Source organism: Rhinolophus ferrumequinum, chromosome 24 (genome assembly GCF_004115265.2).
Source record: "Rhinolophus ferrumequinum isolate MPI-CBG mRhiFer1 chromosome 24, mRhiFer1_v1.p, whole genome shotgun sequence".
Lineage (NCBI taxonomy): Eukaryota > Metazoa > Chordata > Mammalia > Chiroptera > Rhinolophidae > Rhinolophus > Rhinolophus ferrumequinum.
The window spans coordinates 6254092-6398270 of NC_046307.1; the positions used below are offsets into that span (position 1 = coordinate 6254092).

Genomic DNA, 144179 nt, shown 5'->3' on the forward strand with positions numbered 1-144179 from the left:
AAAAAACAAGCCAACAAATATGACCAGTGTGAGAAGAAGTCAACAGACTGGCGATGTTTTCACTCGCACACGTTTCTGCTGGGTAGAGCACTTATGGCTGACTGCCATGTTTTCATGAGTTTCTTCCACAATTCTATGCTTGTTTGTCCTTTTTCCTTAGAGGGCCCCTGCAATATCCCTGACCACTGACTTCCATTCTTGTAGGAATATCACTTGGAAATCGGAATATCACTTCCACGATGAAATAACAGATGCCAAAAATGTAAAGTTGTGAGTTTATTGCATATGTAACAAAATGAACCTGACCTCCCGGGTCCAGCCTGCTGTACAATCACTGTTTGTTTTGTATTTCCAGCTGGTTCCATAACCACATTAAATAGAACTAGTATTTCTTTAAATACTTTTGATTTTGACATAAAACAGAACATTAGTGTACAACTTTCACAAAGTAAATCAGCAATAAAAACAGTGGGAAGAATAACAAGGATAGCAGCAATACTTAAAAACAAGACATTACAAAATAAATTAAAAAATACATTATAAAGTGGTTGAGAAACAAAAATAAACAAATTTAAAAAATTCATACTATGTTTCGGGAAGGCTGCCGAGCGCGTGGCACACCCCGGCTGCAGAAGCCCGTCCTGACAGCGGACCTGAGGGCCGCCCACCTGAACGCCGAGCGTTCGGCGGAGCAGGTTCCGGGGCCACGGTTCCGTCCCGCGGGCGGAATCTCCCTGCAGACGTCATGAGCAAGTCACTGTCCCCCAGGCCGCCCCTCCACGTTTCCTCCCCAAAGCGCTGGCAGAGCGGTGGTTCGCTACATCCCTGAGGGTCGGCTGCTGACCGCTGGCGAGGGCAAGCCTGGAAGTTGCGCCCCTGAGGCATCTGGGCAGAGGCGAGGGGGCGGGCAGGGTGGGTGTCTGGGATCTCCGAGAGGGGTGACCGGCGCGGGTGCACGTGTGGACGGGGTTCCTGCAGATCGGGAGCTACACTGTTCTCTGGGGTGGATCAAAGGCCCAAATCACTGCGGATGTTTCAACTTCTAGAAGTGCAGTGCCGCTGACGGGCAGGCCCGCGTGTGGCAAAAGTAAACGGAGCTCTGGAAAGCTCTGCTCTTTCAGGCGCCCGGGTGACACGCACAGCTGATGGGCGTGCCACGTGCGGCGGAAGGAGGAAAGCAGAGAGCCAGGCCTTACTGGCGGGAAACCGGTGCGTCCTGAGCAGCCCCTGCAGGAGCAGGACACGACCCTCTGGATCTCACTGGGGAGACACGTGACGCGAGAGCAGCGTGGGCTGCGGGTTCTGAGGCTCATGCACGCTCCCAACAGCAGGAAGGAGTCAAACGCCACGTGCCTGCTTCCAAGTCTTTCCAGCCACTCAACCCTCGTTTCCTTCCTAATTACTACAGATTTTGATCACCACCACGGGAAAAGTCGGGTGGGTCTTCCCACTTTCAGATCTCTGGTGGAGGTCTTCTCCCACCACGTGAGATGAGACCTATCTGGTGGGAGGTCGGTATTTTCATTTCCTCATGTCCACAGGAAGATTACGAGGGAGGACTGGATGGAATCAGTGGGGAGCCAGCTTCTAGAATGCCCTCGGTATGTATCATGGTAAATGAGACACAGGATAAGCCCAACTGGGGCAAAGCCCAACTCTGGAAAGAGCCAGCCCACCGTTCCACCTGGACTTCATGAGTGGACTAAGTTTTCCTTCTGTGGCAGATCACGCTCGACACCCCTTCTATCTAGATCCCCAGTCAGTACAGAAGTTAGGCTCTCTCGCAGCCCCTGGAACCCACGGCTAGTGACCCGTGGCCCCCACTGGGCAAAGCTCAGCGCAGGGGGCGGGTCTATCTCCTAAGAGGGCCGAGCGCTGCCCGCGCCGAAGGGCAGACGGCTGCTGGGGAAGCCAAGGAGCGCGCAAGCGCAGCACGGTGAGTACGCTCCATGCCGCCAGTCTACTGGTGTTAGTAACAGAAAGAACAGCGAAACGGTCGTCCAAACGCTCCTTCCAGACCCATCTCAGACCCACAGCTGGATTCCAACGCTTAACTCAAAATTTTCAACAGCAAAATTTCAACAGTGAAATGTCTTGCTAAGGAATTATCCTGCACTTGCCCCCAAAACAAAAACAACAAAAAACCAGACAGGAGAGCTTGCTGCTGCTGCCATTGTCCACTGAAGTTCAGCTATCCGAAATCAAGCCGCTTAGTTAAAACACTGTGTGAACTTTTGTGCAAACTGGAAAATGGTGTTAGAAACTTACGGTCGAGGCTTGCTTTGGCCTTGCTCATCATACGAAGACATCTGGGCAAGTAAATCGAGTGGCAGTTGTTACTGTCACCATCTGACACTGGGGAAATGGGCTGAATGAGTCAGGGTGGACGCGTCCCCCTCTGCTGTCAGGTTTACATCCATGCCTTCCTTTGTGCAAAACTAATGTGGCGTGGATTCTGGTCATCGCGGTTATGTATTCCCGCTCCCTTTTAAGCTAGTTTGCACCACCCCCGCAGCTAGAATAACAGAATTTTGTTGAGTTAGTTTAGATCTTAGACATTTCCGCACGATAGTTTGTTAGTATTCAAGTGGCTCAGTTGCCACTCATCTAGTACAGGTGGTAGCAGAAGCCACAGTTTGGGAGCTGAGGCTGGTTTTGGCCTGCTCTTTCATAAGCTTCGTTATGTGGTATTTTCATTGGAAAAATATTTCGAACTGGATAGATAATGCGGCAAAAGGGGCTCTTCAAAGGAAAGATCATTTTTCTCTAAGTAAAACAAAATTTTCAACCAGGATACCCTGAAAAGACCTACCCTGGGCCTCCAGCTAATGCTGTCCCCCAATTCCTTTACCTTTCTAAAAGGGAAGCACATTTTGGACTCAAGCTTCCTGCTGTGGCAGAATTCCAATAAGCATATATATTATACAGTTACTTTTCAGGTAGAATTTAATCTGCTACCCAGAGCAGGCTGCTAGGATGTGAAATTTGGAATTTGTTTTGAGGCAGAAAAGCTGGGATAGCTACGAGTTACAAACCCTCAGTAAGCCAAGCTCGGTTCCATAACTGCAGGTCGACACTCCTATAAAGAGCACAGGGCCGTGAGCCTGTCACCGTGCTACAACCGGAGAATATCCTGTGTGACCGAAGCCAAATCTAAACCTGGCTGTACTTTATTGGATGGGTGATGGAAGGGGGTGGGAGTACTGTCGTAAAGGAGGAAAATATGGGTGGGAGCCACCAACCAAAGTCCCCCCGCCCCTTTCGCTCCCCCAGTGAAAAGGAGGGGAGACAGTCCTTTCCCTCAGGTTATCTAGAATTCCAGTGCCTCAGCCCGCTTTGCAGGAGGCGCGCAGAAAGCGATATGCTTTTGGTCTGGCGGTCATGAGCTAGAATCTGTTGCCTTTGGTTGCTCTTCACTCCACAGCAAACCCACAGGTCTCTTCCACTGCTGTTAGCAGCTTCTCGTAGAGCTTCTCATAAGACTCATAAGGTGGAATGTCGATCCGGTTAAAGCTGGAACAGGACAAAAGAGTGACAGTCACTGCTGGGGGCAGTCTGGCCCTAGGAGCTGCTTCAGGGCCAAGGACAGGCAGGAGCAAAGCATTCGCGGGGGGTTGCAGGGCAATGGGAAGGTGGAAGTCTCTCGTCACCAGTACTCGGGGGTGGGGGGGGGAACAGCTGAGTTGTCCACACCCCCCTTGTGCTTTTCTGCTTCTAATGCCAAGAGTTTTCAACACACAGCAATAAAGGTCTTTAAAACTAAAATAAAACCAAACTACTATCTACTGTTGATATTAGGACAAAGCTCTTAACTTGTTTTGTTTGTATTTTTTGTCTTTGGGAGAAATCACTCAGTATCAGGAATACCATCTTTGTAGACCAGCATAACCCAGACTGGCCGGCAGTCAAATTGCCACTAATAATTTACTGTATGTCGGTCTATTCCTCTGTGACTTGATCTGAGACCAAAATGGGGCAGCCTGGAAAATCCCCTGCAAAACCAGAAACTGTATCTCAAAACTAATAAAATGTCAAATCCCTGCTAGATGAAATGAATCTTAAATTTCGGACTCAGTATTTCCATGGGGAAATTCATTTCCAGTGACTGTGCAAGGAAAAAGACACTCTCTAAGAAGCTATTATCTCAACAAATCAAAAATAGAAAATTGTGACCCAGAGGACACAGTGTGGCCTATTGAATTACTAGGGGTTAGGCAACTAAGGATGGTTTTTGCTAAGAATGAGTCGGGCTAAATGGTGTTGAAGTCTTTTTTCAGGAGCATTAGCATCGGGGGAGATTTTCCATATCCGTTTTATTCTAGGCACTAAACTAGGAAAGGACAAAACCTTAGGAGGAGGGGGTGTGTGCACACGGCCCCATTCCTGCAGTGCCAGGCTGGGGGCCATGCTCTGGACGCCCCCACAGTCCCGGAAACAGCTTTCACAGCCTTTCACACATGTGCAAACCCCAGTTAGCCTATCTAGCAACTTGCCCAAAGTCACATATCAGAGGGTGTCCGGGCCAGCATCTGCAACATGTGGGACTGGTTCTCCTGAACTAGAGGTGACTGTTCTCAATAAATTGTTCTGAGACAAAGTGTATGTAAGTGATTGGATTTTTAAACCACAAAGGAAATAATCCACTACAGATACCGTGTTTCCCCGAAAATAAGACCTACCCCGAAAATAAACCTCAGTTAAGATCGTCAGTCAGACGGACGCACTTAGTACGTTATGAGGATGTTCCAGAAGAAGATGGCATGACTGTATTTGAATAAATGTAGATTGTTGTACATGAAAAAATAAGCCAACCCTGAAAATATGCCTTAATGCGTCTTTTGGAGCAAAAATTAATATGAGACCCGGTCTTATTTTCGGAGGAAACATGGTATTAAGTTGAAATTTAGGGAGGATGTATTTTTCAAAATAGGCAAGGTGCATCTGTCACACGCAAAGTTGAGGGGACAGTGGGGCCCCAGGAAGGTCAGATAAAGTGAAGACCAGTAACTCCCACTTAAAACTACAACTTGTCCCACTGACAGGTACACGTGTGCGCCCATGCATATGTGCAGCGAGGCCCAGAAAGTGCAGACGCGCCCATGGGAGTGGCAGCCAACACAATCACATCCCACAAAACTGGTTTCATGGAAGAGACTTCTGATAACCCTTACATGTGACACGCTGCCCAGTGCTTGTCCCATTCGACACTGGTGCCATTGCCAGTTGTTACCTGGGACTCTGCATAAATGAGACAGCTTAGAGAGTCGCGTGAGAGAGCACACGCTGCAGAAGCTCCCAGGGGATGGCGCCTGCACAGCCCTTTGCTTACCAGGTGTGGGCCTTTGGCAGGTTGTCTGTGTTGGCGTCGATCAGGTGGATGGTGAACAGCCGGGGCCCTGCGGCGCCTGTAGAACCTTACAAGACAACATTCTAGTTAATGCACTTCAGAGGCTGGGCCTGGGCCCCACTGCTGACCACACCCTTGGCCCAACGCCCAGGTGGGCTGTCCCGCCAGAGGGTCACGGAGTTGCCATGGCAACAGGAGCCTCTGGCCATCAAGTGACTAATCAGACATTTAGAAAGCCCGTGGCGCGGAGCAGACGCATGAGCACTCTCCTATGCACCTGACCATGAGCTGGCTCCAGTGGGGGTGTCTGCAGGTAGAATCCTTAAATCATCAGGGATTTTCTTCACTTGATCTTAGCCAAAAGGCCAAGAAGCGATAGGGATTTTCTTTTAATAGAAATGTTTAGCAAGCAGGCCCACTGTTGGCAGAGGACAGCAGTGATCAAAGAAAAGCAGGATATAGTCATAAACTGTCTTCAGGCAGAGGTATGATGGAAAAAGAAACAGACACAAACACCTAGGACCAAAGCCCAAGGAAATGGAAGTAACTTCTCTCTCAAAGAAGTGCTTAAAATAAGAAAAAGTCTACAGAGAATGTTCTATACGTGATATATCTCTGTTCTCAGTATTAACATGCAAAGTTCAATTTACTAAATTTCAATATATTACTATTCTTCTTTACTCCTTCTGGCTATCAAGGTTATCAAGTGACGAAAATCTGAAACTTTACAAGTCACAGGGCCGGGGAGAAGCCTGCGAGTACTTTCCCAGCTGACTAGCTGCGGCTGACCGTGAGCCTCTCTGATCTCCTCGTGAGGCACAAAATATTCAGCATCTATAGCCTTCCAACCGCCACTCCAGATCTGGGTGAGCCAGGGACCCAGTCAGAGCTGAAAGGCATGAGAGCGCACGTGGGTACCTAACTGGACGGTGCAGCCTGTCAGGCAGCCCCTGTATAAAGGAGGAAACTGAAGGCCAGGGAGGACCCCTGGAGCTAATGACCAACCTGGTAGCAATAGACTGGGTCTCTTGATTCAGGAGGGAGGGGCCTGACCTAAGTATCTACAAATGAATCCATAGTACACTTTAAAAACTCTGATTTCTTTCGCAAAAGCTTGTTATTTGTACCCTCCTTTGTCAACCAATTCTATAGGAGGAGACACACTGGGCTCCACTGGGTCCTTCCTTGTTCAGATCATTCCAGACTCAGCTCCGAGTGGACATCAGGCTGGTCAGCACCCGCCATGGCTGCTGCAAAGTGACGTCCACCTGCTGATTCTGGCTGCAGGGACACTAGGAGGGGTGGGTGTGACAGGAGGCTGGGCTTTGTTCTGCTGATAGCCTCTCCTACACTTTTATATTTACAGACACTTTCTTTCAACTTGGGCAAAGGACAGCAGAGCCTTGAGGACTGGGAGCTGGCAGAGATAACGGAAACCAAGAGACCATCACCTTTATGGGGGAAAAGGATCTCTATGGCCAGGGGGAGTGAGAGCCCCCCAGCCGGTGAGCACCGCGCGGTGATGAAAGCATGTCACGTCGCTTTCTAGGCGTTTCAGGAAGACCACCCCAGCACATTCCCGTTCTCCCTGCCCTGGCCCAGGGGAGAAGACGCCCAGTGAAGATGCCCTGCGCCAGCGGCCCCGCCCCCACGTCAGTCACCTTGCAAGGCCTTGAAGCCTTGGAGTGGGACACGGGTGGATCCTGTCACAAACTGCAGGAGCCTGGCCCTCCTCTCCTCGTCGAAGGTCTCCACAGCCTGCCAGAACCACCTGACGACGCTGCTGTCAGCTGCGCAGTGCTTCAGCCGGGTATTAGCCTTCCAGTCGTTCAAGTCTATCTTATCCAGGCCACCGACGATCAGCTGTGAAGGGTTCACAGGCAATTATTCCTCAGGTGTGTAAACCGGTGTCGTAACATGCCGCCCAGGTCTCCAGGACGTGAAAGGAGCTAAAGACTTGGTCCCAGAGCAAAGTAGCAGCTATGTCCAAATAAACTAGACACACATTTAAACAAGAAGAAAGGCAAGCCAGCAGTACGCCTGAAGCACCACGCCTGGCTTTCTGCCACCTCAGGCTGGTTTCCAACCCCTAGGACTGTGGTACACAGCCACTGAAGGGTCATTTTCTGCCACCAAGTTTGTGTTCATGTTTTTGCACCACATTGGTGAGGACGGAAGAAGCACCAGCAAGACTGCATGGAGCTGAGTGTAAAACGGGGCCGCACACATCACAGGAACCTCATACGACAATGATGTGTGGAATTTAAAATCTGAAGAGAGGGGTGGCCGGATGGTTCAGTTGGTTAGAGCGCGAGCTCTTAACAACAAGGTTGCCGGTTCGATTCCCACATGGGCCAGTGAACTGCACCCTCCACAACTAGATTGAAAACAATGGCTTGAGCTTGGAGCTCAGCCACCGGTGGGCGACCAGTTTACTCAGTGGTTAGAGTGTGTATGCGTAACACCAAGGTTGCCAGATCAATTCCCACATGGATCAGTGAGCTGTGCCCTCCACAATTGGATTGAAAAACTAAAACGACGACTTGACTTGGAGCTGAGCTGCACACCCCCACAACTAGATTGAAAAAAAATAAAACAACTTGACATCCTGGAAAAACACACTGTTCCCTAATATTTCCTCCCTGGCAACCCCAAAAAAAATCTGAAGAGAAGGGAATGAAGCAGGAGCTACATGCTGTTTCTGCAACTTGCTTAAAAAGTTCCCTCTGGAGGTCTACTGTCCCACCCAAGGGAGGCTCCGCTTGGCTCAAGCTCTCGGCATCTCACTGGTGGCGGAAAGACTGAGAACAATTTTAAAGGCTTGAGCTATCTGGCACCAAATAGATGGATACGAGGTGAATGCCTCATTGTTCAAGTACATGAAGTGTGATTAGAGAAAACAGTAACACTTTGTTCAGAGTCTACTAAGTGCAGAATAAGAACAGCAAGTTGACATTGTGGGAAAAGTTGGCAATATATGAGACAATTTCCTCGATCTGAGGTGACTACACAGGAGAGGGTCAGGAATCCCCACTGCTAGAGATCCTGAAAAATACGATCAGCCACAAACCACCCTGAATAAGGCCCCCAGAATTATCTGGATTCACTGATGCCAAGTAGACGCCTGGCCTTGTCATAAACTGGCTCAAACCTCCTCGACCCCCTTCTCACTCCAGCCCTGACTCTATTCTGGGAGCCCCGACAGACCCCCACGGCTATGAGGAATCACTGCAAGCCTCAGGGCCCTTTAAGGAAAGCCTGACTCAACACACTGAGCACGTACCTCGAGTTCCTTCTGGTCAAAAGGCTTCAATAAGTGTTGAGGAATGAGCTCATTAAACCCTTTCTGAAGAGCTAAGAATTGGGCTTCAATTCCTCTCATAAATCTCCAATTTACATATAACCTGAAAGAAAAATTCACAAGTTGGAAGCAATACCAACGGTTCATGAAAAAAGCTTTTCTCCATTAGCAGATTCTGACATCCATCTGCTGAGTCCAATGCCCTGCCAGCCCAGCCGCCCCGAGGTGGGAGGAAAACCCACGAGTTGGTAATACTTAGCCTAAGGATCAGGTTAAAATAAAACAGCTCGTGCCCTTATATCTTCTGATTCACTGCTAGAAATAGCAGTAGTATTTAACCTGACCTGTTCCAACAACTGCCACAATTTAAAAATGTATTTGAAAATAAAATACAGGATGCCGTGAGAACTACATTACCAGTTGGACAGCCTGAACACACGGAGGTGTCCTTGTTTCTAAATCTCCACTCTAAGTGACTGGTCATTTATTTGCTGTGATTAAGAAGTGGGAAAACAGACTACAATGGAGTAGACTTCCTGGAGACTGGGCTCAAGGAAACGTCTAGGTTTCCTTCTCTCTCCTACGCTCTGGCAGCTTCGGACGGATCTGGGGGGGTCACTTGAAAGTCCTTCCCCCACCTGGGCTCTCGGGTCATTAGTCTCCCTCCGCCAGGTCAGGCCTGGTCGCATCCGGGCTCCTCCACGCAGACCTGCCCCCTGCTGAACCTAACGGCTTCTGGACGTGTCTTCTGTAATGTGCTTCTGTCACAAGTGCTGGCGGGGACAGGCAAATCTCATGCAGCAAGTGAGCCCCACAGTCCATGAACTCAGCCTTGTCCACACGGCCCTGGGCACCTGGGTGTCTGTCCCCACTGGCAACCACCAGGTTCCCCAGAGTATTACCGGACATATTCTTTCTTGTTCTCCTCCGTGACAGGAACATTTCTGCCGTTGGGCTTCAGTTCATGCTGAAGAATCCTCCCGAAAGCGTTGTGTTCCACACAGAAGGTGTGGTCCAGCACGGGGGTGATATCGTTCTCTCTGGCAAAGTCAGGACAGAAGACAGATGTCAGTTAGAGTTTTGCCGCCACATGGCAGTGAACGGAATGTTAAGTGGAACAATCCAGTAGGAAGAGAGAGCAAGCGAGCATTTACTGACTGCTAGACGAGAGAGGACAGGAGAGCCTCAAGTGGACACAGCTCGGGTGAGGGCAGGAAGGTGTGGGTGCTGGACAGAGCCCGGAGGCCACAGCCCTAGTTCCAGATGTGTCTCGGACTCGATTTTGTCATTCACAGGAGGGTGACAGTACCTCTACCATTTATGATTTTACAAGATACCTGGTTGCTTTGTAAACTGAGTCTGTGAGCAGAAAGGACAGAATCGCGAGGAGGAACTGAGTCAAAAGTAATCAACCTGCAGGAAGCCACATTAAGAAAAAATCACTCCCCCTTTTTAAGGCAGCCTTTTCAAGTGCATCAGTTCAAACAAAGAAGCACTTGAAAATTAAAACTGGCTTCTTAATATGCCATATTTTTTGAAACAGAGTAAAAGATTTCCTACAGGATGGAGGCCCTAACTCCCACAGGCTACCTATTTCAAGTTGGGACATGCGAAACGAGGCTGACCAGCACACAGGACACAATTGAGAGGCCTGACTCCCGTTCAGCTCATCAGCTTGTCCTTCCTTTGCCAGAGCCTGATCTGTCATCCCTGTGAAGCCGGCTCCTGCACAAGGACCACGACACCTACTACATCGTAGGAACACCATGGAACTCTGCCTGCTGCGTTTATGAGAGTGTTTAGGATATCCTAAGCCAAGGTGACTAAATAGTAATTTTTTTTTTTTTAAAAGATTTTATTGGGGAAGGGGAACAGGACTTTATTGGGGAATAGTGTGTACTTCCAGGACTTTTTTCCAAGTCAAGTGTTGTCTTTTCAATCTTAGTTGTGGAGGGCGCAGCTCAGCTCCAGGTCCAGTTGCCGTTGCTAGTCGCAGGATGCACAGCCCACCATCACTTGTGAGACTTGAGGAACCGAATTGGCAACCCTGTGGTTGAGAGGACGCACTCCAACCAACTGAGCCATCCGGGAGCTCAGCGGCAGCTCAGCTCAAGGTGCCGTGTTCAATCTTAGTTGCAGGGGGCAGAGCCCACCATCCCTTGTGGGACTCGAGGAGTTGAACCGGCAACCTTGTGGTTGAGAGCCCACTGGCCCATGTGGGAATCGAACCGGCAGCCTTCGGAGTTAGGAGCACAGAGCTCTAACCGCTTGAGCCACCGGGCCGGCCCAATAGTAATTTTGTTTTGATATTTTCTTATATCCAAGCATTTGACACTAAATGCTTTGATACTAATTTTGTTTTTAATACTTTCCCTCTAGCGATTAACTGGTGATGCCTTAGGGTGTCAAAAATCAAACCACCACCAGGCCTGGGGTTTAATATTTGTGATCATACATTAATCATTCAAGGAAATAACAAAAGAAACAGTCCATGAAAAGAAACTAGCCAAATATCATGAAGAAAATAAGTCAATTAAGTATTGTTTTTTGGTTAGATCTACTTTTATATTTCTGGTGGCAAACAATAGTTTGTTTATATCTCCTCCAATTTCACACCCATCTCCAAAATGTATACACACGCACACACAGAACAAATGTATATGGCATATACTAAGAAGGGTGGCTACATATTAATTTTCAATTGACTGAGCAGTGAGTCGATACTTACAGAATCCACACTAAGCTCTTATGTAGTTCTGGGTCCACCGATTCCAAATCAGAGAGCTGGATGGGTTTCCCCAGTAGCTGCTTGTAGAAGGGAACTGTGAAACCCCCGTTTATGTAGTGTCCATGAAACACCGCCAGACCCATGATCCGACCCACAAAATGGAAATAAGACAAATGGTCCTGTAGGGGGCGCCAGAGAACATGAATTCATTAGCTAAATGACAGGCCAAAGTGTAGCTTGGGATTTCTCCAGCTTCTAGGGAGAACTGTCTCACAGGCAACCAGACACTGAATCAGTTACTCACAGGCTGTACTCGTGACCAAATGAAAGAAGGCTGCTTCGTCAAAATTTTGAGCATGTCTTTTGTATACATCGTCTGAACATTTTATTTGCTGTTAGTTCAAAGACCTTTTCCTCAGAATGGCTACATAATTTGTGGGACCCAGTGCAAAATGAAAATGCACCCCTTATTCAAAAATTAAAAATTTCAACATGGCGACAGCAGAGAGTCAAACCAAGCACAGGCCCTTCTGAGTGCCCACCCTGGAAGCTGGCCCTGCTTCTCCTTCCCATTGCACTAAAAAGAAATAGAGAGCAAGGGGCAATTCCCCTTCTTCCTCTGCCACCCCTCCCCCAGTCCCACAAGAAAGAGGAAGAGAAGAAATCTAAAAAAGGAACACAGGAAAATAAATATGAAAATCGAAGTATAAGAAGAACCAACCATTCTAAAACCCAAGCTGTTCTGGTTTTTAACTAAAAAGGGAACCTCACATTTCTACATTCAGGTTGGAATCATAATCAGAGAATTAGTGAAAACCTTGTTTCCATGCTGGGAAAAGGTTCGGTCACATCTGAACGCTTGCGGTCGAGCTGGTCCGTGACATGGCCCCAGAGGCCGTGGGCTCCACGGGAAGAGTCTTACACTCACCCGCTGCCCAGCCCTGGGCCAGAAGCTCACTCTGCACTTATTTCCTCATCTCTAAAACAAGCAGCGAACAGTGTCTGCAGCAATGGCCAAAAGGCCAATTACGGAAATATTCCAATTTTGACTGGGAGGAGGATGGACTTTGTAACCCGCTCACTTCTTGGAATGACACTGTCAACCAACACGGCCATCATAGCAGAGTTCCCTCAAGTGGCAATAAAATGCTCTGAGTACATGAGCAGCTCAATGTCCGCCTTGTTCTCCTTGAAAACAACATACCCAAAGGTCCCAGTCACTAGAAATACAGGATTGAAATCATCCCTCTTAATCCAGTTCTCACTCTATTTTTCAATGTTCTAGTTACCACAGACCTTAAGTTGACAGTGAGTAAACCAAAAATTGAGACTGAAGCTGAAAATCCACTAAAAAACTTCTCCAACTTAAATGCCCTACCTTTTTATCCAATACTTACAGGGTTGATTGAAGAATCTGGGTTGATTTGTAACATGTAAATATTGTCTGTAGAATATTGGAAGAGTCCATAATAGGGATTCAACATTTCATGGCACAATAAATAAAGCCACTCCCTAGGAACAAAGGAAGAAGAGAAACATTTTATATGTGTTAAAATACCTATTTAGATCTTAACAAAAGGACTGTACCGCTGTGTCCTGGAAAGCCAAACTGGTAAGAGTACCTGGCTGGGAGTGAATGTGATTTGTACAGATAGGGAAAATAAGTCTAAAGAAGTAAAAACTTGCTTCTAGTAGCATCAGAAATGGCTTTTCTGGCCAAAATGCCAACCACAACTTAAGCTGAGAAACAACTGTGGTTGACGAGAATCAGCAGCACCTTAAAAGTACAGCATTCTCAGCAGTTGGCTTGGTGTTCTTGGCCCAGCTGAGTTTTTCTCTGCTAGTTTGCAAAGATCGAAACCTCAGGTGATGAGGAGCAACCGGATGGCTCAGTGGGTTGGAGCTCGAGCTCTCAACAACAAGGTTGCTGGTTCGATTCCCACATGGGATGGTGGGCTGCGCCCCCTGCAACTAAGATTGAAAACGGCGACTGGACTTGGAGCTGAGCTGCGCCCTCCACAACTAGACTGAAGGGCAACAACTTGGAGCTGATGGGCCCTGGAGAAACACACTGTTCCCCAATATTCCCCAATTTAAAAAAAAAAACACAAAAAAGCACACCTCAGGCGATGTTGTTAATGATGTGTTAGTAACTAACAGAAGTGCAGTGAAAAGCAATATGATCCTACTCTTATTTAAAAAGCGTGTGTGCACACAGACACAAAACAGAAAATCCTTACGCAGAGCACAGAAAAGACAGGAAGGACTCACACTAACATGTTGACAACAGTTAACTGCAGAATCACATTCTGGGGCATTTTCATGTTTTTCTTTTGCTTCTTTCTAGTTTTTAAGTTTCTGATCGATTGTAACATGCAATAATGTTTAAATAAGGAGAAAACATTTCGCAGTCTGGGGAGGCAGGGGTTGTTTAAAAATATCTTCTGCCCTTCATGAAGTTTTTGTCATGTTCAATTCTTATTTTTTGCCATTAACATTTATCATTTCTATAATTTAAAAAACTAGTTTAAAGCTTAAAAATATGTTAAGAGTTTTAAAATCTGGGTGGAGTGCATAAGAATGAGTTATTTTCTGAATTCCTTTGTTTGAATAATTTCCTTATTTAAAAAAAAACACAAATCAAAAACAAATTTAAAAAGCACTCTAAATAGAATCTGTATGATTCGATTGCTATGTATGGCCAGGTTGTGACAAGCCCACATATGGGACAACCTCATACAAATACCTATGAAGTTCTACACATAGCTTTTTTTTCTTTCTATTCAAACTCCTTTCAAATGGATAAATCTCATTAAGATAACAGCTTCAAATTCTCTTCTGGAATTCCTTACTTTTTCAAATAGAAAAGACAGAGAATTGAGAAAGAATAGGAAAGGATAAGCACAAACACAAATACCTACGAAAATTGTAAGAATAACCAAAAAATAATCAGGCCATAACAAAGTTGTGTGTTGAACTCCAAAGAACAGAAAGGAACTGCCAGAGATGAGATTCCAAATCTTATAAAGTCTACTGACTAGAAAGGCAAAATCTGCCAGTGATAGTACTTTGATTCATCTCTAAGTTTTGGAGTTTGAATTTGAGAAGAATCATTTTCACAAAAACTAAGGACAGGAAGTGATTAAAATGCAAGCAAACATTCTGACCAAGCCATGGACAAGGTAAAGAGGCCTATTAGGAATGTTCTGGAAGTGTAAGGGAAGAGCTATCTATACAGACAAAAGAGAGAACGAAAGTGGTCCAGAACCAAACACTGGGAATATGAGTGTAGACTGATTCTCCTTGAGCAGATAATGAGTACATACATACACGTATATGTAATTTAAGTCTCTTCCTCATGTCTATATAGGTATGATCCCATTTAGACCTGGGGTAGAATCTGAGAGGTGAAATAACAATGCAAGATCAAATTGGAGGTGGCAGAACAAGGATTCACAGCTCTTTCCATTACAGCACCACGTCAATCCAGGGAGCTACACGAACATGTATCTGCACGTGGAAGACTTGATAACTGGAAAATGCACAAGAACACAACTCCTTCCAAACCCAGCCAAGCTATTCACATGCGTGCCTAGGAATACAGAATACCAGCCATGCAAAGGAATAATGGTAAATTGAAACAGTTTGAGATACTGAACTCTAGAGACATCTTGAGACTACAGGAAATAGCACAGACAAGAAAGTAGTGATTTTATTTGAATTGTTAGGATAAATATGAGTGACTAAGTGGCAAGATTCTCACCTAAAAAGGGGGACAGAGAGCCTAAGCCTCTTGTCAGGAAATGGAATTAGCATTATCAAGAGCATACAGAGAAGTTACATTTGCCACAAGAAAGATGGTTTCTAGAATCAAGAGGGAGAAGATCAAGGAAGAAACTTGTACAACTGTGAAAGGAAAATATTTCCTGTAGGGAGGCAATACCAATGTGAACTCAGGAAAATGCAGGCTTTTCCGGACACTTATCCAAAGGGAGTCAAGGACAAGTTGGAGGTGGGAGGGTGAGATAAAGGAAGAGCCAGAGAAAGGGAAGGAGTTAGTGGGATGGTTCTGTCCTAGGACCAGAGGGCATATGGTGACTTTCTTTTATTTATTTATAATTTAATTCGATTTTTCATATTAGTTTCAGGTGTACGAAACAACGTAATGATTAGACACACCCCTCACAAAATGATAACCCCCCCCCAAGTCTACTACCCCTCTGACATCATATATAGCTGTTACAATTCCTATGACTATATTCCCTGTGCTGTACTACTTTACATCCTGTGACCATATATATATATACACACACACACACACACACACACACACATACACCGTGTTTCCCTGAAAATAAGACCTAGCTGGACGATCAGCTCTCATGCGTCTTTTGGAGCAAAAATTAATATAAGACCCGGTATTATATTAATTATATATTATATTATATTATATTATATTGTATTATATTATAAGACCCGGTCTTATATGCTAAAATAAGACCGGGTCTTATATTAATTTTTGCTCCAAAAGACACATTAGAGCTGATGGTCCAGCTAGGTCTTATTTTTGGGGAAACAAGGTATATATTAATATATAGATATAGATATGACTATATCTATCTATACACATATACTTTTTTCTTTTTAATTCTTTTCTTTTGGCTGCTGAAGTATCCCAACTCTATCCAGAAGCTGAATGAGACCACATTATAATGCATATCAGAACATAATTTTGCTTGGGAAAACTGCTGTAGGGCTGACAATTTGCCTGTGTTTTCTAAATTGTGAAGGTGTGAGGCTCTCCTATCCAGACTCCCCGACAGGGCCACTATTACACATCTGCTTGGGTCCTCCTCTGTAGTACCTACCAGTCTTATGGTTTTATATTTACTTGTGTAATTCTTTGACTGATGCCCGTACCTCATCAGATTGAGAACTCCTTTACATGGGGCACGCGGAGGGTAAAGGGGACAGAGAACGTGTAACTTTGCTCACAGCCATATCCCTACTAGTGCCTAGTAGGGATGTGGTAGAGGCTCAATATTTAAGTTAATGAATACATACGATTCTTACAAGGGCATACAAATTATAGGGGTATTCTCCTTTAAGAAGATTTGGTCATGTGATAGACACATTATTTTAATTCTTTCATTTTATATTTTATTACAATGGAATTCAGTGAATAAATATGCTATGGTGATTTGAAAAAGTGTTGAAGCACTGGAAGAGAAGTTGAGGAAATCTCCCACAAGAAATGTGGGGGGGAAACAGCAAAGATGGAAGATAAAAGCGATGAGAGACATAAAGGATCAACCTAAGGAATCCAAAATCCGAGTTAACAGGCGTTTCAGAAAGATCAGAGCAAGGACATGGGGGTGAAGAAATGACTGAAAAGTAAAACTCATTCATTCGGCAGATGTTTATCGAAATGAGCGCTCACACGTGTTAGCTGCTCTGTCAAGAACTGAGGCCTCAGCCTCCATGGACACAGAGTTCCTGACCGCAGGCTGTGTGCCCGCTGGAGACGCAGGCAGAGGGAGAAAGCTCACCCAGCACACCACGGCAGGCGGATCAGAGCCTGGGGTGACCTGAGTGAACCGATGAGACAAGCTGTGTGACACCGTGGGGATGATTTCTAGGCAGAGGGACACAGCTTCTGTGCACCAGGCGGCAGGAGTGGGGGGGGAGGGGCAGAGGCAGCGGCCAAGCAGTGCTGGGGCAGGCAGGTGCAGGCAGGGCCATCAGGTGGGAGGGGAAGCCTCTGGGGGCTCAGGAACAGGGGAGAGACTCAGCTGAGTTTTTAGAAAGGTCATTCTGGGTGCAGCGGCCTGTTGAGATAAGTGAGAAAGTAGGAAGGTAAGTGAAACAGTCAAGAGCCAGACAGAGGGAAGGGAGAAGGAGTGGGCAGGACTCTCTTCTGAGGGTAGAGCTGCGAGGACCACGTGCTGGACTGGTGCTGAGCCAGAGGGACTCAGTGGGGCCTCTAGTGAGCTGGGAAAAACTAGGGAGGAGCTGGTATGAGAGGGCAAGTCAGAAATTTTGGACTGTTAAGTGGAAGATGCTTTAAAAATATCCAAGGAGGTGTGAGAGGCAGTTGGATAAACAAGTGTGGGGCTGAGGGGAGAGGAGTCAGCAGGAGGGATACCTCTGAGTGTCCTCAGCACGGAGCCAGGGACCTCGGCACGTCCACCCAGGGGTGCAGAGAAGGCACCCGGCCCAGGACCCAGCTCGGAGGCACGCCGGCGCTCAGACGTAAGGAAGAGGGAAGCGCCAGCAAGGGGAGCTGGGGGTGAGCCAGAGGAAGACCAGGAGTGTGGGGTCCTAGGAACCAAGTGCAGACAGTGTTTCGAGAAGCAGGGAGAGACCAACTACGCCAAGTACTGCTGACAGACTAGGCCACAGACGGAGGCGGCAGCACTGGGCTTGGTGAGATGGAGGTCACGGTCACCCTGACACAATAGGCTTCAAAGGGTGTGGAATGGAGTCAAGAGAAAGCGAGGGATGTGGAGGCAGGAATAGGGGTGCACACAACTCTTCCGAGGGGTTTTGCTATAAAGATAACAGAGAAACAGGGTGATGACTGAGAGTTAAGCATTCTTGAACACATTTGTGTCTGTCCTGGAATTCCTAATTGTTTGTCTTTTTACTTTATTTGCCTTTATTGCCTCCTTAAAGCTTAGACAGGAAAGGGATGCAGTGTCCAGGGAAGTTGTGGGGGCATGTTTGTTTAAGGAGGGAGTTATTGAAACACATTTGTATATTTGTATGTGGTGAGATTGACCCAAGAAAAAAGGACGCTTTGATGAAGTGACATGGATGTGAAGTAACATAGAAGCCAAAGGCCTGGCGTGCCTCATGCAAGGAGCGGGTCGCTCTGCTTCAGAAACACGCACGGGCCACTCGGGATCACGGCAGGAAAGGCCGAGCCATGGCTGCAGATACAGGCAGACTGGGTATTGGTGGGGCTGAGCAAAGACTTCAGATTGCTTCTGCTTCCTCAGGTAAGTAGGAAGCAAAGTCAGCAGCTAGGTGGAAGTGTGGCTAGAATCTGAGAACAGGAGGGGTGACGAGAAAACTGATACCTTGGGGTCTGTGGCCATCGGTGCAGAGAAAGGCCAGCAGCGTGGAAGTACGTTTGCTCCTCGTCACACTGAGCTTCTCAGGTGAGGCACAGAGCCACCTACGATGGGTTAATGCCGAGCTGGGGTGTTGCCAGGTAAGTGCAGCATATGGCAAGAGGAGCGGGTGCTGAGCAGAGGTGCAGAGAATGATTATGGTGTGATTACGAGTAAGGAGGAAGTGAGGACAGGAGGGGGTGGAAAACAGAAAACGGTGGTAGAGTCTACGGATGCTGGGTGCTCCTGGATAGGGCCAAGTAACGTGTGGTGGAGAAGTGACGAAAACCAGACTGTCACCAGACCATTGTTCAGTGACACTGGGTGCGGGGAGATAGGACAGCAATGCCTTCAAAGTTCTGAATGGAAATGATTTTCTTCCTGGAATCTATAAAAAGCCAAACTATCACTCAAAATGTAAATTAAAAGATATTTTCAGACACAGGATCTTGGAAAATTCACCTCCCACACCATCCTTTCTAAGAAAGGTACTTGAAGATATACTGTAGTAACAGAAGGTCGTAAAGCAAGAAAAGAGGAAGGTATGGGATTCACAAAACAAGGCTCTGACCCAGGAAAGCAGCGAAGTCCCATGATGACACCTGTGCAAAAGGCCTGGAGAATCGTCAGGCAGATGGGACCGTCTCCACGAGGGAGAGCCGGTGGGGGATGGGGGAAAGGTGATGGCAAAAGCAATTTAATGGGGCGATAAAGACAGAGCCTAGTTTAAGAAGGAGAAATTCTTTGAAAAACTTGTTCAAAAGGATAAAATAAATTATAGACTACCAGGAAATATTTACATTGCCACAACAGTATAAACAATGTATTGGTTTTCAACTCTTAAAAACAATAGGCAAGGGCAGCCGGATGGCTCAGTTGGTTAGAGCGTGAGCTCTGAACAACAGCGTTGCCGGTTTGATTCCCACGTGGGCCAGTGAGCTGTGCCCTCCACAACTAGATTGAAGACAAGGAGCTGCCGACCGGAGGGGCAGCCGGATGGCTCAGTGGGTTGGAGTGCGAGCTCTTAACAACAAGGTTCAATTGCTGGTTCGATTCCCACATAGGATGGTGGACTGCACCCCCTGCAACTAAAGATTGAAAATGGCGACTGTACTTGGAGCTGGGCGGCCCTGGAGAAACACATTGTTCCCCAATTAAAAAAAATAATAAATAAGTTAAAAAAAAATAGGCAGACAAGCATAGGAGACTTGCTTAATTTTAGATACAGAACAGAATATAAATCTTCAACCTTGACAATACACAAGTAATATTACAGATGACAGAATGTCAGAGGGAAACCGAAGGAATGCAGAAGGGGAAGTCACGAGCATTACTACCCTTTTCTTATGAAAAAGAGAGGACAAGAGATAATGTCTTCAGTTGACCAACCAGAAAATAATGGTGAAAACACCTTACGCAAAGTCACAAAGACAATGATAGGAGATCTAAACATCCTGACATTACTAAACTGGGAAGTGAGAGTCTTAAATTAGACCCTCACCACAACCATTATTCAGTCTGTCTGTGTCTATGACCATAAATCATGAAATCAATAGATAATATCTCAATTTAATCGATTTGATGATAGAAAGATACCTATTAGAAGAAACAGTTAAAAGAGCAAAAACGCAGTAATGTCGAAGGCAAAAAGAGGTAGGACAGAAAATACCATGTTTCCCTGAAAATAAGACCTAGCCGGACCATCAGCTCTAATGCATCTTTTGGAGCAAAAATTAGTATAAGACCCGGTCTTGTATTAAAATAAGACCAGGTCTTATATATATTAATTTTTGCTACAAAAGACTTATTAGAGCTGATGGTCTGGCTAGGTCCGATTTTCGGGGAAACATGGTAGTAGCTTTTCATTATTATATTCTGTTTAAAAAAATCATTTGCATGAATTATTTTGAACAAAATGTCATTTTACAAAATTCCTTTGACACAAATGCAACTTACATGCCCAGCGCCCACGCCCGGAAATCCTCTAATGAGACAAGCAAGGCCGCCTCCCTGATTAATTTCAGGAGCAGGTCCTTCAGGGTTCAGGTTCAGTCATGTCAGATGAAGAAGGGGGAAAGTTTAAAAGTTTAATTCTCGCTTTACACAACGGAAATTAATGGTGAGGACCACGTACATTCCGATAGGTTATGGCAAGATGCTAGTGTGCACATGCTCTCAGGTTTTCTTATTCTAAGAAAGCTCACTGAAGGCAACGCTTCAAGTCCTGACTGTTCCAAGACAAGCACCAGAAAGTGACAACTTTTCTCTGTAAGTATCACATTTATGCTCAAGTCTGTGCAGCGGCAAGGGTGAATAAATTAGCACCTCACCTTGCCACTCCACCATAATCCAAACCTTCTTCCCCACGGAATTTCACCATTAGTCGTTTTTTCAAGTCTTTCGGTCGCATCTTCATTATCTGGCGATAAGACTCCTACGTATGAAAATTACAGTTTCAGAGAAGAACTTTTCTTATTCTCCAAGTTATAAAAAGATGAAAAGTTACTGATAATGGAGCCAGATTCAACATAAGCATTCATTCAAATCTGAGTTCTATCTGGCCCCTGTGCAGAATGTTTATTTGCCTTCTAGTACATTCTGCTTCCACCATCTTTTCTCCCACTGTTTCTCGCTCAGAAAGCACAACAAAACAAACATGTGCCAGATAATACTGTACCTAAAGGAAACACATATTCACTTTTCAGCACAACCACTAATGACTTAAGAACAAATGTCCTCAGCAGAGTTGATTTTCTCTACACAAGTTAATTTCAATGTATACTATAAACACTTTATATATTTTAACCCAAATGAAGATGTCACTAGAAAGTCTGAACATTAAAAGAATTCTGAGACTGTTTTTATATCTCAAGTGAAAAATCACACGACTCTCACTGAGTCAAAAAGCAAAAAAGGGTTTACGTGGGATAAAGTAGCTCATCCAAAAACGTAGAAAACCTGTGGTCTGCCTGACATTCCCTCACATTCAGCATTTTGAGTGGGACTAGCTAAGTGTTTGTAGATATGTTCAGTGATAAGGCACTTAAGAATCTTTTCATGCTTTAAATTTAATGTAATTCAAACTCTACCATCCCAAGTGGGAAAGAGGAGGTTGAGTGGAAATGATCCAGCAGCAAAATGTCAATAATTCAGCTCTTTTCTAACCCTGGCAACCATTTAAGATGCTCAGTGGGCAAAAGCGGGCACTTCAGCTGACCCACTCATCCAGCAGCGGCTGCACACCAGCATCAAGCTCGGCCCCGGGCGCTTCTTTGGTGCCCTCCACTGTTCTCAGGGCGCTGGGCCAGTGGGAATGTGTTCAGTTCTCACCCTGTCTCATTTGGTCACGTCTGCCAGTGATTCCACAAGGCAGGTGGGCTATGGGCCAAACACAGGTGCGATGCCACCTTATGATCACCTTCCTTGAGAAAAGGGCCCAGTCTACAAGAGGGCCCTGCCTATTTAGGGACCCTGATCCTGCCAGGGGGCTGGATAAGGGACAGAGCCCTTCCCAGGAGCCATCTGATCTTCCTATTTCCAGAAGAGACAACAAGGTGGCTACTCGGCCACTCAGCGTCTCTGAAGAGGCAGTGCCATTGGACCAAGTTCCATACGAGGCCATAGCAGGAGTGACTGGTGCAGACCACTGACATATATAAAGTGTGTAATGCGGAAAGGGGTTACAATGCTCAGTTCCTCTTTCTGCATAATTCTCTAGATTTTCACCTCAGAAGTCATCTAACTTTTTACATTGTTATCACAGGAGGAAATGCAGTTTCCTCTCTCTACATGGGCACCGCTCCTGACAAATGCCTGCATTTTACGGAGTAATAAAATCAATACCTGAAACAGCAAACAGAAAGAGGAGCTTGCTGAAATGCAGAAATCGCTTGCACAGCGGTCCCCTGAAAGCACCCCCTTAAAACCAAGGAGGTTACTGGGGGCCGCTCCTTTGGCTGAATTGCCCTGTTTACTAACATGGATGCAGAGACTGTGCCTGATTCTTAGTTGCACTAAATTGCATACCTCAAATATTTCTTCTCTGGACACTTCGATGCGGCAATGACCGGCCTGGGGTTGCTGAAGTGAAAGTTCGTGTCTGAGGACCTTCAGTTTCTGGACTAAATCCCTTTCGTATCTTTGGGCGGGAAGCTCCTCATCTTCCACAGAGCCCTCACTGGGCAATGGCAGCGGCTGGCTGGGCTCCTTTAGTTGGCACTGGTGACTTGAAAAGGACAGAAGCATCAAAGTCACTCCACAAGCAATGGCCAAGGGAGCTGCAAGCAATGCCCCCCACACCAAGGGGCCAAGAAGAGAGTTCATTCCACAGAACTTCAAGCAGACACTTTTTCTCTGATGACATGGCCGTGTAAAAATTGCTGGTGGCCACCATTAGCCTAAATATGTCTCAGATACAACAAAGGAGCTATCCTACTTCCAAGCAACAGCGTAGCTGATACATTATCATCGCTATAAATAAAGACAGCAACTGCTATCATTTGTCACGCATCGCGTATGACACTGATCAACACACTAGTAGATGTGCCTTGGCGGTTAGAATTCAATGGAGTTGATGTGAAACATTTTTCAAGCAGATTATAGTGGAGGGGGGCAACATGCACAAGAGCAGACTACTCAAGTGAAATCTAATGGTCGACATTCATTTTCCGAACCAACTGATATCTAAGCCCACCCATTAAAAGCAAAATTCCATAAAATAAAAGGACTAGGACTAGTAGAGAGACAAAGTGGCATTTGTCTTGTTCATGTTTTGCCACTGATGTCGGTTGTCAATGAGAAGAGCCACGTGGGCTCTTGTGTTCTAAGAACACAAGAAGCCTGGAACACTGGACGTGGGAGCCAAGATAATTCCCAGTTATCTGGAAGGACGAGCACAGGAAAAGGCTCCTGCAAGTAGCATTATCGACTGTGGTAGCCCTTCCAGACAGTGATGAAAACCTTCTTCTACTGCTTCTCACTCTAAGGGCCATGCATTTCATCACAGTGCGCATGTGGAAGCTTTGGAAATGAACCTGCATAATACTGCCATCGTGGTGAATTTCATTTTGGCTGCGCGAAGAGGGTGGCAACAACGTGGCTTCAATGCTGCTTGTGGCTAACTTGAGAGTTTAAAACATGCAACTGTCCATCAAATATTTATCATCTTTTGCTTTTGCTTATTCTCCACTAACAAACAATGCAGTAGATAAATTCAGAAAAATAGTAATAGAAAACATTCAATGATAAATGGAAGAGGTCAACAAAAATTTTGTGAAAGTCTTACTTCATGATGTGGTGTAACCTTGGGTCTGTAAACTGGGTTGTTCGGTTATTATGATCTACAAAATATATTCTCCCGGAAACTGTACTTCTGACTTCCCAACCTGGTGGCAGTGGTCCAAGTTCATCACAGTTCACGCTGTTAAGGTCTCTACCAAACAGAAGACACAGAGAGGTTTGTCCGGAGGCATAAGACCAGAACTTCAGCGAGAGGAGCCACAGGAGCCCATTAGCAGTGCGGCCGTGTCCCAGTTCTGATAGTCATGGTGCTACTTACGCCAAACTCCCTGAGGCCGGGCCGCTGTGCTGCAAGTGACAGCAAAATCCTACAGATAAAAAGGCCACTTTCGGAGCCTATAACCAGGACAGGGAACGTGGTCTACTTGGGGAACATCCTTTCTTATAGGTCTACTTGGGGAACATCCTTTCTTATACCTGAGACGGCCAAAGAGTAGGAAGCACCTATATTGCCGGAAAACTATCTGAATTCCCAGGTTAAATGAAATGCTCAAGGTCAGAGAAGTTGCTTCGTTGAAAAGCCCCCAGACAGCCAAGTCTTTTAAAGCTGATGGGGATGGATTAACATGCATTTGAAATCTCACAATTCTACACAGCTATACCAGGAAGAGTCACTCTCAGTTTTTCGTTGGCTTTGTTAAGAAAGTGTTTCCCATTCCAAGCTCTTGATTAATTACTTCAGTATAATCCAGTCATATGGGAGCACAGCATTACTGACCAAGAGGCGTTGCCAATTAGCACAAATGACTGATGTTTCTTGTGGTGGCTACCACAGAGACACATCCATTTGCAGGTAATGTCCATTCTAACTATGAAAGTGAATTGTAAATTCAACATAGACTTGAAAAATCAAAGACAGAAAGCTTGTTCTCAGATAAAGAAAATTATGAATGAAAAGGAAATGAGCATTACCAAATAAGTGTTATTAGGTAGTAATGCTATTCTAAAACAAACCAAAAAAATTTAAAAAGGCAAAGCAAAGAAAAACAAACAAACAAACAAACAAACATAACTCTGTCACAGGTGGGGCAGGGGTCTCTCTGACCTGGGCTCAGATGTATGGCCTTGTAGAAGGAATTCGTATAGAAAAGCTTCATCTCCCCCAGGAATGGTCCCCAAGGGACTGAGGCAATAGGGACAGTAAAGTAGAAGAGAGAAAGGGTGATAGTCTTTATATTTCCTTTTTAACTCCTTATTATGGAAACTTTTAAGCACATAAAAAGTAGAGAGAGACCATAATGAATAACCAACTTCAACAATTATCAAGTCATTGTGACCCTGTTTTAAATACATCCCTATTTACTGGCCCCACAACAATTATTTGAAGCAAATCCCATACATCCTATCACTTGTTCCATCAGTATTTTCAGTTTAAAATGAGAGCAACACAGCTTGAAGGCTTTATTGGCTTTTCAAGCCAGGGCACATTGGATTCAATCTAGGAGGGAGGGCCTTTTTTGGTTATGTGAATTGATTTCAAGATACAGGACTGCTTTCTAAAGGCCCGTTGTGCTCCAGCAGCTGCCGATTTACCAGGTGGAGAGTCTGGAGGTGGCAGCAGAGCTGGGACCCTCACCCCGGGAGCCTGAGTCCAGGACCCCGAGACGACATCCTCTTTGAGCTGCCACTCTTCTAACCTAAGGGGCTCTCTCATCCAGTCAGGGGATCCAGGCAACGGCTGGAAAACCGGCTTCGGTGCGCACTGGAGAAACCTACCTTGGTATCCTGGGGTCGTGCCACGTGCTAACTCCAGTCTGTGTGTGCAAAAAGTAAACTTGCCCCTGCACTGTTGTTCTTTGTTCTGTGTAAGAAATTGGGGGGAGAGGGGGGAGATGGTGGTGGACACAATTGATTAGGTAAAATTCAGTTGCAAGGGGAGCTTCCAACCAATCCTCCAAGCGCGAAGGCTAAGCTTGCTTTCAACATTCTTTAAAATTATCAAGGATTTGAAAGGGCAGTGGGTAACTTCTGCCGACTTCCTCACATCACAAGCCCTAAGCAAATGCTGGGGCCTGTCTTCCTTTCTCCTGTTCACACCTGGAGAGGCGTGTTCTCCTTACTGAGCCACAGCCCTGGATGACACGCTGTTTACGTATCCAGTACCTAGGAGTGACCTTACCTTGACCTCTATTACCTCCATACGCTCTTACTTCTGCTATGATCTGCCATATCTCAATTATATTCCATCTTTCCTTAGGTTCTCCCTGTGATTGTCAAGTGACCCCTTTTCTGCACTCTTACCCCATACTGTCCTTTCCACATTCAAATCACAGAGCATTACAAATACCCTCATCTAGCCCAAGTACCATCTTGATTTCCTTTGGTACTCATTTGCCTAAAATTTTCATACAATTGCTAAACTGGGAGATTGGGGCAATTGCTGACAAATTCGTGACAAGCAAGATTTATCACCATATTTTCCCAGTTGTCTTTATATTGACACAACCATCGTATGGCACACAGCTCGGCAAACATCAGCATTTAAGGCATGCACAAGTTACTAAAAAAGATTGAAAAAAAAAATCAAAGCTCTCTGGCACACGGTAGATAAAGCTCAGGAGAGCAGGGTGAATTCTCTCACCATAGCCTTCGGGCAGTTCTGGTGACTGGTGGCCATGTGGTCGGTTCTGAGGCGTCTGGAGTGACCCTCGGACCTCAGGATTTCGAAGTCGCTGTGCCTGAAGTCTTTGATCTTGACTTGGGGATTCCCCAAACCTGCAGTTCCCTCCACCAGCAGCAGCACCGGTGCTATCTGTGTACGGGGCTGGCTCCTCCATGAAGCAGCTGAGTGGCCTTCCGGGCCCGGAGTCTTCATACACGGTGCTGAAACGGGGAAGAGCACAGCAAGCATGGGCACAAGGACCTGGAAATCAACGGGATGCTCTCACAGCTGTTTATTTTGCTTTTCTTGAACAATGCCAAGTGCTTAGTTTCGTAAAAATCAAACTGTCCTATTTAAATAGGAAGACTTTTGCATGAGGAACAAGTGGCCAAAAGGGAGCCATATATAAAGGGCCATCAAGATCACCTGCGGGGCTTCATCCTTGGGTAGAGCTGAATGACTGAAAAAACCAACTTCACACAATAAGGAGCTCATGAAATGTGATTTGATTTTAAGTCAAATCCAAACATTCCGTTGCCCTTGTTATTTTCCACAATAATGACTGTAAGTACTCTTTAACATAAATCTTCAGCTCTGAACAATTTTGAAGACAATTTACCTTACTAGGCTATTTTCCCTATAAGCAAGTACTTTTAAAAAATACTTTACATTGAAAAATTTCAAATATACCCACCAATTGGGAGATGAATCCCCCGACCCAGCTACGATGACGACTGTCTCGTGCTAGAGGCCAATTCTTCTCTCCACTGAGCCACTCTGAAACCAATCCCAACATTTTCCCATTTCATCCTCGATTATTTCCACATCTACCTCTAGAAGGGCTTTTTCCATTATCATGACTAGAAAATGTACATTAATTTTTTAAATACCACCAAACACCAGTGTTCACTTTCTCCAGTCAATTGTCTCAATCAGGATCCAAACGAGGTCCACAGTTGCATTTAGTAGGTATGTCTCTTAAGTCTCTCTTATTATTAATTTACAGGTTCTTTTCCTTCCCTGCGATTTACTTTCCTAGCAGTGTATTTGTGAAGACACTGGGCTGTGTCTTCTACACTCTACAGAGTCCCCCCTTCTAGATGGTGGTTGTTGCACCCCTGTGGGTTGTGCAACACATTCTTCTGTCCCCTGGATTTCCGTTAATGTCAGATCACCTCTCCTTTATGATGCTGTTAACAGCTACGAATGATGATCACTCAGCTTCATTAATTCATTGGGGATCGCCAAGTTGTGGACCAATGAGATTTTTTTGAGGTTTTTGGTTTTTCTTTTTAGATGTTTTAGGGTTTTGTTTTTCTCCCTAGGTCATTATGAATACATAATGTTCATTTTTAATATATTTGATGTGTTTCAATCCACTGCAGTTATAATTCTTACTGATGTTCCAACTGATCCACCTCTGGCCAGTGAGAACCTCTTTAAATTGGATCCTGAGTCTTTTGGGCACAACCCCACTAGTCTTTACAATTTCCTTTAAACACAAGGAACCTGGATTCCAGTTTCACCCCAAAGTCCTTTCCTGCGTCTCAAGCATTCAGCACCCTGAAAAGCTGTGAAGGATAACTTCACAGAGAGAACGGGAGTAAGAGCCCAAGGTGGCAGAGAACTCAGCAGGCATTGTCATGGTGATACGTACCCTTCATTTTCTAACAGTCCTCTGCAGTCTACCACAGACCCTCCAGTGCCTATTCTGTCTCGTGTCTGTAAACTGACTAAAACAGAAAAGAACGTCTTGCGTTAAAATCCAGTGGCATGGTATACAATTATAATACAGTGAGCCATTGTAAATGTATAATTGATGCACATTATTTGTTTAAAAAGCGAGGCATGGACGTCTACACATACACATATATTCCTATGCTTTAATCCAGGAGCTGCAGACCACACCGCCTGGAACATTCCTTGTAAATGTGGAGCAGGAAGAGGTTCTGTGTTTTCCGTGTTCTCCATAAACAGAACAGAACACAATATTCACTTCCTCTAAGTTACCTATCTTTCAAGAAGGTTTCGACTTATGTTTAATGAAGGACACAGAGAGCACTTCCGGAATGTGCAAAGTCTAGATGAAGCTAAATATTTATTCTTGGTCCCTACTGTGAACAGCAAAGACATTTATCAAGTTGCTCCCAGTTATTCATTTTCCCCCAGCACCTCCCTCCACAAAGAGGAGAAATCACAAACAAAAAAGCATTAAGTGAGAACTTTTCCATTATGACAGTTTTCAGGACGTATACTCACTGCTCACTTATCTCGGGGTCAAGTCTACATAAGACAATACCTAAAAGATTTGGGGTCAAAGTCCCTCTGGTGTGTTGCTAAGACACTTTGTTTTCTTTGATTCCTCGCAATGTGTACAACCAGCAGACAGCATTTTAGAGTCACCCTAAAATGCTAATAAAATCTGAGTGAACAGGATGAGTTACTTAACAGATACATCATTTCCAACAGAATACCGCCAGTCAACACTGTTAACATTGGCACATTTCATTTTTTCATTCTAAATAATTCAGTCCTCTAACTATAAAATCATATTGCATGGAAGTCTTCAGAAATCATCTTTGCTTTTTACATAGATGATGGGTCTTCCTGAAGAAACTATTTCTTAACTCTTGAATATGTGGCCACCAATCTTATCATCTACCCTTGGATAATACAATGACAAATTCATTGTCCATTAATGTGATGATAAAAATGACATTGAAAATTATAACCCTAAATCTTTTTGTACCTTAGTCATTTTAACTCAATTTTAAATGACAGGTTGAAGGGAATTAGATAAAATAATAAAAACCACACAAGATGAAACGTTTTAGTACTGAAGAGATGGCCCACGTATGTGGTTTGTCCTTCGAAGTATGTCACCTTTGTCAGTGCCTGTATGTGTTTTCTCAGTGATGAAGAGCTGAATGTTCAGTTCTGTAAAAGCATCTCTTTATACAGATGAGAAAGTTCTTACCCACTATTTGGCCACGAACTGCATCAGTATCTGAGGGATTTAGTTTGCATAGATCCAAACGCTGGTCTGCAAACAAACAATTGAAAACTTAACCCAGGGAAATGTTAACTAGGGAGGAAGGCAGGAATTCTGTATTCAGTATTCAAAAAAAAAAAAAAAAGCCTCATAAGCCTTCTTCAGTTGCATTAGAGGCAGAAAAGCGTTTGGTTCTTACATCCAGTATCTTTTAATCTGCTGATGGCATTGGACAGCAGCCGCACACAGCCCAGGAAGCCAGCTCCCTGCTTCTTGTGAATTTTCTTGTGGTTCCACACGCTGATGGTTATAGAATCAGTTTTCCCAACATATCTGAAAGCAACATGTAAATTCATTTTTAATTGTATTTCTGAATTATGACAGTCCACTGAGATTTTATCTGATGGACTTGTTACTAAAGAAGAATCCTTTTAAAATAATGTTAGTTCTATATTCCACACGTAACAGGCACTAAATAAATACACGTCTACTAACTGCAACGGGCTGGGAAAAGAACTACAACCCATTATCTAAGAAGCCAATGTAGATAACCACATAAAGATGATACTCTTGTAACAGAGATTTACTATAGTTTACTAGTTCCAAAGGACAATGGCACGATTCATAAATGCCCACCAGTGTTAGGCTTACTACTGAACACTAATTTGCAACAAGGGATTACTTAGAAACCCCCAGATCTGTCCAAAGCACACTGACGGGGCCTAACTCGGACATTCACCCCCACTTATTCTCAGAGTAAGTCATCCACAGGGGTAAGCTTTCAGGACAAGTACTGACAACTACTTTCCAGGCCACTAATTGGTACCTCAGTGCAGCTGAAAGGGAGTCTTAGAATCCAGCTCCTAAAAATCCCACCCAAACCCAGTACAATTTGTGTTAATACATAACCAATTATCATTATTACTTTGACAAAAATTTCGTAGCAGGGACATGAAACCATAAGTGCAAGTAAAATAGTGGTTTTCAAAGTGCAATCCATTTTATGGATTAATGTAGGAAATTGTCTGATGGGGTGTAGGTTTATATACATTCAAGCATACCAAACTATTTTCTCTTGCAGAAAATATATTTGTACTAAAAAGCAGAATTAAAAAAAAATCATCAGAAATATACAAAATGTCTATTTGCATAAGAAACATGTACAACAACAACAACGACAATAATAATAATAATGATGCATTTTTAAAGTAAAAACTCTACAATCAGGTTTAGGGTTTCACTGAGAAAACAGTAGTATATAGAGGACCTGAACTATGGACCTTTGGAAGATTGAAAAGTTTGAGGATCACAGTTATGAAAGCAAACCATAAAAAAATCTATGAAAATGTCAAACATAAGAACTTCCAAGAATACGAATTCCAAAATTAGAGTACAAATATTCATTTGGCTATCCACGTTTGGTATCAGTTAGAAGTTAGAAATCCTTTCTTTCTTTTAATGACACGCTTCACTTTAAAATCTTGATACCTACTTTCCTGCTGCTCCCCAAACGGCATATATAGAATATTCAACTCACAGATCGTAGTGCTGGTTCCACTTTGGGTCCAATGTGTTTTTCACAGTGTCCGTTGAGTGGCACTGCCCAGATCCGTCCACCACAATCTTTGCAAACGGGTCGGGGAGTCCTAGAGGAGAGGGGACAGCCACACTTGGATGAGGCAATGGATCTACCAAGGCGACACAGAACAGTCTTGCAGGCTACAGGGAGCTTCGAGGTCATCTAATTTGGTAATGATGATTACCCTGGTTTCTCTAATTTAACGTTAGTTTTGATCTAGTTAGCTTTCTAAGAAAGGCAATCCAGTATGACGTCACCCTCAGATTTTTTTGAGCCCAGGAAAGAAAACCAGGCTTAAAGAAAATTATAAAAATAAGCTTAAATTCAAATTCCCATTTTTAATGATCACTAAGTAGGGCTAACTAAATGGAGAAAAGGTGTCTATAATTAATTGTATTTATACTTTCTAAAAAGGAACAGTGCCTAGAAATCTTGTTTACTGATTGTTGTCTATTTTATCTATGGAAGCAAGTGTTCACCAAGTCTTAATAAGTTCCTAAATGAATCAGAGGATTACAAGATCAGAGAGGTGGTAAGGAGACAGGCCTGGCGGTGAGCCACCCCTCTGGAGCTTCCTAGTGACGTGAATAAAGCCTGTGAGCCTAAGTTTCTTCCTTTAAAGTGTGAATAATACCACTTAAGAACTGAGCAGTGTTCTTGCGAGGATCAGAAAGAGTGTGAAGAATTTCATGCTGCAGGCACATACTTTATAGTAGGTGAATTTCTTGAGTTAAGGGGTGCTTCCTTCCTTTAGAAAAGGATCCTCTATTTTTAAAAATCCCTTTAATTACAAGGCTTTTAAAATGTGATTTAATTTATAAAATTTGATTAACAATTTTACTCAAACCTAGCTATTTTACAGAAAAATGTCTCATCTGTATTTGAACTGAGAACACTCCATCCAGCAGAAAGCAATGTATTAATGGGTGGAAAGACAGAGGAAACAGGGTGTGGCCAGAATAGGGAATGAGAGAGACAGAGCGTTTTCTTGTCTGAGTTAGAAATTCCGCGCCTTGGAGCTAAGGAGCTTTGGTGTGGCAGTCAACTGGGAAGTGAAGTTTGTCCAACCACGGGTTTCTACTCAGTCAGGGCAGGACTTTTAGGAGAGTATACCCAGTGTTTTTAAAAAAGTTTAAAATTTCAGAAATATGTGAAGAATATTAATATTGTAAGAGAGCAAAAATGGGTGTTTACTTACTGAAGAAGTCTTTCTTTGCAAGGTTCTTGGCACACAATACTAAAAACAAACAGAAAACGCCAGGGTTAGCATTTATGGACGAGATTCTCACCACAGCTAGTAGCTATGGACTGAATTGTGTCCCCCACTTCCCCAAATTCGTATGTTGAAGCCCCAACCCCCAATGTGACAGTATTTGGAGGCGGGGCCTTTGGGAGGTGCTTAGGGTTAGATGAGGTCATGAGGGCGGGGCTCTCACGAGGGGATCAGTGTCCCTGAAAGATGAGACCACAGCTCTCGCTCTCACTCTGTCCTCCATGTGAAGAAGGTACAGTGAGAAGGTGGCCGTCTACACGCTGGGAAGAGGCCCCTCACCGACGGGGGATTTTGCTGCCACCTTGAATCTGTCAGCCTCCAGAACTATGACAAACACATGTGTGTTATTTAAGCCATCTAGTCCATGGTATTTTGTTATGTCAGCCCAAACTGACCGAGATACTGGTCTATATTTACAGTGGAAAAAAATTCTAAAAATTATCTTTGCCGATGATTGCCTTTCGAATTTGGTACTACATCAAACAAAAAACTGACAAGTAACAAAAAAGTGTTTTCTCTTCTAATCGGGAATCAATAACAAATACAAACTCTTTTAGTTTAAATTTAAATTCTGACTTAAACACAGATAAATATATCAATATGCTCTTATTAATTGCTCAGTTAACTACCAATTCAAATTAAGACCTACAGTATTTATCTTTTTAGCCACTCCTAACAACAACAAAAGGAAGCATGTGTTTTTGAGATTATGATAAATAATACAATTTTGTAAATGTAAACTTTGGTATGTTGGAGAATAGAAAGCAAGGGGCACATGATAGAATATATGGGGACATCGTTCAGTATTGTGAAAAACAAATGACAAAAGGTATGTTAAGAATTCAGCACAATGTTGGCATATAGAAAGAATGCAATAAATGCTAGTGTTGTTATTTTACTCAATTACTGTAAGAAATTTTGTCACCAGATCTGTTACGTTATTAAAGCTGTATCTTCAAGGGAAGATACACCAACATCTCTTTTATATACTGCTTCACAAATTTTGCTAATTTTTAAGAATACAGTGTTTTATTATGAACCTATATATTACTTACAAAATATATTCATATTATATATATATATATAATTGTTCTGCAAACTTCACTGAGAATATTTTTATATAACTGCTTTATCAAGATATAATTCATATACCATACAATTCACCCATTTAATGTGTATCACTCAATGGTTTTTCGTATACTCACAGGGTTGTACAACCATCACCACAATCAATTTTAGAACATTTTCATCATCCCCCAAAGAAATCCCGTATCCATGAGCAATCACTCTTTGTTTAATCTCAAATCCTACCAGTCCTAGGCAATTGCTAATCTACTTTGTCTCTGTGGATTGGCCTATTCTGGACATTTCATATAAATAGAATTATATAATATGTGGTATTCGGTGACTGCCTTCTTTCATTTAGCATAACGTTTTTCAAGTTCCTCTCGTAGCATATATCCATCCTGAACTGAGTAATGTTCCATTGTATGAATATACCACATTTTCTTTATCACAGGATGGACATTTGGGTTGTTTCCACCTTTTGGCTATCCTGAAAAATGTTGTACAAGTTGCTGTATAGATATGTATTTTATTTCTCTTGCAAACCCAAGAGTGGAGTTACTGGGTTACATATATGTTTAGCATTTTGAAGAACTGCCAGACTGTTTTCCACAGCATCTGCACTATTTTATATTCCCACCAGCAGTGTATGTGTGTTCTGATTTCTCCGCATCCCCAACTAATCCTTGTTATTGTCTGGCTCTGTGGTTTATATCTCTGTGGTTTTAATTTGCATTTCTCTGATGACTAACGACTTTGAGCATCTTACTAGCTGTTGCTTACTAGCTATTGATATATCCTTTTGGAGAAATTTCTATTTAGACTTTTTTGCCTATTTACAACTGGCTGCTTGCCTTTTTAGCTAAAGATAAAATATACTTTTCAGAGTTGCCAATATTCTCCCATTCTGTGGGTTGTCTTCACTTTCTTGATGGTGTTCTTTGAAGCAGCTAAGTTTTTAATTTTGATGAAGTCCAATTTATCTGCTTTCTTTAGTTGCTTGTGCTTTGGTGTCATGTCTAAGAAGACTTTGCCTACGAAAAGTCTTAAAGATTTAGTCCTATATTTTCTTCTAAGAGTTTTATACTTTTAGCTTTTTGTATACATTTAGATGCTCTAACTACTCTTAATACTCTTAAATTATTCTTACACTACTTTTAAATAGACATTTAGGTCTGTGATCTATTTCGAGTTCATTTTTGTGTATGATGTAAGAAGGGGTCCAACTTCATTTCTTTGCAGGTGGATACACACTTGTACCAGTAAGCACAGTTTGTTGAAAGGACGATTCTCTCCCCAGTGACTTGTCTTGACACTCTTCTTGAAAAACAATTCACTGTAAATGTGAGAGCTTATTTGTTGACTCTCAGTTCTATTCCGTTGATCTATGTCTCTCTCCTTGTACCATGACCACACTGTCTTGATTATGTGTTAGTTTGTTCAGGCTGCTATAACAAAATACTAGACTCAGCAGCTTATAAATAACAAACGTTGACTTCTCACAGCTCTGGAGGTTGGAAGTCTGAGAGCGGGGTGCCAGCATGGTTGGATGAGGGCTCTCTTCCGGGTTGCAGACTTCTCACTGTATCCTCACATGGCAGAAGGGGCGAGGGATCTCTCTGGAGTCTCTTTTAGAAGGCACTAATCCTACTCGGTAGGGTTTTACCCTCATGACTTAAGCATCTCATGGCTTAAGTCACCTCATGACTAATCCTATCACCTTTGGGGGGGTCAGGACTTCAACACACAGACATTCAGACCATAGTAATTACCACAGCTTTGTAGTAATTTTTGAAATTAGGAAGCATGTGTCCTCCAACTTTGTTTTTTCCAGACTGTTTTGGCTACCTGGGATCTGTTAAATTGTCATATGAATTTGGGGATCAGCTTGTCAATTTCTCCAAAAAAGCCAGCCTGGGTTTTGATACAGATTTCACTGAATCAACAGGTGAATTTGGGGAGTATTGTCATCTTAACAATATTAAATTTTCTAATCCATGAACATGAGATATCCTCCCATTTATTCAGATCTTATTTAATTTTAACTTTGTTTTGTAATATTCAGAGTATAAATTTTATACTTTTTGTTAAATTTATTCCTAAGTATTTTATTCTTTTTGATGTTTATTGCGAATGAAATTGTTTTCTTAATTTCATTTTCATATTGTTCATGTCTAGTGAACAGAAATACAACTGATTTTTGTATTTCAACTTGTGTCTTGCAACTCTGTTGAACTCATTTATTAGCTTTAATAATTTTTGTGTTTTGAATTTTCTCTAAAGAAATTCACATCATCTGTAAATAGAGACACTTTTCCTTTTCAATCTGGATGCCTTTTCTTTTTCTTGCCTGACTGCTCAGTATCTCCAATACAATACTGAATACAAGGGGTGGGCCTCGTTGTCTTGTTTCTGATCTTAGGGGAAAGCATTCAGTCTTTCAACCACTGACTATGATGTTAGCTGTTGGTTTCTCATGGATGCCCTTTATTAGGTTGGGCAAGTTGTTTTCTGTTCTTAGTTTATTTAGTGTTTTTATCATAAAGGGGTGTTAGCTTTTGTCAAATGCTTTTTCTGCACCTATTGAGATGATAACTTGGTGTTTGTCCTTTCTCTATTGATAGGATGTACTACATTAATTGATTTTCAGGTGTTAAACCAACCCTGCATTCTGAGATAAATTCCACTTGGTTATGGCACATAATCCTAATATGACACTGTATTCAGTCTGCTCATTTTGTTAAGGAATTTTTTTGTCTATAGTCATAAGGGATATTGGTCTGTAGTTTATTTTTTTTCCCCTTCATTTTTTTGGTATGAGGGTGAAACGTACTTCATAAAATGAGTTGGGTAGTGTTCCCTCTTGTTCTATTTTTCTTTTGAAGAGTTTGTGAACAACTGTTATTCATTCTTCTTTAACATTTGGCAGAATTCACCAATAAGCCACCTAGGCCTGGTGTTTTTTTTGTAGGAAGCGTTTTTCAATTACTAGTCCAATTTCTTTATTTTTTTATAGTTCTATTCAGATTTTCTATTTCTTCTTGAATCAGCTTTGGTAGTTTGTGTCTTTCTAGAAATTTGTCGATTTCACCTAAATTATCAATTTGTTGGCACAAAGCTGTTTACAGTATTCCCTGATAACTCTTTTTAATTCTGTATAGTCGCTAGTAATACTTCCTATTCATTATAATCTTTATAACCTTCCCTTACAATGTAAATCAATCTCTTTCTCTCTCTCCACCCCCCCAGTCTTTTTGGTTCATAGATCATAATTTATTACAGCTTCTGATGGTGTTTTATTTCTTGTTTCTCTAATTAAAAAAGTAATATATATTTGTAAAAAAGTGAAAATTTAGAATTGTGTAAATTGAAAATACATGCCCCTAAAACTCTTTCTTTAGCATTTTCCAGGATAGTCCCACATGCTTTTTTCTCCCCACTGAACTTTAGAATCATTTTAGGCAAGTTTAAAAAAATTACTTAATAAATAAATTTGGGGGGAATTTACTTCTTTACAATATTGAGTATTACCATTCTTGAATGCAGTATATTTACCCATTTATTAAATCTTCCTTTAATGCCCTTAAGTGAAGTTTTAAAGTACTTCATAAAAGTTTTCCACATTCCTAATTGGGTTTACTGTTGACTGTTTTTGTTGTTGCTGTTATTGTGAATGGGAGTGCTCCTTTCATTGCATTTTCTAATTGTCATTTGCATATAGGAAAGCTTTTACTTACATTCATTTAAATACGCCCTCTTTTTCAACTCTAAAGTGGGCCTGTGATGTTCTGTTTCCTTCAACTTCCCTTTTCCCCCCACAGCCTTGAATGTCTCAAGGACCCTCATATCAAACTCGAGGTGTTCAAAACTGAAGTTGAAATCTTCCCACTCTGCCTGAAAACCTGGATTCATTACTTCAGAGATCATCAGCAAACACCCATCAACTGCACAAGCCAGAAATCTGTGTGTCACGCTTTTACTTCTCAGTCTCTCTCTCCAATGTGTTGACGTCTTGCCATCTCCACCCTTGTTCAAGACCCCAATATTAGCCATCACAAAGTAATCCTTTCAAAATTTCAATCTCATGTCTCTTCCCTTCTTAACAATTCCACAGAGGCTTCCTATTGCAAAACTCCAGACGTGTCATGCTCTGACCCTCATTTACCTCAGCTCTCCAGCCTCAAATATTATCCACCAGTTGTGGGCTCTAGTTTTTCTGAGGTGCTGGTGCTGAATTGCTTCTGACTGGAAGAATTCTCATAACACCTCAAAAAGACTAATCTTTGTTCATGTTTAAAAGACTAGCAATGTTTTCACTTAAGGCTCACTCCAGTGGAATTTGGTTTTATCACAAAGTGGAAAAGGTCTCAACAGTGTCCGCAGAAGATTATTTTGCTTCAGTTGTGTGCAGAGATCATTTGGGGTCATACTGAATCTAGTTTGGTTAATGGCATATGATTTCTCCTACCCGAATAATTTTGTGATCTTGAGATAGAATTCTCTTTGTCCACCCTAAGAGATATCGTGATAAAAGATAATTTATTACACAGCGTAAAACCCCACACTATCTGGCTATACCACTCATTTTTAAACAAATACATATATTGTACACCAATAATAAGGGAGGTTCTGGGGATGCAACAATGAACAAAAGAGACATTTACTCGTACAGAAAACGAAGCCTAGTTTTTCAGTGTAGACCAGCACATGGTTGCTTCAACTTCAATTCTGAAGTGTCCCTCTACCTTGGAATCATGCCGTTCTTACATCCCATAATTTCTAAATCACATACCAGAGTTTCCTAATGTTGGGGATGAAGTAAGCACAAATTACATAATGTTCACTTGGCATCTCAACATACACGGAAGGGCAGTGTTTTGCTATGTTGTACATTCACAGTTAGTTAGTAAGACAAGCTTCTTTACCAGGTCCCTGACAAAAACACAGGGTCTCCCAAATAGTATTTGTGGTTGTAATTTTTATCCTTTTCTCCTCTTATATTTATATGTGTCACCAAGTACTAGCTTTTCTTTCTTCTAAATGTCTCTTGAACTTGTCCTTTCCCCTACTTTTGTACCCACTCTCCTAAAGCACCCAGGGCAGGTGTCATTTTTTCCCACTTTATTGGTGAAACTATAAAGACTCAGCAAGACTCAGCGGCCGTCCCCACTTCCACACCCACCTCACAGTACACTGTCACAGCGGCAACACAGGTGTTATCTGAGTTTGAAATGAAATCCTCTATTTATTTGTATGCTGCTTCAGGTCTGCCTCTCCCCTACAAAAATACCCACTGGAACAGGGCCTGTGTATGTCTTTTGTATTCACCACTGTATCCAGGTACGGTGCTCGCGGGGGTTACTTTCAAAATGCTTGCTGAATAAATGAATTCGGTAATAACTGTTTTTCCTTAACTAACTACTCACTAGAACAAAAGCGCCAAGAAGGCAGAGACCGTTCTCCTGAACGGTTACAATCCTAGCATGGAGCACAAGGCCTGGCATAAATTAAATGTTCAAGAAATGTTTGCTGAAATAAATGAATAAGTGCCTGAATGAATGAATGAATGAATGAATGAATAAAGGAGACAGTTTTGCTAGAGCCCCACTGTGGTGCATCTGGCTGCTATCCCATACCCCACCAGGAGTCCAGGGTCTGGCAGCTTTGCACATATACTGTTGCCTGACAGATCTTGTTCTTCGGGAAGGTCTATGCTATTCCTTATGGTACCATTAGTGATAGTTGGTTGGCACGAAGAAAACAAAACTGTTCCCGTACAGTTTCAAACCAAGACTAATAGTACAATGAGGGAGAAATAACAGGCATGTCAAAAAACACGTCAAGTCCAGAGGGAACTTTTTGTCTGAACAAAGCCCTCATTAATGAACAAAGTCATTTTTACACTTTAAGGGATGATTTCGGAGGACTGATTAGGCCATTACATTCCAAGATAATTTATAACTGAGGGACATACTCATTTTTACATTTTAATCTTAAAATGTTGCTTTTCTTGACACCCTGGATTTGCCCTGCAGAACCTACAGGTCTCACAGGGAGCAATTTCCTGTTGGCTTTTGTTTGATTTCTTCCCAAGTATTACTGGCTAGATACCTCTGCCCTGGAAGGTAAAAAAAGTATCTCATTTAAAGTCTCTGTCTTTCAGAATAATTTTTATCTCCAGATCATGTTTCTGTCTCACACAAACCAAATGGGATGTTTTTCAACCCTGTTAGAGTGGCTCAAATGTATCAAGAGTCTGGGTGATTCTACAGGTGGAAGCCTATTTCCTTGCTTTAGAAGATAGGAAAATTCAGGTTTTCATTAGTGAAAGTTTTATCTAAATATTTAAAGTTATATTCCAATAGTAATCAGTTCCTAGATCAGTTGATTATCAATGTTTTCTCCCTAAACACGTTAATTTTCCCATCCAAATGTACTTATTCAAATACCACATTCAAAGACAATGTTTATTAACTCCGACACTTCAGCTCTAGCTGTCTAGTACGTCATCTCCTGAAAAGCACAGGGTGATTTTCCATGATTTTACAACCAGGAACTAAGGAGCAGTTTGCAACTTGAGCTTCCAAAACCACCCTAGAAAGCAGCCTGTCTCCCAGGCAACCATCTGACTAATACCTCTGCCACAACATTTGATGAAACCTATCAATGGAATCACAGCGGACGGTTTGGAAGGTTTGGAAACTTAGTCACTGCTTTGTGAAACTTAAAAAAATGAAATCTAATTCCCTTTAGTATAACTAATAACAGAAGCTAAAATTTACTGAATTTTTTAACAAGTTAATTAATTAGGCAACTATGCTAAGTACCTGACATGCATGATTGCATTTATTCAAAACAATTCCACGAGACAGTTACTGTTATATGTTCATTTTCCTGATGGGAAAACTGAAGCTTTAAAAGATTACATAACTTGACCAAAGTCACAGTTACTAAAAGCTGCTGCTTCTGAATAGTGAATCCATTTACCCATTTAAATATTTCCTGATTACCCACCATAGGCCAAACTCTTGTTCTAAACTCTGAGGATTCTAGAAGAACAACAAAAAGTTGCTTGTCCTGAGGTACGTCCCATGCCTGAGGGTTTGATATTTAAAGAAAGTAAACTAAGATCATTAAAAAAAAAAAAAACACAAAAAAAATTGCTTAAAATTGACTTCTCAAGCTTGGACTATTTCCTAGTTATACAGTATAAAATAATGCTCAACTTTGTCAATAAGGAAATGAATTTTAACCAAAAAGCCTGCCATTAAGTAAATTATACTACATAGTCACCTTAGGAGGAAACTGAATGAATTCCATTAACAGGAGATAATCCCAGGTTAATAGGGAGGAAAACCCCACATAAATCCAAACATCCCCAGCTACCTGACTCCTGAAGACCTGTTCATATAAAATGAAGCCGTGTTCTTCTGAGGAAGCCATTTTAAACAAAGTGATAACTGCTGAGAGTAAAGGGGAAATTGGGAGACTTACTGGGAAGAAGGCTAAAATCAAGCAAACAAATAACTTGATAGTCACACCACATCTACAACAGGTAGGCAAGGAAAAAAAGTAATAATTAAAAATAATAGAAGAGAAAGTTCTGTCAGCATTTTCTCCCCTTCAATTACTGAGCTGACAAACGAAGCTTTACTAATTTGACACATTAAAAAAAAATCAAAAGTGAGGACAAATTTAGCAAGGTAACACACTGCAAATTATTTCCACACATGGTTATGAAAAACCCGTAACATACAATCTAGAACAAAGTCCCTTATAATTTATTTCCCATTTATCACATTATAGTGCTAGGTTCTATAGCACTGAAGTATTTAAAGGTATTATTTTGCATGGTTTTATCATAAAATCTTTTATAACTACTTAGCTAATCATTTTTCACATTACGGTGTAAGTCAGAGTGAAATCATTATGCTCAATTTAGTCGAGAAAAAGAGAAACTCAGGAGATTGAACATCTTGCTCAAGGCGACCCAGCAAAGTTAGTGATGGAGATAAGAACTTGATCCATCCATGAATGGAAACCACGTAATTCACTGAATTATGCTCCTTCATTATGACAACTGAGTGTTAAGAATGAAACAATTTGTTACACCATTACAAATTTCATATCAATGTGGCCAACATTAGATTCATAAGATCATTTAAATTAAAAAAAAAAATCAATCATGACCCAGCAATTCCACCCTTAGGTATGTAATCGACAGAAACGCACAGGTACATATGTTCACCATGTAGCTGAATGGTTACAGCAGCAGTTAATAACAGTCAAAGACTGAGCCGCTGAGGTGTGCACTGACAGTATGATAATAAAGAAGTTGTGGTATTAACAAAATGGAATCTTGTACAGCAAAAGCGAAAAACAAACTACAACTACACATGAAATTATCAATGACTCTCACAAACATGGTATTCAATGAAAGACACAATATATATCGTACTATGTCATTTACGCAAAGCACAAAACCAGTCAGAACTAAATATACAGTTGAAGTCTGACTACTTCAGCCAGGTGATCAAGGTCAACATCAACAGTCATAAATCATGTTGACAGTGTGCACTTTTGACGTGCTGTGATGAGAATGGCACTTTACCCCATAAAATGCATAATCCCAGTCTAACCAGGAGAAAAACATCAGATAATTCCAAGTGATGGACATGCTACAAATACCTGATCAGTACCCCCCAAAACTGTCAAGGTCTTCAAAAACAAGGAAAGTATGAGAAAACTGTCATTGCCAAGAGCAGCCCAAGGAGAAATCATAACTAAATGTAATGTCATATCCTGAATGGGATCCTGGAACAGAAAAAGTCATGAGGTAAAAACTAAGGAAATCTTAATAAAATATTTAGTTATTATTAATGTGTTAATATTGGTTTATTAATTGTAACAAATGTACCACACTAATGTTAAGATTTTTAGTAACTGGGGAAATGGTGTGCAGGTGTGTACAGTGGGGATAATATGAGAAGTGCACTTGCTTTTCAGTAATTCTGCAAATCTAAAACTGTTCGAAAAAATAAAGTATGAATAAAAAAATTAAAACAAAAACAGATTATAACAAACAGTATGTACAGTATGACTCCTTTTTGGGTAAACCTGTGTGTGTGTGTGTGTGTGTGTGTGTGTTTTGATAATATGTATTTAAAAGTCTGGAATTATATACACTAATGTGGTCGAATTTATTGTCTTTTTGCTTGGCTGCACTCTTAAGTTTTCTGCAAAGAATGACTATATAAATAACATCTATAAGAAAAAATAAAATCTTACTTTTTAAGTTAAAAAAATTAGTGACTTGTGAAAAAGTGTAATGACAACAAGGATTCTTAATCCACTTCTCAGCACAGGCAGTAATACTACTGCCATTTCCTATTCTTCATTCAGATTGTTAATATGCTACTTATGATTCCCACTGTCAGGCAACTCAAAGGACTGGAAATGGCATTTTCCAGGTTGGTCCATAAAGATGTTAGAGGAGACAGACGCAAATAAAGAAAGGGACAGCAATGAAGGCATAAGAACGTTACAATACAAACAAAGCTTTGAAGACTGTTCTGAGGATAACATTTTAAAAAAATTCACAAACAAAATAGTTTTCACAGAGCCCTGAAAGTGTTCATTCTATTATTCTGCTTACTGCTTTGCTATCTGAAACATAGTGGCTTTTAATTTCGTTCTTTTAGAAAAAAATGGCGGCACCACATTGATCACACTTCCAGCCTGAGTAAAACTGACAGGTTATTAGGTTTCCAGGCTGACAGACTGAACACATGCTGTCTGCCCTTTCCTCACAAAACCAACAGGAATGATAAAATACATACTGAGGACATATATTCACATAGCTCTGCTCACAAATTAAAAAAAAAAAATCACTAATAAGATGGAGCAAACAAGGAGAGGGAAAGAGTAGCAATAGACAGATGGCACAGCCCCAAGCAGGCAAGTGCGACCGCAGAAGGTGGCACCAGCACTCATGGCACTCCAGGTGTGAAGTCAGGAAGATGAGGCCCGGGGGAAGCCACCTGACCGGTGAGCTGGGCTAGGATGAGCCAGGCATGCCCACTGTCCAGGGGGGCCAGTGAGCCAGGGCCCAGCTCTGCCTCCAGCTGCAAGATGGGGTGTGAAGCACGGCCCTGGGACAGGGGACAGTGTCGGGGGCGACTCATGTACAGAGCTCGCTCACTGCACAGAATGACAGCCCCTCCCTCCATTCCTCTTGCACCTTCACTAAGAAAACAGGAAATCCCAGCTGCAAAAATGAATATATAACTAAGAATCCCCAGACACTTACAGAAAGTCACATTGTGAAAAAGAAAAATAAATTCAATAGAATAGTTTTCTTCCTAAAACTGAGAGGACGTTCTTTTCAACCATGCATGGAATTAAAAAAGCTATGTACTAAGCTATAAAGGAAAAAATTTCCCAAATTGATAAACAGTCTGCATTCATTTACTAAACAGAATAAAAAATCCACACCAAATATATATCACAAATAAATCCAAACATGGAAATTTTAAAACCTATTTTCATATAACTTGTATTAAAAAGAAAGTCAAAGTGAAAATGAGAAACTATTTAGAATCAAATGAAAACAAAGAATACTACATGTTAAAATGCATACGCTTAACTCCATTCGTTAAAATCCCAGAAAGATGGAAAGTATCTGAACTAAGTTTCTAACTCCAAGAAAGATAACTAAAATAAGTCCAAAGAAAGCAGAAAGAAGGAATTAATATAGATAGTAGCACACATTAATGAAAAGAAAGGAGAGTTGTCAGTAAAATCAGAAGCCAGTTCTTTTAAAGGATTAGCTTTTAAAAAATGAACAAATCTTTTATAAGTAAGTTCAAGAAAAAAGAAAGGTGGCACAAATAACCCACTTGTAGACAGAGGAGGAGATGAAACCACAAGAGTAAATTTTACAAATCTTAAGAGTGTACCACAGATACTTTAAACCAATGGCAAAAAATAAAATTTTTTCTAGGAACATATAAATTTCCAAAATTGGCCCCCAAAGTGGTAAAACTTTGAGCAATAACCATAGGAGTTGAAATGGTAACTGAAAACTCTACCCACAAGATCAAGGCATCAAGCGCAGACAGTTTTACAGAAGAAATCTACCACGATTTCAAGGTACAGAATTCCCACCTTATTAAAAAAAAAAGGAAGCCACTCTGACTGCGTTTACAAGGCTGATATGAAAACCAGAAACTACAGGAGAGGAAAATGACGAGCTGTGCATGAAGTCCCTAAGGCTCCCAATATCTAGTTCTCCTGTCCTTCAAGGTAAATGGAAGGCAAACGGAAGGCGATACTTCCCAGGTCCCCTGAATTAGCTGGGTCCACGTGACTGTAGAATTTCTACGTAGCAGAAGGTGTGTCTCACTTCGGGCCAAAGCACAAAAACACAGGTGAAAGGCCTCCATGCCTCCGAGAAGCCTGAAACCACCACTTGAGGTGGTAAAACAGAAGAACCGCTATCAGCCTTGGTATCTGAATGACTATGAGGAAAACAGCGGCCACTGCATCACAATGTACAAGTGCACAAATTAAAGAACAGTTACCTGGGGAGCGTGGGTAGGAGGGAGGGGAGGGATGGTGCCAGGAGAACAGCAGGCTGGGAATTGGTGGACAAGGGGAATTTAGCCTAACACTGTGCTCGTCCATAAGGACAATGTATTCATTTATACGAGTAGATTGCTTCTCAATTAAAAATAAATCTCATAGGTCCAGGAAAAATGAGAAAAGAGAGTGGGCAGAGGAGAGGAAGAAGGAAAACTTGAAAGAGGGAAGAAAGTTAAGGAGGAGGGAAAGGAGAGAAATCACTTAAAATTTAATAACTGGAAAAGAATCTCACAGTATTTATAGAATCTTGAATTGGAAGAGCACTTGAGACCACCCTTTTTTTTTTTTTTATTAGTTTCAGGTGCACAAGACAAAGCAATACTTAGACGTTTATCATTTATATCCCTCACACTGTGGACCCCCCTCCCCCCATCCACTATGTCTCTGACATCGCCCCGAGCCATCCTTGAGACCACCCTTTTAACAGATGAGACTATCTAAATGTTGGTGCATTGTTTTCTGTTGACCTTCTTTTTAAACCAGGCGGAAAATAAACATGGTAAGATTTATTTTTCAAAAGTTTCTAGGTTTGATTTTGTAGGAAGCAATTTCCCTAACTGGACACATATATCTAGAGTTAGATTCAATAATTATTAACTGTGAAATTCACAATTACTAATATTTAATGAGCTTATTCTGTGCCCAATCCTGTTAACAGCGCTTTACAGATTGCATCGTATCTAGTACTCACAACAGATAAGGAAACCAAGGTTAGATGGGATTAAGTTAGGCGTCCAAGCCCACCCCGCCTGTAAAACCTTGAATCTGCCTGACTGCAGAGCTCAAGTTCTACGCTGCACCCTACTTCAATACAGTATGTTCTGAAAAGGTGTAATTATGGTATAATTATGAGAAACTGACATACAACATAAGGAAGCCGGAATACTCTAGAGAAACATATTTTTTTAAAAGCAAACAAATATGACAAAAAAATAAAAATGGAAACCTGCTAGATCCTGCTTCTAACTAGAGAATGAAAAAAACTGTAAAGTAATGGTATCTTGTTAAGTATACATTTTCAAATATAACAACTAGTTAAGACATAATTCACAAACCACAAAACACATACTTTTAAAGTGTGAATACCATTCAATGGCTTTTAGTATACAGTCAGAGTTGTACAACCATCACCAGCATTTAATTTCACATTTTCATAATCCCCCAAAGAAGCCCTGTACCTATTAGAGGCCATTCCCCACCCGCCCTTCCCCCAGCCCCTGGCAACCACTAATCTACTTTCTGTCTCTAGGTATTTGCCTATTCTGGACACTTCATATAAATAGAATCATATAATATATGACCTTTTATGGCTGGTTTCTTTCAATTAGCATAATGTTTTCAAGGTTCATTTATGTTGCAGTATGTATCAGTACTTCATTCCTTTTTGCTGCTAAACAATATTCAATTATACGACTATAATACCACTTCTGTTTAACTACTTGTCAGATTACGGGCATTTCAGTTGTTACCACATTTTAGCTACTGTGAATGATGCTGCTACTGAACATTCATGTAAGAAAGTGTTATGCAGGCCTATGTTTTCAAGTCTCTTGGGTATATACCTAGGGGTGGAATTGCTGGGTTCTGTGGTGATTCTGTGTTCAGCCCTGAGGACCTGCTGAACTGTTTTCCAAAATGGCTGCACCATGTTGCGTTCCCACCAGCAGTGCACAAAGGTTCCCATTTCTCTTCCTCCTTGCCACCACTTATTATCTCTCCCAGCACCATTTGTTGAAAAGACTATTCTTTCCCCCATCTAATTGTTTTGACATCACTGTAAAAAAATCGATTGACTGCAAACGTGAGGGTTTATTTCTGGACTCTCAGTTCTAGTGCACTGATCTATACGGTATATGGCTGTCCTTACTGTCAGTAATGTCCGCCTTGATTACCATAGTCTAGTAATAAGTTAATCAATCAGGAAGTGTGAGTCTCCGGCAACTTTGTTCTAGTTTTCCCAGACTGTTTTGGTTATTCTGGATCCCTTACATTTCCGTATGAATTTTAAGGTCAGCTTGCCCAATTATGCATAAAGCATCCTGGGGTTTTGATTGGCAGACACCGTGCTGCATCTGTAGATAAGTCTGCAGAGTACGGATATCTCAACAGTGCCAAGCTCCCAATTCATGAACAGGAGATGTCTTTCCATTTATTTCGGTCTTCAATTTCTTGCAACAATGTTGTGGAGTTTTCAGTGTACAAGTCTTGCACTTCTATTGTTGAATTTATTCCTCAATAGTTTTTTGATGCTATTTTAAAAGGAACTGTTTTTAAATTTCGTTCCCAGTAGATCAGTGGCTGCATAGGGAAGGGAGGACTGAGGGGATTTGGGTGTGATAGCTCAGGAATGCAGCGTTTCTTTTTGGGGTGATGAAAATGTTATATAATTGATTGTAATGATGACTGCACAATTCTGAGTATACTAGAAACCACTGAGTGCTACACTTAAATGGGTGGATGGATTTTACATTATGCAAACTATATCTCAATAAAGATGTTACCGGGGTGGGGGGAGAGGCGGGGAAGAGGGGGAGAGGGGGAGAGAGAATATGAGAATGAGAAAATGAGAATTAACCCTACTGAGTAGATGAAACAAACTCTTACTTAGCATTTTGTACTTTTTCATTTATCTCAATACTAAAGCAATTCTACTTCCCCAGGCCAATGTAAAAAGGACACTGATGATTTACCTGGAAACATCAAACCTGTTAAATTAGTCTGAAGCAAAGTTTGATATGACTGCCATAATATTAAACTAGGGGGGGGAAAAACCAACTACTGCTTTACTTTTGTGTTCATCAAGTACATTTTAGATTTGACAAGTAAATAACCTGCCTGTTAAACCAACTATAGATTGCTGCAGTGATTTCAAATTACAATAGTCTCTTATCAGAAACCCCTGCTCCCTGTGTTGATTCAAATCCAAATTACTCTCGAAATATTATCAAAACCCTTCTGACAACATCTCAAGGGTCTCCACTGCCTACACACTACTTTCTTTGGAGTTCAAGACACAAAATACTCCACCAACTTATCATCAAAATATGGTTTACCTAACTGTTCCCAGATCCCAGCATAGCGGTTTGACCTCTGGGCCTTTCTTCATTTTGCCTGTTGTCCTCTTTCTATGACATCTAACCATTATTTCTTGAGCTAGAATGTGGGCTCAACCCCAGTAATGTGGCACATAGTAGGTGCTCAGTCAATATCTGTTGAAGAGCTCTACTTATTTTATGCTAGACTCTTTCCCAAGCACTTCCCCTATGTTATCTCCTGGAACCCTTCCACAAACTCTAGGAAGAAACCAAGAGTCTGGGAGGTTACCTCCCCAAGGCGACACACACCCAACCCACTGTCCAGTGACTGCAAGTCTATTCCTTCTTGGATTGCGGTTCAAATCCTCTCTCTTCCCTGTTAAGCCAACAGTCATCTCTCCTTTCTCTGAATTTCTAAAGTACTTCCTGCCTTTGACACATAAATCTATACTACCTTGAATTATATTTTTTAAGGAGACTATTTTTTAGAGTAATTTCACGTTCACGGCAAAACTGAACAGAAGGTACAGATTTCCCGTACACTCTCTGCCCCCACACAAGCACAGCACAGCCTTCTCCACTCTCAACAAATGTCAGAGTGGGACATTTGTTACAATCAGTGACCCTGCAGAGCCAGGTCATTACAACGCAGAGTCCATAGTTTACACTAGGGTTCACTCTTAGTGCCATACATTCTGAGGGCTTTGACAAATGTGTAATGATATGTAGCCACTGACAGAGTACCAGACAGAGTTTTTTCACTGCCCTAAAAATCCTCCGTGCTTTCCCTAGTCACCCTGTCCTCCCCCTAACTCCTGGCCACCACTGACCTTTTCTTACCATCTCCTAAGTTATGTCTTTACCAGAATGTTATATAGTTGGAATCATACAGTATGGAGCCTTTTCAGATCAACTTTGTTCATTTAGTAACACGCATTTACCATTCCTCCAAGTCTTTTCATGGCTTAATAGCTCATTTCTTTTTAGTGCTGAATGATATTCCACTGCCTGGATGTACCACAGCTGCTTCCAAATTTGGGCAACTGTGAACAAAGTGCCATAAACATCTGTGTGCAAGTTTTTGTATGGACATAAGCCTTCAACTCCATTGGTTAAAGACCAAGAAAGGCAACTGCAGGACCCTACGGTGAGAGCGTTTGGTGTTGTAAGAGACCGCCAATTATCTTCCAAATGGCTGCACCATTTGCGTCTGCACAGCAATGGTGAAAGCCCGTTACTCCACGTCCTCCCAGCATTTGGTGTTGTCAGTGTTTTGGGTTTTGGCCATTCTAACAGCGGTGCGGTGGTATCTCATTGCTCTTTTAATTTGCATTTCCCTGATGACACAAGATGTGGCATCTTTTCATGTGCTTATTTGCCATCTGTACATCTTCTTTGGGGAGATGTCTACTCAGGTCTTTTGCCCACTTTTTAAAATTGGGTTGTTTTCTTATCAGGCTGGTGAAAATTCCACACAAATGCTCTGAAGTTTTCCTCGTTGATGCAAACCATAAAGTTATCAGAAGAAATCAGGGCTATCACCAAGCCAATCCATAAACACAGGGAGACAGGTGGGTGGCGTGGCTTCTCCTGGCTGCAAATGTTGGGGCTTCGGCGAGGACCTCGAGTGTCATGACAGTGACAGTAGTTCTCACGTTCCCAAGACTCTCCAAATCCACAATCACTACTAATCTAAGCAACCTCTGGTAAAATTCAAACCCAATAAACAACGATTTTTACTTAAAGTTGATCTGTTAAAACAGTAGGTGTCTGCACCTTATTTCATGAATGCAATGTCTTATGAGAATTAAAATTTAATAGTGGTGCCAAGTCAGTTCAATAGGAGATAATAGTCTTTTCAGCAAATGGATACCCACACACAAAAGAATGAAGTTGGACCCCAACCTGACATTATGTACAAAAAGCAGAAGAAGGCATGAATCTTCATGACCTGGGACTAGGCAGTGGTTTCTTAGATGTAACATCAAAAGCACAAGCGGCAAAAGAAAAAATCGATAATTTGAACTTCACCCAAATCAGAAACTTTTGTTTCAAAAGACACCATAAGTAAAGTAAAAAGACAAACTATAGAATGGGAGAAGATATTTGTAAATCAAATACTTGCAAAATCTGGTAAGGGATCTGTAACCAGAATTTATAAAGAACTCTTAGAATATGGGCAAAGGATCTCAACAGATATTTCTACAAAGAAGATACAGACGTGGCCAGCAAGTCCATCGAAGATGCTCACCATCATGAGCTGTCAGGCAGATGAGAATAAAAACTATAAGGAGATACCACTTCACATCCACTGGGACGGCTAACATGAAGAAAGATGAACAAATGCAAGTGCTGACAAGGATATGGAGAAACGACAACACTCAGACGTTGATGGGGGAATGCGAAATGGTGCAGTCACTTTGGAAAACAGTTTGGCAGTTCTTCAGAGTTAAACATAGAATTAGCAAATGACCCAGCAACCGTACTCCTCTTTATATAATCAAAAGAACTGAAAACAAAATCTTGCACACAAATGTACATAACAACGTTAAGTATAATAGCCAAAGAGTAGAGACAATCCAAATGTCCATCACCTGATAAATGGATAAATAAAATGTGGTCCATCCATACAATATAATTATTATTCAGCCATAAAGAGGAATGAAGTACTGATATATAACATATGCTAAGGCATGGATGCACCTTGAACATATGCTAAGTGAGAGAAGCCAGACACGAAGACCACACGTTGCATCATCTATTTACACGAAATGTCCAGAATAGGCAAATCTATTCGGCCATAGACTGAATGGTTGTGTCCCCTCCAAATTACCACGTTAAACCCTAACCGCCAAGGTGATGGTACTTCCTTCGGGAGGTGACTAGGTCATGGGTGGAGCCCTCATGAATGGTATTAGTGCCCTTCTGAAGGGGCCCCAGGGAGCTCCCTTGCCCCTTTGTCTGTCATGTGAGGACACAGCGAAAAGACAGCTGTCTGTGAACCAGGGACAAGGCTTTCACCGACACTAAATGTGCCAGCACCTTGATCCCAGACTTCCCAACCTCCGAAACTGTGAGAAATGTCTGTTGTTTATAATCCACTTAGTCTGTAGCATTTTGTTATAGCAGCCCAAACAAACCAGCAAGACATCTATAGAAACCAAAAGTAGATTAGGGGATAGATGAGACTGGGGATAAAGGGGCTATAATAAGTGTCTGCTAAAGTATGTGGGGTTTCAAAATTTTGCGGGTGATGACAATATCCTGAACTCAGGTAATGATGATTACACAACTCTGAATAGATTAAAAACACTGAATTGTACATTTTAATGGGTAAAGCTTATGGTATGATAATTATATTTCAGTTAAAAAACTAAATGCAATGGTAATTTGAAAATTAATGTATGTGGTATTTGTTTCTAACACAAACTCTTCAGTCTTAGTTTTATATTATTAGGGAGTTACAGGTCATTGGTTAAAACGCCATGCTGTGTGGAATAAGAGGTGTTAAATAAATTATTTAAGCAGGAATAAAAAGATAACGGGTATCTACTACAAAACGAGCATAAAATGGCCAGGGTCTGTCCCAAAAGAGTTTACAGTTTAGCTCCACAAACAAAATGGCATCAGCAAGGAAACCAAACAACAGTGCAAAGCAGATCGCTTTTGCTAACCACATTCAATTACTCATCAAGTCATATCAATTCATCTTTTGTAGTATCTTCAATCTATTCTTTCCAGGCCCACTGCTATCGCTCAACTCCAGGCAACTCTTGTGTCATGTCTGGGTTATTACAATGGGCTCTGGCATCTCTTTTCTCTAATTCATTTTAATCATGAAATAATTATTTGTTGGATCAAATGAATAAAATACTCTTTATTATGTAACTCCCCTACACATAAACCTCTGAGCTTAGCACTGCTTACAAAATGAAATATAAATTCCTCCCTGCTCTGTCTGAGACAGTCAGAAAGTGATAGAGGTCGGGGGAAAGAGAGTAAGATAAAATCCGGCACCACTCACTTTCTGGTTTCATCACCCACATCTGCTATCAAGCCCCTCCTCTCCAGGGGGACTCCGGTCCTCACTGTGCCCCCCGTGTCCCTCATGCACTGTTTTCTGCTCTCCTTTGCTTGGGTCGCTTCCACCGCCCTCCTCTCACTCACCCAGACCTGGGCTTCCAGGCCTAGCTGAGCCTCCCCTTTTCCATCATCTGTCCCCTATCCTCTCCTGCCCTGTAAAGTTACTTACATTGCTTAGTAGCTACTCATAAAACTCTCCAGATTTTAAATTCACTGAAAGCAGGCTCCATGACGAGGTAAATCCAAGATTAACATCTTGCTTAATAAACACGGCCATATGGAATCAAATTTGAAAATGAGCTGTACAGACAGACTACAAGAATTCAGAGAAACAGAATACTATTGTGAGAATACTTAGAAGGGTTGTTTTTGTGGAGGTGAGACAAGGTGAATTTCAAAGGGCAGGTAGATTTGGGTTTATGGAGAGGAAATAGCCTCAGAAATCAGATGGGGGAGAGCATATCCCAGATCCACGTGTCAACTGCTTGCATTTCACAGGGAGGATCTAGACTCAGAAACAAATTGAATCTTTAAAACACAATCGATTATTTCTTTTGTCTTCAGAAGTTTCAAATTTTATACTATTAGTCAAAATAATGTTGGAATGTAAACGGGCGCTGAGCCACTTAACAACCTGAGGCTTTCTTTCACTGACAGGTCTACCCTTTCAGTCTGTTACTCACCTGTGATAGGATTTGAGGTTAATTTTCTGCAAACCCACCTGCACACATCTTTTATCACACTACCCTTTTCTGTTTACTCAACTGAAATCTCCAAATAGACAGTGTGTGCTATAAGACAGTTCATATTATAACATTACTGCAAATTCTGAAAGGACCTGTGGCCTTCACATGATAGCATGTAAAAGAAAAGGCCTTATGTCCTAAAAACAAAACCATGAATTTCAGACTGGCAACTACAAAAAAATATTTTCATGGACATGAATTAGTAAAAGTCAGTTTGGAAAAGGATGGTGGGAAACAGGTGGATCCTAGTTGATGCTTCTTGAACGTACACTAGTTTTTCCAACAGCAGCTGCACACAAATACCGTGACTCCCCTGTGACTCATCCTAGACTAGGTGGCACAAAGTCGGGTGGTAATCTCAAGTGTTCTGAGAAGGGGGCATTAATGAAAACAAAGCTCTTTAGAAATGGATCTCCTACTAATCATGACGAAACAATGAAACACTCATCGGGTCACACAAGGTGATGGGGGTGGGGAGCTAGCTGTAAACCTGCCCATTTCCTCCCTGCTGCTTCCTGCATGGAAGGTGGTCACAGCCTGCTGTCGGGACCCCCGTCTTCCTCCCACATAAATCCCCCTTACAGTCAACTTCCCTAACCCAAGTCTTGGGGGAGATGGCGAGAGGGAAAGAAGGGGAGAAGGGAGGAGAGAATGCATAGCATTTTCAGGAACTAAATAAATGAATGACCTCTGTCCCAAGACATTAAATACACCCAATCTACCATTAAATGCATAATCTGTCATAGGAGAAAACTAGCATGATGTCATCAAGCTGTTAAGAGTTCCTTGTATGTCATTTCCATTCTCCTTTCCTACCACCAACAAAACACAATGTTCAGTGAACTTACAGTGTTTCCCTGAAAATAAAACTGGGCCTTCTATTAATTTTTGCTCCAAAAGACGCATTAGGGCTTATGTTCAGGAGATGTCATCCTGAAAAATCATGCTAGGGCTTATTTTCCGGTTAGGTCTTATTTTCAGGGAAACATGGTACTACCTTGGTGTTAGACCTTTTTCTTAAAGTGAAATTCAGGAGAGATGATAAGTTTTCCAAAAAATGTTACCTATAATGTTCATAAGAGATGGCACATTTTATATAGAAATGTTATATATAACATTACTTTCACTGCCCAAGGTTATAATGCAAACTTGAAAATGCCGTACACATAAAATTCTGCTAGGGTTTAACCCTAACAAGGAAGTTATGAGGGTCTTAAAGAAATAGCTGTGCTCTAGGATGAGGGACTGGCAAACTTCGGCCTGGGGGGGAAACGGGGGTCAAGTTTTGTAACCAGGCCTACTGCCTGTTTTTGTTAATAAAGTTTTACTGGAACACAGCCACACACATCTGCTTACTTAGTGTTTGTGGCTACGACGGCAGAACTGGATAGTTATGACAGAGACTGCACGGCCTGCAAAGCATAAAACGTACGCTGTCTGGGCCTTTCAGAGGACGCGTGCTGGCCCCTGCTCCCAATCTATCGTAGTGCTGACTGCATGTGCATGACCACCTCAGTGGGATTCATGAAGAAGGAAAAACATTGCCCCCCAAATACTCTCCTGCCTTCTAGCTACTTATTCATTTATTTATATGGCTGTTAAAAACAAACACAATTTGGTGAAATTCATGCAATGCCATACCTAGCCAACTTGAACCAGATGTAAGAAATAATCATTCTGCAAGAACACCAGGAAGCATTCCTCTCAGATTGCTATGTTGTAGTCTACTGAAAAATATGTGCAGACTACAAGCAGAAAATGAGAGAAAACTTCCACGTGTCTCTCTGAGAGTCTGGGGATTCACAACACTCGGCCCAGCCTTGGCTCATCGTTGGGAGTGGAGGACGCAAGGGGCCTTTGGGAGGGAGGCCTCCATTACAAAGGGCCCGGCACTGGGGGTTCCATGAGAACTGGGACGGTTCCCAGTTCACCCCACCTACAATCTCTCACTGTGGGAGTACGAGAAGCCCTGCACCAAAACCACCCAAAGAAAGGACCCGTTTCTGAAATATAACTTTGAAAACAATAACACTCGTAAGTCAGTCATTTGGAGCTCTCGAGAAACAAGGAGCTGTCGCCAAATGCTAACTTTCCCGTAGGTGTGAAGACTTATAAAGGTCAGAAGTGCGGAAAGGAATGCAATTTTAAGTGCTATTCTTTACAAGTCCAGTTTTGGACAGTTAGGAAGATGACCAAAGTATTGATGCTAAAGAGTCTCAAATCCATCACCTCCTTCAAATAGAAAATGTTCCTTGCCCAGGTCCTTGTTCCAGCTGCACCCCAGCTACAGTCTCTATTCTTTCTAGCCACACTTGGCTTCTACCCCGTTCTAAGTTATGGTATGTTTATGACTTTAAATCCCAAGACTTGTCACTTAGATCACTCTGGGCTCTAGCTCTGCCCTGATTTCTTCCACTCTGGGTGGCAACTGTAACTTCCTTCTCTCACAACGCATCCCCCTTTGCCAAACTACCTCCTGCCCTCACCTGGATGTATAGATCCCAATTGGACTGTTGGGGACCTGAAGTCATGTACAATCTCTCCTCACTATATAGCAGGCCGAACAATGTACATGCACTTTAAAATGATCAAGTCCTGGGTTCAAATTCTAGCTCAGCTATTTACCAGATGGATAACATGGAATAAATGACAACCTCTTCTGGGCCTTAATTTTATCATGTGCACCACAGAGGTAATACTTCTTACTTTTTGGGGTGACTGTGAGCATCGGAGTAGGTACTCAATAAAGAGAGTTGCTATTAATATTAACCTATTGTAATGATTACTCCTGACACCACTACCACTTATCAAAGACTAACTATATGCCTGGCAATGTGACTCACTTAGATTCACAAACTTCTGAAGTATGTGATATTTATCCTCATTTTACAAATATGGAAACAGACAGAGAGGTTAAGTAACTTGCTTAAGATAATACATCTTAATTGGTGGGGTCAGGACTCCAGTCCTACTCTTTCAAGTACAGTTGCTCCTCATTATTCATGGATTCTGTATTTGTGAAGTTGCCTGCTTATTAAAATTTACTTGTAACCCCGAAATCAATACTCTCGGTACTTTCCTGGTCGTTCCCAGACATATGTAGTATGACAAAAAACTTGAGTCACACAATGGACACATTCCCAGCTGTAGCTGAACAACGTGACATTTTACCTTCTTGTTTCAACTCTCATATTATGAACAAATGTCCTTTTTGAGGTCTGTTTAAGCCCACCTTTTTCAATTTCGGTGTTTTGTTGGTGATGTTGCTATTTGAAACAGCCCCCAGGACAATGTTGAAGTGCTATCTAGTATTCCCAAACTCAAGAAGGCCGTCATGGGCCATATGTGTGTGTTAGACAGACTTCATTCAGGCATGACTTACAGCGCGGTTGGCAGTGAGTTAAATTCTAATGAATCAGCAATATATAGTAAATAAGATCTCTTTAAGCAGAAGCACACATGAAACAAGCGTATGTATTTGATCAGCTGATGAAAATGTGGCCAGAGGCTCACAGGACCCAAATCCTGTATTTCTTAGGAGCGACAGTTCAGTACTCACTCATTCCGTGCTGTTGTGACTTGACAGAACACAGTTACCAGGAATAACGAGAATCCTCTGCGTAGTCCTCTTTCTACTGACTGTTGGGTCTGTATTATCCGTACCTCAGATACTGTACACAGACCCACAGCAGAACTTTTCATTCCCATAGCCCACACCACACCATTAGCGGACACAGAGGAAGGAACAAGAGTAGAATGAAGAAAAGCTGTAGCAAATGTGGTGGTCCAATCGTACATAGTTCAAATAAGGAGAGGCGAGAATGCGAGCTCCACACTGAAAACTCTGCTCCTTCTTACTTCCAGAATTACTGGAAGCTTTGGTAATCTCTGAAATCCCTAGATTCAGAAAATGTTTCCAAAATGAATTACAAACTAATTAATCAAATTTAAAGTTGCCTTCAGTCTGCATTCTTGATAATTGTCGAATTTCCTTTCTTCTCATTTCAAAGCCACTCTCCTACTCTGTCTTCAGCTCTAGCTGACTGAAATTACGTGAGAATATGGACAGTTTTATCACCACAAATATGGACAGTTTTATCACCACAAAGATTTACTGTATTATGTCCTGGAAAACAAAAATTCCCCTGGAATTACTGCCAAAAATTCAATAAAATGCAACAAAGCAACCACCCTATAACAGCATTAAATTATTACCAAATTGCTAGAGCACTACCGAAATGGCACCCAAAATCCTGAGTTTCTGCATTTTCATTCCTAAAATTCTCATGTAAAAATCACTTTATGCCAAGCTAAATATAGTTTATGATTTCTTCTCTCCTCATATAGAGGGCTGCTCTTTAGACTTTTTTTAATTTAGAAAAAGTGTACTCCAAAACACATCATCCTACATGTATGCTCTTTCTTTATGTATATTCCAATTTTTTAAAAAAAAGCCAAGTATATATTCCCAGGTTGAAGAGAGATTTTTCAATTATGAATGGATTACAAGTATTTTGCTAAAAGAAGTTTTGCTGTCTAAATATAAAAGCTTTGATAAATAAGACTTTCTATGTTGTAATACATTAATTTGAATTTTCAAAAATAACAGAGAACAAAAGTCAAATTATAACTTTCATTAATATCTCAGTTGAAATTTATACACAAGATTAAAAATACCTGACAAGTTATTTGAAACCATATATATAATATACAATACATATAATACATATATAATACATATATATATATATATATATATATATATATATATATATATAATATCTCAAAATTAAAATAGAATGTGACCTAAAAGTAACCTTAAATATTTTGGGACAGCAAACTAAAAGTGCTAGAAATACAAACAGAATCAAAATGGAAATTCATAAATAATCCCTTTTGTAAGAAAGGAAATCAAGAACAACAATGAGGGGCGGCCGGATGGTTCAGCAGAGCACGGTCTCTGAACAACAGGGTTGCCGGTTCAATTCCCACATGGGCCAGTGAGCTGCGCCCTCCACAACTAGATTGAAGACAATGAGCTGCCGCTGAGCTTCGGCTGGATGGCTCAGTTGGTTAGAGCGGGAGCTCTCAACAACAAGGTTGCCAGTTCAATTCCCACATGGGATGGTGGGCTGCGCCCCCTGCAACTGAAGATTGAAAACGGTGACTGGACTTGGAGCTGAGCTGCGCCCTCCACAACTAGACTGAAGGACAACGACTTGGAGCTGATGGCCCTGGAGAAACACACTGTTCCCCAATGTTCCCCAATTAAAAATAAATTATAAAAGAACGTCAATGAATGGTTTTATATATCATAAAGAGAATATCTCCTATTAATTGCCAAGGTTAAAATTGAACAAATTTAGGGCAATATTTGGCAACTTTATTTCTAACTAACTCAACAAATAATTTTAAAAATACTTACAGCTCTGACTAATCAGTCTTTTAAGTCACTTAAATTTAACATAAGCAGCTGCTCTGGAGACTAAGAGGTAAATTTGAAGAGTAGAAAAGGGAATTCCACTCAATTCCAATACCATGTATCCTGCTGTGAGTTTCTCTAGCACAGATGAGCTCGTGTTCCCTTGTTCAGTGGGAATACCATCATTATAGCATGGAAGTCCCATTGATTCATTTGTGAGTTTCCAGAGCAAGGAAGTGGAGGGAATGGAGTTATCTGAAATCCTAGGCAACAAAAACAAAGTCCTCTCCTAATTGGCTTTAGCCAGAAACTATATTTTAAGAAAGCTGTGCAAGAGAGGCTGTACCTGGGTCTCCTTCCCAGCCGGCTGAGGTCTCACTCAGGCTACTGCACGGGCCCTGTCAATGCCCGTTACAAATAGTATCAGAACTTCACTTCTCTTTGTATTGTCTCAACACCCACCATCCACGTACCAATTCAAGCACTGCTAGACTTTCCTCTTTGCTGGTCTTGTACATCTTTAGTATCCATTTTAGCAACTTTCATCCACATTGAGATGTCTGCCCAGGTGGTCCAGGGAATCTCCTGAGGTACAATTACTGCTTTTGCCAGTCGTTACCAAGTTGCATAGATTTTGAGAGATCTGCCACAATCTTATTTTTTTCATAAGATGCTATTTTTAGTGTATGATTTGCAGAATGCAAGGTTTTCCAGGAATGTAAATATAGCAGAAAGAGCGTAAATACTTACGAAGTACCTACCTACTGTGTACAGGCAATGGGCTAAAAACTTAGTTATCTTCAGGACCTAAGAGAATATGTTTTCTTAAACAGCTGCACATTAATTAGCTAGAAGCACCACAACAAAGTGCCAGGTGTGGGGTGGCTTAAACTACAGAAAATTCATTGTCTCAGTTCTGGAGACTACCCTGTTTCCCCGAAAATAAGACCTAGCCCGACAATCAGCTCTCATGCATCTTTTGGAGCAAATGTTAATATAAGACCTGGTATTTGTATTATATTATATTATATATTATATTATATATTACATTACATTACATTATGACCTGGTCTTATAGCAAAGTAAGACCGGGTCTTATATTACTTTTTGCTCCAAAAGACACATTAGAGCTGATGGTCCGGCTAGGTCTTATTTGCAGGGAAACACGGTAGGAGTCTGAGATCTGGTTGACAGCAGGGCTGGTTTCTTCTGCGAGCTGCAAAGGAGAATCCGTTCCACGCCTGGCTCCCTGCTTCTCTGGCGGTCTGCTGGCATTCTCTGGGGTTCCTTAGCCGACTGATCTCTCTACCTTCACTTCACGTTCACTTCGCATCTCCCTTCACGCTGTGTCCAAATTTCCCACTTTTATAAGGACACCAGTCATTCTGGATTGGGGGCTCACCCAACCCCATTAAGACGCATCTTAACTAATTACATCTGCAAGGACCCTATTTCCAAATGGGATCAGATGCCAAGGTTCTGGGGGTCAACACAGGAATCTGAGAGGGACAGAATGCAATCCATAACAACCTCTAATTCACAAACTGGAAAATGTTAAACGTTATCATTATTTCCAGCTCCTGGTAATGGCAGATGAGGTAAGTCGGTCTGCTGAAAACAATAAATGCTGGAGGAAACACAAAAATTATCTCCTGAAGAGCACCAAAGAGCTAACAAGGTGGTGAGAATGTAGAGCCCAGATCCAATCAGTACATGAACCTAGAGAGGAGCCAGAAGTCCAGCTGCTTTTGCCCTGGAGTCACTTGCTGAGAGGTGACCTTTTAGGGCTTGGGGTCAAGGGCTGGAATCTGTTAACTGCCAAGGATGGGGTCCCGGTGAACCCTCTCTCAGTCTGGTCCCCCAGAAGGCAGCACATTACCGGGAGGAGTTCTGACAGCAGTCCACCTCTGTATCAGCTGGGTGGCCAGGGAAGCTCAAGCCTTGGCTCCAGACTGCTATGGATAACTCGCAGGTGCAGATGTCCAGCACCCCTGAACTACTGGTAAACCACTGATCAAGCTTCACGTGGTCAGTAGTGGCACACAGGTAGGTCAGATACAAATACCCCTGCGTAAATTATGAAAATGGGACTGTCACTGAAACCATGACCCACAGAAGGCTGGTAAGAACACATGCCCTGAACCCAACTAAATCAATGCCTGCTAAAACACATCTGCCATAGGATTTAAACAACATGCAGAGTCTCACAATATTCAAAATCTCCAGGACATAATCCCAAATTACTCAGCATACAAAGAACCAGGAAAATTCCAACTCATATAGGGGAACATGATATATACCATGCAAACACTAATAATCGTAAGAAAGCTGGAGTGGCTATATTAAAATTAGACAAAGTAGACTTCACAACAAAGAAAATGATAGGAGATAAAGAAGGACATTACATAATGACAAAAGGGTTAATTTGTGAAGACATAACAATCCTAAACCCTAAATGGATATGCACCTAACAAAAGAGCCTCAAAACACATGGAGCAAAAATGGACAGAATTGAAAAGAGAAACAGAAAAATCCAAAATGTCAGCTGGAGACTTCAACACACCTCTCAGTAATCAATAGAACTGGGAGACAGAAAGTCAGCAACGATATAGGACTGAACGCTATCAACTAACTGTATCAAACTGACATTTATAAAACGCGGCACACAACCACAGCAGTACACACATTCTTTTCAGTACACACGGAACATTCATTAAGCAAATCTGAACAAACTTAAAAGAACTGATATTGTACAACATATGTTCTCTGATCATAGTGGAATTAAACTAGAAAGCAATACAAAAAGGTAACAGAAAAATCTGCAAACACATGGACAGCAAACACATTTCTAAATAATCCAGGGGTCAGAGCGAAGGTCTTAAGGGAAATTAAAGAATAATTTCAACTGAAAGAAAATTTAAAAATTAACATATCAAAATTTGTGGACTTCAACCAAAGCAGTACTTACAAGAAAATTTATGAGATAAAAATTTTTTCTCTATTTTTCTAATGCAAATGGCACAGTGGAGGCACGTGTGAAAATTAAACTTTAGTCACTTTCTGGGAGTTGATACTCAGTGCTGCAAAAATGGGCTGAAGACCCACCCCACGTAACCACTTTAGGACTGAAAACATCAATAAACACTAACTCTAATTTAAGCTGCACTTCAACCAAAGTCACTAAGAAAGACTCTAACAGAATGTTTAAAGTATTTGTGTGTGTGTGTGCCTCAATGTCCAAAGAGAGTCCTAACCAATCTGGCTTAAAATTTTCAACTCAAGCTATTTAATAGGGTATGTTTCCAATTAAACAACAACAAAAAAATCAATAGAGTAAAAATGATAGGAAAAGATGGTACAGGAATTATGAAAAAAAAAGTCTCAATTAGCTAGCTTATTTTGATAAAATGTACAAAACAATAAATTTATATTTCTTAAAATATACTAAATAATCAGAGGTCAAGATAGTCATCCATAAAATGTCACATATAAGAAAAAATGTTTATTAGAACAGTGGCAAATGAAAAAATCTAACTTTATATGTTAAGAAATTAGAAAAAGAAGAGCAAAATAAACTGTTACAGTAAGAAACTCCAATTTAAGTTGAACTGGAGTCCCAGAAAGACAAGAAAGGGAGAGAGAATGGGGCAAAAGTGACAATGAAAGAGATCCTGACTGGGAATTTTCAAGAAGTGATGAAAAACATCAATTCATAAATTCAAAAATCCCAAGAGAATAAATAAAAAGAACTATACACCTGGCTATATCACAGGGAGACCGCAGAAAATGAGACAGAAAGAAAAATCGTAAAAGCAGCCACAGCAAAAGATTACTTTTGGAGCACTGATGGCTGACTTCTCAAAAACCAGCCGTGGAAGTCAGAAGACAGGAGGGAGTACCTTTCACAACTGCTAGCCTAGAATTCTCACTACACAAAAACGGCTTTCAAGAATCAAGACGAAATACAGATTTCTTCAGACAAACAAAACCTGGTTTAATCACCAGCAAAATTTTCATGGTTTCCTTCACAAGATGCTTTTATGTAAAACACAAACAAAACAAAAAACATAGGAGTTCCCAAACAGAGAAGTTTTATAACGTAATTATACAATAAAGCTAAATTTACTATAAGAATAAATAAAATAATCTGCCCTCTTCCCTTACATTCAGGAGTTAAATTGATCCTTGCATTTAAAATGTAATAGGCAGTTATCTTATTTTTCGTAAGGTAAAGAAATTGAAGTGAGGGTAGGGGAACTATAATAATGAACATCTTCTTATGGACATTACAAAAAGCAATTGAGTTAGAAAGACGTCTGTCTATGAGCATGAGAATTCATGCTCGTAGAGAAACTCAGCCAGATAATACACAGAAAGCCAGGTGGCTCACAACGCCGAGGGAACATTCTTTAAAAATCTGACATGACTGCCCATAATGTAGAACAGTTCACTTTCTCGTTTTCATTGCTAATTGACTCATATTTCTGCCTGTGTCACCACACATCAGGCCCCTATTCATAGGCACTCTGCCTGGAGCTTTACTGAACAAAGGACAGCAACACAGAAAACAACAACAGAGAACACTAAGCTAAACGCTTGATTAAAACCAGACAGATTTATATTTATATCATATCTGGTCAAGAGAAATGACAGAATTTAGCTGAATAAGACACTGTTTTCCCTTCAGCCATATAATGTGTTCCCCTGAAAATAAGACCTAGCTGGACCATCAGCTCTAATGCATCTTTTGGAGCAAAAATTAATGTAAGACCCGGTATTATATTATATTATACCCTGTACCATATATTATATTATATTATACCTGGTATTATATTATATTATACCCGGTCTTGTATTATAGTAAAATAAGACCGGGTCTTATATTAATTTTTGCTCCAAAAGACACATTAGAGTTGATGGTCTGGCCAGGTCTTAATTTTGGGGAAACACAGTGATAGGGACTTTCAGCCCTCTGAAAGTCTTCCCTCCCCATTAGATTACTTGTATAATGTCCCTTAAGCAGGTATTCTCCCTCATTCATTCACGATAACATTTAAGAACTATTAGGTTGGTGCAAAAGTAATTGCGGTTTTTGCCATTTTTCTTTTTAAACCTTTAAAACTGCAATTACTTTTGCACCAACCTACTAGTTTGGCCAGGTCCTGTGCCACTAGAGAAGAAACAGGTGATTCAGTCTCTGCCTCTCTTTTTAGCAGCAACAAAGACAGGGAGGTTCTGAGGACACTGCTGTGGGTAGAAGAAAAAGGGTGACGAGCCCCTGCCAAGCAGGAAGGGCGGGAGGTCATTGTACAGAGAAGGAACATGTGTAAGGGTATGTTTGAGAGGCATGGGGCATTCGGGGAAAAGTGTGCTTCTATGGGATGTAAGGTTCAGGAGTAAGAGGAAAGGCTAGAGTCCGACTAGAAAGGTCTGATCTGCAAGGCTCAGGAATTTGGACTTTACCCCGTGGGCAATAAGAAAACAAGCAGGGCCAGACTGGGGCTTTTAGGAAGCTATAAACTCTGGCACTGGAGTAGGAAATGAGAAGGAATGGGGGAGAGGTAGGAGGCAGAAGACTGACCGACTTGGAGGTTGTTTCACTAGCCTAAGGAGGGCTTATTCTGCCTCCCCCTCCTTCTGCAGCAGCTAGCATGGTGCCTTACACATAGTAAGAGACCAGTGATGCTGACCTAAATTGACTCTAAGAGAAAAATACCTCCATTTCTTACCAAGTGCTTTCCTGCTTTCTAAGGCAATTCCTTTCTCATGCTGGGAAGCGGGGGAGGCCACGCCATGTCCACTCTAGAAACCTCCAACGCCTTTCACACCGTCCTAACGTACAGATCCTGAAGAACCCAGTTCTCACAAAATGTCCTTGTCTTCATTTTGGGACATTTTCACTGATCTCAAAACATTGGTGGAAGGCTTAAAGGAAAAAAAGGGGGGATGGGATCAAATAGGTGGTGACACAATATACAGAGGATGTATTATAGAATCGTATGCCTGAGACTTATATAATATCATTTAACCAATGTCATCCAATAAATTTTTAAAAAATCTGCAAAGCAAATACTCTGACCAGAGGATGCCACACATATATTTTTAAATAATGAAACCAAGGAAAGGGTTCAATGTATAGATAGGGCCTGTGTAGAGTTTTTCCAAATAATCCAGTTTGGGATTTGCATTGACTTTGCCACCAAGATCCACATCCTCTAGGAACAGTCCCAGTAACAGAGACCTGAATGCAATCCATAGTGGAGATTTGGTGGGCTGTTTAAAATAGGACAGCGTCCACCCAAAGCAGCGCCCATCAGAATTCCAGCTGTCCTTTTTAAATATTTTTGTCAATTTATGCAAAAAAATCCTAAAATTCATATGGAAAAGCAAAACAATGACTCACACTTACCAATTTCAAAACTTACGACTTAGCTATGGCATCAAGATGGTATGGTGGGTACTGGCTTAGGCTGGACGTGTACGAGTATTTAGATCAATGGGATAGAACTGGGAGTCAACAAATAAACCCTTTCATTTATGTCAATTGACTTTGGGCAACTGATTTCAGAGTAATGGAAATGTTCTCAAATAAGGTCATGGTGATGGTTGTACACCATGAATATACTAGAAGCCACTAAATTGTACACTTTTAAAAGGTGACTTGGACGGTCAATTCTATCTCAGTAAAGCTGATATGTATATGTAAGTATATGTATGTGTGTATATAATATATATACATATATATTATATACACACATACACCCACACACTGTTTTTTTAAAGATGGTACCCATCTATTGTTTATCAGTTAGATTGGCATCTGCACTGACTTTTTTTTTCTTCTATAAACTTAAAATCAGCTTAAAAATTATTTGGAAAAATACTGAACCAGAAAATCATCACAAAGGTGGGATGAACCCTTAAATAATGCCAACATGTTATACTCTAAATACATAGGAAAAATCTATTTAAAAACTGTCGAGTTAATCTCCTCAGTTTGGCCAACAGTCTCTGTTTTTACAAAGTCCAGAGCTATTCGGACACGTGGGCTAAATAACACCAAAGGGAAGAAAAGTGCAAGGTAAAGACATGGGCAGTAACAACATAACTGGCTGGGACAGAACGGGAGTGCAGGCATTTATTTCCAGTGTTCAGAGGGTTTGAAGCCAATTACCCTTGAAACTAAAAGGGATTCTACCTTTTGTTTAAACAATTGGTCCAGGATCATTATTAATAACCAAGGCTTATAAATACTCAAATGGGGGGTGGCTGGTTAGCTCTGTTGGTTAGAATGTGGTGCTAATAACACCAAGGTTGCTGGTTCGATCCCCGCATAGGTCACTGTGAGCTGCACCCTCCTTAAATAAATAATAACAAATGCTCAAACGTTCACTTAAATACACTGAGGTTATCAACAAGACAGATGGCAGGAAATTTACGAATTTAGTGCTGGAAAGATGTTGCACTCCTTCCTTAAGAAAGGAAGAGAACAATCAGCACCTCAATTTAAGAATCTGCAGTTGCAAATTCTGAGCCCAATATTGTAGAAATATATATCCAGCCTTTCCAGGTGATGTGTGCAAAGAAGCACGTTTATTTGAATAAGTTTTATATCTTTGTTAAAACAACGATCATTAACTCATAGCTCATAAGTTAATACTAGAAACAGTCTATCAATGATCAAACAGTCTGAAACAGGAGAGAGAAGGATGATTTCATGATGTGGAATGAAGAAGATGAAATTTAGACATAACCCTGTGAAGCAACAAGAATATTCAGTCAAAAAGAGATACAAAATAAGCCTCATTAAAATTTAAATCCAAACCCAAGAAACCAATTTTTTACTGCATTTTTCAGCCATTTATTTTCATTTTAGAATTCAGTTCAGTTTTCTGAAAAGTTACCAATCAGTTTGACTCTTGATAAAGAACATAATATTATATCCTGAAGAAATCTGGAGGGCCAGGAAGGGGGGTAGTGTTAAGAATGTAGCATGAAGTTTCCACTAATTTAAAAACTGAGATACAGTATTCCTGGCGCTATTTGGCACAGAGGTTTAGATATAAAAATATACTACAGGAGACATGCACAGTTAAATTTCAAATCGAAACACAATACATGTATTAATTTATGGTACGAAGTGCAATCAATTTTTATAAATGGAGATGGGAATTCCACATCTAAAGGTCCAGACATTTTCATTTCACAGTGAAGGGAGAAAATGATATATAGAAAAACACACAGTAATTTAGTTTTTCTTATTTTGCACATCCACGTCTAGGTAAGCTCAAAGACTATTTTATATGATATTATTAAGAGGGATAAAGAATGTGATATTATGGCGTGCATTTGAAATTTTAAAAGGCATTATGAGTTGGCCATCCTTTTATAGGAGCATACTACGATTCTGACTTGTGATCCCATTTAAATCTATACTCTGCACAAAATAGAGGTAAAATATGATCTTCTATAAATAGTAACTTGAAATTTTTATCTTACTCTAAAATCTAGCATGTTAATGGAATCATCTCAATATTTTTCTGTTCTAACATCCTATACATCTGTCTCTAAAAAGCCATTGTAGAGGATTTTCTAGTTATATCGATATTATAACAAAAGCATGCTATATGATGCAGGGGAGGGTGAATTCCTAAATTCGCTGCTTAAAAAAAAAAACGAAGAAAAAGGAGAAATAGGTCTGGTAGAAATTCAATAATAGAGTCGGGACTATACCCTGGCCTAAAGTGCAGATATGATGCTTATAAATAAAAGTGGGTGGGGGACAGTATGCAAAAGTCAAAACTACATTCACCAGCTATCTTCTAACAGAATCTATGAAACCTGGAAGTTCTCACTGTATAGTTACACTGTTCTGCAAAATGAAGCAAACACTGAGAAATATAATTGTATTATCTGGAATTAACATAGAAACTCAGGGGAGTGGAGAAAGGAAGGGAAAGATTTTGTGAACTGCAGCCTAATCTCTCCTGTTCTATTTTACTATTGTATGTATTACCATATGCAGGTGTTACATTTTCAAAAATAAAAACTTTAATTAAGAATAAAATGAAGTTGCTAGATCTCTTTACATATAGATCTGTTTCTAATTTGAAAAACAAATTATAAAACAATTTTAGTATGATCCCAGGACAACAGAATATAATGACAATAAAATATTAGCAATAAATGTTGATATTGGCATAAAATATGTAGGTTCATATTTCAAACTCTGTAACCAACATAATCTTACGGGGTAATGGGGGTGCGGTGGGTGGAGGGGGTGCTGGAGAACAAACAGGCAGCTTTCTCTGTCTATGGCAAACAATCATGTAATTTAACAATTGAGTACGTTACCTTTGTCAGGAATTCTACAGATAAAGACTATAAACTAATATATATGCCTGACAAAATAACTGAAAAAAAAAAGATCAGAGTAAAAGATTAATAGTATTTCTGAGAGAAAGAGGGAATAGGCAGGTTATTATTTCCTTCATACTTTTCTGTTTTTTTTTCCCAAATATTGTACAATGAAGATGTATTCCTTTATAAGGGAACACTTGCATTTTTTAAAAAATGATTTTTAAGAATACATTTAGATGAAAATCTTCCAATATAGGCATGTTGACTCACCATATAGTTAAAGGTATAACTTTATGGAATATCAAAATACAGTATTTCCTCAATTCTAAGACCTGCACTGTAACATCTCTGAAATTGAGATGCTTTTACAATCAGCCAGTGACAGTCATGATGTAATTGTCATTGTCTGTGCCTGTGTGGAGATCAAAAGTATCAGCATTAAAATGTACAGAGATTACAAAAGCTAAACACAGAATAACCATATGACCCAGCAATTTGACTTCCAAAGGAATTGAAAGTAGAAACTCAAGTAAGATACTTGTAGCCTCATGTTCATGGAGCATCACCCACAACAAAGGTGGAAAGAGCTCAAGTGACCACTAACAGATGAATGGATAAACAAATTACAGTCTATCCATTCCATGAAATATTATTCAATCTAAAAACTGAAGGAAATTCTAACACGTTACAACATGAATGAACCTTGAAAACTATGCTAAGTGAAAGCCAGACACAAAAAGACATATTGTATGATTCCACTTGCAGAAATCTCGAGAGTAGGCAAATTGATAGAAAGATTAGAGGTCACCAGAGGACTGTTGAAGGGAAGAATATATTTGCAAACAACACCTTCAATAAGGGGCTAATATCCAAAATACATATATAAAGAACTCAAACAACTCAATAACAAAAACCAAACAATCCAATTAAAAAATGGGCAGAGGACTTAAACAGGCACTTTTCCCAAGAAGACATACAAACGGCCAACCGATATATGAAAAGATGCTCAACTTCACTAGCTGTTAGGGAAATGCAAATCAAAACCACAATGAGAATACTACATCACACCTGTCAGAATGGCTATCATCAATAAGAAGTAATAACAAGTGTTGGAGAGGCTGTGGAGAAAGAGGAACCCTCATACACTGTTGGTGGGAATGTAAACTGGTGCAGCCGCTATGGACAACAGTATGGAGTTTCCTCCAAAAATTAAGAATAGAACTACCAGATGACCCAGCAATCCCTCTTCTGGGTATCTACCCAAAAATCTGAAAACATTTGTTCGTAAAGATATATGTACTCTGACGTTCACTGCAGCATTATTCATGGTGGCCAAGACATGGAAACAACCACAGTGTCCTTTGATGGATGATTGGATAAAGACAGTGTAGTACATATACACAATGGAATATTACTCAGCCATAAGAAAAGATGAAATACTGCCATTTGTGACAACATGGATGGATCCTGAGATTATTATGCTAAGTGAAATAAGACAGACAGAAAAAGTTGAGAACCGTATGATTTCACTCATATGTGGGATATAAAACTGAAAGCAACGAATTAACAAGACAAACAAAAACTCACAGAAACAGACAACAGTTTAGTGGTTACCAGAGGGAAAGGGGGCAGTGGGGTGGTAGAAGAGGGAAAAAGGGTTCAAATATATGGTGATGGAAGGAAATTGGACTTTGGGGGGTGAGCACACAATGCAATATATAGATAATGTATTATAGAATTGCACACTTGAAACCTGTTAAATTTTATTAATCAATGCCATCCCAATACATTTAATAAAACAAAAAATAGAAGTTACGAGGGGGTTGGGAGAGGATAAAATGGAGAGTTATTACTTAATGGTTACAAAGCTTTGTTAGAGGTGATTTTTTTTTTTTTTTTTAAAGATTTTATTGGGGAAGGGGTACAGGACTTTATTGGGAAACAGTGTGTACTTCCAGGACTTTTTTCCAAGTCAAGCCGTTGTCCTTTCAATCTTAGTTGTGGAGGGCGCAGCTCAGCTCCAGGTCCAGTTGCCGTTTTCTAGTGGCAGGGGGCACAGCCCAACATCCCTTGCAGGAGTCGAACCGGCAACCTTGTGGTTGAGAGCCGGTGCTCCAACCAACTCAGCCATCCGGGAGGCAGCTCAGCTCAAGATGCCGTGTTCAATCTTAGTTGCAGGGGGGGTGGAGCCCACCTCGAGGAGTTGACTGGCAACCTTGTGGTTGAGAGCCCACCAGCCCATGTGGGAATCGAACTGGCAGCCTAACAGGCTTCGGAGTTAGGAGCACGGAGCTCCAACTGCCTGAGCCACCGGGCCGGCCCCATTTAAGGTGATTTTTAAAAAGGTTTGGAAATAGCAGACAGTGGTGATGGCTGCACAACATTATGAATGTAAGTAATACCACTGAATTGTATAGTTAAAAATGGTTAAAATGACAAATTTTATTTTATATATTTTACCACCATAATATAAAAAAAAATAATAACATAAAACACCAAAACAAAACAAAACAAAACAAAAAAACCCCAATGAATTTTACACTTTAAGTGGGAGACAATGTGTGGTATGGGAGTTATATCTCAAGTTAGTTTAAAAACTTAGCGATAAGAACGGAGTACTTTTTTAAAATTTCCATTGTGAACACTTTCTATGTCATAGTATGTGGAGAAACACAAATATTGTTGAGTCTGTGTCAAACAGTTGATTCAGAAGAGATGGACACTGAATGGGCAAATATTTTAGGAATTCTTTAATCTATGTGGCTTATACTTTTAAATTATATATGCACAAGAATATTACAAGATTAAAACCTATACTTAAATAAGTCGTGCTTTCAATAGTGTAATTATACAGAAATAAAAACCAGAGATAATAAGAAAGCATTGTCATCATTTAATTCCTACCGTGTTTCCCCGAAAATAAGACCTAACCGGAAAATAAGCCCTAGCATGATTTTTTTCAGGATGACATCCCCTGAACATAAGCCCTAACGTGTCTTTTGGAGCATAAATTAATGTAAGACCCAGTCTTATTTTCGAGGAAACATGGTAGCACTTTTCCTCTTTTAGTGGTGCATCTAATGGCACATCTCACAACCAATGAGGTTTTAGATTTGAGTTGAGACTTCGTAAAAAGGATGGGGAAATGGAGACATGGAGCTTTTAATTTCCAAACACCTAGATATACACCACTCACAGTGTCATATACATGTGTGCATACACACGTGGACCCTTTCCCTGACCTTCAAATCTCACACAAATTTTCAGTCCAATAAAATAATTTCTGGAAAGTAATATAAAAACACTGGGGAAGAGAACTGAAAATGAATACTACTTTGCCAATGTGATGTGCTTGTTATTTCAAGTACTAAAATAAATGCACACTGCCTCATGTTAAGGCATGACAAAGCAGAAATCTGATTAGGTAAAGTGTCTATTACTCATTTGAACCCACGACTCAGAGTATTTTATATATATATACGTACTTTATATATATATAACCAGACTTTACTAATGGGAAGCTCATGCCTAGACATGACAAACACAAATCTTAAAACGTTTCCACTTAAAACATGAACTATTTATCAATACTTTGATGTAATCCTGAAAATACCACAACACTGAGTTTAAAACCCCAATTACATTTTCTGGTTTCGATGATGGCAATCATTTGTCCTATTGATAGTGAAAACACAGTGTATGACACATACGAGTTCAAAGAGGAAATTCATACATTTAATGGAGATAATTATTGGGAGTTCTTGTTATATATGAAAAGAAATCTGCAGTGGAAATCTCTGGACACATAACTTTTCAACTGGAAAAAAGTATTCTAAAACTTTAAATTTTTACAGTAACTTAAGAATCAGTTTGGTAACTATAGAAGTAACACACGCTCAACATAGAGAGTAGAATAAATAATAAAAGCACTATCTTTTATTCCACTTATTAGCCATGTGACCTTGGGCAAAGCAGTAATAGCTCTAAGCCTTGTGGATCAAATAGGAATAATAATAGTAGTCACTTTATTGAATTTTTAAATATAATTATCCTACTCACATAGTTTGTTTTGCTACCTGCCATTTTCACTTAACAGAATGTGTGGACAGTTTCCAGGTCATTAAATATCCTTATAGAAAATGTTTAAGGGCCACGATGTGCCATCACATAGCTGTTCCGTAATGTATTCTGACCCCTACGGCTAGGCATTTAAACTATGTCCAATTTTTCGCTCTTACAGTGGGGCATTTACACAAGGAGTCTAGCAATGGCTGAAAGGTAGCTATCCTACTGTGCGGTGACAGTGACAAGGGCAACACGTAGACCAGCCTGTTTGCCTGTAAGATGGCTGCTGTGCTTGCTAGCCACCCAAGCTCCCTTAGTTCTGGCCTTTTCTCAGGTTTAGTGCCCAAACTTTACCATTCTAGGAGTCTGCAATAGCCTTCAGATAAATTCTCTCATGCTTCAAGTAGCCAAAGTCAGTTTCTGTTGCTTATAACCGAACTACTTTACTGATATACAAGATATCATTCTTTCCCATAATATCCCATTAATTTCCAAACTGAGTCATTGAAAACCTCTAATACATGCACAGGTGCACATGCGGAGTGCACACACATACACACACACATGAATAAGCTAACACAACCAACCAACCTTCACAACCTATGTCCCAGGAAGCAGTGGGTAAAACTAGAGAGCTGCAATGCAAAGTACAAAGGCTCTGAAAAAGAATGACATTTTACTCCAAAGAAAATTCTGATATGACAGTTTTCATGCATTTACCGGCCTGGGAATGCTACAATTTCACTAATGCAAAATTATATAGACTATATAATCTACAGAAAGACTAATCTAATCTTTCTCAGAGAAAGAAAATCAAATTGCATGTTATACCCAAATACTAATACTAATTACTGATACACTCCACTCTACTATATGCCAGGCATTGTTGTAGCTACTTTACATATTAGCCATTTAATCCTTGCAATAAACCTTTACATAGGTACTATCATTATCCCCATGTTATATGTGAGGAAACTGAGGCGTCAGAGAGGTTGAGTAACTTATCCAAGGTCACACAGCTATTTAGGATTTGAACCTATACAACCCAGCTTCATAATCGGTATTCTTAACCATCATATATACTGCTTCTTGATTTTTATCTTATAATGACAGGCTTTTGATTTCTGATCATATATTATTTTTTTATTATTAGGTGCCGTAGTTGGTGCCTAAATGGCAAGAGGATATTTACCACACAGATGGACTCCGATAAACCCTTCAACTTCTACTATAGCCTCTCCCACTAAGACTGTGACTCCGGAACACAGAACAATTTATCTTTCCCCTCCCCCAACAAATGCCTAGTGCTGTTCTATTTCTACGCGGTCACTCAAGCTATTCCCACTATTTAAAATATTTTCCCAACCCATCACCCACATGCCTACTTCTACCCAATAATGCAATGCCAAGTTCAAAAGCTACATCTTCCAAAAACCTTCCTCAAACCCATCCAGATGGAATGAAGATGCCTGCCCCCTCTCTCCTGGGCTTCTGTTTACCTCCAGTATAGCATATATTGCAAAGTACTGGTTTTCCTCCCAACTTCTCCCTTCCCAATGTGAGATTCTAGAAAGCAGGGACTACATCTGCTAAATTCTCTTCTTTTTATGGGGTATTCTCCACTGTAGAGAAAAAAGTTATTGCAATAAGTAGTTGCTCAATTAATGTCTATTGAAGTTGAAGACTTTGCTATCAAGATGGACTATCCCAAGGAAGCAAACTAGAAAATATCAAAACTTTAGAAAAATTTAGCTTATCATTAAATTACTCTAAGCCCTTGTAAATCTAAAAACCTATCATTAAGAGACACTATTATTTGTGGAATTTTAACATTTATCTCAACAGATCCTTTTATGGTCCGAATGTGCACACTGTGGGAAATGAAGGAGGAAATTTTCTGGAAAACTATTTAAAATATTTGGTAAATACTGGGAACACAAGGTCACACGAACCACAAGGAAAAAGCCTCTCCTTTGGCTGCCCCAGAACAAGCAGGGAGGGTAACGACTGCTGACAAACCTGACAGGTGGCCAGCTCTCACTTTAAGAATCCCGCTGCTTTTTGTGATCTCTTTTCTCCCTTCAGTTGGTTTTCCTCAAGTGATGTATGGATTAAATCAAAGCTAAGAAGGTCTTTGCAATTTTTGAGTCACATGTCTATCACTGCAGTGAAGATGAAAGTCCCTTTCCATTTTCCCCGTATCGATAAGTAAATGTGGAAATGGTAGGAAGAAGTCCAAACGTAGTTCTAATTATTCACCAAGTGGAAATAATATACTGTAGATTCTGTGACAAGTTTTTGGTGCAGGTACATTCTTGGGTCACCAAAAGAAACAAGACTTAACAAAGACCACTCACTGCCCACACCCCCTCAGGACGAAACACAGAAGGAGCTCCCCCTGTGTCTGCAGCAAGGGGGTGGGAATGGATTGCACCGTTACCTCGTGATTCAGTAACCCCTCCGCCACCATGAGAACCCTCGAGAGCAGAAGCATCGCAAAGAGCACATTCTGGTCAGAAAACTAAAGCCTCACTTTTAAAAGTATAAACCTACACTGGAATCTTTCTGACAGGGTTGGGTTGATTCTTGAGGAGCCAGGCTCTTTCGGAGTTCCTGGAAATCCCTTGCACCTAACACAACTCACAACAGAAAACAACTATTCTCCGACACAGAGCAAGTTGGGTAACAACCTCCAACAGTCGCCACTGGAAGTGATCTTTCTGTCCTATTTGCAGGGCCGCCCTGTGCCAAATAGCACACAGTTATAGGAGGCAAGCAATAGTAAGCAGGTCCCAACCTTCCTGACGCCAATTGCAAATTGGCATCCAATGGCATTCCCAGAGAAAAGAGGTTACTCTTAACAAAATCGTACTTGTTCTTTTGAGTAACAATAGCAATGTAGTGAGACATTTTATTGCTCACCTCGACAGCAGACTTATTTGCACTTATCCATACCTGACCCAGAAAATACATGCTAAACATCCCTAAAGTGTGGGAGGGATGAAAAGTGAGGTTGTGAACCTAATCTGCCTGTGTGAGAACACTTTCAAAAGTCATTCTTCTTTTTAAAAAATCATTCATAGCAGACACCTCCAACTCCCTTGAAAGTTTAAGAAAGTCCCTGAAAGTCTGGGAAAGGCACTAACGGAACAGACCTGACCGAGTCAGAATGAGCTCACATCCTGCTCCCAACCGAAGGAACACTCGGCCCTTGTTGCCGTGTGGAGTCTTGACAGCTGCCATACCAGGCATTCCTTGTGACGCCCTTGCACTCCAGACTTTCAATTTTAACAACACTGATAGGATCTCTCATCTTGAAAAGACTCCTTCCTTTGGTAAAGGATAACAACACTTATGACACAAAAAATCTCTTTACAGGTGGGCATGTGCTTGGATGTGTAAGTGTACCTCCTGCGGAAGCACCGGCGCTAGAGACCCTGTATGTGTTCTGTATACCTACCTACATGTGTCGTCAGTCTCGGGTCCCTCTGGTGATGCCAACCCCAGGCTTTAGCCTCGTGCTACATGACTTCCTCACATGGGGACACCGCTAAACAGCTGAGAGGTTAAGTTTTAGAATTTCTAAGAATAGAACTATATCTGAGAAGATGGCTTGAACATCAGTCAGACAGGTACATTTTATATCAAGTGACCATACTGACCAAACCAGGACACTTTTTAGAAAAAGAAAGGGTACTATTATTAATTATGCCAGGACAACAGGTTTAAAACAGAACTGTTACAGGCAGAAGCAGAAATATGGCTAGTCTAGAATATGTCCACCAGATACATGTTTTTTCCAGTTCCAAGAGATATTTCTACTGTTCTCTGGATGCCAAAACATGCAATAAGTCACCTCCTCTTAGATATGCGATTTGATAATGACAAATAGCATATCTATTTGGGGGGAACCGGGGGGAAGGAAGGTAAGATCTGGCTAAGACTTGAAATACTTGAAATATGTTGTCTGCTCAATACATTAATGCAGGAACTGATGGCATTCTTGCTCATCCAAGATTTGAAAAGGACACAGCAGCATCATCCATTACATGCACAACACTTTCCAGAGCCATGTTTTCAATTCAGTCACTAAAGATACAACTGCAAGCCTAAAGTAATATGCACACCTTAGATCAAGGAAGAAGGTTAGTAAGAATACAGAATCTACAAGATTAACAAATCTGCAGTGTGACCTGTAATGTAGAAGAGATTGACTTCTCTGAATTCGATATTAAGAAGTTAACTTCAAATATATGGTGATGGAAGGAGAACTGACTCTGGGTGGTGGACACACAATGGGATTTATAGATGAAGTAATACAGAATTGTACACCTGAAATCTATGTAATTTTACTCACAATTGTCACCCCAATAAATGAAAAAAAGAAAAAAAGAAGTTAAGTAAATTTTAAGAATTTGAAAATCAGTCTGTACATTTGGAAATAAGACGTCAAGGGAATACGATGATTTCTTATGCACATTGTTTACCCCTGTTCTCTCCTCTGCAAGCCCGCTCTACTCTACACTACTCTGTGAGGCTGAGGCTAGAGCTCTGCAGACCCCACGCTGCTGGCTGCCTGTTCACGGCTGCCAATGGGAAGTCCTAGACAGAGGCTGAAAGAGAGGAGAGAAAGGGGCTTCCTTCCTGCTTTCCTATTTTTGTCAGCATCACTCCAGCAGCAGCTGGATTTCCAGTTGTAGAAATTTACCAACAGATATACTCGCACATGTGTAACCTGACACATAGTCAAGGATATTCACAGCAGCATCAAGCGCAAGGCTGGAGATGCCTTCCCTACATGTCCATCAAAGTGGGTCAGTTGATTTAACACACACAAGGCAGTAATGGACGAATAGAGTAACAAAAAGGACATATGACATAGAGAAAACAAATATCAAAATAGAAGTCTTTCTTTATCAGCAAGTACATAACTGTAAATATGTTAAACTCTTCATTAAAGGCAGAATGGATAACAAAACATGATCCAACTATATGCTGTCTACAAGATACTCATTTCAGATCCAAATACACAAATAGGTTGAAAGTGAAAGGATAGAAAAAGATATTCCATGCTAACAGTAACCAAAGACAGCTGGATTGGCTATATTGATATCAGACAAAATAGACTTCAAGATAAAAAATCATTACAAGGAACAAAGACCTTACATAATGATAAAAGACTTAATTCATCAAGAAGATATAACAATTATAAATATATATGCACCTAATAATGGAGCCATATGAAGGAAAAACTGACAGGATTGAAGGGAGAAATAGAAAGTTCTACAATTTTAGTTGGAGGCATCAATATACCACTTTCAATAATGGACAGAACCACTAGACAGAAGATCAACAAGGAAAACAGAAGATTTAACACTAAACATCAAAGACCTAGCAGACATACACAGAACATTCCACCCAACGATAGCAGGAAGCACATTCTTCTCAAGCGCATGTGGAATATTCTCGAGGATAGACCATATATTAGGTCATAAAACAAGTCTCAATTAAATTTTAAAGACTGAAGTCATTCAAAGCTTCTTCTCTGATCACAGTGGAATGAAACTGGAAATTAATAACAGAAGGAAGCCTGGATTTCACTAACATGTTGAAATTAAACAACATGCTTTAAAAAAAACCAGTGGGTCAAGAAAACTTACACAGTAATTCAGAAAATATTTTGAGATGAATGAAAAAAATACATCACATCAAAATGTACGAGATGCATCAAAAGCAGTGCAAAGAGGGACATTAATGGCTGTAAATGGCTACATTGAAAAAGGAGGATCTCAAATGAATAACCTAAATTTCCATCTAAAGGAACTAGAAGAAGAAGGACAAATTAAACCCAAGGCAGACAGAAGGAGATAATATAGAGCAGAGCTAAGTGAAATAGAGAATAAAACAATGGAGAGAATCAACAAACTCAAAAGTTGGTTCTTTGAAAAGATCAACAAAACTAACAATGAAATCATTAAAATAAGGAATGAAAGTAGGGTCATTCCTACCCATCTTATAGAAATAGAAAGAATTATGAGAATACTATGAACAACTGTATGCCAATAAATTAGATCAAACAAACAAATTTTTAAAGACACATAACCCATCAAAATTGACTTGAGAAGAAACAGAAAATCTGAGTACACCTATAACAAGTAGAGAGATTGATTCAATAATCAACAATTTCCAAAGTAGAAAAAGCCCAGGACCAGACGGCTTCACTGGTGAGTTCTACAAACATTTAAAGAAAAATTAACACCCGCCTTCACATAGTCTTCCAAAAACAGAATAGGAGGGGACACTTCCTAACTCATAGTGAGGCCAGTATCAACCTGATACCCAAGTCAGACGAAGACATCACAGACCAATATCCCTTGTGCATACGAGTATAGATGCAAATAATCCTCAATGAAATACCAGCAAATTGAACACAGCAGTGTATCAAAAGGATTACACACCACGACCAAGTGGGTTTTATCTCAGAAATGCAAAGGTGGTTCAACAATCAAAAATCAATGTAATATATTAATAAAGAAAAGAAGCGCAATATCTGAACTGATGCAGAAAAAAAGCACTTGACAAATTCCTATACCCTTTCATGGTAAAACAAAAACAAAACCAAAACCAAAACCACACTCAACAAGTAGGAAAAGAAGAGAACTCCCTCAACTGGATAAAGGGCATCTATGAAAAACTCACAGCTAACATCACACTTAGTGATGAAAGAGTGAATGGTTTCCCCCTAACAACTGGAATAAGACTAGAATGTCTGCTCTTGCCAGATAAGAGGCATCCCGATTGAAAAAGAAGTAAAACTACCTTTATTCACAAATGGCATAATCTTATATAGAAAACCCGAAACAATCCACCTAAACACTAGTAGAGCTACTAAATGAGCTCTGCAAAATTACAGTACACAAGATGGACACACAAAAATCTGTTGTGTTTCTATACACTAGTAATGAACAATCCAAAACGAAAATTAAAAATACAATTCCGGGGCCGGCCCGGTGGCTCAGGCGGTTGGAGCTCCATGCTCCTAACTCCGAAGGCTGCCGGTTCGATTCCCACATGGGCCAGCGGGCTCTCAACCACAAGGTTGCCGGTTCAACTCCTCGACTCCCTCAAGGGATGGTGGGCTCCGCCCCCTGCAACTAAGATTGAACAAGGCACCTTGAGCTGAGTGCCGCTGAGCTCCCGGATGGCTCAGTTGGTTGGAGTGCGTCCTCTCAACCACAAGGTTGCCGGTTCAACGCCCACAAGGGATGGTGGGCTGTGCCCCCTGCAACTAGAAAACGGCAACTGGACCTGGAGCTGAGCTGCGCCCGACACAACTAAAACTGAAAGGACAACAACTTGACTCGGAAAAACAGGCCTGGAAGTACACACTGTTCCCCTTCCCCAATAAAATCTTTAAAAAAAATAAAATACAATTCCGTTTACATTAGCATCAAAAATAAAATATTCAGCAATATATTTAACCAAAGAAGTACAAGACTTGTACACTGAAAACTACAATATATTGTTATCAGAAAATTAAAAAGACCTAAATAGATATCCCATGCTCAGGAACGTAATATTTAATAATGTTAAGATGGTAATAATTTCCAAATCGATCTACAGATTCAAAGCGATTCCTATCAAAACCCTCCAATGGCATTTTTTACAGAAATGGACAATGTCGTCCTAAAATTCATATGCAGTTGCAAGGGACCTTGAATAGTCAAAACAATCTTTAAAAAGAACAAAATTAGAAGACACTTCCTACTACAACTTACTACAAAGCAATAGCTATCAAAGTAGTGTGATACTGGCATAAGGAGAGATATTATAGATCAACAGAATGTAACTGAGAGTCCAGAAATAAAGCAATACATTTATGGTCAACTGATTTTCAACAAGGTGCCAAGTCCAGTCAATGGGGGGAAGTCTTTTTCAACAAATGGTGTTGGGACAAATGGATATCCACTTGCAAAAAGATACATTTGGACCTCTACCTCACAATATATACCAAAATTAATTAAAATGGATCAAAGACCTATATGTAAGAGCTAAACCAATAAAAGTCTTAGGAGAAAATAGTGATAAATTCTTCATTATATTGGGTGAGGCAATGGTTTCTTAAATATGATACCAAAAGCATAAACAGAATTTAAAAATAGATACAAGATTTCATCAAAATTAAAAACTGTTGTGCATCAAAGGATACTATCAAGAAAGTGAAAAGATAACTTGTAGAATGAAAGAAAATATCTGGAAATCATATATCTGATAAGGGCCTAGCATCCAGAATATATAAAGAATTCTTACAACTCAACAACAAAAAGACAACCCTATTAACAGAGATTTCTTGAAATGTTCATTCTAAACACAATACACAAATGGCCAAAAAGCACATGAAAAGATCCTTAGCTTCAGTAGTCATTAGGGAAATGCAAATCAAAACCACAATAAAATACCACCTCATACCAGTTAGGATGGCTGTAATAGTAACCTCACAAACAAAACAAAATAGATAATAACAAGTGTTGGCTAGAACATGAGAAATTGTAGGATAGGAAAATGATGCAGCCGCTTAAAATTTAAACACAGAATTCCTATGACCCAGCATTTCTATTCCTAGGTATAAACCCAAGAGCACTGAAAACATGTCCACACAAGAAAACTTGCACACGAATGTCATAGCAGCATAACTCATAACAGCCAAAAAGCGGAAACAACCCAAATGTTCAACTGATGAATGATAAACACAATGTGATACATCTATACACTGAAGTATCATTCAGCCATAAAAAGGAGTGAAGTACTGATACATAATACCAGGACATGAATGAACCTTGAAAACATGCCAAGTGAAAGAAGCCAGACACAAAAGGCCACGTGTTATACGATTGCATTTTAATGAAACGCCCAGAATAGACAAATTCATAGACACAGAGAGCCGATTAGTAGGTGCCAGGGCCAGCACTGGGGAAACGGAGACTGCTTACTGGGTACTGGGTTTATTTTTAGGGTGATGAAAATATTCTGGAGTTAGACAGCGATGGTGGCTGTACCACACTGGGAATGTACTAAAAGCCACTGAATTACACACGGTGAATTTTACCTCAATGAAAAAAAAGAATGAGGCAGCTCCACATATATTAATATGGAAAGCTCTTCAAGATATAATATTGAGTGAAAAGTATAAAATTGTGTGTCATATACTCCTCCTTTAAAAAGGGGGGAGGGCAGAGTTGAGGAAGACTATATAAGCATTTTTATCTAACATATCTTTGCAAAAATATACAAGAAATTGTTACCAGTGGATTGTCTCTGGGCAGAGAACTTGAGGGCAAGGGGCAGGTGTGAAGAGAATTCCTTTTCCAAATAAGTCGTCTTGTACAGTTTACATGCTGCACCATGTATATATTACCTTCCCCCCCAAACAAATGAACCTTTTAAAAAGAGCAAATATTGAAAAAAGGGGTAGTTACATAATGAAAACATGCTCACGGGAAGACTGCTGCGCCACGCTGGGTGGTGTGTGTGGGGGAACACGGAATGAGACTGTACACGTGTTTACCGAACAATGAAAGGTGCTGGAATACTTTTTAGGAACACAGTTACACATTTCCCAAATATAAGGTTTATAAACAGTGTGCCGCTTACATAACAGAAACTGAAAGGCTGTGTGAGTGTGTGACAACTACACACTCCAGGCCGGTCCAACTACAACGGCCGCCCAGCACGCGTCCCCAGGACCCGACTCCCCAGGGGCACGAAAGCCTGGGCTCCCTCCTCTTTCCACTTCAGATCTCTCCAGTCTGGGGCCTTGGCACTGACAGTTAGGGGGGTCTCCATATGGAAAGGAGCATTAAAACACCTTTTCGACGATTCAAGGAGACAGAGGGAGATTGTATAAAACACCCATGATTGTAGTCCAACAGCCCATTTTCAACTTTCTCTTGACTCTAAAGATCTTCCAATTGTATTGCTATCCCTAAAAATTAAATGTACTGTTTTAGCTCCTGGCTCACTCGTCTCCGGGCACATTTACAGGGCTCAGACAAAAAGAAGTCCTATCATTATCCATTACCACCTACAACCTACAATTACAACCCAAACAAAGTGCTTGTTTTACCCACACTCCACTCCCTCAGACTGCGATGGTTTGCCATTTCTGTCAGATCACCCACCACGAGATCTCCCCTAATCTTTAAATTCATTACAGAAGCTTTGAGTGGTTCTGGCTACAATCGCAGAAGGTTCCAAAACAGCAGGGAGTGAGAGACAGTCCTTCCTTCCCTATCTTCACTTCTAGAGCAGAAAAAAATAACAAAACTGGAAGCCCTGTGCAGCAGCAGCTTTTGCAGTTTGTGACTTAATTTCAGGAAGTATTCTATGAAACCTCTGCAAAGAATCTAAATTTAGATCGAAGTCTTTCACCACCAATGCCAGCCTCTTCAACTGAGGAACCCACATGCAGCACACTGGGGGTGCGGGTGGGGGGACGGACAAGTATACAATACATATAAATGTGTCGTCATTGAGGAAAGTAAAGCTGGCACTCGTCAGGCCAAAGAAGTTTTCTTCTGGCATCACCAGCATCTTAATTCTCAATAAAGGCGTAGTGACTACAAAAACTTTAAGGGAAAGAAACAGTGAAATCAGGGAGACAGCTTTTCTTCAGAAGAGTTCTGCTAAGAGAGCAAGAACTACTTTCTCGCTATACCAGGATGTCTGTAAGGATATAACCCGGCATCGAGGAACTGAAACCAACGTATCGTCTAGAGGCCTCTAACACTGAGTCAGACCGGAAGGAAACACCATCCACCTGCTTACCACTGCTGCTTCCTCAACACCTCACTCTTCCCAAGTGAGTGAACTGACACCTTTAACTCTGTGGTAAGTCACAGCAAAAACAAAGGTGTGACTTGAGATTTATGACAATTAATACGGAGATAATGTTCTTTTCTCTGCATCGTTTTTTAACCTTGAAGAATAAGCCTGATCCACTGAAACATTAATCTGACCCAATGTTCCCAAAATATAAAATATTACACATAATTGTTAAGAATATTTAACAGCCTATCCCACTTCATACTCCAACATGGTTCTATTTTGCAAGCCACACCTGTAGACAGGTTTCAGCAGATAACTGTGTAAGAGATAAAAAGAGTGAGATTTTCTCTGTTCTCTTAGACTCGCTTCTTCCTCTTCTCCCCACCCCCAATCAGCTGGGAAACATTCCCAGATTCTTCCCAAGCTTAGTTTGGAAGCAAAGCCCAGCCTTGATAAACACTCAGCCCAGGAAATGCTTTGGATGGTAGACCACTTAGAATACTTCGTTTGTCCGTTCCCAAGAGGTCTCTTTTCAAACTCTGTTTGATAGGCGGTTTGGCGGTTTTATATTTTCACTAAAACCTCCTGGAACATTGCTGAGAGATAAAATCATAGCAGTCTGGAAACTATACAAATGGTGCAGGGAAGCACCACACCCAAGGACAAGCTCCTCAAACTTCAGGGGAAAACTATTGTTCAGAGGAGCTCCCAACAGTACTTGCTCCTGCGGGAATCGGGGATGGGGGAGGGGAGCAGAGTCTCACTTCCCACTACCTGGGACACTGCCTGGCTCCTCCACAGTGCCACCGTGGTAGCTGCCGGATGCTGTTAGGACACAATGAAAACAACTACTGGAGAGTGACCTGGTTTTTTTATTTTGGAAATGCTCATGTCCTTGTTCCTGCACTGAGAACACTTGACTCAATCACGCTGATACCAACCACACTTTTTTTTTTTTACATAATCATAATTTCACATCATTTCTCTTGTGTCCTTTGGACAACCACTGGTGCTGTATTTGGGTACTGTTCAAAATGTCTCTAAGACCCAGCAATTATCTGTACGAGCAAATTCTCTCCTAAACTTGGGTCATAAACTTGAAGCCTCAGAAAAGCTAGCTCTTGCCAGATACTGGCCAACATCTGGGTGCCAAGTTCATGTATTCCTTGCAACAACCTTATGAGGTAGGTATTGCCTCAGGCTTAAAGAGAAACGCGTGATTCGCCCAAGGCCACTGGGATGTGGTGGAATTGGGTCTGCCGCCTCAAGTGCACTCCGCTGTCTCCAAAATGGGGCCGAGAATAGCCCCTACCTGGTAAGCTCATTGACAGGAGGAAATAATGGCAACTCATAACAACTGCTTAGTATAGTGTCTGCCTAGCAAGTAGTAAGAGCTTCAATAATTGACAAATATCTTCTTATTATTGTCTAAAGTCACTCAGCTCCTGAGCAGCCAAGCTGGAATTGAAGCCCAAGTCAATTGTACACTAAAACCCATACACTACCCACAGTGCTCACCTTATAATTCTACGGTCTAGAGGTTGCATACCTAACGTAGTTTCCACTAAAAAAGGCCAAAAGACAGAAGGGTCATTCCAAAGAATTACATCCCAACACTGAGGCTCTAAAACTAGCACGTGTCAGACTCTCATTCTAGACTATTTTTGGAGCGACGCCAAACTTCGGGCATGAAGGTTGCACCGCCCAAGCGTAAGTGAACCAGGGCACAGCTAGGGGAAGATAAACAAGATAAACAGGGCGGGACCTTCCACGGGAGCTGCTTCCCCAGCAGGGGCAATTCCCGCTGGAGCACTTTATGTTTGACCCAGTCTGCCCACAAAAAGATTTGAAACAGTCAGTACCTGACTGTAAATGAAAGGAGGCCCAGTGTCAAAAAGAAAAAGAAAATCACTACGCAAACACCAACTGATCATCAAGACGGGAGGAGCAGCAGTTGGGCCCCACAGAGAACTCCTAAGGGGGTTTTAAGTGAGTGTGTTGCAATCAACCAGCAAGACAGTAAAGCGCGCGTGGAGGAGGAAGGGCTAACCCAACTTCCCGAGTGCCTGCTGCATTTTATCAGCTCGTGCAACACAGTTTATACTTATAACATCTCACTAGCTTTACAGACCTACCTACTCTAGTTGGAATGGTTTTTCAAGGGTCAAATAGGGAATCTGATGTTAACTTTGTAACAATGCATAGACTCCGTAAACAATAAATATTTCCTTCCTCTGATCTTTATCCCCTTCACCTGGCACATAGCAGTTAATCAATAAAGGTTCGCTAAAAGAAACTTTATAGACCATTTAGTCTAAACTTGGCCCCAATAAAGGATCCTTGTAAAGCACCCTAGAAAGCCTATCATCTAGTATTTGCATAAACACAGTAGCAACACTCACTACTTTGTGAAGGGGCCTAATTTATTCCCTCATTAGAGGATCCTGTTCCCAAGTTCCTTCCCTGCAGCAGCAGCAGTAGACATCACAACTAACTTCTCTAAGGAAGCACTTACCCTACGCACACTTCCCACAGCTAAAAGGGGCAAAGCCAGCACTGGAACCCCGGCCTCCAGTGCCCAGGCTAAAAGCCACTACGCTACTCCATTCACGGGCTCCTATGCTGCCCGCTGAGCACAAAAGAAGCCCTTCTACACAGCAGGCCTCCAAAATGAGAATTTTCATCTGACTTTCTGATCGAGTCTCCCCCACAGCCACCACCCCACCCAGACTGAGCCCAGCCTGCCTGCCACTGAAGCTGTGCCCTTTATTCCCTGCCCTTGTCGGGCATCTCTTACGTGGGCCTGCCCTTCACACGGACACACCGGCTCCACCCTGTCTTTATGGTATGTTATTCTCCCCACCTGGATCTTTCCAGAGTCACTCCAAATTTGGCCTCCCCAGAAGCTAGACTTCTCTGGGCCGCAAGGAGCTCCCTTTTCAATCTGACACTTTTCTTACTATGCTTAACTGTTTCTAGTAAATGTTTCACTTTCTTTGTACTGTTAAATTCTGGAAGAGATGGTTATGTTTTTCAATTCTCCTCTCAGCCCTAAGTATCCGGCTAAATACTGGGTGAAGATAGTTAAATGGCTTTGGTGCTTATCCTCCTTTAGAAATAATCTGACTAGAAAATTAATATCAAATTGGAATGCAAAAATTATGAATTATAAAGAATCAAGCCTCATTGAAATAAAAAAACGCTTATTTTCCTTTATATTTTTTAATGGTAGTCTTTAAAAAGAAACTATAGGGGTGGCCGCTGGTTCAGTTGGTTAGAGCGCAGTGACGCAGTGCTCATAACACCCAGATCGCCGGTTCGATTCCCACATGGGCCAGTGAGCTGCACCCTCCACAACTAGAGTAGAAACAATGGCTTGACTTGGAGCTGATGGGTCCTGGTGAAACACATTGTTCCCCAATATTCCCCAATAAAAATTACAAATAAATAAATAAATAAATAAATAAATAAATAAATAAATAAATAAAATAAACTGTAGAGATATGCTACATTTATATAGTAACATATTGGGGTAAAATCTATTTCTCTAGTATTTGTTTATTTAAAATGATTATTCTCTAATTAGATGCCCCCTTTTTTTTTTTTTAACAAACTATGAGATCATCTGACATCAATCAGGAGAGGCTGATAAGATGTAGAAACAAATTAATGCATCACAAGTGCATTCCTTGCTGTCATTACATATCCAATATAGGTTGCGCCTGGTGGGGCAGGCCGGGGCAGACGGGGTCCCTGTGCTCCACATAATCGTTCAGGAACTCAGGCTGATAGAGGCTCCATAGTTCAGGGGGCCCCAGGCTCTTACTACTTCAGCCCCAGAGTGGGACAAATCACTTCCTCTCACAGTTCAGTAGCCAGAACCAATCATGTGGTCCCAGCTCACTGCAGGGCAGCTGGGAAATGTTGGAGCGCACACAGACAGTCTCTGCCACAGAGGCAGCTCTGGAGGTACGAAAATGGAGCTATCCCTGATTAGGAGAAAAAAGCAAGATGCACAACAATGTACATCTATCTATCATCTGTGCTAAAGAGAAAGGGAGAAAGGGGACAGAAAATCTCCTGAAGAATACAGGAGAAGCTAGTATTACTGTCGCAATAATAGTTACCTCTCTGGAGCCAACCAACAGGGACAGAAAGGAAGGAGGACTTATTTTTAATGGGTACCCTTTTACATCATACGCATTATCCATTTCAAAACCCCAAAATACGTTTTTTAGGCTGTGATGTATATATTTCATATCAATGAGTTGTTCTGGTTTTTTCCTGAATAAAGTTCAGTCTATTCTAATATAAGAAACACCAAATCCTTGACTCATCCTGTCTGAAATTAAACACCTGGAGTAACACTGACATAATCACATCCTTTTGTAAAGCCTTGCTGAGAAATCTTGGACTGGCTTCTGTCTATTCTAAATATAAACATCACTACTACGCAGGTGATGAGAAAAGCACTTAACGTTGATAAAATGTCTCCTTTTGGAACTTATTTTCCTGTTATTTCAATTTAAGTACCATTTTCTAAAGTAAAATTCTTTTTCTAAAAGTATATTTTTTGTACTGTTAAGCTGAACCCTATACAAAACAAAATACAGCAAACAAGCCCTCCTGGGGTTTCTCAAAAGAAAACACTGCTGTTTCAGAATACATTAAAATATGGAATGCACTGAGATAGCCTTTTCCAAAATCATAACCAACACCCTCAAATAATATGCTTCACGTGCCAGATGTGCCAGAGGACAGCCTCTGGGGCTTCTGACAAGACAACCCAACAGCACATCTGCTCCACTCATGTGGGTGTCTTCAACAAAAGTAGAATCCTGCTGACATTCTGCTTATGAAGTAAGCCATAAATAATGCAGTAAGTAAACAGGTCAAGTCTCTAAAAAGACTTCCGTAATCCATATAAAAAACAAGACAAAAAAAAAAAAAAACCCACTCAGGCTCACACTATCCCATTCACAACATTCTACATACCAGGCTCCAAGAGAGATAGCACTCTAGCAAGGTTATGTGATATCCTTACTGGTTTTACTTCTAAATTTATGCTAAGCATATGACATGGCAACATTTTACACCAAGTTGGTACATAAATAGCCTGTGACTATGTCTCCAGCTCTACAATACACTGTCCACATTTATATTTTAATGGAAAATCAACTACCACTCATTGCTTTCAAATATCAGGATTATGCTTTCTACACTGAACATGTTTGGGTACCAAAGGCGTTTTCCTCACCAGGCTCTCTGCCAACTTGGGCTATTGTAAAAGGTTACGGGCATTACGGGCACTATCACTTAACCTGCCTTTAGCTTCCCAATAAGCTTATTCAACCAATATTAATGCTTTCCAAAAATGTATCTCAATTGTCTTCTAAATCTCTGAGGTAAAGCAAATAACCAAAGTTGCAAAGCTTGTCATGGGTCCTGTAGTATCCACTATTAAACCTATACGATGATCAGTATTACATTGCCAATATTGCAACACACAAGACCAAATCCAACACTAAGTTTAGGACAAAAACGAAAATGAAAAGAAAGTTTAGATCACACTGTGTTGTGTTTAAACTAAAGACAGATGGCATTAATTTGTGGGTATGCAAACAATTTCCAGGACTTTCAAGTCAGAGACAGCCATAATTCCATATATATCACTGATTTTAAGACACAGTGTTTCATATTTTAACATCTCTGAAATCTTCAAATGAATCCTATGTTATACTGTAATAACTGGTGTTTCTTTAGTGGTACATAAAACAATGGTGTGACTTTCAATCAAAGTCAACTTAGGTTCACTGAAATATGACAGACATATTAATTCAAAGCCTTATTATAGGGAAGGGTTGGTAGTCATTTATCTAATAAAAAATTATACTCTTGCATAAGAACCAATTTTTTGCTTTCTATACAACCTGAATTAAATTTACAAACAATTAACATGTACTTTTCTTTCTTAAAATACCCTATTATCTCTAGAGAAGTGATGTAAGAATGTATTCCTACAATCTGAATTTTTGTTTAAATCTTAGTACTGAAATAATCCCAAATAAAACAACACTATACAACAGGACAGAAACATTCGAAAATACATATTGATGCTGAAATTTATTGGGGTGAGCTCACATATAAAGCTACCATTCCTAAATCTTGGCAAAAATGTTTGGCACTTTTACAAAAATACATCTTTTGCTTCACACTTCTACAAAGAAGACATACTTCTTTTTCAGAAGTTCATAAAATTGTAGTTTTACCACCCTTCCACTCTGCATACACAAAGCTAGCATTATACAGTTTTAAAAAAATGGTATTGTCTAATTGTTAGTTGCCTCCCTACCATCCATTTTCCTGTTCCCTCAAAGCTCCCTGTCCTATATGTTGGGTGGGACTAACACCAGTACTAGATTCCAGGGTGGGTTTTAAATGTCCAACCAGCACATCCTACCATCCTGGCCACAGTGGTTGGTTCAGAGATGCACATGTGACCCACCTTAGGCCAATCAAACAAGAAGATTCAACTCCAGGACTCTGATTCCAGGAATGAGCTGTTCGGGAAGCAGACTCTTAACATCTTTACTGGTTAAAAGCTAGAAGCAAAAAGCCACGAGAAGTGCTGGTAGCAACTTTCTGATCACAAGAGAAAGAGTCAAGAATGGCTCTGGGGTCACAGCACTGAGAAATGGAGAGAAACCAGGTTCTTGCCATGCTGATGGAATTACTTTTGGATTTTCAGTTAATTAATTAATCAATCAATTAATTAATTCATTTTTTGGGGTGGGGGGAGAAGAGGAACAATGTATTTCCAGGACTTCATTAGGGAACAGTGTGTTTTTCCCAGGACCCATCAGCTCCAAGTCAAGTTGTTGGCCTTCAATCTTAGTTGTGGAGGGTGCAGCTCAGCTCCAGGTCCAGTCGCCGTTTTCAATCTTTAGTTGCAGGGGGCGCAGCCCACCATCCCATGCGGGAGTCAAAATGGCAACCTTGTTAGGAGCTCATGCTCTAACCAACTGAGCCATCCGGCCGCGCTCAGTTAATTTATTGAATAAAATTCTTTTCATTGAGCCAATTTAAGCTAGGTTTTCTGCCAATTACATCTGAAACATCCTGTGTTTTTTTTTAAAACTAATAACAATAAATGTGGTATTGTTAATGTAACATAAAAGTAAAAAACTGAAATTGGCTGAAGAATTTCAATGAACACCCTAATGACCTAACCTGAGCTTTTAACTATCTTTATTATCTAAGAGACAATCAGATTGTGGTCTGATGTTCCCATCAAGACTATGAGGAGTATTAAGGGACTTGGTAGGAAAGATTCCAGATAAGGAAATGTTCAGACTACTTATCACAGCATTACTAAGGACCTACAAAAGAGATAAGCGAAAAGGGAAGAGAATATGCCTTTGCTGAAAAAGGCCCTTTCTGCTACAAACTACCATCCAAGAGATTTAAAGAGAGAGAACAGGTTGAAGACAGGGAGGGCGGTGGTAGACTGGGCAGGAGAGAGACTGTGGGGTACGGTGGACAGAAGACTCTTGATCCCCAGGCATCTGAAGACCAGACACTCTTGTTAGGTATTCTCATCCTGAAGACTGGAAATGTCATTCAAGATGCGCACAAAGCATCCTGAGTGAGGAGTAAGTGAATGATGTCCCTCGATTCCAACCAGTTATTTCCAATGGCCCTGAGGGAGAGGCCAAGGGGACAGCCAGGGAACCAAAGGCAACAAAAATGGGCCAAAATTCTAGACTTGAGAACATTTCAGGCTTTGGTTCAAGCCCCTGGAATTGCCCAGAAGCTGAGGAGAAAGCAGACTCGGTGTTGTGGTGTTATGTGGTCAAAGAAACCCCAAGCCTGGCTGACGACAGCCTGCGACTGCCCAGTCCCCAGGCCTCCTAACTCATAATGTGGCCAAAAAGGAGTGGCCTACTAAGACTCGCTGCCTTGGGGAAGGGCGTCCTCCAACAGGACATGGGAGAGAGTGACATAGGAGGCAGGGAGGCAGACAGGGCAGAATCTGAGGGGGTTTGATTTCATTCTGAGTAGGAAGCCACTAGAGGAGCTTAAGGAAGAGAACGACACGATCTGATTTATGCTTTGAAAAGATTTGAGATGGCGAACAGACTAGTGATTGCCAGGATTCCCAGGAATGGGGGCCAGGGGGTGGCTGTGGCTATAAAGGGACAGCACAAGGGAGCTTTCTGGTGTCAGTACACATGTTCATTGTGCTGGTGGTTATACAAATCTACACGTGAGAAAACTGCACAGAACTTTACACACACACACACGCGCGCGCGCGCGCACATGTAAGTGGTGAAATCTGAACACGCGCAGCGTCGACAGTCAGTCTCCTGGTTTTGATATTACGCCGCACTTACGCAGGATGATAAAACTGGGGGAGGCTGAGTGAAGGGCACAGGACCTTCCTGTGGATGTCTCTGCGACGTCCTGTCAATCTATAATTACTTCAAAATTAAAGTTAAAAATATACTGCATGGTTGAAAGTTGCTGAGAGTACATCTTAAAAAGTTCTCATCATGAGAAAAAAATTTTTTTAAATACGTAAGGTGATGGTGTTAACTAGATTATTGTGGTGAACATGTACAAATATTGAATCGTTATGTTGTACACCTGAAACTAATGTCGTATGTCAATTATACCTCATTTTAAAAATAAATTTAAAAAACTGAAAGCATGAAAAATCATACTTAAGCAAATCGTAAGATAATGCTCGTAATATTTGACCCATAAAATACATATTATTTTATTTGGAGCTTTAAGGGAGAATAAATGTGTTTATAATAATAAAAGAATAAATAGATAAAACTCACATAGTGAGTGTGTGAAAAGTATGCATCTATTTCTCTTTGGACCAAATATATTAAATTTAGGTTTATAATATAGTAGTCTATATAATTCTCTCTGTTCATAGTATTTTAATACAGTACTAGTCATTTGAAAAGAAAACAAGTTTGAATCTACATAGGAGATTTCAGGGAGGAAACTCGGTATGTAGACAAAATATTATTTAAGTGATAAATTACAAACTACTCACAAAAACAAGTTTTTAAGATTTTGACTAAAATTCTTGCTACCTTTTTTACATTACATCCAAATACAGACCTAGATTTTTTTCTATATAGACACATTTGCTAGCTGCTGGCATGCGCGCCAAAAATCTTGAGTTTTAACAAGCCCCTGGTTGATTCTCACACACAGTAGGGTAAATCATTCATTCTCAACAGGGAGTATTCCCTAGAAGGGTGGTGACCATTGTCTCTCGGAAGAGGAAAAAACCTTGGGTATCACAATGTTTATACCAAAGCTATAGCCTACCTAAAATAAACAAACAAATAAATTTAAAAATAAAAGATGTCTATGGCTACCATTTAATGGTATGGATTGGAGATGAGTCAAAGTAGAAGCAGAACCCCAAACTGACACCATACCACACCCACCAAAAGCGTTAAAATGAAAAAGAAAACACCAAGGTTGGCAAAGACATGGAGCAACTGGACCTCTCATACACTGCTGTATAAGCACTTTGGAAAAGTGTTTGGCAGTTTTGTTCAAGGGGACCACCTGTCCACTCTGTGACCCAGCACTGCCATTCCTAAGTATACACCCAAAAGACGTGTATACACATCCTCACCATAAGACACACACGTGAATGTTCATAGCAGCACAAACTAGAAACGACCCAACTGTCCATTGTCTGGTAAGGAGACCAATTACAGCATTCTCACATAATAGAACACTACTCTGCAAAGAGGATGAATGATACACAACCACACACAACAATATCGGTGAATCTCACAAATATAATGTTGAGCAGAAGGAGCCAGTCATGAAAGAATGCATGCTGTATGATTCCACTGGTATGAAATTCAAAGCAGGCTGTTATAAGTCAGGACAGTGACTATCTTTGGGGGTGGGGGTTGGGGGGGAGGGTATAGAAACTGGGAAGGAGCTTGTGGATATTCCAGGTACTGGTAACATTCTATTCCCTGACCTAGGTCAGGGTTTCTCCAGCACTACTGACATTCGGGAGCAGACAATTCTTTGTTGTGGGGTCTGTTCTGCGCACTGTAGGAGGTTGAGCAGCATCGCTGGCCTCTACGCGCTAGATGCCACCAGCATCCATAAAGTTGTGACTGTCAAAAACGTCTCCGGACATCACCAAATAAACATCCCTTGGGAGGCAGAAGTGCCCCGAGTTGAGAACCACTGATCTAAGATACAGTTACACAGGTATGCTCAGTTTATACAATGGCAACAGAATTGTCTGTATGTATGTGATATTTCAATAAACGGAAGCAGGAAAACCATTTAGGAGCTGACCACTGCAGGTCCAAGTGAGAGGTGACTGCCTAGGACTAGGGGGGCCACAGTGGAGGTGGTGAGAAGCAGACAGATTCAGGATGTGGGATACGAGGTAAAGGTTGGCAACTTCTAGCCCGTGACAGAGGAGACTCCAGGAGGACACCGAGGTTTTTGGTCTGAGCAACTGCCTGGCTGATGCTGTCACTACGACGGGGCCGACTAGGGTCAGAGCGTCGTGGGGAACGATCATGGCGGGGAGGGGGGGTGATCAAATCATGAGTCATCCAGGGGTAGCCAGCATGCTGTGCTCCTGTACTAGGCAAGCTCTGGATTGTAACGACTACTGTGTGTTCCCATTCTCGGCTCAATCAGTAGTTTTCAATTTGGTTTCCTGATCTCTCTCCACCATTGTACACAATTGTCACTGGCCACCCCGAAATCATCAGACCATGAGAAGCTCCACGTTACCCTGACAAAGACACCTGGCCATCCTCACCCCTGCTCCTGGAGCTGAAGCTCGAGGCAGTGAACAGAGAAGCCGAGGGAGGAGGGGCACCCGCACGGAGAAAGGGCAATTCTAGCAAGTCCCGTTCCATCTCTACCTCAGAATGAGCCCAAATTCATCCTTAGTAACGTCTGTGAAATAAATAACTAATATTGTAGCCGGCTGGTTTGGATTGCAAGTAGCATTTAAATGAACAAGGGCAAGAAGTGTTTGTTCGAGCAAGAGATGATCACAGCCGGAACTAGGATGAGGGCAACGGACACGAAGAGAAGACACAGCCCACAGAAAGTGTGGGGGCCGACATGAGAGGATAAATTAGATACGAACAATGACCACGAGTCTTCATTTTTGGTTTGAACAACTCGGTAGATTTAATGAAGTGGGGAAGATTGGGGAAAGGGAGGATTTGGGGGAGGAGGAATCAAGAAGATTGTCTTAGACACGTTAAGGTGTTTACTAGACATATTTGGGGGAGAACAGGAACGTCACGTTTCCAACCCTGCATAATTATGGAGGGAAAAAGGGCTACCTTAGCTCCCAAAAGCTTGTCTGATATAGTGAATGAGAACTATCCTCACTGAAGCCTAACAAGAATTAAATCGACGTCCCACAAGTAAATGTGAGCCTCCTCCTGCACATGATTATTGATTTTTGTAAGGCATGTGAATTTATTATAGTTGGATTATGTGTGATTCTGAGTATTTTTAATCTGCACATGAAATGGTTATCCATTTAGGAAACTATCCTTTTTTTCTCCTATAGAATGTGTTTTTAAATAATAAAATTGTATACTAGCATGTTTTATTTCTTTTTTAACACAGAAATAAAAACACATGAGAGAAGAAAAAACAACCCAAACCTTTTAGAGTTTGGCTTGATATCTTGGCTCAAGTAAGGAAATGTGTAGGAGAAACTCTTTGGAAACTATGAAACAATCTAAGATATAAAGTGTTAATAATACTGACATGTATAAACAGGCATCAAGCAATTCTCAAATGTATAATTTGCAGGTAATATATGTAGAAACATAATCCAGTAAAATTTAGGATTTTTATCCCAATCACCTACGAGGAAGAAAAGGCAATAAATTCCCACTGGTTACAACTTTTTCTACTTTTACAGAAAAAGCAAGAGATAACCTCAAGTAACATTCCAGATAAATGATATAAGCCAGCACCACTATTCAGAATCAAGACCCCCGTCTTTCAAAAGACTCACCATAGAATGTAGGTCTAAGCAGGACCAGATTTCTGAATCTGGAAAGTATCATTTGAGCTTACTTTAATATCACGTTGGAACATTTTTTTTTTGGAGGGGGGTGTATCTCAGAATAAACATTCTCTGTAAAAATAAGTTTGTTCAGATCTATAGAGTATGCAGAGTATTTTACTCTTCCTGGTAAGGAAATATACAGAAACAGGGGTATATGCCCTTAGATACTATTTCAGCTCTTTGAAATATTATTTGGCACAATTATTCTGAATTTTCAGAACACCTACTTTTGAAAACAATTACTACTGGCAATTAACGTACTAGTTGCTCTAAGAAACTCGTAAGAGCCATAGATTCTTGAGAATCTATGCTCAAGAAGGGGAGGGAAAAGGGGTAGATTAAACAATACAAAAGGAATACAGTGAAAACAAGTTTCTCTCCCATGGACCCTCCGGTCCCAATTCTCCTCCCCAGAGGAAAACATAATCAAGATTTTCAACACTATCCTCACAGTGATATTCCATACAAATACATCTATAAATTTCTCTTGTATTTTTTGTTTTGTTTCACTATTCAAGTAGTACGTAAAATATCAACTCTTCTGAAACATGCTTTCCTTCTCCCGTTCAATAGTATATCTTAGAGAATGCTTCATATCAAAATATAAAGTACGAGCTTATTCTTTTAAACAGCTACACATCCCTGGGGATATACCACAATCTATTTAACTAATTCTCTATTGACGCACATTTAGGCTGTACTATGTCTTTCACAATTTGTAACAATGCTGCAATAATTTTGCACCTAAGAAGTCACATTAATGTGGGAATGCATCTATAAGAAAAATTCCTAGGGGCAGAATTATTAGATCAAAGGGTACAGACATTTATTATCTGCTAGTATAAAACTGTTCTCCTTACTCTACTGCATCAACTTACATTCTCCACCAACAGGACAAGAGTTTCTGCTTTTGTACACCTTTGTCATCATGACACTTTCAAACTCTCTGGTCTCTGCTGATCTGCTACATGAGAAACTGTTTCACCTTTAGTTTTAATATTGATATTTTGTTTTGAAAACCATTTTCATTCTGGTCTATGAATTGTTCCTATTCTTTGCCAAATAGGTGATTGGCCTTTTTCTAATTGATTTTGAAAGCTCTTTATATATTAAGGAAGCTAGACTTCCATTTTCATAGAGATTGCAAATTGTTTTTCCTAGTTTGTCTTTGCCTATCAATTTTTATCCATTTTATTTTACCGTGGAGAAATTTTCTAATGACTAAAGGTTTTTTTATTGTTTATAATTATTTTTCAGCTGATTCTTTGGGATTTAAGATACAAAATCATACCATACCAAATAATAGGCAATTTTGCTTTCTGCTCTCTTTCTTCAGTTATTAACAACTGTGACAGTGTACATCCCTGTATTGTCCCTGATTTTAATGGAATGCTTCCAAGGTTTCCTAATTAAGGATGATGCTGGCTTTGGCTTGTAACACTATTTCTCTAAGGAACTTTCTGAATGCATAGAGAATTTACCAATTCGTTCCTGAGGATTATTTTCCCATGTTTACCAGTAGATTCTGTAGTTTTTCTTCAGTGTCAAAGTGCATCATCAGCGTTAGCATTTACATGGAATAAGAAGTAACAGGAATCTAGGACTCTGGATTTACCTTGTGCTACTCTATAAATAATTCAAACTTATCTTGCATTAGTGATAGAAAAACTGAGTCATGAAAAGATTGTAATTCCACCCACCCCATTTCTTCATTGTGGCACTTTTCTGAGTTAGAAGCAGAATTCAGACTTTCTGATTCCCAATCCAGTGTTTAAGCCACAAGAAAGCACCGTGGCCTTTGGAGAATTCAGCGATGCCCAAACACACGAGGAAGAAAGCAGGCTGCTGTCTACAGCCCTCAGCTTCACAATGTTCTCTTCCAGCCTCCCGAAAGCAACCTCCAAGTTGGACTCAGGAGTTTCAAACATCTGAAATGCATCACCCAGCAGCCGGCATAATAGGTTCACGCTCGGTGATACATGATGTTGCTGACATTCCTCAGCCAATTAGAATTCCTTTCAGCTGCAATGGAGGTGAACACAGCTGGAAGTACCGAGTGGGGCGCATCCCCAGCAGCACTGATTGTACATTATTTAAGCCTTGTTGGAAAACAATGCAGAGATTTTTTTCCCCTTTAATCCAGAAATACAGAAACAACATTCCACTTAGTTTAAATATCTAAATGGAGTAAACTGCATCTGTAGACACAACAGTAATTCCAACATTTTAAAGAAGAAGATTTGCCTGATCCACATGGTGAGAGGCTTTTGTTTTGCCAACACAGCCCAGCAGCTCTTCTTTGACTCGAGTGGCCTTAGGGACTGGTCAACTGGAGTCAGAGTGTCGTGGACAAGAAGCCAATTTAAGTTTGGGGTTTCTCTCAATAAAATTCATCTACAACAAGCAAACCAGTAATTTAAGTTGTTCAGTGACCTCAAAACACACATTTTTTTCATTCTCTATTTGTTGAAAAATATTTAACCTCTAAAATGGTTTTGAAATTTGATCCAAATAAGAATCCTAAAAGTTAGGGTTTCTCAACTAGAAAATACCAAATTATTTCATCCATTTCGGAAGGTCTTTTGAACGTCCCTTTCAGCACTCACTAAAATGCACAAGTCAGCTATTTTAACTTTTAACCAGTGCCCACAAATGTGTTACACAACAACCAGCCTAGTTAACTGGATCATTGAGCTGATGTTGAAATATTATGGGTGAGTCTTTTATTATTATTATTCATGAGGAAATACATTTTGAAGAAGTAACTCAGCCCCCAGAACCTCCCTGGGTTACCCGATGTTCCACACTAGATAGAACCTGACAAGATGACCAAACAGAAAAAATGAAAATTTGTAAGAGAAGGAAAACCTCGAAGTCCAGACACCACTCTGATGGTCGCAAAAATAGGAGTTTTGAACTTTGACAAATAAATAGACTTGAAGTTAAAAATTGTAATTTGATAAATTAGAACTACCGTAAAAATACAGACAGAAGTAAAGTATATATTTCATTTCTCAAATCTGTTAGGTGAGTCAAGAAAAGTAAAAAGAATGAAAATGGATTTTTAAAAAAGGGTTTTCTAAAGACAACACAAATGTGATCAAATCACAAATGAAATCAATAATAGAACCTGTATTTGGCAGTATATGACTCCTTTTAAAGTATAATTGTAGTTTAAGTTTTGTAGTAGTATTTGATTGAACCCATCCCACATCCTTAGATAATTCAGCTCAAAGAAGTGTCTCGACAGTACCTCATAAACTTGAGGCCAACCCTGAGGAAAACACACAAACTCATGCGTAGCACATGAAACTCCATCTTATCTGAGTTAGTTGGTAAAAGTTTCTCCTGCCTTACATAGGGAGGTTCTTTACTAGGAGAAACTGACAAAGGCAACACTCTTAATAGATTTATCTTTTTTAAGAGAAACATAACTATTTTGAATCAATTAGGTCACCTGTTACTGATCAATGAAACTTATTAACAGTTATTACTACGACTATTTCTCTCCAAGTTGCATCATCTGAATGTCAGAACACAAGTCAGCCTCACATCATATGTGCTACAACTTTAAAAACAGCCTCCATTCCCAAATGCTACCACGGAAGGTCTCTTCCCACCCCACCCCCCACTTGGAATTAGAATTCTTCTCTCTTCACAATACATAGTCATGCTCCAAAACATATAAAAACACAAGGAGGTCTGAGAGTATTTCAAGGCATAAAAGCACAAAAAAGTTTAGTCATTTGGTGTTTCAACTAACTGGTTAACATTAGAATAAAATTTAATTTGAAGAGCACTGTGGAACACTTAGAGCTCAAAATTCCATTCTTTTACCCAAAGTGGCCTAAATAACATATCTGGGATTCATTTGTGTACCTCATAAGAACAAAGTTTTTGCAAATCCTGCTTGAATTTAAAATGAAAATGTTTCCCAAGTGTTTGATTTGCCAGTGAACTCTAAAATGTCTGCAAGATAATGCTCTTTAATAAAGATCACTCGACTTTAAACATATTATGCCCCCAAACCTACCGAAAACTTTACGAACTATTATCCTGCTAAAAAACCACAGACGTTCATTAAAATTATATTCTTTTACATATAAAGACTCAAATATTCTTTTGTTTAGGCCAGGTTTCCAAAGCAGTTCAGCATATTTTTTTTAAAAAAAAAACAACGGGGTTCCACAGGAAGGAAAAAAAAAAGAAATCATAAATGTAATCAATACACAAAAGTAATGCTTGGCATCAAACATGACTCCTGTGTTTTAACACAAATTTCTGAATATCAGGATCGAGCCCTAATAGAAAGTACAAGCACCCAACAGTAATTTGGAATAAGCCAAATTGATAGATCCTGTGAGGAGAATTAAAGAATGCTATAAAAGGAGCTGAAATCTCATTTTACATGAGGAAACTGAGACTCAGAAAGGTTATATAAGTTGTTCCATATTATGCAGTTTATGGCAGATCGGACCAAAATTGATTCTCAATCCAACGTTCTACTTACCACCAAATACAACTCTAGACCCGAAAGTTCTAAATGCTCTAACTCTAATATCCTCATATTTTGCATTGAATTACGCTGTGTGCTATTCACTAGCTAGAATAGCTCTCATTTCTACACGTCATTTGTTCAAGTATCACACGTGGAAATAGACTCTGAAACCTGTAACAACAAAAGTATACGACTTTTGAAAGATGTCCATCCAACTTGCCAGAAGTGAAGAAGATATTTCAAACTCCCCCTGGCAACATAAAGATGAAGCCAAAACCTAGCCTGTCTTCAACAAAATATCGAGCTCCAACGTTTCCACGTAAATTAACAGACAACTGGCATCACGCGTGTCGGCAGTCATCCCTAAACTCTCAGTTCTATTGCAGGGATGACCATACTCACAGATCCTCTCTTATCACCAATAACATTAGGTGGGAGAAAGGGAAAGGTGTTTCGGAAAGAACACTCATCACCTGATCCTTCACTACCAAGTGACATTAAAACTCTTTAAAGAATTTCTACATCTATGACATATAAATTCCTGAATCCAAAAATAATCTGAGAGAACAAACCAAGTCTTCCCTTTCATGAGGAAAAGCCCTATCCAGACCTGACTATTAGGATTAATACATATACACCTGACACAAACATTGTAATTAAAATCTATTCCTTCTAATACATTAATCACATTTCCACCAAAACTCACAAAATCAGTTACTTTTGCTTTTAACAAGAAAATTGAAACAAATCCGATGTCAATTATAGGTTACTTTGTAAATGAAAGCCAAATTAAAGTTGTCAGTAATTAAAGTTTTACAAGCATTGCAAAGTTAAAAATGTGGCTTTTATGTAACCATAAAAATAACAATGTATATGCATCTATAAAATGAGAAGTGTTTCCTACCAGAATAAAGGGTTATGTTTCTCTAAAAGTAAAGATCCATGGGATAGGCCTGTTACTTTCCAAAACCAGGATCTGGTTTTGGGTCTGAATCATCTGATCCGCTTATATTATCTGATCTTAACCTGATCTGACATCTTTATATATACCTAAAACAAATTATAACCCTCCTCTTGAAACAAAAGATGGATCATGCAACAACTATGGACTTTCAAAGGAAATTTTAGTTAGAAAAGAATCACCCATTGCTGTTTTCACGGATTTTACTGATGATTTAGGGCTATGCATCTGCCATGAGGTGTCCAAAACGCTCACTGTCTCTTTGAGAGGGGATCTGATTTTGGAGTCCTCACCAGACTGCCACTGAACAGAAAAATCCTGGGGAAAACCCCTTACAGGGATTAGCCTGAACTTTTTATTTCCTTTTCAGAGCTGGAAATATTCGCGTTTGGAAAGTCCCCCAGTAGAACAGTATTTGCAACACGACAATCTGGCCTCAGCTATGAATTGAAACTGGGAGACGAGCAGCCGCCCCATAATGCTGAAGAGAGAGAGAGAGAAAGGGCAGATGAGGGTGCAGACGGGTCCAGGGCCTCTGGAGCCCGCTGGCGAGGGGCACCTCCACCAGACACCGCTGGCACCTACACACATCCAAACCACCACGTCGCAGGCCCACAGCAGAGCTTCGCGCTCACCCTTGAAGGTGGCACTACAGAGCCACCTAGAAGGCACCCACATTTCATTGAGACTAAATGAGAGTGAATCAAGGAGCCTGCGCTAGAGCAGCTACCTACCATAGCCTCCAGTGTGTGGGGGGTGTGGGGAATCAACGCCCAATCCAGGCTTAAGGATGGGGGGCGGGGGGCGATGGTAAAGTGCAATGCAGAAAAGGAAAGCATGCAAGAAGCACAGTCAAGAGTAGATAGTGGCCTGGCCAGGGTGAGAAAGGAAGTGGACTAGACTGAAACGGTCTGAACCAGAGGGGAAGCGAGCAGAGACCCGGGAGAAGCTACAAGATAGGATTGAGGAATTCGAGGCTGAAGGAAAGGGTGGAGGCCCCGAGACAGAAGCAAGGGGGCGGGGCTGGGAGATAGGCGAGGGCGGGGCTAGGGAGAAAATGAGGGGCGGAGTTCAGGAGGAAAGTGAGGGGGCGAAACTAGGGGAGAAGAAAGGGGCGGGGCCAGGAGGGGAGAAGCAAGGGGGCAACAGGGTAGAGGGGAAACCAAGAGAGAGGATGGGAAAGGAGTGACAAGTGGGAGCGGGCAGGAGGGAGAAGCGAGGGGGATGGTCTGGGGAGAGACCGGGAAGCCAGAGAGGATGGGAAGGTGGTGAGAAGAGAGGGGCGGGGCCAGGAGGGAAAAGCGAGGGGGCAGGTGAGGGGAGAGGAAAGAAAGCGAGGGGAGGAGTCAGGAGGGGAGAAGCAAGGGGACACGGGGGAGGAAAAGGTGGAGAACGAGGAGGATGGAGGGGAGCAGCGAGGGGGCAGGTGGGAGGGAGGAGGGAAGCGAGAGGACGGATGGGGGGGGCTATGAAAACCGAGGGGGCGGGGCCGGGGAGAAGCGAGGGGGCGGGGCCGGAGGGAGAATCGAGGGGCACTCGCCCAGGGGGGTGATGAGGTCCTGGGACAACGGCCGGCGTGGGGGAGGGCCACTTAAGCAGGGCGCTCCGCGGGAAATTCCGGGCCGTGCGGGGTGCCAGTGGGCGCTGCGGGGGGCAGTGTGGGCCTCCCACCCGCCGTACCTGTCAGACGGATCTTGATGCTGGAGCCGTTCCTGCGCGTCCCAGGGTTCGACATCTCCCGCCAACGATCGTGCAGCCGCGGATCCAGCGCCGCCGCCCCCCGGCCCGGCCCGGCCCAGCCCCGCCGCCGCCGCCTCCTCAAGGTTACGGCTCCGGGCTGGGCGCCGGGGTCCGAGCCGGGACACAAACTCCGCAGCCCAGGCGTCCGGGCGGCGGGCGGATGGTCGAGCCGGAGGATCGGCGCTCCACCCGGCGCCCCGACCCTCGCTTGCTCCCAGACCAGTCTAGTCCGGAGCCGCCGCCTCCACCACCTCAGAGCCGGACGCTCGCCGCCCTCGCCGCTTCCGCCGCCGCCGCCGCCTCCCGGAGCCGCGCGCGCTCCCGCCGTCGTGCCGGCCCGGCCCCGCGCGCGCGCCCGAGCCGTGCGCCCCCGCGCCTGCGTGCGTGCGCGTCCCCGCGGGAGAGGCGGGGCGCGCCGCGCGGCTGCATTGCCCGCCCAGCCTCGGGCGCGCGGGGTCTGGAACCTGTGGTCTCTGCTTCCTGCACCCCCCAGGCCGGAGGCCACTTCGCTGGGATCCCGAGGAGGCGGTCGGGGCCCGGAGTCGGAGCGCGCCCCGGAACCCTGCAGCCGAGGCCGGTGCAATGGGCTGCGGGGTTGCGGAGACGAGGCCGCTGGCAGTCAGCGCCAGGGTTGCCCCGAGGCGGGCGGGCGGGACGGCGCGGCCCGCATACGGTCGCCTTCGGTTTTCGACACAGTCTGGGAGGAAACCTACTTGCAGATGCGGACGCTGAGGTTCAGAGAACCGAATTGATTTTCCAGGTTTCTGACTCAAGGCTCCGCGCTCCTGATCGTTATTGAAGTGATGGTTACATGAACCCGTGGCCTGTTACTACACCAAGCACCTTCTACAAATAGGCAATATTTTCTCTCCCTCTGTTTTGTTTTATTTTATTTTAGTTCATTTTATTTTATTTTATTTTGGGCTTTTAGATAATGCAATTTCAAGGGAGTGACTTCTCAAAGAGACAAAGTCCTCTAAATGTGTTTGGTACAAGTGCTCTGTATTGACCTGTAACAAAGTTGCCAGAATCACAGGAAATGCCACATTTGGACAAAGTGTGCAAGATTCGAAAGAAGGATAAAGTGGAGAGGGAGATGTTTGTTATTATCCAGTCTGCATAGAATTTAACCAAACAAAACAGCAGCTGTACAGCCTGTGTTTCCCTGCCTTCTGCTCACATTTCCATTCCCAGAGTTGCCGGGTAGAACTAGAAAGTTCGTGATGCTTTCTCCAACAAACCAAGTCCTCTCTTAACCTGTTATAGAGGGGAAATAATTTGCTCTTCGGAAAAGCTGGGTTAGTTTACCAAACTCATTTTTTTTTTTTTAATTGGGGAAGGCGAACAGGACTTTATTGGGGAACAGTGTGTACTTCCAGGACTTTTTTCCAAGTCAAGTTGTCCTTTCAGTCTTAGTTGTGGAGGGTGCCATTCAGCTTCAAGTTGTTGTCCTTTCAGTCTTAGTTGTGGAGGGCACAGCTCAACTCCAGGTCCAGTTGCTGTTGCTAGTTGCAGGGGGCGCAGCCCACCATCCCTTGCGAGAGTTGAGGAATCAAACTAGCAACCTTGTGGTTAAGAGGACGCACTCCAACCAACTGAACCATCCGGGAATTCAGCGGCTGCTCAGCTCAAGGTGCCGTGTTCAACCTTAGTTGCAGGGGGCAGAGCCCACCATCCCTTGCTGGACGCGAGGAATTGAACTGGCAACCTTGTGGTTGAGAGCCCACTGGCCCATGTGGGACTCGAACCGGCAGCCTTCGGAGTTAGGAGCATGGAGCTCTAACCACCTGAGCCACTGGGCTGTTCCCCAAAACTCGTTTTTTGACCAACTACCTAACTCTTTGAATGCATTTATTTGGTTTGTGTCCTAAGGAAACCATGATCTGAGCCATGGCTGCCATCCCCTGCAGCCTTGGGCCTTTTCTGAAGTCACAGTCCAAAGTAGAGCCCTCTCCCTAGAGCCCCTTGACACGTCTGCCTCTGCCTGAGCTCTGAAAGCAGTCTCCTGGGTTGGACTCCAGGGTTCTTTGAGCTTCATCAAATAGAAGGACGGGCCTATGTCATTTCTCTGCCCCACTGCAGCTCAAACTGTCAATGATTCCAGTGGAATATCCAAGAATACAAGCTATGTTTAAGTAACAGGGCAGTAGATACAGAATCCAGCTCTGTTTCTCTGAGAGTGAGTCTCGGGGTCAGAAAAAATCCATTTAGTCTCTAACGATCCAAGTAATCCCCATTCCTCTTTCATCCAGTCAGTATTTCTCCGTCTTCATTTTCCCCATACTCAATTAGTCTCTTTTTTCTAAACCAGACTAAACATCTCTATGGCCATTCTTCTGATCCCCAGCTGTTTTCCTGACCAAAAAACCTTTCATTTATTAACCTGTTTTCTTACCTGCCTAGACGTCTGGACCTTCCTTTGCTTGATTGTTTCCTCAACACCCAAGTCTGGAGGTCACTTGTGGAAGTTACTAAAAGTTATTTAGTTTACTCATTAATAAGAAATTGTCACTTAACTAGATACACCTAACAGTGTCTTTCAACACAGCCTACACAAGCAGCACCTTCCTAAATGGAAGCTAATGTTTTATTCATTAGCAAACACGGGCCACCCATTATGTGGCTAGGGGCAAGGAACACAAATAAGTCACAGCTATAGCATTTCAGAGGCTCAGCTGACTGGGTGAAACACGAAAACAACTGACAACCACACAATGATGGAAATGCGAACAGAGAGCTAGAATGTAGATTACAGGACAAGTCTGCTTGGGATCAGAGAAATGGGGGAGATCTTAGAAGAATCATGGAAGTCCTGATGTAGGGCTTAAAGGCAGTGTTTCAGTTTCTTGGGCAAAGAAGTGGGGAAGGGCATTGTAGACAGATGGAAGAGCTTGTGCAAAGGCAAGAAAATGAATGGATTTCAGTGTAAGCACGGTCACGCAGCTGCTTTATCTTCCATCTTTACACCCCACTCCATTAAAAATTGGTAGATGATGAAAGATATTTGCCCACTTAACAATCATCAGGCACGATTTTGTGCTAAGGCTGTGGGCCAGCCCGTATATTGAACTTAAGGTGTACCTCGATATCCTCTCATCCTGCATCACGTTTATCGAAAACACTATCTTCTAAAGATAGCTGGAACAAATAGTTGGGAAATGTCAAACAATTCTGAGACAGAGATGAAGTTCAGTGAGTGTCTTCAAGTATCCTTTTTGTAATGACCTTACAAAAGAGCAGTTTTGACCCTGCTTTCTATGTAGAATTTGGCAGCTGATTTTATTTCCCCCAGATGTATCACTTCCCTGAGTCAGTGCTATTGGGCATTTGAAACATTTTCCAGTGAAAAAAAAAATCTCTCTTTGGATCTGACTGCAGTCATTCTTAACCTGTTTTTTGAGTCCCAAACCTCTCGGGAGAATCTGATGGAAACAATGGACCTTTTCCCCAGAAAAACTCGTATGTGCAAATGCACACCAAATTTTGTATCTGATTTCAGTGCGTACATGATTTCCTGAAACTTGTGGCTCTCATAAGGTCTCATAGCCCCTAGGTTAAGAAGTTCTAATCTAAAGGAAATGATCAAGCAAATTACACTGGGAATGTCCTGAGTGTATTTGTTTAGGAGCCAGCACAGTTGTAGCCCCTTTTGAAAGCAACGGGTATGCTGAAAGGAGGGCAGCTGTCACCCACACAGACCCATACTACCCTGGCTCCATCATATTGCCAGAGCAAGTTAATTAAATTCTCCAAGCCTTACTTTGTTCATCCGTAAAATGGAGATAATGCCTCTCAACTCAAGTTAAAATAAATCATGGATTTAATTTAAATCTTTCGTTTAACTGAAACCATGGATTTAAATTAAACCATGAATGTAGATATAGCAGTCTATTACATCAGGCACTCAGTAAATGGTAGCTGTTAGTACATGTAAAATGTGTGTCTTTGCTCAGAAACCTGCTGGTGCTGTGACCCTGGGGAAATCTGTTTGGGGTGTTGTGCAGAAGGTCCCTGGCGGGGGGGGGGGGGGGGGGGGATGGCTGACAAATGCCTCTTGAGAGCACATTGTTGTTCCTGAGCTGGTGCCTCTGGGACCAGTGGCTAGATCACGTTAGCCTTTAAGGTCTTTTCTAGATCTAGGTCTCGTCTTCTTTTGCTTTTCACCTGAACATCAAGTTTTTCAAACCATTGGATGTACAAAATTGTGATTAATTAGCACATTTATTTATTCTTTTATGCCCAGAAGACTTCAGGATCTTCCTCTAAATTACAACCTAAACTTAATATTACCACTATGCAAGTCTTACTATACTATGACCATTGGTATGGTTTATTACTTGAGTTTTTTAATTGAAATTTTTATTGAGATAATTGTAGATTCAGGTGCAAGTTGTAAAAAATAATACAGAGGGAGCCTCGGACACTTCGCCCGGTTCCCCCCATAGTAAAAATCTGCAAAGTCGTTGTATAGTATCACAACTAGGATACAGACATTGATACAATCCAACAAAATTCAGATTTTCCCAGTTTTACTTGTACTGGTATGTGTGTTAAGTTCTATAGTCTTAACACCTGTGTAGGTTGAAGTATCCACCACCACACTCAAAATACTGAACAGTTCCAACACGATGATCCATCATGTTTATAAACACACCTTTTGCCCCACTCCCAACACCTGGCAACCACTAATCTGTCCTCCATTTCTAAAATGTTGTCAGTTAAAAAATGTTACATGGGTGGAATCATACAAAATGTAATCTTTTGGGATAGGTTTTCTCACTCAGAGTAATTCCCTGGAGATTCATCCAAGTTGTTACATGTATCAAGTTCATCAAGTTGTTATATATATATCAAATAGTTCATCATCCAAGTTGTTACATGTATCAAGTTCATCATCCAAGTTGTTACTTGCATCAAGTTCAACATCCAAGTTGTTACATGTATCGAGAGTTTGTTCCTTTTTATTACTGAGTAGTATTCCATAGTATGGATGTATCACAGTTTGCTTAACCATTCACCCTTTGAAAGACACGTGGGCTAACTCATTTTTGGCCATTACAAACAAACTACTATGAACACTCGTGTACAGGTTTTATGTGAACATAAGTTTCCCATTTCTCTGGGATAAATGCCCAAGAGTGCAACTGCTGAGTCATATTGGAAATTACATGTTTAGTTTTATAAGAAACTGCCAAACTGTTTTCCGGAGCGGCCAACACATTTTACTTTCCTACCAGCAATGTTTCTCAGCATCCTTGCCAGCATTTGGTATTGTCATTATTCTCCTTTGCCATCCTGGTAGGTGTATAGTTATTGTTTTATGGCTGTGGAATTATTTGAGGTATAGATTATTTCTTCAAATATATGCAGCCAGATAAATAGGGACAATTCTAGAAAAACAGTCTTTCTTGATGGTCTTCTTTTAAAAAACAACAACAAAAAAGTGTTTCTTTAAAGATCCTAGTTGAATCCCACAGTCTGTGTTCAAAAACAGCAAGGTCATCAGTGTAAATGAGCTGCTATTATTTTATTAAACTGCCATTATTTATTATTGCACTGCTATTATTTATTAAAAATGTAATTTTTAGAGAGTTGTTCCCACTTAGATGAGCGGTGTTTTAAACAATTGAATTGATTATCCTAATAAAAATAACTAAGACACTACTAGGAATATAATTAGCTCAACTTAAAAAAGTCAGACATGACAATTTATTGTAAATAAACAAAAGAAATGTCCAGGCTTCTGGTCTACTACAAGATTTTACAATTTTTATTGGTTCAAAAAAATAAGATAAAAATTCTCCCAATTCATTATATCTCATCTATATAGAAACAACAGTAACCAGAGAAATTAACAAAATGAAATCCCAAGTAAGACCCTGAGACATTGTTTATTGGCTAAATAGTTTTGCTCATTTTTGGACAGCATTAGAGGAAGCTCTACTATATTGTATGCCAATGGTTCTTGAAAGTGTGGTCACAGGAACAGCAGTGGTCACCTGGTTAGAAATGCAAATTCTCAGTCACCACCCCAGAGTTTTATCAGAAACAGTATGGCCAGGATGCCTGCTCTCCTAGGAATTAATGCCATCTGTCCTTTTATCTTGGGGTCACTCTCTCAAGATTGTAAGCTCTGGAAGGAGTTCCCAATTGGCTGAGTCTAGTCCAGGGTCCATGGACTGGCTGCTTGGGGACAGCGACAAGGAAAGATGAAGCCTCTTTTACTTTCATAATGGGAACTGGGGCACGGCCTCCTGCCCAAAGTATGCACAGTAGGGCTCTCTCCCTAATAGATAGAGAACAGAATAGGCCACAAATGGCTAATGTCTGCCTCAGAAATGTGATGGGGGAAGGAGGGCAGCAGATTAACATTCCCTATAATTTGATTAAACTGATACCAATAATTTAGAGTTCAATTTTTGGTTCCCCAAGCACACACTGACTCAAATGTGAAGATGGAGGCAGCCTAATGAGAGGAAAGACTGAAGGAAGTCTGTGATTTAAAACGAACTGGAAAATTCATGAATCACACACTCTTGCACTAATGATCAAAAAAGGGCTGTAGTAAGTACCCATCTGTGGCAAATATTAACCATACTTTCTGCTGGCAAGGAGGTGACCCAATTCCCCAGCCCCACAGATGCGCTGGACCTGTAACGGAATCATCATTCTGTGCATTCTGCCCAGTGTTTAAATCAAACTCATCCTACTGCTGAGATCCGGCGAAGCTCTAATCTTACCCTGATTGTGCAAAAAGCAGAAACAACTGCAGATGAAAGTGACAAAGATTCCCCTGGTACCGAAAAGGGTGGGAACTGTACCTCACTACTTAAAGGCATTACTATAAACAAATTAAATTAATTTGGGGTTCTGGTTTGTGGGAGGGAGGGCTGCTGTATAATTATTAGCTTCCATTCCTGCTTAGTGAACGTGATCAAGATTTTCAAGAACAGCTATTTCAGATCCAGGTTCATCCCTTTTTCAGTGCCTGTCATAGCACTGGGCGGGGGGGGGTGGGTGGGGAGGAAGGCTGTGGAGGTTGCTGAAAGCTAACACTTTGTCCATCCATCCATCCCTCCAGCCGGCATCAATCCCCAATCTGTCCAGGATCTCCCTGGATGAATGGGGCTTGGGCCACAAATAGCTGTAAGACTTCCATTGTTTCTTCCCAAGAACCATATTTTAGAAAACACAGTTTTGTCATTTGTATGCACCGATTTATCAGTTCACTTTTCCTCTTTATTGTAATGTAGAATATTAAACAAACATTTATTAATGTGCTAATGTGCAAATAATTTTTATTTGCTATTAAAAACATTTCTATTGTGACGCATTTACAGAAAAGTGAAACTCCTCTGTAGTCACCACACAGCCCGGCCCCAGAAGACGCCTGCAAATTCACCCTCCTGATCCCAAATCCTCCCAGCTCCTTCCCAGAAGACCACTCTCCGGACTCTTACACTCATGTCTTTGCTTTTATTCATAGTTTTATCCATTAAGTATAAATCTCTAAGCATACAGTTTTCTTTTGCCTGATTTTGATTTTTCTATAAATGTACTATTTTGCATCTTTTTTTTATTATTCAACACTACATTTTTGAGATTTATCCATATTACCACGTTGTGGCTATAGTTCATTTATTTTTATTGTTTGTATAGTATTTTACACGAGTTCATTCCTTTTTATTACTGAGTAATATAATACTTCAATTTATCCTTTCATGGACATTCAGATTGTTCCAATTTGGGGCTAATATGTACATTGTGTTAAATTTTGACTAATCTGAATATTATATTAAATTGCATTTCCTAATTACTAATAATAATTAGGCATTTCTTTGGTTATTTGGAATTCCTTTAGAGAAGTGCATATTCAAGGTTTTGGGGTTTTTTGGGGGTGAGGGAAGTTGGTCCATATTTCTAGGGGAGTTTCTGTGTTTCTTACTGATTTATAGGTATTCTTTATGTAGTTTGGATATGACCTGCCAGTGTTTCTTTTTCCCAATTTTTTTATTGTGGCAAAATACACAATATAAAATTGAACATCCTAACCTCTTTGAAGTGTGAAGTCAGTGGTATTAAATACATTCCTAATGTCGAGTTCCCTCATCAGAACACCACCCCTCCAGAACTGTTCCCTCTTGTCAAACTGAATCTGCACCCATGAAACACTAACTCCCCGTTCCTCCCGGTCTCCCCAGCCCCTGGCAGCCACCGTTCTACTTTCTGTCTTTGTGAATCTGACTATGTGAGGTACCTCCTATAAGTGGAAGCGTATGGTATTTTTCTTTTTATGACTGGCCTATTTCACCTAACATTGGGTTGTCAGGGTCATCTATGCAGTAAAATGTGTTGGAATTTCCTTCCTTTTTAAGGCTGAATTGTATAGATAGACCACACTTTACTTATCTGTTCACCTGGCATTGGACAGCTGGGTTGCTTCCACCTCTTGGCTCTTGTGAATAATGCTGCTATGAACGTGGGTGTACTGCTATGAATAATGTACTGCTCTCAATTCTTTTGAATATATACCCAGAGGTGGAATTCCTGGGTCAGGTGGTAATTCTAGTTTTAATTTTTGAGGAACCTCTGTACTGTTTTCCGTAGTGGCTGCACTATTTTACCTTCCCACCCACAGGGCACAGGGGTTCCAATTTCTCCACATCCTGTCCTTCACTTGTTATTTTCTAGCTTTTTCATAGTGGGTGTGAAGTGGTAACTCATTATGGTTTCTATTTACATTTCCTTGATGACTAATGATATTTAACATCTTTTCATGCACTTGTGGGTCATTTGTGAATCTTCTTTAGAGACATGTCTAGTCAAGTCCTTTGCCTATTTTTGAACTGGCTTGTTTGGCAAGGAATTTTAAAAGGTCGATTAGGTATGGTCCCTGCATTTGGGGGCTTACATCTAGTAGTGGAGACCATCACACAAGCAAATCATTAAAACGATGTATAAATGAGGCAGAAGATCCAGACTGAAGGCTTCCCTTTCTTGTAGACACCTATATGCTCTTGGTGTCAGTGGACAAAGGGAAGGGTGCAGCATGTGGAAGGTGATGAGCATTTGTGCCCCGAATCTTAAGCAGCAAGTTTCTGAAGAGATTCAAACATCAGCAGTGATTAATTCAGGAGCATCACCAGTTGAAATATCTTGGGACATAGGGTTGGTAATTTTGTTTCTCAGAAAGCAGTCCCCAACCTTTGCTTTTTAAAAGGATTGAACAACTTTTCTCGACAAGCCACATCTATTTCTGTTGATTATACCAATTTAGACATTGCCATTTGCTCAAAGCAAAGTTAGTGATGTCTTAACTGAGCACGGGACGTGGCTGCAATGTCTCTCTTTAATAAGTGGGAATCCTTGGCATCAAATGAGAAAAATGTTTTATTTTCACTAAGGGAAGGACAAGCTACAAAGAAGAAAGACCCTACTCACTACACTTGAGCTGATGGAGTATGGTTGGATTCGCAACTCACTGGCAAAAATGAAGAGACTTGAATGTGAATTGTTATCCTAAATAAACCACATTACGCCGGAGTGGACTATTTCTATAATAATGGGTGGTCTTGGGAGAAGGCTTCCCTTGGATAAAGGGTGGAGCAAAGTATCCTTGGAGATGTTTCGTGGAAGCCACGCATCCTTGCCCTGAAGGAGTTTCCACTTCCTGAATGCAATCCTTTGCAGAATGAGCCCTATGTAAGTGGGAGGCGAAGGGGGGCGGCAGGGGATTGGTGCCAACAATAAATGACTCAGGAAAGTTTGGAGCCTGCCGGTTCCCTGGAATATGGTGTTTGGGGAGCAGCGCTAGGTTGTTTTGCCAAAGAGCTAGTTCTCTTCCTCTCAGGAAGAATCGGCCTGAAGTTCCAAAGGAAGAGTTGTCTTGACCTCTGGTTACTCAGATGAAAAACTTCCTGGGGTTTTGACGGGAGAAGAGAAACTGCAGGTAGAAAGCTAGATTTATGGCCGTGGGCAGAGAGAAAGTCCCTTTTTACAAAATACCAGCTTATTAGGGTGGGTATACTCCTTCTAAAGGAGTCCCACAAAAAAATGGCTTTCAGGCTTCCTCTGGATTCTGATTTCTTTATCACCCAAATATTACTTTCCCCACCTTTCCTCAATACTAGAGACATGTTGTGAACTGTTTAACAATTGTCAGAGTCTCCCTCCCTCAAAATGCACGGGGAACTAGAAACCCAAGGCACATGAAACCAGGATAAACCCCAGAGCAATGAGTTCCCTAGCAAGCTCCACATTAGGGACATAAGCTGGACTGGATGTAGCATCAGCAGAGTGGGCTTAAATATCCCCCTATTTGCTGGCTGTGTGATCATGGGTGAGTCTCTTAAATCTCTGAGCTTCACGTTCCTCATCCATAAAATAGATACAATATCACCATCAAACCGTTATTATAAGCTTTTCTGGTATGAAAGACACTATCTGTGAAAATAGTTTGTACAAGTGTCATACAGATGACTGTTCCTAATCAGGAGGTATTTGTAGCTAACCCTGCAAGCTTCCAGAGAGGGGCTTGGGTTTGCCTCATATATTTACTCAAGTGAATGTGCAAGGAGTGACCAGAACTTTATACATAAGAAAAGTTCCTATAATTTTTAACAACTGTTAAATGTTAGGATTCCCCATTTCCCTACCCCCCAAAAAAACCCAACACTTTAAAGCCTTTCTAAATAATCCTGTTTCTCAAAGACAAGCCATTCAGGGATATATTTTCCCATTTATGATTCACCCAAATGGTGTGAAAGGGTGTTGACTTTGGAGGAGCGATGCTCACACACCGAAACGCCTTTTTATTACTGGTTAACTCCCAAGTCATTTGTCAGACTTTCATTGTACGTAGTTATGCTTTAGGAATTTAGGACTCAAATCCTAAATCATGCAATACACCGTGAGATTATACAATTCTAATGTCTTTGAGGTTTTTTTTTTTTTTTTTTTTTAATTGGGGAATATTGGGGAACAGTGTGCTTCTCCAGGGCCCATCAGCTCCAAGTCATCGTCCTTCATCCCCATGACTATTTTGCAACTACCAACTTGTATTTCTTAATCCTTTCCCCTTTGAAACCTCCTCTCCCAACTCTGCTCCCAGCTGGCAATCATCAAAATGTTCTCTGTATCTATGAATTTGTTTGTTTTGTTTATTTTGTTCTTTAGATTCCACATATAAGTGAAATCATATGACATTTATCTTTCTCTGTCTTGCTTACTCCACTCAGCACAATACCCTCTAGGTCCATCCATGTAGTTGCAGATGGCAAGATTTCATTCTTTTTTATGGCTGAGTAATATTCCATTGTATACATGTACCACCTCTTCTTTATCCATTCATCCATTGATGGACACCCAGACTGCCTCCATATCTTGGCGATTGTAAATAATGTTGCAATGAACATATAAATGCACATGTCCCTTTGAAATAGCATTTTGGGTTTCTTCAGATAAATACCCAGAAGTGGGATTACTGAGTCCATTCTTTGTCCCTTCTTATAGCCTTTATTTTAAAGTCTACTTTGTATCATATAAGTATTGCTATCTCAGGTTTTTTTGTTTGTCTGTTTCTATTTACATGAAATATCTTTATCCATCCCTTTATTTTCAGTCGGTGTGTGTCTTTCAATCTGAAGTGGGTCTCTTGTAGGCAGCATATGTATGGGTCTTGTTTTCTTATCCACTAAGCTACCCTATTTTTTGATGGGAGCATTTAATCCATTTACACATAAAATAATTGTTGATAGATATGTAATTATTGCCATGTTTATTCATATTTTTGATCTTTTGTTTTCATCTTAAAGAAGGCTCTCTAAGATTCCTTGTAATACTGGTTTGGTGGTGATGAACTCCTTTAGCTTTTTCTTGTCTGGGGAGCTCTTTATCTTTCCTTCGATTCTAAATAATATCTTTGCTAGGTAGAGTAATCTTGATTGTAGGTCCTTGCTTTTCATCACTTTGCCTAATTCATGCCAATCCCTTCGGTCCTGAAGTTTCTGTCGAGAAGTCAGTTGACAGTTTTATGGAAACCCCCTTGTAAGTAACTGCTTTTCTCTTGCTGCTTTTAAGATTCTTTGATTCTAAACTTTGGCATTTAAATCATGGTGTGTCTTGGTGTTGGCCTCTTTGGGTTCATCTTGTTTGGGACTCTCTGCACTTCCTGGACTTGTATGTCTACTTCCTTTATCAGGTTAAGGAAGTTTTCAGTCATTGTTTCTTCAAATAGGTTTTCAATTTCTTTTTTTCTCTCTTTTACTTCTGGTACCCCAATGATGAAAATGTTGATAAGCTTGATGTTTTCCCAGAGGCCTCTTGAACTATCCTCATTTTTTCTGTTTGCTATTATGTTTGGGTATTTTCTGTTACCTTATTTTCCAAATTGCTGATTCGATCCTCTGCTTCATCTAACCTACTGTTGATTCCCTCTAATGTATTCTTTATGTCAGTTATTGTATTCTTCAGTTCTGACTGGTTCTTTGTTTTCTGTCTTCATTTTTATGTTTCCTGTCTCTTTGTTGAATTTCTCACTGAGATCATTAAGCATCCTAATAACCAGTGTTTTGAACTCTGCATCTGGTAGATTGCTTGTCTCCATTTTTTACCCCTGGAGCTTTGTTCTGTTCTTTCATTTGGGATATTTCTTTGTGTGCACATTTTGGCTGCCTCTCTATTTGTTTCTATGTATTAGGTAGAGCTGCTATGTCTCCTGGTCTTAGTAGAGTGGCCTTATGTAGTAGGTGTCCTGTGGGGCCCAGTGGCACAGTCTCCCTGGTCACCAGAGCCAGGTGCTCCAGGTGTGTCCCTTGGTTGGGTTGTGTGTGCCCTTCTGTTGTAGTTGAGCCTTGGTTGCTGTTTGCACATCAATGGGAGGGATTGGCCCTTAGACTGATTAGTTGTGAGGACTGGCTGTGACTACAGTGGAAGAGCTGTTATGCAGGGGCTGATCCTACAGAGCAGGATTCACTTTAGCAGTGCTCTGGTGTCACTGGAAGCGGCTTGGGTGGGTCCACAAGTTGGGTGAGGGTCTCAGGGAATCACTAGGATGGGGTGAATGGTGTTAACCAGGTTGATGGAAGACTCAGATATGGCAGCTGTCTGCGTCTGCACACTAGGAGGGGCAAGGGCTCCACAAAGAAAAAATGGCTTATGCCAGCACTTCTGTCTAGGAGAAAACTGTACCTCCAGCCCTCACCCTGAGACTAGAAAATTCAGTTCCTCCCCATATGTCACTGGCTTTTTTGAGCTGCTGGCCCAGTGCTAGAGTTCAGAGGAACTGAGTCTGTGAGCAAGTAAGTCTGTGCTCGGATCCTTTAAGAGGAACTCCTGGGAGTGCAGCCACCCTTCATCTTAGCCACAATCTCCACTGGTTTTCACAGCCAGAAGTTGTGGGTACTTCTCTTGGCACTGGATCTTTGGGCTGGGGAGGCTGGTGTGGAGCTGAAACCCCTTGCTCCTCAGAGGGGACTTCTGCAGCTGTGACATCCCACCTGACTTTTTTTTTTTTCAAATTTATTGGGGTGACAATTGTTAGTAAAATTACATAGATTTCAGGTATACAATTCTGTATTACATCATCTATAAATCCCATTGTGTGTTCACCACCCAGAGTCAGTTCTCCTTCCATCACCATATATTTGACCCACTTGACTTTTAATAGCCACATGTGGGTGTGGGGACCAGCCCATTCCATGTCTCCACTCCTCCTACCAGTCTTAAGGTGGCTTCTTCTGTATATCCTAATTTATAGGACTTCTGTTCAGCTAGACTTCAGGCAATTCTCAATGATTGTTTTGTAGTTAAGTTGTAATTTTGATGTGGTTGTGAGAGGAGACAAACACAGTATTTACCTTCAATGCCATCTTGACCGGAAATCCTCCCAGCTCTTCTGTTTATTTTTGGTGTTCTGAAATTTCATGGTGTTCATGGTGTTCTGAAATTTCATGGCACTGAATGTAGGTATTGATCTTTTACTCATTTATTCTTCTTGGCATTCAGTGAGTCCTTCAGCCTAGAGATTCCTTCAATTCTGATATATTTTCTTTTATGATTTCTTTAATAATGTCTCTCTGTTTTCTCTTTTGTCTTTTTTTGGAACTCCAGTTACTCAGAGGGTGAGCCTCCTGAATTAATCCTCTCTTATCTTTCTCCCAACTTTATCAACTTTATTTCTGGTCTATATTCTGAAAGATTTCCTTACCTTTATCTTCAAACCCTCTTCTTTATTATTTTTTCCTGACAATCATTTCATTTCTGAGGTTCCTGTTTCATAATGTCTTTCTGTTTTATGGCTGCAGTATCTATGTTCTCAAATCTGAGAGTTAATTCCCCCAGCTTCTCTGAATTATTTCTGTTTCTTCTGAGGATAGTTATTTCATTCACCTTGGCCTTTCTCTTACACCATGTGTCGGTTTTCTTGTGCCTGATCATGTCTAAGAATGGGAGCCTGAGTTAATTTTTCTGGACAATTGGTTCAGATTTCTTATATATACACATCTAAGTATTCCCATTAGGATTCTCTCATCAATAGATTAGCTAATAGGGTTCCCTATGGATGTGACAAAAGGTTTCTTGAGTGGCAGTTGAGTAAGAAGAAAGTCATCTGATTCTTGATCTTTTGCATGTGACTTGTTTTTACTCTGGAAATTTGTAGGCTCTTTTATCAGACTTTTGAAATTTCACAATGATGTGCTTTGGCATATGTTAATTTTCATCCATTTTTTCTGGGCCATTCATTGGATCCTTTAAATTTGGAAATGTTTTCTTCTGCTTTGGGAAATGCTCTTGAATTAGTTCTTTGATTATTTTTGTCCTCTACTTTTTTCATTCTTTACTTCTGGAATGCCTCTATTCAGATTTTGGACCTCATAAATTCCAAGATTTATATAATTTCATCTTTTCTAATTTTTAAAATCTTTGTCATTTTGCTCTACTTTATGGGAGATTTCCCCAACTTTATCTTCCAACCCTACTGTTGAGTCATTCATTTTTACTATCATATTTTTAATTTTCAAGTCCTTTTTGTTCTTTGATGTTTTAAAAATAACATTCTATTTTTGCTTCCTGGAAGAAATATCTTCTCTTATCTCTCAAGTATGCTAAGATTGTTTTTCGTTCAGTTTTCTTTCCCCTGCATGGCTTTTCTTCCAAATCCCCCATCAGTACCATTTGTTTTTGTCTCTATTATGCCAGAGGCCTTCCTCAAATGTCTGGTAGTTCTTGGTCTGTGAATTTAAGAGTGAAGTACTGAAGAACTGATCTCAAGCTCAGTGAGCCTGGGGTAACATGGCCAGGTTGTTTCCTTGTGGAATCCACCATGTCAGTCTCTTTTGGTCTTTCTTCTTAGGATGGTCAGATTTCCCAGCGAAAGATCTAGTCTTTTGCCTGGAAGATATCAACCTGGCTGGCCCGCATTCCATTTACCCAGTGGGGTTTGAGGCTGAGGGGGGCACACCATTCCCTATGTAATTTACTTAATCCTCCTGCATTCAGCATGATAAATCTGCTTTCAACCTTGCCCAATGTATTCCAGTGTAGAGACTTTTTTTCCACACAATTGTGAAAACGAACTTCCAGTTTACTGCCAGGGTGAAGGAGAGGATGATCAGCTTCATGAAAGAAGATACAATAGCTTCTTTTTTCTTTTTAACTTTTAATTATGGAGAACTTCAAACATCCAACAGGAGAAAAAACAGACTAGTATGATAACTCTCCATGGAGACACATCTCCAGCTATCAACACATTGCCAGTTCTGCTCCATATGTATATCTCTCTCTTCCACTTCCCTCATCCCATTTTATTAGGTTGGTGCAAAAGTAATTGTGGTTTAAAAGGTTAAAAAAAAAAAAATTGCAAAAACCGCAATTACTTTTGCACCAACCTAATACTTTGAAACAAATTGCAAACATCATTTCATCTGTAATCATTCAGTACTTACCTCTAACAGTTAGAGACTTTTTAAAGTAACATAACCTTGATTATACAAAACAAGAAAAGTTAATTTTTTAACATCATCAAACATCCATTTAATGTTCACGTTTCCAATTATCTCATGTCATATGTGTTTTATTTATTTTTATATTTATTTGTTGCAATCAGAATACAAATAAGGTCCACACATTCTGGCAGGCCAAAGTCTTTTTATTTTTTATTTATTTTTTAAAAGATTTTATTGGGGAAGGGAAACAGGACTTTATTGGGGAACAGTGTGTACCTCCGGGACTTTTTCCAAGTCAAGTTGTTGTCCTTTCAATCTTAGTTGTGGAGGGCGCAGCTCAGCTCCAGGTCATTGCTGTTGTTAGTTGCGGGAGGTGCAGCCCACCATTACTTGCAGAAGTCGAGGAATCAAACCAGCAACCTTGTGGTTGAGAGCCTGTGCTCCAAACAATTGAGCCATCTGGCCATCCGGGAGCTGAGCGGCAGCTCATTGACTTCATTCTAGTTGCGGAGGGCGCAGCTCACTGGCCCATGTGGGAATTGAACCGGCAGCCCTGTTGCCCAGAGCTCGAGCACTAACCAACTGAGCTATCTGTCCACCCCCAGTATGTCTTGTTAGTCTCATTTTGTAGCTAGCCCTCAATTTATAGCTTCCCCCATGTGCAATTTTTTAATTGGAATGTATTGGAGACTGAGTTGTCATTTTGAGTTTCTCACAGTCTAGATTTTGCTGATTGCATCTCTGGCTTCAAGTTCACTGATTCTTTCCTCTGTCTGCTCCATTCAGATGTTGAACCCATCCAGTAAAATTTTAATTTCAGTTATTGTATTTTTCAGTTCTAAAATTTCCATTTGGTTCTTTTTTTATCTCTTCTATTTCTTTGCTGAGATTCACTGACCCTAGACTATCATCAAAATGATGTCTTTAAAAATGTGAATATATGATAGAGTGGCAGAATGTGGTAGTCAGCCTCCAAGGTGACTTCCAACAATCCCTGTCTCCTAATCTTCACAACCTGTGTGGCTCCTCCAACATTCTACTGTGTTAGTCTGTGTAACCAATAGTATCTGTCAGGAGTGATGGCATATCACTTCTGAGATTAGGTTGTAAAGGACTGTGGCTTCTGTCTTGGGCACTCTCTTCCTCCAATGCACACACACTCAGATCACTTGCTCTGGAGGAAGTGAGCTGCCCTGTGGTCAGGAGATTCAGGCAGTGTACCATGTTTTCCTGAAAATAAGACCTAGCCGGACAATCAGCTCTAATGCATCTTTTGGAGCAAAAAGTAATATAAGACCCGGTCTTATATTATATAAGACCCGGTATTATATCATACCATATCATATATCATATCATATTGTACTGGGTCTTATAGTAAAATAAGACCAGGTCTTATATTAATTTTTGCTCCAAAAGATACATTAGAGCTGATCACCTGGCTAGGTCTTATTTTCAGTGAAACACGGTGTGGTGGGGAACTAAAGTCTCCAGCCAATAGCCATGGAGGAACAGAAACCAACTACCTAGCACCTAAGTGAATTTAGAAGCATATCCTCTCCAAGTTAAGCCTTCAGATGAAGCTGCAGTTCCAGTAGAAGCTTGAAAGCTGCCTCATGGGAGACTTTGAGCCAGAACCACCAGCTAAGCTGTCTCCAGATTCTGACCCACAGAAACTGTGGCATAATAAGTGCTTTTTTTAAAGCTAAGTTTTGAGGAAATTTGTTATGTATTAGCAGATAAGTAATACATTGGGGTTTGTACCTGAGTCCCTGCTCTACCACTTACTAAAAGATGCGGGACAAGTTGGATAGCCTCCTGAGCTCCTGTTTGTTACTTGGAAACTGATACAATTTTTCCTACTTTTCAGGGTTGTTATGAGTCTCACATAAAACATTATACAACTATTAATTTATCAAAACTAACTCCCATTTTATATATGAAAACTGGAAGGCCAAAGGAATGGAAAGAATTGATAGATGAGGCATTAAGGTACAGAGGAATTATGTGACTTGTCCAGGCTTCAATTATTTAGAAAAAGAACAAGGACTGGAATCCAGGAGTTATGACTCCAAGTCCAGCTATTTCCCCTATGATGCCTAAAGTATCACATGCTATTAACATTAAAAAGTCACTCCATGTTTCAGGAAAATAACAAGCAGGTAGATTATGGCTTGCACATGGTTAACCAAGGGAATTGTATTTCTTCTATGGCACATGACAAATCTGAAATAAATGCAAGAGGGTCAGACTTGTTCCAATTCAAATTGCTTTTACATTGTAAAGCCAACGCAGAACCAGTTACTCCTTCCTTCCGCTCTCTGTTGCTCTGCCAGTCATTCCAACACGCTGAGTCCAAGTACGTGGGCGCCCAGCCAGAAGGTGACTAACACCATCTCTTTGCACCCAAAACATGTATAATAGGCAAATAACTCCTTTATTTAAAACCTTGCTAGACAAGTTGGTATCAGTATCTTTAAACTACAAATACTCCTTTGTTATGCAATTTCAGTAAAAAAATAGTTGACTGAGAAGAGGAAAAAAAAGAAGTTAACAGTATTTTGAGCCAACAAGGTCAGACCATTTGGGTAACAGTGTTTAACCTTAACAGGGTTTCAAACTTTTTTTTCCTCAACTATTTTGGTAAACTACCTCACTTTCTGCTTTCCCCTCAACTTCAGTCTACCGCGAGGGGAAAAAGTGACATTTGAAAATGTTGAATAAGAATCTGATCCCAATCAGATAAAAATAATATGTATATTGACTTGAAGGGAAAATGGAAACATAAAAATAGTTGTGTTGGAGTGGTAGGATAGTTTTTTTCTGTTCTTGGTTTTGTTTTTAATTTTTTAAAATAAATTTATATGTAACAGAATAAAACATTATATACATTACATAGTAATATATCTTACATATAATTTATATTATATTTTTAATTTAAAAATTCAAATTTCATACGTCTTAAAATGGGATTTACTAGATCTTTTGGGTCTAAATAATAACTAGTTGTGGTTTACATTTTTACTCTTCATGTGTATCAGTTATATTCCTTAGTTGCAAGCAACAGAAACTAACCCTGGCTACTTAAACGAAAAGAGAACCTATTTGAAGAATATGGGAGAGAGTATAGGACTCAAAGGGAGGCCTCAGAGAGGCAGGAAGCAGGCAGCCACTGACAGTGGCCACTATTCCGAGCGTAAGGCCCTGCCACTGGAGTAAGCGAACATTCGCCAACTACTTCTGTTTCTTCTGTGCTCAGTGCCTGGGTCTAAGATGCAAAGTTTTCAGAGAGTGAGATTCTGCTTGGCCAAAGACGTGCCACGCTAGGATGTCCTGAGCTGATGAACAAAAGAGGGAGTTGAAAGAAATCTCCCAGGTCCCCTCCATTTCCACGTGGGAGAGCAGAACACTTGGAGGATCCATCCCAACACAGCTCTTAACAGTGGGCAGATAGTCACCCCAAAAGGAGATGAAAATACTGACTGGAAGGCCCAATGTCCACTAAGTTGTAGATTTGTTCTCACCACTGGATGAGAAGTTTGTGAGAACACAAACTGTCTTCCAGCAGTGTTTTAGATAGACACCCACACATCTTTTCTCCTCACCCATCAAGGACCAGCGAATACATGCTTTGGGCATGACATGTGATGCTTTGTATAACTTGATCTAGTAGCTACACTCAAATTATGTGAATCAAATCTAATCTTTTAAACATATCCCACATCCATCACCAATGCCTAGTGCTGTGTGTCCCATCCCAGGCACTGTCTCTCCTTTTCACCTCCTTTTGATGACCCACATAGCTTTCCCTGAAAAATATTCTGTATTAATAGGCATTGCAAAAAAATGAAAAGGTAAGGGGACCCACATGTTTAAGAAATACTGGTTCAACCAAATCTACAAATCATAGTTTGTCTAGATAGCTACAGACCATTCTACTCTGTTTTGAAGCTCTTACTTTAACTATTCAACCACATTCTCAGGAGATGAATTCCACATGGGTTTAAGACACAAGTGGTTTAACTGCATTTTTGATAGAGGTGAAAATGTCAAAAATTTTATTAACATTTAGTTTAAAAAGCTTTGTAACTGTGGTCCACCAAGATATAGGAGTGCTGCTTCTTAAAGAAGTTACCCTTTAGGGTTTGGTCCTTGGTTTAGAAGTTGTGAAGCTTTGGTATTTTTTTGTTAAGAGCTTTAAGAATTCATTATCTTGGTCCAGGGCTGGTAATATCACGCCATTTTCTTCTTCCTTCCGGGGAGAAGAGACACTGTTATACCTCCAGGCTCTCAACATATTATTACCACAATCAGCTCCTTAACATCTGTGGATTAGAATTTGCTCTAAATTGGCCTCAAGGCTCCCTCTGAGAAATTGAAGGAGAAGCATTGAGATATCTCAGGATGGACCTTAAATGTAGTTTTTTTGTGTGTGATAAAACATACATATCATAAAATTTACCATCTTTGATCATTTTTAACTGGACAGTTCAGTGGCATTAAGTCCATTCACATGGTGCAACCATCACTGTCTATCTCCAGAACTTTTTCATCCTTCTAAACCAAAACTGTACCCATTAAACAATTCCCCATTCCTCTGGAAACTACCACTCTGTTTTCTCTGAGTATGACTACTCTAGGTCCCGCATGTAAGTGGAATTATACAGTATTTGTCCTTTTGTATCTGGCTTATTTTTAAATAAAAAACAGCCTTTTGATACATAGAAATGAATACTAGCCTTACAGTGAGTAAGGATACAAATGGGTGTTGCTGTTACTTCTAGATCAGAAGTCTTTAACCTGGAGCCCTTAGATGAGTCCTATTGATCCGAACCTTCTTTAAGGGACAAGTCTCCTAATTATAAGGTTTTCAGAGGAGGTTTAAATTCAGAAGACGCTCATCAACCGTCTGGGTCTTCTCTGCTTTGAGAGTATTGTCTTGGTCCCAAACCGAGATTAGCTGCGTCCGGGTAGCAACAATCACTGCCCTGGTCTTATTTATTGTATGGCTCTGGATCATGCGGCTGATTCAAGTTTGACATCTAACAGTATCACTCATTCTGTAACCCCCTAGCTCCATGTTTACCTGGCCACCTAGAACTTTGAGCTCATCTTCCTCATATGAAACATAGCTAATGTAATGCAAAACAAAACCATCATTAGATACCACTTTACACTCAGTAGGATGGCGATGATAAAAAATTAAAAAGAAAATAAGTATTCGTGAGGATTCTGAGACATGGAAACCCTTGTGCATTGCTGGTGGGAATGTAAAATGGTGCCGCCACTGTGGAAAACAGTATGGTGGCTCATCAAATTTTAAAAATAGAACTGCCATATGATCCAGCAAGTCTACTTCTGAGTTTATACCAAAAAGAACTGAAAGCAGGAACTTGAACAGACATGTCTACTCCCATGCTCATAGCAACATTATTCACAATAGCCCAAGGGTAGAAACAACCCAAGTGTCCATCAGTGAAGGAATGGATAAGCCAAGTGTGGTCTATCCATACAGTAGAATATCATTCGGCCTTAAAAAGGGAAGACATTCTGACATATACTACAGCATGGTTGAACCTTGAAGACGTTATGCTAAGTGAAATAAGCCAGTCACAAAAGGACAAATACTAATGATTTCACTTAAATGAGGTACTTAGAGTAGTCAAATTTACAGAGACAGAGAGTAAAATGGTGGTTACCAGGGGCTGGAGGAGGAGGAATGGGGAGGTAGTGTTTAAAGGGGACTGAATTTTGGTTTGGAAAGATGAAAAAGTTCTGAGATGGACAGTGGCGATAGCTGCACAGCAATGTAAATGTACTTATTGTCACTAAACTATACACTTAAAATTGTTAAAATGGTAAATTTTGTAATGCACATTTTACAATAAAAGTTTAAAAAAAATGTCTGTTATCTGATCATTATTCCCTGCTCCTGCAGAAAACTTAGAAGCCTCTTGTAGACTTCATCCCAAACATCCTATTCTGGAAAGAAACAGAAGGCAGTAAATAGCAAAATGATGTTTCAAAAGCTGGCCTGCCTTCGTTTGAATTTTTCAATAACAAGTCACTTTAGCATCACATCCCCTCCCATCTGATTCCCCTCCCCCAAAGTTTGGCAGTTGGAAAACAAGACTGAAATTTGAAACCAGAGGCAACAGGACAGGCTTCTGTGGGACTAGAATGGTTTCCAGGAGCCAGAGAGCTGCCACTCCAAGGTGGCCCGTACAGCATGGCTTGGGGAGAAACTCAGAACTGAGGCACGAGAGAAGCCCGCCTGTCCTGTCACTCGCCTGGCAGTGGCAACACAGGCCCCTGCCAGGTGACCACCTGGGGAGGTGGCCCGCCAGGGGGTACGGGCACGGTCTTACACACGGAAGTCACCTACCTCACAAAAGTGGTTCTCGATAATGTTCAAAGCAGTCAAGGCAACCTGATGGTTCTCATGAAGTTGCAAAGCCTCAATTCTATCAACCCCACCAAGTTCTTCAATCAGAAGGCACAGGCTTTCCTTCTCCAAAAGCTTCCCTGCTGCCTGGGGGTGGCGGGATGAGAGCTAGTGAGACTCTTGGCAAAAGCCTGAGGTGGGGCAGCTTCCCCAGTGGAACTGCACCAAGAATCCCGTTCCAGAATGGGCAGTCACGGTTTCACTTTTCCCACATTGATTTAAAATTGCACGGTCGCCCTCCCACTTCGGCTATTTGTGTTATATATATTTAGGTTTCTCTTCACTGCACAATATACACTATTTCTTTTGCTGAATGCACCGTCATCCATTAATGTATCACTATTGATATTTAGTAGATAGCCCCTGTCTAATTAACAGAAATTGCTTTAAATAACAGTTTGAAAGAATGTTCAAGTAAAGCTAGGCAAATGCAGGTGTTTGGCCCTATACTCCCTGAAAGCCTTGAGAGATGAGACAAGAGGCCCTCAGTAACTGCACCACAGCAAATAATGAAGTCCCTGGAAACAAATAATGTGAGAGGCTTTATCGTCCAGGGCTATTCATTCACTCCAATATGTGTCCGTAAACGATGGGCGAGGCACGCAAACTGGAGATACTGATGTGATTTACAGGAGGCCTTTCGCAACCCGTCCGATCGGGGAGACATAATTGTTATGGTGAAGAAATATGTAAATAATTGTTATGGTGTAGAAAGTACACTGTAGCAAACGGTCAGAGGTTTAAGTTACAGAAAATGTGCACAGACGGCTCCGACCGTAATACAAGGCCTTAACGAACAATCCTGTGCCAGGTCGATCATAGGAGAATGACATTCCCAAAAGAAGGAATGGCGAGGACAAAGTTTTGAAGCAGTAAGTACTGCATGTTATGAGACGAGGGAGTAGTTCAGCTGCAGAGAGAGATAAAGAACAAACTTTGCTGTCATACCCAGAAGGACTCTGCTCGCTATTTTGTGAGCGGTAATAAAAAACCTCCTGTGGATCAAATGCAACATCCTTTGCGCCATATTGTTTACCTGTCTGTCTAAGCTTTGACACCCTCTAGTCCTCTCTGTGGGTCCAAAATGAGTTACTGGATTTGAGTGAATAAACTACCGTGTTTCCCCGGGTCTTGTATTAATTTTTGCTCCCAAAGACTCATTAGACTAATGGTCCAGCTAGGTCTTATTTTCAGGGAAACACGGTAGGAGAGGAATCGACATGCTAAGTTAGCCTCAGAAGGAAAACTGGGCTGTGGAGAAGCAGGAGCCCTGGAGAAGAACTTTGGACCCTAATAGCAAATGGCCCCAAAGTTACTTCAAAGAACCTCAAGTGCACTCTGCTGCCCATTTGAAGCTTTCTCCTGTCTCATCTCGATCTTGCTAACCTACTGTCTGATCCAGGGGCTTCACTGGTTCATCAGATGTGGTTTCCAGACTCTCCCAAGGAAAAATCCCAAGTGTTTAATTTAAATGAAGCACATGAAAGCACAAGTGTGCTTTCACAAATGTGTTATGTCCAACTTTGTCTGCTGGCTGCCAACTCTCTACTCTCTGTGTGATTTACTCGAAATCTCAGTGTCTAATTGGGCTGTGTTTCAAATCTGTTCTTGACTCAGGTCTGTTCTTTCCAAGACAGTTACATGAAAAGTGTACTTAAAGGGAGCTTTCAAAAGGAGTTCCCTGGTGTTACTTTGAAACTTTTCAAAAGGATCTTAACTAAGTGGCCCCAGATAGTTCCTGCCTCCTGCTATTCACACCCTTGTGTAGGCTCGGGCTGATCTGTGTAACCAATAGGATGTTGCTGAAATGAACCCCTTTATAGATCCTAAAAGACAGGGGGCCTTCCGCCTGCTTCCTTAGGTTATGTGCTCCAGAGGAAGCCAGCTGCCACAGTGTGAGGACACTCAAGCATCCTATGGAGAAGCCCGTGTGGTGAGAATAACTCGCCAGGCGTGTGAGTGAGCCATCTTGGAAGCTGACCCTGAGCCTCCATCAAGTGTTCCAATGAGACCAAAGCCCCAAGTGACATTTTGGACTTCAGGAGAGACCCTGAGCCAGAACTATCCAGATAAGCTGCTCCTAACCTTGGAAGTTATAATATGTGAGATAATACATGTGGGTTTTTTGTTTTCTTATTTAAGGAAGGTGCAGCGCACAGTGGCCCATGTGGGGATCGAACCGACAACCTTGGTGCTACCAGCACCATGCTCTAAGCAACTGACCTAACCGGCCACGGCCAATATATGTGTGTGTTAAGCCACTAAGTGCTAATTTGTTATGTAGCAATAGAAAACGGACACAAACAGTATAAAAACATTGGCTTAACTTACCTTTACTTCAGAAATAGGACTTTTTAGAATTCTAATTCAAGCCTTTGCAATCCATTATCCCAGCCATACAGATGAATCGAAAATACCTCTAGTATGGTCCCTTATATATATATCCCTGCTAACTTCTTGCTGCTTCTTCAAGTATACCCTACGTTTCAGCCTTCTAAAAGAGCCCGCCACGTGGCTCACTATTTGTTTTCTGCTTCAAACTGTTGATTGGTTTCTTTTTTTCCTTCTTTTTTTTCTTTTTTAGTTTCAGGTGTACAAAACAATGCAATAGTTAGACCTTCCACCCCTCACAAAATGACAACTTCCCTCCCCAACCCCCACCCCCGTCGATTGGTTTCTCCATCTCACTTGGAGTCAATCAGAGGTCTCACGGACCTTATGTGATCTGGCCCCTGGGTGCCCTGAGTCTGATCTCCCATTATCTTCCATTCCATCCCTTTGCTCTGCTCTGGCCACCTTCCCCCTTGCTCTTCCTTTGACCTAGAATGTTCTCTCCCAAAGAGCCACACGACTCACACTTCTTTGAGGTCTTTGCTCAAATAGTCTTCCTCAGAGAAGTCCCCCCTAACTATTGCATAGTAAAGATCATTGCCCCGCCCCACTCTGAGCCATCAGTGACTACCTCTTTACCAGCTACATTACCCATAACTCCCCACCTGAGGTGTCTGCTCCCCTCGCTACCACTACATAAGCTCGATGAGAGCAAGGACTTTGCTCGGTCGTACTCTGAGCATCTAAAACAGTGCTGGGCACAAAGATTCTCGTTTGACAAAATGAAGATAATGGACCTTCTTTGAAAGTCCTCTTGTTCTTGTTCTCCATAGAACATCTGGACAGAGGAAAGGGAATCCTACTTGGGTTTTAAGAACCACATTAAATATCTTAAGTCTGATTGATGACTGCTCTTTAGAGACCAACCTGTTCAGAACAGCTCACTTGGAGGAGAAAATTGATGATGTCCAGGATGATGATGATAATTTTGGTGTCTCGGATGGTGAGCAGGTTCACCAGTGGCTCTAAGACGCCAGCGTGGATAAGTTGGATCAGCTGGTCCACGGTGCCCCCATTTGTGAAGTTAGCCACTGTCCAGATAACCTCTTTCTGGACTTTAAAATCTCCCTGCAGAAAGAATATTTACATTCCTTACAGATCCTGAAGAACTTAAATATAGTAAGACTAACTTGGTTCCATTTCTAGGTAGACTGTGACAGCCAGGACTGTACATGCAATTTACACAGAACACCCTGACAACTTGCCTCTAGTTCTGCAGCAAAAGACAGCATCTGTGAGAAGCCAAGAAAGAGGCAGGTGGACTCGTACGGGGTTTGAGAGGCAGTTTCTAAGTTCAAATAGACCCGTTTCCTTAAGTCAGGTTATGGGAAAAATGGAACCAATATATACCAATCCAGGTAATTGATCTAAGTTAGAAATTATGCTTGGAAGTTTAGATTCTAGCCTATGTCTACATTTCTAGTCTTTCTGCCCAGTAAAACTTTGGACAAGAAGCTCCATAGTTATAAAGCTGAGCACACAGATGTGATCTTGGGGACTGAGCCAGCCCAGAGGTGACAAGACCACTGAAATATCACTCAGTGCATCCCTTGCATTTATGACAAGCATTTGGCCCAGAGATATGGGAGTAATTTACCATGGATCCTTCTATGCCTGGGCAGAAGGAGTTGTTCCCATTTTGTGGCCTGGGAAAACTGTGACCTCAATTTAAGGCAAAAATAAAAAAACAAACAACTTATGGCTCCAAGCAAGTTATAGTTCAAAAGGCAGAGTTTGAAATGAGATTACTTCTTGATTCATGACTGGAGGCTTCTGATTAGAATATGGACAGACTCACAGAACACAGGATAGGAAGCGTCTAATAGATTGGAAGATGCAGGGTTTCACACCTGACCTAGCTTTTCATACTTAATGGAAACCTGAGAACCCACCATTCAACCTCAGAGCAGAAACACCTGAGCAGGAAAGCACACCTCATCCATTAAAAAGGTGGCAAGAAGAAATACTGACGATATTGTCCTGGCGCGTAGGGAAGTGACAATCAGGAGGAAGAAGGAAGCTTTATTGTATTTCAACTTTCGCATTTGGATTTTCTGTGTATATTACCATTTTAATCAATGTGATTTTTATACTGAAAAGGCCACCTTTCTTCAGTATATAATATCACCATAACTGGATATGTTTTTCCTCCTAAAACAAAACAAAACTTTTCCCTCTTTTGGCAAGTAGAGAGTAGGTGGCACATTCTTTGAACATTACACAGAGATAAACCACTGTTTACCAGCTCAAGATTTTTCTGGATATTTGAGCTGTGGGGCCACCTTTTCGATGAACAATGCTTGTTTAGTCTTCTAAATTTTTCATGGGTTGTTCAAAATGCGATGCCCTTTTCTTTTCTTTTCTTTTCTTTTCTTTTCTTTTCTTTTTTTTTTTTTAGGGAGAGCTAGGAAACTAATGTTTCATAGCTCCGTTGTGATCTCAATTAGTTAGCTTCTTCACCTGTGCCTGAATTCCTGAAGGAGTTCAATACAGGGCCAGTTGGACCAAGTGTGCCACTTACATTTTTTAGCAGAGACACCAACGGAGGCAGCACATTGCAAGCAATCAGCTGCTGGATGTGCTGGTGGGGCCCCGCGGCCACGTTGCTCAGGGCCCAGGCTGCCTCCTTCTGGATAGCGGACTTGGGGTGCCTCAGGAGTCGGGGCAGCACACTCAGGATGCCTGCATCGATGGCCACCTGCGTCTGGAGGTCCGTTCCCGTGACGACGTTCCCCACAGTGCGGAGAGAGGGGGTCTGGAAGAACAAAGCTAGAAGCGTCACCACGTATTGCAGGTTTATCACAGTGAAAGGTGACAATCACACCACGATCTGTGCCCTCCCAAGCATGAGTTATGCTATGCTGATGGCTCTCTGGAAGCCCGTGAATAATGGTTATATCCACGACCCTTATTAATTCAGCACATTGATGGCTGTTTATAGAGCTTACAGGTACTTGCCAGCTTCCTAGTAGTTCTGACTCAAGTGAGATAGACGTCAAGGGATACTTTTATCAAGAAATGACGTGGTCCCTTTTACATCCTTAGATTGGGAAAGCTACAACGTTGATGGTAGTGTTTATAATGTCGACTGAATTTCTAGCTAGCACCAGTGTCAAGTTTCTGTTGTATCTTTAATTGGAGCTAATGAGGTCCCAACGGCATTTGTTGGCATCTTCACAAACACCCCTCTCAAGAACGCTAAAGGTCCGCAGGAGGGGTCTACGATTGGACTCAAGACAATTGTCCTAGGAGGGTTGACTGTGGCTTTATTTTGGTTTCTCTGCACTGTGGTGGCAGCCCAATGCAGCCCATCAACAGTCCTAGCATTTCCCCAGCCTTTTACACTGGGTATCTGCTACTCACGTGACAGGTGGAAGGCGTGCTATAGGCCAATCACAGCCTTGCCAGGACCGGCAACTTGGGCCCAAACCCCCAGAATGAGGAACTTCTTACAGATATTCTCTTCACACCCTCCATACCACCAGCACTATCCGCAAACTAACCTTGACCTCTGAGGAACACGATGCTACTCTCAGAATAGATGATCACCAAGGCTGCCTAACATACAGCATTATGCACAGAAGTCAAAAGGGGCACCCACATTGTAAACTACATTTTCAAGAAGTATATTCTGTAAGTGGCATGTTTCATGACACAGAAAAGTATTTGATATTGCTTTTACTTACTTTTCACCTATATCTGAAGTAGTCTCAGAGAACTGGGGAAAGGGTAAGAGGGAATTCCCTTTTATACTTTAGTGAGAAACTTGAATGTTACATGAGCTTTACACACACACACACACACACACACACACACACCCTGTATAAGCGAACTTATTAACGGCTACTTGCATAGACCACTAGAAGGAAAGGCCGCAAAATAATAGTTGACTGGGTAGAGGGATTGTAAGCAATTTTAATCTGTATTTTCCAGTTATCAGATTAAGAAAAAGTACATTACTTAAGACCCACTAGGATTTGGGATCAAAATAGATACAAGTGTTTGGCTTCGAAAGTGGCAGAGACCAGGGAAATGCAGACGACAAACTTTGTTTGAGGTAAAGGATTAGAGCTGAGTGTGGAAGACCAGGGCTGGGGAAAGAACCGACCGTGCTAAAGTGTAAACAATGCATGACTATCGGCAGGCCCATACCAAGACAGATGGGACCTGGGACACTTACCAAGACGTTGAGTTCCGAGCTGGCCATGAGCTCAACCAACCTGGGCAGGAACCCCGTGTCAACCACTTGGCTGATGCGCTCGTTGCTGCCGTCGGTGAGGTAGGTGAGGGCCCAGCAGACGTCAGAGAGAACCTCGCTGTCTTGGTGCTGCAGGAGGTGGAAGAGGATGGGCAACATCTGCTTCACGGCTTTTTTGCAAGGGTACGGGTCCTTGTTCCGGCACAGGTTGGACAAGGTCCACGTGATGTTCCGCAGAAATGTAATCTGTAACAAGAGACTGCTTCCAGCATCGCGTGCCAAGAAGAAACAACGCAGGCGCCCCAGGTCCTTGCCGGCTTTGATCGATATTATTGACCAGCATGAACTGCAGCATTTGAGCGTCAAACAGGAATTTGTCCTCTGTAGTGAGGGACACGAGGGACACCAAGAATGAGCTTTATGCTTTCTATGCAAATGTTCGATGGAGGTTTCCTTAGGGTCCTTCCCCACCCCATTCAGTTGATGACCTCATTTCATTTTTCACTGGCAAATCAAAGATGCAGCAAGAGTTACATGTCCTTCCTACCAGTCTGAAAGCAACACATCATAACCACTCTTCTGATCGTCTAGTTGAGGATCAGCCTTCCTACTCTGCCTGCCCCTGGATTCCATCACTTTTCACCTTTAAAGATTCCGTCCCCAGATCACCTCTCCCCTGGATCGCTCCCATCCGTGTAGAAACACACTCTCCAACCTTCAACCCCGACCCCTGGCACCTCTCCAGCTATCACCCCACTTCTTATTTCTGAGTCCATCCTCAAGGAGCCATCTGTATTCGCTATGTACCCTGTAGCTTTCCATCTGTCCTTCTGGTTTCTGTCCCTACTTCTTAGTGATGCAATCAGCTCCTTCCACGTCACCAAATCCCACAGCTGCTTTCCTGTCCTAAATTTACTGTCTCTCTCCATTGTCTTTAGTAGCCAGTTGTTCCCTTCTTGGCATCTGTGATACCAAACCTGGTTTTCTATTATTGAATGGACTTTCTTCTCGGTGTTCTTGGCAGGCTCTGCCTGACCTATGAATGTCAGAGTCCCCAGGACTTGGTCCCGGGCTCTCCTCACACGCTAGGTCAGGGGTTGGCAAACTTTTCTGTAAAGGACCAGGCGGTAAACATTTTCAGTTTTGCGGGCCCGTAGGGTCTGTGACAACTAGTCAACTCTGCCCTTGTAACACTACAAAAGCCACAGACAATATGTACGTCAATGAATGTGCTCCAATAAAACTTTATTTACAAAGCAAGCAGCTGGCCAGGTTGGGTTTGCTGAGCCCTGCTCTGGTTGGTCTTGCCAGCTGGGTGACACTCGTGTGCACAGAGATAAGTATTTAGAGCTGCACATCCACTGACCTGACACTGCTGTCACGGTGCTTCTCACTGACTTCAACTTAAATGTACAACTAAGCCTCCGATGCCTCCTTCCCTCCATCGTCCTCATTTCTTTAGGAGGACAGTCATCGAAAACCTCTAGAATCTGGGGCATCCTTGTTTTTTACTGTCTCACTTCTATGCCTGGTACAGCGGTATCCCAGGTCCATCAGCTTCACCATCCTCTGCTATCCTCCTACAACAAGCAGCCCGGAGAGTCTTTCTGAAAGATCAGACCACTTCTCTGCTTGCCTTGAAATCCTCCAAAGGCTTCTCTGTGACACCAGGATGATGGCCAAGTCCCCTGGCCCACGTGCCACCTCACACTGCTCCCTCTTACAAACCCCGTGGTCACGCCAGCCTTTTCTGGGTTTAACCATGTCAGATCTTCCCCCACCTTGAGGACTGCGTGTGTATTCCCCTGGGTTTTGGAAGCTAACTTCTCTTCATTTTTGTTTGAGGCAAAGCTAGAACCCAAATTTAACTTCTAATCCAGGGAGTTCTCTGTTGTCACATCAATCAACTTTGACTCTAAGCTTTAAACTTAGACCCTATTACCTAAGAAGAGAACTGGTGAGCCACCAATTCTGTGCTCCTTGCATGGAGAGCTTAGTCATCTACTTTTGTAGGAACGTAAGCTTAGAAAAAGCTTAATGGACTTCTTCCAACACCCTCAACAGAAAGATCAGCACTCCTGCCTGCCGAGGACAAATTTGGATCAATTTCTATCTGAAGTGATAGTCAGTCCTAGGACTTGTTTATAATTGCTGTCACACGGGGCCAGGTGGTAACCACATGGCCTCGCGTTGATTTGGAAGTGCTTCCCCAATTTCCCAACTTTGAGAACTTCTTACCTAGCTGGGTTTTCTAATTTAAAGATACTCACTGGTATATTTGATGAAACCAGGGCCAGCAGATGTGGGATGGCATTGCTCTTGATAACCAAGTCTCTGAATTCTGCGCCATCACCTACAAAGAGATAAGAACATGACCTTCAAAGAGGGAACAGAGAGAATCTTGAGGTCTGTGACTAATTTTTTAAAAGTCTGTGCAAAGGGTAAGAGGCCAAAACTCTTTCCTGGGTTGGGCACGCAGATGATTGGATAGCTCTGAACTGGATCCTGGGTCTCCCCCATGGGGGTTGGGTGTACAGGCCTGAGGTGCAGAGCAGGCACCACCCGGCAGTGACAGCCATGGCGCAGTCTGATCTGTGGACGCATAAAGGAGCCAGCCACCTGGACCTAGGCAGCGTGTTCTAAATGCTGTTGGCATGTCACAGTGTGGTTCTCAGGAAAACAAAGGCCATTACAGACCAAACTGTCTTCCCAGAAGACCTTGGCACAGGGCAGTAACTTCCAAATGCAACTTAGAGCAGAGTCTGGGAGATGGATAGATGGTGTCATCAGCTCTCTGCGACTTTGGCTAGCATACCAATTTTAGACCTTAGAAGCCTCGGCTTGTGATTCTTCAACTATCAGGGAAGGCATAAGTCACATTATGCCAGCGAATTTTGCTAGTTCCTTACTGAACCAAGCAAGATGAGAGACAAAGTCTCTGCAATAGATGCTTTATTTCTGCAAGCACTTAAAAAAGCAGACTGATTTTATATTCTGTGTTTGCTAATCCCAATATCTGAAGTCCTTGGAGGTCAAATCATACTGTTTGTTTCTGCTAACTCGGTCTTGGTGGGGTATTGAGTCTTTGAATTTGAAAATGCTAATCTTTGGCTGATCTTACTTTGTCAAAATCCTGAGGGATGCAATTGAGTTCGTTTCCCCCAGAAAATTTTTTATTTATATTCAGCCAGGAATCCTGGAGCCGCCAACCCTGCGTTGCTGACACCAGCTCAGGCTTTTCTGGACCACACAGGGAATAGGGCATCAAGTCCCAAATCTACAAGGCTAATCTTAGGATTGTGTTTTCAGGGAAGACCTTTACCCCAAGCTAAAGAAACACTTTTTGTATGTTCCTTTGGCAACTTTCACTGGAGGTAGAATTCTTTTAGGGTCCTGGGTTACGTAAGGCTCTGTCATAAACCCCCGTCCTGCATGAACCAAAGGCTTGTCTTTGTTCCCGAAGCCATCAAGACCTGAGGCTGGAGGACCTGGTATTGGCACATGTCCCTAGGTAGCCTGTAGCTTCAGTATGTACTGCACTATCTGGTTTTAGCTTCCATTTTTGGCCTCTGAACTTGACTCAACTTTGTAAAATTTCCAGGCACTTAAAGTATGGAGTCCACAATACTATCCAAAGGACTCCCATAGCATGCCACGTGCCTGGCCCACTATTTTCTTGGCCCCCCTGAGGGGAGAGTCTCACCTGCTATATTACCAAGGGCCCACACTGCCTGTTCAGACACAATCATATGCGGGGAAGACAGAAGCTCAACCAAGGGCTGGATGGCTCCCGCTTCCACAACAGCTCGAGTCTGCTCCGAAGTCCCTGAAGCAACGTTGGTCAGAGCCCAGGCGGCCTCACACTGCAAGCAGGGGTGAAGTGATGACTTCAGGAACTCCACCAGCCTGGGGATGAGCCCTGCTTCAACAATCAGGTTTAGAGGAGGGTTCCTTTCCTGCGACAGTATTTTCCTTTGCAATGAAGGAGAGAACAACAACACATGAGTCACAGGAATCAGGCATTAAGAACCTCCTTTCTAGATGTTCTTGGCATTCCTGTCACATGACACCAACAGCTGACCAGAGCCACTTGATGTCCTCGAGGTTAGCCTATAGCACTTTGCAGTGATGAAGCAGGTGTTATCTATCACTGGGATTCCTGTAGAGGCCAATTTAAATGAAGCAATTCATCTCTGACAACACTTGTATATCTTAAGTTGTTCTCAAGGACAGTGTAGAGGAGACACTTAGTCTCACTTTTGGATAGACAAGCCTTTTCTTATATTACGTGGGCATTATTGCCACAGCCAAGAAACCAAATAGGCCACTGGAGCTCATTTCGAGCCATGAACCTGTCAACAGCAGAAGTCTGTTTGGCGATACCTGGCTGCCTGGGCGGCCTGGAAACATAGGTCTGGATCGGAGGCATTCACACCATTGATTATTTCTTGCAGGGTGAGGTTGACCTGCAAGGAGACACACGTTCAGGTCAGAGTTTCTGCCAAAAGGAACCATGAAGGTCGTCTAATCTAGCCTTCTACCTGCTTAGAACAGGCTGGCCTGATGAGTATGTCCCAATCTGCACGCTGGTCTCTATCAGGAGAGGGAAGAGCATTTGGTGGTTTCATAGGTCTCAAAGATCTCTAGGACACTCCTCATGCTCTAGGGGACAGGTAATTCCTATCGTCACTTGGCTCCCCAACACCTTTTTTATTACACGCAGTAAGAACATGCTAGTGGATGTCAGCCAAAATGGCAAAGGACCTCCAAAAATTCTCTCCTCTATAAATGCAATAAGAAAAATAATAATAGTCAGAATCCACTTTTCAGAGCTCTAGAAACTGACCAAAGGCTTCTAGCAATTTGTTTTATGCGAGCATAAATTCTTGTTCAAGAAAAATGTCTAGATCTAAGTAAGAATAGTGAGCATTGTAGCATCTTGCCTTACCTTATTCCCACCTACCCCCCAGAATCATGGTAGCCTTGAAAACATACAGCTCAGCAGCCACTGGAGGAGACAGAATAGTCGTTGCTCCTTTAAAGTCTCATTCCCAGACAATTATTATTTGACCTGTCTGGTAGTTTTCTGGGAGATCCCATTTGTAAGATTCATTTTATTTGACCGATATCTCACACAATACACAATTCTTTTCCCTGAGGGTATTTGTTAAAAACTGTTAGAGGAAGTTGTTTAACTTCACAGCTGACTGGGGGAGGGGGTTTGCTGAATAACAATTGGTGCAAACAATAGATTAACAGAACGAAAAAAGAAAAAAGGAAAAGTTAGGGAATGAGATGTTCATCTTGGCTTTGAAAGCTCTGACATAGTCCTGAAAACCAGAAAGCCACGTGGCATGTATGGGGCTGTGCACATGCTTACAAAAAACTGAGAAGGCCCTGAGCTCTGATCTCTGACTGACCTGATGGTCTGTGCAAACAAGAAGTGAAGGTTTCAGTCAGGGTTGCCAACGGCCTGGCTGAGTGTTGAAGGCATGCCCCAACAGGTACATAGAACACCTTGGCAAAGATTGGGTGAATTTTTGGTTCCAAGTGTTTAAGGAAATCTGTCCAATCATTAGCTGACCACTAAGCTAACTGAGCAAAGAACTCAGTGGCCACACATAACAAAGAAAACAGACTTTACAAAAGTAGTTCAGAAGCCACTGAACAAACAACAACCACCAACAACTAAAAACCCTGGGCAAAGGGGATCTGATGTCCAAAGTTGCCATATTATATCTTTGAAAATGACCAGTTGTCTAAGAAATTGCAAGACATGCAAAGTATGGCAGGTACACATGAAAACAAAGCAAATCAATCGAAACTGTCCCTGAGGAGCCCCAAAATCGATCTTACTAGACAAAGACTTTAAATATGTTCAAAGTGAAGAGAAAAGAAAACAAACAAACAAACAAAAAACATGTCTAAAGAACTAAAGGAAAGAATGAGAATGATATACCACCAGAGAATATTGATGAAGAGATAAAAATTATAAATAGGAACCAATTAGAAATTCTGGAATTGGAAAGTACAATAACTTTCCAATTCACTAAGGGGCTTAAGGGCAGATGTAAACACACAGAATAAACAATTAGTAAACTTGAAGATAGGTCAATTGAAATTATCCACTGTAAGAAAGATAAATAAAAAAGAATAAAGATGAAAATTAGCAGATCTGTCAGACACCATCAAGCATACCAACACATGATACATAATAAATAGGACAGAGAGGAAAGAGAGAAAGTGGCATAAGTATATTTGAAGAAATGATTTCCAAAATCTTACCAAATTTGATGAAAAATTAATCTACACATTTGAGTAGCTCAAAGAACTCCAAATAGGAAAAACCTAAGAGATTCAAACCTAGACACATCATAATAAAACTCTTGAAAGCCCCAAACAGAGAGAATCTAAAAAATCAGCAAAAGAGAAGCAACTCATCATGCATGAGGTCTCAATAAGATTAAGAGCTGATTTTCCATCAGAAAGCATGGAGACCAGAGAGCAGCAGGTGACATATTCTAAATGCTGAATGAAAGACTATCAAGCAAGAATTCCATATGCAGCAAACTATAATATAATGAAGGAGAAATTAAGACATTCCCAGATAAACAAAAACTAAGAAAATCTGTTGTTAGAAACCCACTGTACAACAGAGTTCTTCAGGTACTAGAAACTAGACAATAATTCAAGTCATAGTAGGAAATCAAGAACACCAGCAAAGATAAATATATTGGTAACTGTAAAAGACATAAAAAATACAAATATGTTTTTGATTGTAACTCTTTTCTATATAATTTAAAAGACAACTGCATAAAGCAATAATTATAAATCTATACTGATGGGCATACAATGTATAAAGAGGTAACTTGTGTGACAAAAAGAACAAAAGGAGGTGGGGAGAGAATGAAGCTATAAAAAAGCAAATTTTGTATACTATTGAAATTAGGTTGATATAATTCCAAACTAGATTGTTTTCAGATGTTAACTATCCCCAGGACAAAAACTAAGAAAATAACTTAAAAAAATACAGCAAGAGAAACAACAGGAAAAGTAAAATATTTAACTAGAAAATATTTATTTAGCACACACAAAAAATGGAGGAATAGAGGCACAAAAAGATACAAGACATAGATAATAGCAAAATGGTAGACATAAATCCTATTTTTATTAGTAATTGCATTAAATGTAAATACATTACATTTAAAATACATTACATTACATCCCAATAAAAAGCAAGGTTTGGTAGCATGGATTTTTAAAATCCATGATCCAATTATATGCTGTCTACGAGAGACATACTTTAGATTCAAAGGCACAAATGGATTAAAAATAAAAGGATTGAAAACAATATGTCATGCAAAGAGTAACCAAAGAGCGCTGGAGTGGCATACTAATATTAGACAAAATGAACTTGAGACAAAAGTTGTTACTAAAGGTAAACAATGGCATTTTATAATAGTGAGTTTATCTTTCAAAAAAAACCCGAAAAACATATGCACCTATCAACAGCCCTCAAAATATATGCAGCAAAAACTGACAGAACTAAAGAGAGAAATAGAGGATTCCAGAAGAACAGTTGGAGATGTCCAACTCCACTCTTGGTAATGGATGGAACAACTCGATACACTATTGGCAAGTAAATAGAAGACCAACAACAGTACAAATCAACCAGACCTAACAGACATCTACACTAAGGAACAGCAGAATGCACATTTTGTTCAAGGGCACATGGAATGTTCAGGATAGGCCATGTGTTAGGCCTTAAAACATGTAAATAAATATATAAAGACTGAAAACATGCAAAGTATGTTCTCCAACCCAATGGAATGAAATTAGAAACCAATAATAGGAGAAAATTAGGAAGTTCACAAGTTTGTGGAAATTAACACACCCCTAAATAACCAATGGGTCAAAGAAGAAATCACAAGGGAAACTAGAAAATTCTTTGAGATGAATGAAACAAAAACATTACAAAACTGATAAGATACAGCTAAAGCAGAGCTTAAAGGGAAATATATAGCCAAAAATGCATATATTAAAAAAAGTAGAAAGATTGGGGAGGGCCCAGCTCGCGCCATGGGGCTGTGGAGGATAACACAGATGGGTGCGAGTGGGGCTTTGGCTGCTCAACCCCGACGGCTGCACCATGGCCAAGGAGGAGCTAGAGGCACTGGTGAAGCAGAGGCAGCCGAGGTGTGGGATGCAGAAATGAGTATCTTAGCCCAGGTTCTGGGTCAGTCAGCCCTGGCCCGTTAAGTAACTTAGCACTTGTAAAGCCCCCAAAAAACTAAAGCCATAGAGAATCTTCTACACATGGCAAGATATGGACAACTAAGTGGGAAGGTAACAGAACAAAGTTTAATAGAAATCCTTGGAAAAGTAAACCAACAAAGAAAAGAAAAACACAGTTAAATTGAATAGAAAAAAAGTAATGGCCTCTGATGATGATTACTGAATTTAAAATGCTTAGACATGGAACTGAAGGGAATGATTCTAGGACAGACAATGCTAGGCAGAAGTTAAGATCTGAGTCAATGTTTACGTGTATGAAAACCAATATAGTATACCATATCAATAGAATGCTGAGGAAAAATCACCTGATCATCTCAACAAACGCAGGAAGAGCATTTGACAAAATCCAGCATCCTCCTGTGATTAAAAAATCAATAAATAAAATAAAAATTCAACAAACTACGAAAAAAAGGGAACTTCCTTAGGATTAACATACAAAAATCAACTGTATTTCTATACACTAGCAATGAATAATGCAAAATAAGAAACCAATTTTATTTACAGTAGCATTAAAGAGAGTAAAATATTTAGGAATAAATTTAGCAAAAGTGGAACACATACTGAAAATTATAAATGAATTTAGAGAGGATCTAAATAAATTTAAAAATATCGCATGTACATGAATTGGAAGACTTCACATTGTGAAGATGGCAATATTCCACAAATTGATCTACAGATTCAACGCAATCTCCATTAAAATCTGAGCTGTGTTTATTGAAGAAATTGACGAGCTGGTTCTAAAATTCATATGGAAATGCAAGGGATCTCAAATGGCTAAAATAATCTTGAAAAAGAACAAAGCTGGAGGACTCACACTTCCCAATTTCAAAACCTATACAAAGCTACAGTAATCAAGTCTGTGTTGTGCTGGCCTGAAGATAAACATGTAGATCAATGGAAGAGAATTCAGAGTCTATAAATCAACCATATTTATAGTCAATTGATATTTGACAAGGGTATTAAGACCGTTCAGTGGGGAGAGAATAGTCTTTTCAGCAAGCAGGGCAGGGACAACTGGATATCCACCTGCAAAACAATGAAATTAGACCCACACTCACACCATGTACAAAAACTATTAGGTTGGTGCAAAAGTCATTGCGGTTTTTGCAATGATTTTTAACGTTTTAAGCCGCAATTACTTTTGCACCAACCTAATAATTCAAAATGGACCAATGACTTAAATGTAAGAGCTAAAACCATAAAACTCTTCGAAGAAAACACAGGGCAAGTCTTCAAGATGTTGGATTAGGCAATGGATGCTAAAGGAAGCAACCAAGGAAAAAAGCACAAGCAACCAAAGAAAAAAGTAGATAAACTGGACTGCTTCCAAGTTTAAAACTTTTATGCTTCAAGGAGTCTATCAAAAAAGGGAAAAGACAACCCACAGAATGGGAGAAAATATCTGCAAATCATATATCTGGTAATGGTCTAGTATCCAGAAGGTATAAAGAACTCTTAGAACTCAACAACAAAAAGTCGAATTACTTGATTTTAAAAATGGGCAAATGGTTTGAACAGACACTTCTCCTGAGAAGATATACAAATAGCCAATAAGCACTTCAAAAAATGCTTATCATCATTAGTCATTAGAAAAACATCAAAATCACAGCAATATAGCTCTTCGCACCCAGTCGATGACTATCTAAAAATGGACAACAAGAGGTGCTGGTAAGAGTGTCAGAATCTAGCGGTGCAGCTACTTGGGAAAAGTTTGGCAGCATATTTATATTTGTGTCCTATTGCTACTGTAAAAAGGGCCACAAATTTAGTGGCTTAAAACAACACCAGCTTATTCTGTCACAGTTCTGGAGGTCAGATGTGCATAATCAATTTCACGGGACTAAAGTCAAGGTGTCGGCAGGGCTGGTTCCTCCCGGCCGCTGTGAGGGGAGAATCTGTTTCCTCGCCTTTTTCCAGCTTCTAGCGGGGCCGCCTGGGTTCCTTGGCTTGTGACATCCTCCTTTCATCTTCAAAGCACAGCACCCTGATCTCTGCCTCTGTCATCACATCACCTTCTGCTCTGACTTGTCCTGCATCCTTATTAGAAGGATCAATGTGATGACACTGGACTCATCAGATAACCCAGCATAATCTCCCCATTTCAAGATCCTTAACTGTCTGTAAAGTCCTTTAGTCATATAAGGTAACATCCTTAGATTCTGGGGAGTAGGAGATGGAGACATTTGGGGGGCCATTATTCAGCTTGCCATAGGCAGTTCCTCAAAGAATTAAACAGCATTACCATATGACCCAGCAATTCCACTCCTAGAGAATACCCCAGAGAATTGAAAACATGTCCCCATAAAAACTTGTATACAAATGTTTATAGCAGCATTATTTGTAATAGCCAAAAAGTGGAAACAACCCAAATGTCCACCAACTAATGAGTGGATAAACCAAATGTGGTCTATCCATGCAATGAAATATTATTCAGTCACAAAAGGAATGAAGCAATGATACCTGCTACGGCATGGCTGGACCTTGAAAACATGATGCTAAACGAAATAAGCCAGGCACAAAAGGCCACATATTATAAGATGCCATTTATAGGAAATATCCAAAATAGGTAAATCTGTAGGGACAGAAAGTAGATTCGTGGTCACCAGAGACCTGGGGAGTGACTGCTTAACAGGTATGTGGTTTCCATTTGAGGTGATCAATATGATCTGAAATCAGCTAGTGGTGATGCTCACACAACCTTGCGAATATACTGAAAAACACTGATTATGTACTTTAAAAGGGTGAATTCTGTGGTGCATGAATTGTTTTTTTTTTTTTAAAGGCATGCTAGTACAGGACAAAAAGGAAAACAACTCTTTCATTTCGTAGTTTCATCTTCCTTGGGTGGGGGGCCTTTTAGGGACCATTCTAGACAAATGCAGCGAATAGAGATACGGCGCTGCCCTACGGCAATTCAGAGAGTGGTTACAGCCACTCTGTTGGATCCCCGGCAACACATCACGAGGTCCATCTGCCCAGAAGGCACCCATCTCTGCCCTCTAGGAGCCCTAAGCCCAGCAGAGTGGATAAAGAGGGACACCGACAGTAGTGGATCAGGAACGGCATGTACAATAGGTACAATCCTACCGGAGTTCTAAGGGAAACGACCTGTGCAGGGCATTCTGGAAAGGATTCACAAAAACATACAGTACTGGCCTTGAGGTCAACCCCAGGTTTGTATTGAGCAAGGTTAGGTGGATGGAGGAGGAAGACAGAGGGCAGCATTCAACTGCTAGGCAAGTCTTGACCTGTCCGTCGTGAGGAGATGCCGCTGGTGAGATAACCTTAGTGACCCCTCAGTTCCTGTTTCCGGCTGAGTGGTGGCAAGTGAATTCTCCATTAGAGGCAGCACCTTCCCGTTAGAACACAGATCCCAGACTCACAAAGCCACAAAGATAATGACCTTTAGCTTTTGGACCACACCAGCTTAGCTTTCACCACAATCTCTCTACAGCCTTTCCTTCAAGACCCTCAATTAGAGCTTGCAAGTTCTGAATCAAACATTTTCAAGCCAGAGAAATTTACTAAGGACGTATTTTACACACAAGTGCTCTAAATGCCACCTTCCAACATACCCCTTTGGTCAGTTGTTCAGAAGCTGGATCAGGGGAGAGACTGATGATATTTCTTCTTTTTAAGGCCTGCTCATCTTTCTTGGCTTTCCGGAGCTGCAGGTTGACCACTATCCGCTGTTGCCGCCGCATCTAGTGAGGGAAAGCAAGCAAGCGCTGGAGCACTTAGACCAGGGAAGTCAGGCTGTCACCACGTTTAGCCTTCAGCACACGTTTCAAAGCAGCTGATTTCATTTTACAGGTGCAACAGGCTGGGAGTTAAGGTCAAACAGCCAGTAAATAGTCTCGGCTTGGTTTACCTCCTCTGCTTTCTCCTCCTACCCCCATCTAGAAAAATAAGCAACCTTCTTCCCAAAGTAAAGGAAACTCATGGACGCCCTTGGCAGCCCAGGATTCTCGGCTGTGGGGAGCAAAGAATCCTGTTGCTCTGAGTCTGAGCAAAGAATCCTGTTGCTCTGAGTCTGAGCACATCGTCACTGGTGCTATTAGTTCCCGAAGAGCAGACCTGGGCCTTCCAACTGTGGGGTGACAGCTGGGGCTACGAATGGCACCCCCAGGCCCAGATGTCCCCGACCATTTCCTCTGTTAGGGAATCACTCCCTGGGTCATTCAAACCTTAATCCAGTCCCAAGAATTTTACTTGGACACCCGATTGAAGGAGATTAAAATTAAAAAGAAAAACAACCCTTGTCTCCTTATAGCAAGTGAAATTCCGACACTGTAGTTTTGAGAATCCTGGGGAAATGATCTTACATATACAGACAGATGAGTTTTAGGCCGAAGACTTAAGTATTAATTTGAGGAAGTTTATATGTATTAGATACTTCTGGTTTCTTCAACAAGCCATGTCCTTCTTGATTGAAAATAGTGTCACTGTGGTGTTACCTGGCAACGCAGGGACACCTTGGGGCCCAGAGAGCCCCAATTGTACTGTTGTCCCATCACTGAGTGGCCCCGCGCTGCGTGTACTCCCTTCTCACCTCCTGGCCCTTCCTGCTGCTCTCCACAGAGAGGGTTCAATCTCATCTGTAGTGGTCTTGGAAGCCAGACAGCCATGCTTGTTGGAAAGGGAGTGAGTAAGAGTGATTTGGCTCTGGGTGTTTTCCTAACCGGCCATCTGTGTGACTTTGTGCTTCTCTCATCCTCAGCTGCCTTTCAGATTCCCCAGGTGTACCCAACCTTCTATATGATAGTTAAGATACATAGATGTAGGACCCAGAGCTAGAGCTAGAAAACTGAGACCAGAGACACTGAATGAGAGTTAGACTCCACACATCGCACAGGCTCCCTACCCCGGCCCTCATGCTCAGCCCAGCAGCTGCAAGAACAGTCTGGACTTTGCAATTCCAAGTCTTATTTCTGCAAGACGTGCTTATTGACCACAGTGTATTCCAAACATTTTAGCTCCTTGGTTAGCCTCCGGGACATGAGTGGCTGCGGTTAAGTACCTGTATGCCAGGCATTTGATGCTGCTATCCAGTCCCTCAGAGGCAGGTATCAGCTCTGTTTTATAGATGAAGAAACTGAAGCTCTGAGTTAACAGGT

At 41.3% G+C, this 144179-nt stretch overlaps 2 protein-coding genes across 3 annotated transcripts in view; both read right to left on the bottom strand.

The window, feature by feature from the left end:
• Positions 1-258: 258 nt before the first annotated feature.
• Positions 259-101854, bottom strand: SMURF1 (SMAD specific E3 ubiquitin protein ligase 1). Of its 2 annotated transcripts, none has more exons than XM_033096355.1 (18): positions 101733-101854; positions 32161-32199; positions 30921-31029; positions 29583-29716; positions 29369-29434; positions 28049-28124; positions 26371-26612; positions 25506-25590; positions 23776-23922; positions 22518-22716; positions 20822-20925; positions 12774-12888; positions 11377-11555; positions 9551-9688; positions 8631-8751; positions 7009-7210; positions 5330-5405; positions 259-3513 (listed from the first exon to the last, which is right to left on the bottom strand). In XM_033096355.1, exons 1-18 carry the CDS (start codon positions 101785-101787, stop codon positions 3414-3416), a joined length of 2187 nt encoding a protein of 728 aa, XP_032952246.1. In that variant the 5' UTR covers positions 101788-101854; the 3' UTR covers positions 259-3413. The 2 variants fall into 2 exon arrangements, with proteins under 2 accessions (XP_032952246.1, XP_032952245.1); XM_033096354.1 differs by having other exon boundaries at positions 5330-5414.
• Positions 101855-121855: 20001 nt separating this feature from the next.
• Positions 121856-144179, bottom strand: part of KPNA7 (karyopherin subunit alpha 7) — a 22658-nt gene continuing 334 nt past the window's right edge. Inside the window, exons 2-10 of the mRNA XM_033096745.1 lie at positions 142626-142766; positions 135151-135233; positions 134471-134739; positions 133038-133120; positions 130750-131013; positions 129091-129324; positions 127455-127637; positions 124119-124265; positions 121856-121985 (exon numbers count right to left, since the gene is read on the bottom strand). Coding sequence (XP_032952636.1) covers positions 121872-121985; positions 124119-124265; positions 127455-127637; positions 129091-129324; positions 130750-131013; positions 133038-133120; positions 134471-134739; positions 135151-135233; positions 142626-142766 — 1518 coding nt within the window. The 3' untranslated portion in view covers positions 121856-121871. The remainder of the gene's footprint in view (positions 121986-124118; positions 124266-127454; positions 127638-129090; positions 129325-130749; positions 131014-133037; positions 133121-134470; positions 134740-135150; positions 135234-142625; positions 142767-144179) is intronic.

What these genes read in the sequence shown, in the direction of transcription:
- SMURF1 (XM_033096354.1), bottom strand. Translation starts at nt 101,787, where the DNA reads ATGTCGAACCCTGGGACGCGCAGGAACGGCTCCAGCATCAAGATCCGT. An exon ending in AGTTCGTGGCCAAATAGTGG is followed by an intron (nt 28,125 to 29,368) that starts GTAAGAACTTTC and finishes TTTCTGTTTTAG; the next exon opens with TCAGTTTACAGACACGAGAC. An exon ending in GGACTGTTAGAAAATGAAGG is followed by an intron (nt 26,613 to 28,048) that starts GTACGTATCACC and finishes TCCCCGTTTCAG; the next exon opens with CACCGTGTATGAAGACTCCG.